Consider the following 121,299-nt stretch of genomic DNA (forward strand, 5'->3'; position numbering starts at 1 on the left):
CATATGAATTGATCAACTAAACTTTCCAAATTTCTGTCTCAACGGATTTTCAAAATAGCCGCGCATCGTCATGAAAACACTTAACACGCACCATGCTATGTTTCGAATTACACACGTGTCAGTAACGTGCAGATACATCTGTGTTAATAAACTGTATAATTGAGACTTCAGTTCACTGACACTGAGGCAAAAAATGATGTCAAACTGGGTTTAACCACACTCAAAGACCGATGTGGCCGGAAATGTAAGGGCAACACTCCATTAGAATGTACAGGAGTCCTCGGAACGTTAAAAAACAGATGGATATCATGTCAGCGACCTGATGCAATATTATCAAAGAACTTGTATTTCCGTTATGGAACGTTAACAGCCCAAACCAAGGAGTGTGTTGCCAAGGGAAATGAGGTGCCGTCTGCATCTATGTCATAATACCCTAAAACCTAATTCCACAGACATTGAAACACTATTGGGTATATGTGGTGTTAAAAATTAAGGTTAATATATTCATGTGGCATTACTATAAAAATCCAATGTTTCATGTTCCTTTACACATTATTGCAAAAAAACATGGCATCGTTCCAAAATAAAGACGAAATCGTTTGGGGCGAAAATGATTTGTAAGTATTTTTATATTTCTTGTTACTCTAAAACTATAAGTGTTATTCTTTACATGTGACAAAAAAGATAATAATGAAAAGCTTTATAGATTTTGTATTTTTAAAAAACGATTCTGCGATTCCTTTTGAAATATTTTTATTTCATTATACTATTTTAAATTATTGACATTAAAAATGTTTGTGAATAATGTGTGTGTGTGTGTGTGTGTGTGTGTGTGTGTGTGCGTGCGCGCGTGCATGTGTTATTCCTTATGTATTGCCTGTTAGAAACATCTTCATATTTTTTAATGTAGGTGTACTCCTTTTTTTTAACAGGGACATGGAGTTGTTCCATCAGATTGATAAAGCTGTGGATGTAAGTATCTCTAACTATGCTATGAAATTGCAAAAGCACTACTGACTATAAATATTATGTTGTTTCAGATCTATCTCACTAAAAGTCGGCTACAGTAGGTACATATTTTATTATACGTGTGAGGAAGGCATGAGTAATGCGGTTTTTTGTTTGTTTTTTATAGTCTTATCTAGCTGAACAACAACAGCAACAGCAGCAACAACAACAACAGCAGCAGCAACAACAACAACAGCAGCAGCAGGAACAAGACCTGCTGTGAGTGTGACTTAGTTGATGTATTACCTAATACTTTTGTTTAAAAGAAATATAATTTACATTGAGTGTTAAGTGAGATTGCTTTTGTTTTACACAATATTGATTCTAAGGTTTTAGTATGTGTTATCTCATGATATATTTTGCATGTTGTTTCAGGGATGTCCACATGACACGACCTCTAAAGGTCGTTTCATTGAATGAGAGGTGTGCCCAAATCCGGGCACACCTCCAAGCAATCATGGATTTGCTACCCCATTGAGTAAGTACTTATTTTTTCCCCCTCTTTCTTTTCGACAGCAATAAAACCTCTTTAGGTTACTGACTGACGGAATGACGAATTGAGTAACTAAAATCGGTTAAAATGGAAGTAACTAAAATCATACATGGTTACAATCATTCAACTAGACAGTTGGATGTGATTGAAAACTTACTGACTCAAAGATAAACCATTTTTGTTCATTGTATCATCATCACCTACATGTGTAAAATAAAAAAATTCTTTTCTTTTTTTTCAGAACGACGGACAAAGGCAATGCAATGTACATGTATATTTTTATGTCAATAAAAATATTTTGTAAAATAAAATAGATACAGAAAAAAATGGTAGAAAAAAAATACTGTGTATGTTTTTGTGATACCTAAAAGTTTAATAAGGCATCCAATTACATACATAGAATTAAGCTACCAACTGATCAACCCGAGAACAAGATAATGTCGCAGGATTTCTCCAAGAGGAATATGGTGGATGTAAGTATGTTGCTTTTGTTTTAATTATAGTTTTATTTGTAAAACCTAACAGTGCGGAATTATATTCAAGACATAAACTGATTTACTAATATAAAAAAAACCCGGTAATTTAACGGTTACACGCGTTTGAGCCCTGACAAATTTTGTGTACACGCGACAGCTTAACGGATGCGCGCGAATGAACTCCTCGTGTTTAAACGAAGCATTTGACACATGTGTTTCTGTTTTTAACTTCGACTCCAGGAAATTGGAGCGCTTAATGCTGTCTGTGGGGGTTCAATGGGCACACGCCCGTTCAGGAATGTGAGCGATTACTGTGGTGATTCAGCCTTAAGGGGTGCCCACTCTGAGCAATCACACGCGACAGCAAAAAAGGTTACTCGGTGTGTAAAATGTAAACATCGTGTGTTTTTTGCACAACATATAATATATAAACATACAAACCTCTCGTTTGTTGAACTTGTTGAAGACACTCAAGAGCTCAAATGGTTTTGTTGGTCGTGAAGTCACCTCAAAGTGCAGTCGGCAAGTGATGCATGATGTTGAATTAAGGGGTTTTTATAGTTAAAATTGAAACCGGATGAAACTAGTTTGTGGTCAGTGGTCCAGTCAGTCCGATAGTTGTTCTACACTGATTGGTCTAAATTAATGGGATGATGTCATGGTGTGATGCTATGATGTGTTTCCCACGGGACGCGCGGTTATTGACCCCTCGGTCAGGGTGAGTCACACCGGAGTGAGTTTGCACACTCTTACACATGTAAATCTACATGACTACCCTGATGTCATTCTTTTTCGGTTGCTATGCTCCTGATCTAAAAATACCTCTTGGAAAAGTTGTTTAATCCAAGGTCAACTCGGTACAAGGTCATTGACACCCCTGTGAAATGAGGTCAGCCAGGTGTTCGATGATGACGTCATAAAATCAAAATGGCGGATATAGGGCTATTTCAACCTGTATACAACATTCAAGTCAACCCAAAACATATTTTTTTTATTTCAAAACCAGCTGAGGGTGCCTCTGTACAAAGCGATCTTAGCACTAAGATGGCCGTAACTCTCATACCTTAACATAGATTTAAGGTAGTCTTAGCACTAAGATGGCCGTAACTCGCATACCTTAACATAGACTTAAGGTAGTCTTAGCACTAAGATGGCCGTAACTCGCATACCTTAACATAGACTTAAGGTAGTCTAGTTTTGCACAACAACACCCAGTATGTAAATCATTACTGTACAGCGGTTTTTTAACTGTAACATCTACATAGAAACTTGGTTGTGGGGGAGCCTTTCGGCTAAAGCGTTTGCTGGTCACGCCGAAGACCCCCACATGGGTATATTGTGTGAACCCCATGTCTGGTGTACCCCCGTGAATTTGCTAAATTTTGCTAAAAGCGGCGTAAAACTAAACTCACTCACTCGCTCTAACCTGGAACGTGTGGCTGCAAACTTCATTCGAAAAACAGCTGTAGTCTTGGTGTTAAGAACAATTTGCTCTCTCTCTCTCTGTCTCTGTCTCTCTCTCTCTCTTTCTCTCTCTGTCTCTCTCTCTCTCTCTCTCTGTCTCTCTCTGTCTCTCTCTCTCTCTCTCTCTCTCTGTCTCTCTCTCTCTCTCACTATATTCGCAAATGGAGTGATACTGCAAGCTATACATCTCACTAACTCACTCACTCACCCATCCAATCACTCAGAACCCATCCACCCACTCACTCACTCACTCAAAACCCACACACTCACTCACTCACTCACCCATCTACTCACTCACTCACTCACTCAGAACCCATCCACTCACTCACTCAGAACCCACCCACCCACTCACTCACTCACTCAAAACCCACACACTCACTCACCCATCCACTCACTCACTCACTCACTCAGAACCCACCCAATCACTCACTCACTCACTCACCCATCCACTCACTCACTCACTCATCAACCCACTCACTCACTCACTCACTTGTCATTCAAAGACTTTAATCGTTATCAGGCTTGTAACAAGTCGAATCATGAATACTTCGTTACCATTAGGCCTTGCAAATTCACGACTGCAGTGATGTTAAAGAGATTCGATCTGGATAGTCTCTCATAATTGTACATCTGTGACCATGCTGATACGTCCATACAACCGACAAGCTGGCGACCCAGTCAATGTTTCTATTGTCCAAGAGGCACACGGGAAGTGGGGCGTTTTGACAGCAAGCAGGTATTTTGAAGCAGAGCAGGTGTACAAGGATACCATGACAAGTACGTGTTGAGACACAAGCGTACACCCTTCTGAAGCCTTACACTGGGTAGCAAGGTTTGTATGTTTATATTCACAGTCACAAGATCTATGCAAGTTTCCACGTAATAGGACTCCTACTGCTGGAGGTGAGGTGAGGTGAAATTGGGTTTAACGTCGAGCTTGAGAATATTTCGCTCATGTGAATACGTGCATGCGTGTGTATGTGTGCATGCTTGTACTAGCCCAGACTGAAGCTGGTTTTATAGTGCTAGCCCACTGAGATACCATGCCGCAGTGAAGCATGAATACCCCCTCAGACACATTATACTGAGTCCAAGCCGACCAGTCCTTGTTGTACCCATTAATACCGAGCGCCAGGCACGGACCAACAAGTACGGGCGGACGCTCTAACCACTACACCACGGAGGCGGACCCTCCTACTGCAGGAAAGGTTTAAAGGACGATTTGGGTGACAATATGCTGTGATATAGCAGGAAAACTTCCCAAGAACGGCGTTTAATATATAATGGAGGGTGTTATCGGTGCATTAAAGCAATCTGATAAACTTGGTATCCAAATCTGATAAATATGCAAATTAGGTCAATACACGAACAACTTTCACAAAACTCCATACACTCCATGCGAATCCTAAAACGTTCTATTGATGACGGCGTCGCGAGTTTGCATGATTTTTTTTTTCTATTGCGTGGATGACGACCTTCACCTTGGTGTACCGCTAAGTATTCTTACGCGAGCGCTCGATTCTATTCACATAAATTCACGTACGATTTGCTTCTTTTTTAAAGAGTCATTTTAAGGACATCATGTGATAAAGAGATTATTAACATCGCGTGCTTCCGTACCATTAATATCATATATTAGGAGTAAAAATGTGTATTATGCTCTATAGGCTCGTATATATAATACATTTCTTATTTCTGTTATATGATATCAATGATATTTAAAAACAGACTCTGTAGTCTGTAGACTCTCTTGTGTCAATGGTGAATTAAGTGTCTATTAGAGTGGAATGTCGAATAAAATATTCACATAAATGTAGTATTTTATCGGTACGTGTATAGTGAATAAACATGTGTTGTTTATAGGGCATATCAACCCAGCAGACAGCGACAAGGCCTAAATCAATGTTCTCCAAGGTCAATGGAGTTGTAAATGACATCCGTCCACGTTGGGATGATGTGCTGCCTGTACCCAAACTCAGATTCTCTGTGGCATCTGTCCTCGTCTTCTGTCTGGCGGTGCTGTGTTTTGCGAACAGTTATGACGGGGAATTTGTTTTTGACGATTACTTTGCCATCACCACCAACAAAGACGTGCTTCCAGAGACCCCGCTATCCACCGTTTTCGCTCATGACTTTTGGGGGGCGCAGTTGGAGGATGGAAGCCACAAATCCTACCGACCCCTCACAGTGATGACTTTCAGGTAAGGAACGGACCTTGTCCATTACTATAAACAACAGCATTTATGCTGGACGTGTGTAACGTGAAGTGAAATGTGATTTAACTGACCGTTGAAGATTCGTGCACTAATACAAAGACGTTAACAAGTGTGTCTGTGCGTGCGTACGTGCGTACGTGAAAGGGATGTGTTATTTTTTTAGATAATGCAGACGTTAGCTAAAGTTCTAACATGCTTGTAATAAATGTAAAAGTAATAATAACGGTTTATACCTGGGAAAAAAACCCAATTCAAACATTTGTTTGCATATACCTAAACTGATCATTGAGCATTAACTATTGTTTACTCTGTGTGTGTGTGCGTGAGTGCGTGTGTCCACTGAGCATGGATGTGCTATGCTAGACAAATACAATATTCTACTGTTGGTGTGACGTTCTTTATATGATAGCACTGAACATGGAGGTGCTATGCTAGACATATACAATATTCTACTGTTGGTGTGACGTTCTTTATATGATAGCACTGAACATGGAGGTGCTATGGTAGACATATACAATATTCTACTGTTGGTGTGACGTTCTTTATATGATAGCACTGAACATGGAGGTGCTATGCTAGACATATACAATATTCTACTGTTGGTGTGACGTTCTTTATATGATAGCACTGAGCATGGAGGTGCTATGCTAGACATGTACAATATTCTACTGTTGGTGTGACGTTCTTTATATGATAGCACTGAACATGGAGGTGCTATGCTAGACATATACAATATTCTACTTTTGGTGTGACGTTCTTTATACGATAGCACTGAACATGGAGGTGCTATGCTAGACATGAACAATATTCTACTGTTAGTGTGACGTTCTTTATATGATAGCACTGAGCATGGAGGTGCTATGCTAGACATATACAATATTCTACTGTTGGTGTGACGTTCTTTATATGATAACACTGAGCATGAGGGATAAAGAACGTAATCTTCATAAGGGTGAGTGAGTAAGTTTAGTTTTACACCGCTTTTAGCAATATTCTAGCAATATCACGGTGGGGGACACCAGATATGGGCTTCACACATTGTACCCATGTGTGGAATCGAACCCGGGTCTTCGGCGTGACGAGCGAACGCTTTAACCACTAGGCTACCCGACCTCCTCTACTCTTCATAGGAAGGTGTTGTTACAGATACATCGTTACATTGTGTCAAGACTGTTTTGTCTGTAAGAGGGAACTTTCAGGACTTCCACCATATTTTTGGAAACCCTGAGGAAAGTCCTGGCATAGGATCAGTGAAGGCCGATGGCATGACGACTGGTGATGTAGTCAACATGATGATCTTGATTTTGTTCAGAACGTCATAATGCTGATCACATTGAGAGGACCATGACGTTATAAGGCTGGTCACGTTGAGAGGGCCATGACGTTATAAGGCTGGTCACGTTGAGAGGGCCATGACGTTATAAGGCTGGTCACGTTGAGAGGGCCATGACATTATAAAGCTGGTCACGTTGAGAGGGCCATGACATTATAAGGCTGGTCACGTTGAGAGGGCCATGACGTGAAAAGGCTGGTCACGTTGAGAGGGCCATGACGTGAAAAGGCTGGTCACGTTGAGAGGGTCATGACATTATAAAGCTGATCACATTGAGGGCTGATCACATTGATAGGGCCATGCTGTTGTAAGGCGGATCACATTGAGAGGGAGATGACGTTGTAAGGCTGATCACATTAAGAGGGCAATGACATTATAGGGCTGATCACATTGTGTGGCCCATGACGTTACATGGCGGATCACATAGAGAGGGCCATGACATTATAAAGCTTATCACATTGAGAGGACCATGTCGTTATAGAACTGATCACATTGAGAGGGCCATGACGTTATATGGCGGAGCACCTGATGTTATAAGGCTGATCACATTGAGAAGGCAATATCGTTATAGAGCCGATCACATTGACAGGACCATAACGTTATAGGGCTGATCACATTGAGAAGGCAATATTGTTATAGAGCCGATCACATTGACAGGACCATAACGTGATAGGGCTGATCACATTGAGAAGACAATGGCGTTATAGAGGTGATAACATTGAGAGGGTCATGACATTATAGGGCTGATCACATTGAGAGGGCTATAGCGTTCTAGGGCTGATCACATTGACAGGACCATAACGTTATAGGGCTGATCACATTGAGAAGGCAATATTGTTATAGAGCCGATCACATTGACAGGACCATAACGTGATAGGGCTGATCACATTGAGAAGACAATGTCGTTATAGAGGTGATAACATTGAGAGGGTCATGACATTATAGGGCTGATCACATTGAGAGGGCTATAGCGTTATAGGGCTGATCACACTGAGTAGCCCATGACTATATAGGGCTGATCACATTGAGTGAGTGAGTGAGTTTAGTTTTACGCCGCACTCAGCAATATTCCAGCTATATGGCGGCGGTCTGTAGATAATCGAGTCTGTATCAGATAATCCAGTGATCAACAGCATGAGCATCGATCTGCGCAATTGGGAACCGATGACATGTGTCAACCAAGTCAGCGAGCCTGACCACCCGATCCCATTAGTCGCCTCTTACGACAAGCATGGGTTACTGAAGATCAATATTCTAACCCGGACCTTCACGGGTCTGATCACATTGAGAGGGCCATGCCATTATAAGCGAATCTCTTGAGAGGAGTATAACGTTATAGGACTAGTGCAAGCATTTTGTCTCGAAATGAGAGCAGTAATCTTGAAAGTGACGTTATCCCCATTTCTCCTTATCAGTTTATGTCCAACATTTGGATTAAATTCTTAAATTCCAGGTCACCTCATACCTTTCCCATGTTTTAGTTTCTTGCTTAGTAGTTTGTCATAGTTGGGTTTTATCTTATCGGCATGCAGGTGGAGCTACTCATGGGCGGGTGGACTACATCCTCGGGGCTTCCACGTTGTCAACATCGTCCTGCACGGCTTGGTGTCGGTCATCTTCCTGGCAGTATTCTCTGTCCTCATGTCTGGTTACCAGGTGGACCAGGAATCTGCCAGGCCGGTGTTTGCCTCGCCCCGAGCTGCTCTCCTGTGTGCTGTATTGTTTGCTGTGCATCCAGTTCACACTGAGAGTGTGAGTAGTTCTGATAAATAACTGATAAATAAATAGTTTTAATAAATGCAATGTTTCATCCATTGCTTGATAATGTCCTTTTGATGGTTACATATTGTCATTCAAGGCTTCGGAAATACCAACCTTATCCTCCTAACCTCTTTATATTCACAGCATTTAAAACGGATATCAACACTAATACAATTCTCAGTGTTGGAAAGAAAATGTTTCAGGGCAAATACCTTGTCCACTCCATTCAAATATTATAAAGTGGCTATTTCACTGAAATTATCTAATGAGATTGTTTGGCAAATTATGAGACTCCAATAATGCCTCAGCTCATATAATGTTCCAGGTAGCAGGGGTCGTGGGTCGGGCAGACCTGCTGTGTGCCTTGACCTTCCTTCTATCATTCTTGCTGTACGCCAGGGCCTGCCTCTCATGTAAGTTCCTATAGCTGCTTGCTGTTTCCCATAATTCAACACATACAGGAGACCCCTACAGGTCTACAGTAAAACTGTTGTTGACGTTGATTCTGTTTTACAGCGTCATCTCGGGTGAGCTACCGTCCCGAGTCCCTCGCCCTGGTGTCTATACTGGCCAGTATGTGTCTGTGTGTCGTGTCATGGATCTTTCTGCTTTCAGCTTCATGCTTGGTCAGCTACTGTTCCGAGTCCTTCTCCCTGGTGTCTATACTGGCCAGTATGTGTCTATGTGTCGTGTCATGGATCTTTCTGATTTCAGCTTCATGCTTTGTCAGCTACCGTCCCGAGTCCTTCTCCCTGGTGTCTATACTGGCTAGTATGTGTCTGTGTGTCTTGCCATGGATCTTTCTGATTTCAGCTTCATGCTTGGTCAGCTACCGTCCCGAGTCCTTCTCCCTGGTGTCTATACTGGCCAATATGTGTCTGTGTGTCGTGTCATGGATCTTTCTGATTTCAGCTTCATGCTTGATCAGCTACCGTCCCGAGTCCTTCTCTCTGGTGTCTATACTGGCCAATATGTGTCTGTGTGTCGTGTCATGGATCTTTCTGATTTCAGCTTCATGCTTTGTCAGCTACCGTCCCGAGTCCTTCTCCCTGGTGTCTATACTGGCCAGTATGTGTCTGTGTGTCGTGTCCACCTTCTGTAAGGAGCAGGGCATCACTGTCATAGTAAGTATATGTTTCGTGTGTTGTTTAACACAATGTGTCAGCTGTGTAACAGCGCTCTGTAAGTAATCAGATCTGGACCATACAGGTGACATCATGAGCATCGATCAACAAAGTATTCGGATACGAGGGCATGTATCAACCAAGTCATCCGATGCCTTTAGTCGCCTTTTGGGACAAGCAAGTGTTCCTGAAGTCAAATTGTAATCCGGATCATTGCGGGGAAGGTAATAGATCCAACATCATTTAAGGCACCTCAATTTGCTGTGAAGAGTTGCGTCCCTTTGGAATGCCAGAAACCTATGATGAATGTCTAGGACCTGTATCGCTACAGGCGTCGTTTCTCCTACAGTTAGCTGACATATATCTGAAATACTGTATTTGTAGCATAGGTTTGTGTTGTGAATTTGCAGGGTGTGTGCAGCGTGTTTGACGTCATCGTTGTGTGTAGGGTGGATCCGTTTCGCTGGCTTGGGTTGAAGAAACAGGATTCTGAAGACAGGATTAGCAACGTCAAGAAACAGGTACTTTGAGACTTTTAGATCACCTTCCGCAAAGGGATAAATTTAATGAGTTCAGAGTTTGGAGAACTTTCGACACTGAATGCTTTTATGAAGGGCAGAAAATCCACAATTCTTATTTGTGAGTGGATGTATTATATAAAATTCATGCCAGTGCGGTATCTAAGAACACTGCGTTGCTATTTGCCTCTTTGCAATTCCACCCGTGAAGATCCGGGTTAGAATTGGTCTTCAGCAAACCATGCTCGTCGTAAAAGGCGATGAACGGGATCGGGTGCTGACTTGGTTGACACATGCCATGGTATCCCAATAGCCCAGATCGATGCCCATGCTGTCTATCACTGGATTGTCTGGTCCAGACTCACTCATTTACAGACCGCCGCCATATAGCTGGAATATTGCTTAGTGCGGCGTTTAACACCAAACAAACCAACCAACCAACCTCTTCGCAGTTCCTGTCGGCTCGCATCACCCGGTACAAGCCTTTAAGCTGGTTACGGAAATATGCAAGTGCTGACGAATGGTCTCGGCTCAAATACAGAAAACAACGGAGCAATTAGTATACACTAACCAGTCATCAAGAATCAAAATAATAACACCCGATGGGAAGTACTGAACATATGTTAATATATATTTCCGTCCCCAAAAAGGCTTGTATAGGAAGTCTATCGCCTTTCCATTTCCGGACAGTTGAAACAACACAACCTGTTCTCCGTGAACCTCCCTCTGTGTCACTTGTCATACCTAGCATGAAACAGTGCAAGGCTGATGTTTTCTGGTGTCCCCCGCCGTGATATTGCTGGAATATTGCTAAAAGCGGCGAAAACTAAACTCACTCACTAACTGTATGTTCCAGCGTCGTCCCTACCCTTGGCTGAAGGCACTCGTCACACGTCAGCTCATCTTGTTCCTGACTGGCATCTCTCTCATCGTGTCACGGCTGTGGATAACGGGATCAGCGCCCACATTCTTAGTCAAAGACAATCCACATTCCTTTGTCGAGGTCACGTTCTACAGAGTGAGTCAATTTGCTTTAAACTTCTGGTGAAAGTTCATTCCACTTCTAAGGCTCTCTGAGCCGAGGTAAATTCACTTTATTTACAACTTTATTGACAAGTCAAGCGTTCTGTTTTAAATACAGCAAAGCAAAGGCATCTAGTATCAAAATACTAGACTCATCGAAAAAAGGGGCGGTTGGGTAGTCTAGTGGTTAAAGCGTTCGCTCGTCGCCGAAGACCCGGGTTCGATTCCCCACATGGGTACAATGTGTGAAGCCCATTTTCTGGTGTCCCCCGCCGTGATATAGCTGGAATATTGTTAAAAGCGGCGTAAAACTGAACTCACTCACTCACTCACCGAAAAAAAGGTACAATGGATATAACAGTTTCGTATTACACCCAACAATGATATTTATCACACAAAAACTGAAAGGGTTTGTTTCTTGAATACCAATGCCGTTCTCATCCTCGATAATCTTCACTAGTATCCTGGATACATCTACGGCTCAGGCTCATAATTGTATTACCTCCCTTTGCTGGCTCCGCCTTCTCTCAGTAGCCAATCAGATAAGCCGTTACAACCGAGCTTGCCAGTGTCAACAAAGATGTCGGCCGCAGGCGCGCGAAGGTTTACTCACTGTGCGACTTAGATTTAGGGAAAAAATCATACAGACAAACTGACAGGTCTGAAAGAACTCATTCTACCTCTTTCAGGGTACCTCTGTAGCACTTATGTTGCGAAGTTTAATCGTTATGAAAGAAGCCTTGTGATTGGTTCACCTGATTGCATTAAAAGCGAGCAAAGGGAGGTAATACGTATACCCCGGAGATTATCGAGATTATCGAGGATGTACCGTTCTATTAAATCGAGAATTCATCACTTACATTTTCAGGCTTTAAACTACAACTACCTCTATGCCATCAACACCTGGCTGCTTTTAAACCCATGGTGGCTGTGTTGTGATTGGTCGATGGGCTGTATACCTGTCATCACCTCATTGGCTGATCCCAGAATCCTGGCGGACGTACTTCTCTGGGCTGGGTTTGGGGTTTTAGCCTTCCATTGTTATCATGGCCAACTTACAAATGATCGCAGGTGAGAAAATTACCTTGGTTTTAAAGTTGAATCAATTGATAAATGCAGTCGAAAAGCCGTGTTATCATGAATGCACCGAATACAATATGTAAGGGGGGGGGGGGGGAGGTACTTACGGCAAAGACAGTTTACAGACGATGCTATGCAAAACCTGGTAGGCATCTAAGGTGATGACAGTATGCAATGAGTGAGTGTCTTTAATTCCTCCTTGCTAAATAGGAACTCCTTCGTCAGGTGAATGAAAAAACTAGTAAAAAGTAACAGTGATAAAACAACATCAAGGTTTGTTTGTTTGTTTGTTGTTTAACGCCGTACTCAGCACTATTCCAGCTATATGGTGGCGATCTGCAAATAATCGAGTCTGGATCAGAAGATTCAGTGATCAACGGCATGAGCATTGCTCTACGCAATTGGGATACAACAACAAGGGAACCCAGAAGGTGATTGGCGCCGATTGGTAATGGTAATGGACAAATAGATGCCACTTATTATTCCCTGCATCAATGATGAGATAACAATGACTGCACTTAACAAGCGAAGACAATGGTTAATGGCGCTGATCGGTAATGGCAATAAAGAAATAGAAGCCAGGAATGAATCAAGGCATTAATAGTACTGTAGTTGACAAGCACGATGACATAGAAACTACAACTGATAATGGAATTAATAGTCCCAAGCGCTAGGCAGCTACGTTCCCTGGTCACGGTTGATTGCCATGATACCCTCTTGTCCGTGGCCTTTCGCTATTTCACGACAGTTGTAGTTGCATTCGTCACCACTCGCCCCTTTCCGTAACCTCCATTCGTCACCACTCGCCCCTTTCCGTAACCTCCATTCGTCACCACTCGTCCCTTTCCGTAACCTCCATCGCTATTCGGCTTGTCCCGGAATAACACGAGTTGGTCACGACAGTTGTAGTTGGTGAATAGGACTCAATGTGATAGGCCATGTTAAGCGAACAACCACACACATATTAAACGCTCGAGGCTAAAGAATATGTACAAAGGACGAAAGAAGACGTTTGACCTGCAGGGTATTTATGGCTATGAAAAGGAGAACAGTTATGCCGTTATGGAATACACGTGTTTTATTCAAATACTCAGATATGAGCAGGTTTTCGACAAAAGCTGATTTTCCCTAGAGAAACAGTATGCCATATACACTTGATTTCTTGCTTTTGGCATTGGTTAACACAATAGTCAGACACTGGATTTCTTTCTTTTTGCCAAATACCCCCGGCGTCCCCATGTCCTGATGTTTGGTTTGTATCAGCTATGCCAAAGAAGAGATCAGGCTTAGCATTTGTAATATGCCACAATAACATTTTCATTTAAATAGACTTAAAAAGAACAATCAATAAAGTATATCACCGCATGGAAACAGTTGATTAATAGAAGCGACAAATCCGTTTCCACATTCATAATAAATCTCTGCCCAAAGTAGAGTCGATTGTACAATTGTGACTATATCATGAGAACGACTTACATCTTGTAGCACATGGGATTACACTTTCTTAGTAAAGTACAGATTGTAGTACTTTTGGGGTTGAGTTCCATTTTGGGGTAGAGTCAGGCACCTAATCGCCAGCACACAGAATCTGTACAGAAAGTACTAGAATCTGTACTTTACTAAGAAACTGTAATCCCAAATATAACATATGTTACATTTGACCACTTTCTGAAATGGCATTGTGTATTTCATGACTTACATCTTAACATAAGACGTCTTAACTCTGTTCATGTTCATCTGTTTTGTTCAGGATCCTGATAATGTCCCTGGCAGTGTTGGGAGTTCCCTTCCTGCCAGCCAGCAACCTGTTTTTCCGTGTGGGCTTCGTGATCGCAGAGAGGATTCTGTACCTGTCCTGTGCTGGCTTCTGTATGTTGGTGGTGCTCGGGGTCAGACAGATCTGTCTTCATGCCCATTCAACAACCAAGAAGGTAGGCTACCAAAGTGCCCTGATTTCATAAAACTTCTAAACAAGTAGCTGCACATACATTGACAGAGGAACGTACTGTTGTACAGGAACATTCGACTCTTTGTGCGTCTGCGTGCGCGTGCGTGCATATATTACTAACGTAATATAGATAGATAGATATAATATACTATATGTACAATAAGTACAATGTAGTAACCATACAGAGGCCTACAATGGCCATGTTCATCTCTATGTTATTGTAATTAAGTAACCTATACAATTTTGTAATCAGACAACGTAGTAAGCGTACAGAGACCTACAATGGCCATGTTCATCTCTATGTTATTGTAATTAAGTAACCTATACAATTTTGTAATCAGACAACGTAGTAAGCGTACAGAGGCCTACAATGGCCATGTTCATCTCTATGTTATTGTAATTAAGTAACCTATACAATTTTGTAATCAGACAACGTAGTAAGCGTACAGAGACCTACAATGGCCATGTTCATCTCTATGTTATTGTAATTAAGTAACCTATACAATTTTGTAATCAGACAACGTAGTAAGCGTACAGAGACCTACAATGGCCATGTTCATCTCTATGTTATTGTAATTAAGTAACCTATACAATTTTGTAATCAGACAACGTAGTAAGCGTACAGAGGCCTACAATGGCCATGTTCATCTCTATGTTATTGTAATTAAGTAACCTATACAATTTTGTAATCAGACAACGTAGTAAGCGTACAGAGACCTACAATGGCCATGTTCATCTCTATGTTATTGTAATTAAGTAACCTATACAATTTTGTAATCAGACAACGTAGTAAGCGTACAGAGACCTACAATGGCCATGTTCATCTCTATGTTATTGTAATTAAGTAACCTATACAATTTTGTAATCAGACAACGTAGTAAGCGTACAGAGACCTACAATGGCCATGTTCATCTCTATGTTATTGTAATTAAGTAACCTATACAATTTTGTAATCAGACAACGTAGTAAGAGTACAGAGGCCTACAATGGCCATGTTCATCTCTATGTTATTGTAATTAAGTAACCTATACAATTTTGTAATCAGACAACGTAGTAAGCGTACAGAGGCCTACAATGGCCATGTTCTTCTCTATGTTACTGTAATTAAGTAACCTATACAATTTTGTAATCAGACAACGTAGTAAGAGTACAGAGGCCTATAATGAACTTTCCATGTGAAACCGTGTGAAGGATGTTATGTATTTCACATTCTTCCAGTCTAAAGTCAAGGCTGAGTGATATTGTTCCTGCAATGGAAACGCAATGGACTGTTGTTTTTTCCATGTGTCATCACTCTTAATGATTGTATTTGCTACATTATTGTAATTATAGCATTTCATTTTCAACATGATTTCAAAAGTATTTAATTTGATATGTATCTTTAATCTTGCACAAGAAAGGGTTTATTATATACAAATGGTCGGTGATATTAAATGGTCGGTTTTATTGCCCATATCAATTTTCGATCTAAAGAACGCTAAAATGAAAATTTCTCTATAAGGAAACGCGCGACGTGGGGAATTTCTCACATCCCTATGCGTTGATTGGCTGTTTTATTTCCTGAAACAGTTTTTGGCATTGGTTAACACACTAGTCAGACACTGGATTTCTTGCTTTTGGCATTGGTTAACACACTAGTCAGACACTGGATTTCTTGTTTTGGCATTGGTTAACAAACTAGTCAGACACTGGATTTCTTGCTTTTGGCATTGGTTAACACACTAGTCAGACACTGGATTTCTTGCTTTTGGCATTGGTTAACACACTAGTCAGACACTGGATTTCTTGCTTTTGGCATTGGTTAACACATTGGTTAACTAGTCAGACACTGGATTTCTTGCTTTTGGCATTGGTTAACAACATCAGTCAGGCACTAGATCTCTTGTATTTAGTCGTGGCCAACATCAGAGTCAGGCACTAGATCTCTTGTATTTAGTCGTGGCCAACATCAGAGTCAGGCACTAGATCTCTTGTGTTTAGTCGTGGCCAACATCAGAGTCAGGCACTAGATCTCTTGTATTTAGTCGTTAGTCATCAGAGTCAGGCATCAGAGTCAGGCACTAGATCTCTTGTGGGTTTAGTCGTGGCCAACATCAGAGTCAGGCACTAGATCTCTTGTATTTAGTCAGAGAGTCAGGCACTAGATCTCTTGTATTTAGTCGTGGCCAACATCAGAGTCAGGCACTAGATCTCTTGTATTTAGTCGTGGCCAACATCAGAGATCAGGTGGCACTCAGATCTCTTGTATTTAGTCGTGGCCAACATCAGAGTCAGACATTTGATCTCTTGCAATTTGTAATATCTTAGATCTCTTGTTAATATTAGTCACTAGTCTTGAACCCTCAAGTAGTGCTTGACGCAACATCAAAGAGCTCAGGCAACTAGAAAGTGTTACGTTTCTTAAATGAAGCTATAGCAGAAGCTTGACTGTTTCTGTGATACTGTGCATGTGATACTGCGATGCCTGGGTACAGGAACGTACATGTTGATAGCAGTGCAGATAACCTGTATGTCAATATATCAACACGAATCGATAACAGTTTATACTGGGTTGCAGAGGCAGTGTTGGTTCAGTTGGTTCACAAAGATAAGGGTGAGATAAGGGTGAGAGGCACAGTGCTTAATGGATACCAACTTCTTTATTACATATACTGCAAGCCATTTAAAACGCAATTTGACATTCATACTTTCTTTACTCACACAAATGGCAACATATATAAATGTAACTGACATATATGTTTTAGGTGAACATCTTTGGATAATTTCATCTGAAAATGTCCAATGAATAACAACATCAGGGACGCAACTCCATCACACGAACATTTTCATTATTAAATAAGTCCCTTGTTACCCTGGCTGCATGGGGACGTGCATTATCATGCTGAAACACAAAATGGTTACGACCGCCATGTTGATCCATCACCGTGAGTACAGCCGTACGAAGGATATTGTCCACAAAACGTTGAGCACTGTAATTGCTGTTAACTACTACTGTCTGGGATAGGAAGTTGGCATTGATAGCACAACAGATCATGACCACCACCCAAACCCCCACCCTCCCACCCTCCAAAACGATCATGTTCAATGACACAGTTTGGCGCAAGTCTTTCTCCTCGACGTCGATAAATCCGTTGACGTCCATCTGCAAAGGATACGTTAAACCTGGATTCATCTGTAAAAGTGACATCTCGCCATGGCCTGTTGCCAAGATTGGCCCTATTAGCTGCCCATCGCTGTCTAGCAACTCTGTGGCGATGCGATAAGGTTGGATCACGGTACGGCTGACAACGCCGGATGTTGAAGGCAGCAAGGCATCTTCTCACTGTTTGGGCGCTGGCATGACGTTGTCTTGTCCCGATTGTCCTCTTTGCCGTATCAGCAGCTGTTTGGAACCGATTTCGCAAGTGTGAAACTTGGATATTGCTGTCCTGTCGATCTGTTGTCACAGGTGGTCCACCAGGTCGCGGACGATCAGCAACACTTCCGGTGGCCCGAAAACGTTGTCTGAGTCGATGGATGGATGCACATTCAAGTGCCTGGCAATCATCACATCTGAAGCACCTTGACTGACCTTTCGTCTTTGAGTTCTTTTGTCTTGTGTCAAGCTTGGTATTTTCTCAAAGTGATTGATTTTCACAATTCCTTGTGCTTTTCAAGGGCCTGGCTACAGGTAATGCACGTGCACAACGTGTTTCATGAATGTGGTTGTGTTTACGAGAAATGTCAAAGGTTCAGTTTTAAGCATCGAAGTTCACGTGAGAGGAGACCCGCGAAGATCCGGGGTAGAATAGGTCTTCAGCAACCCATGCTTGCAACAAAAGGCGACTATGCTTGTCGTAAGAGGCGACTAACGGGATCGGGTGGTCAGGCTCGCTGACTTGGTTGAGACATGTCATCGGTTCCCAATTGCGCAAATCGATGTTCATGCTGTTGATCACTGGGTGTCTGGTCCAGACTCGATTATTTACAGACCACCGCCATATAGCTGGAATAATGCTGAGTGCGGCTTAAAACTAAACTCACTCACTCACTCATGTGAGAGGAATGCTCTGGGACTCGAACTCGAAATGGGTCAGATTAACAGCCCTTTATCCCTACATCCTCTGTATCGCAGGAAAAAAACACTTCAATAGAACTTTTGTAACTTCCAGGACAACAAATACCAACTGCGCTTTAATGGTTTTCAGTATATGATGCATGAACAAGTTGCCTTCATTATAACTAATCAACTTCTAAAATGCCAATCAAAGAGATCACAAAGTGTGAAATTCAATTTATCATCCAAATTCATTCTTCAAACTTTTGTAAAAGGACTTGCTCTAAAGGAACCAAATCAATTGGAGGCAGATTAGTGGTGATTGTGAAGCGATGACGTCACAGTAGTTTGCAATATCTCTCAGAAAATATCAATTGATCTCCCTACAGATGTGTCTGAAAACGCCATGGACGTTAATCAAAAGAAATTATTTGATGTTTTGTTTATATACTTGGTTACGTTGATATACGTTGGTTTTATGTACGTATGAATGTAAAGATGTTGTCATTAGGGATGTCACGATACATAAGTTTCATGACTCGATACTTATCACGATACCTATTTTCGCGGCATTACTGCGTAAATTTAGTTACATTTTGAACAGTAATATTTGATATTTTATGATTGTCCATGAACATTTCTTATTCTTAGAGATTAAAAAGTTCTAATTTATCTTTATGCATGAACAATAATCAATTATAACTGACATAACATAAAAAAACCCATAATACAATTGCAAAATGTAAACGATACATAACATAAACTCTGTCAAAAAAGAAACGCAACCCCTGTATTTTAGAGATTTTGATCTGAAGTTTTAAGACGACACAGCATTTTTATTATTTAAGACAGAAGTCTGAAATTTGGCAGAATAATAACCAAGATGGGCATGTTTAACATTGTCATTTCAAAAGTCATCTCACAGACACCAGTTTGTCACCAGGGGGGCGTCTTTCTCAGTATCTCGTATGAGCACCACGAGCTGCAATCACTGCACGGCATCTCCTTGGACAAGAACGGATAAGACGCCGGATTCTTTCCTGGGGAATGGCTCTCCACTCCTCCTGCAGTGCAACGCCGAGCTGTTGCAGCGTCTGTGGCGGCGGCTGACGTTGACGTACGCGTCGACCCAGAGTATCCCACAGGTGTTCAATAGGGTTGAGGTCTGGTGATTTAGAGGGCTATGGCAAGACATTGACGTTGGAATTCTGCAGAAAGTTCATTGTTGCACGTGCAGTATGAGGCCGGGCGTTGTCTGGTTGAAAAATCTGTGTCTGTTGGTCAATAATCGGGAGAAGGTGAGGCTGATATACGTGGTTGATGTAACGTTGGGCTGTCAGGTTCCCCTTCAACGATCACCAAGTCTGATTTCTGGTTGTATGAGATGGATCCCCAAACCATAACGCTTTCTCCGCCAAATCTGTCCCCCTGTCGGACGCAGATGGGCGCAAAACGTTCATGACGTCTCCTATACACACGTTTTCTTCCGTCGTGATGTTGCAAAAGAAAACGGGATTCATCAGAAAACCAGATTCGCCTCCAGTTTTGTAAAGTCCATATCCTTACGTTGTTGCACCACCTGAGTCGTCGGCGGAGATGTAGGGGGCGTAGTACAGGTCCAACAACTGGTCTACAGGCACGTAAACCCGCTTCTTTCAGACGGTTCCTAATCGTTTGAGCTGACACTCTCCTCAAACCTGGTATTTGTGTGGCAGTCACGGTTGGTAGGGCATGCCGATTACGCAGGTGATGGACCCGGATGTACCGATCTTGAAGGGGGGGTCGTGATTCTTGGCCTTCCACTTCTCGGGCGATCGTTGGTCAAATTGAAGTTGTTGTAGCGGCTCCAAAGTCGGGATATCGTTGTTTTGTGAACATTTAGGTGCCGTGCAACAGTTCCAAAACTTTCTCCGGCTTGAACACGACCAATGGCGATATTTCGGTCGGCAGCACTCAATCGTGGCATTTTTCACACAGCTTTTCATGCGACAAATGAATGAATATAATACGAAAGCACATGGGCTTTTATACACCCCTACAGTAACTGCCATTTTCATGATTTGCATGTGTTTTTTTTTTTGTGCGAAGTCACCATGAGGGTCATTTCATGCGTTGTGACGGAATAAGCAATAAAATACACTTATGCGTACAAATGCAGTTGTTTGGATGGTAATCTTCATTAATTACGTGTATAATTTCAATACATTCGAATAACATTTAGTTTGGAAGCAATAACTTCATTCAAACGAATTTTTCATATCTGAGGACAGGGGTTGCGTTTCTTTTTTGACAGAGTTTATTTAAACCGATACTTTCAAAACTAAATATCGAATGTTTTGAATGTATCGATAATTGTATCTTAGAAAAAAGTATCGATTCATCGATGTATCGGTGTATCGTGGCATCCCTAGTTGTCATATCGTTTATAGTTTTGTCTACAATGTGCCTACAGCGCTAAACTGGTGCCATGACCTAAAGCAGTCGTCCAGCACAAGCACAATATGTGTCTGAGAGTTCTAATAAAGGAGTCACAAAGACGATGACCCGTGTTTCAGCATTATATCTTAGTTTCACTCAATGGGTCATATCCGAATGTGTGGAGCATTCTTTTACAGGAAAACGATTCTGACTGAAAATGAAAGCCACGTGGTACAGAACTGACTCACTCTCTATATACGTTGTGGTGTTTTAGCTTCAACTCAGGATCGGGGAACTGAATGATGCTCTCAACAATAAAGACTTTGCAGTGGAGAAATACAGACTGACCATGACGTAGGTACCATGCATATGGTTTGCCAGCTGGAGAAGGTTCTGTCTTGTAGTGTTCATGTTACCGTAAATGTGCCTTAAACTGCACCTGCATAAACTGCATATGGTGTTGCAAAACGAGTTAAATTGAGTGACTGTGAGTAAAGTATACTATATTGCAGTTTCAATGCCAAATGATAAATCGGGAATAGTGTCAAAGTGTTTCTTTGTTATGGAATCAAACTTTTTGTTAGAATCTGCTAATAATTATCATTATTATTTGCATGAATGTGTTATGTTACGCCTGAAAACCAGAGTCCTCTAGGTCCTAAAACCTATTTTTGAGAAAATCGACCTTGCAGTTTAGAGCAACAATATTTTCAAAACTATTCGATCAAATTCTTTTGAACTGTGCATATACATGTGTTATATCAAAAAGACTTGGAAAATCACCCAAGGTATGTTAAAGCTCTTGAATTAAATAAGGAATCAACGAAATACGCTTGGAGACAGCACACTTGGCCAAATAGATTTGTAATTTTGTTCAGAACCAGAGTGGTTTATGTATCAGAAATGCAGCTGAATCATTATTGTACCATTACTGTATGATTATTAATCCCTTACCAGGTTGTAATGTTGTTGTAACTAGTTTCAATTTCATTGCTTACGAATTACATTATGCTCGCGTACCCGGTTTTCGGACAGATAAGAATACTATACATGTATCGCGTGAATGAATCAACAAAAAACCAACTTCAAAACAGTTTCTTACCTTTAGATTCATTTAGGGATCAAATTCCCGATCTCCATCTTTCTAGGCTATAAATCACGATGAAATTTGCATAGAGATAGAATATGCAGAAAAGCATACCCCGAGCTGTCTAACTCAATTTTCACCAAAAGTGGACATACAACACTCTGATTTTCAGGCGACGTTTTACAGATTAAAATGTTTTGCGGCTGAGAGAGACAGGTAACGTGGTTATTATCATTATGATCCTGATTATTTGATATTTCTCGCACATAGATTGAATCCTCCCCAGCAAATAGCAATGATTAATTTGGCCGCCATAATGAAAGACAGAGGGAACGTCCATGAGGCGGAGCAGCTGCTGGAGCGGGCTGTCAATGTCAGGTATAATCATCATATAATCGTCATCAGTGATCATCACTTCCCTGAAGTAGATAATGGTAAAATAGTTCCCACCTTATCCCTGACACAAGACCCATTTTATTCGGTTTTGAAAAGCATTTAAATTCTATTACGAGTCGGATTGATGAAGGACAAAAACCCAAAGTTAATCGGGTCTTAAACCTTTGCGAAACTCAGGGTCACAGAAATGATTCCTAGAAATTTAGCGTCCAAAACTTGGATTCGGACCCATTATCTCACGTTTGTGCCATGCTTCAGAGGTGCAAACTCTGAATATGGACCTGCAGGGACGCAAACGAATGAGTCACCAAGGTTCCATATTTCGTCAGTGGCAGTGGAGACGGTATTGGAAAATATATCGTGTAATTTCAAAATTGATACCAAGTCATTGAAGTTCTCGATGGCGGGTATGCAGGTGTACATACAGTGCTAACAGTTTATTAAGAAAGCCAGTAACCTAGCCAGCAATAGTTATGACAAGAGATGCTATGACATATCTTTTCCTATAGCTCAAGTGTGCAGGGAAAATCTTGGACCGACAAAGCCATGACTAACCTCGCCCTCATCCGAATGAGCAAGGGAGACAATCTGGGTGCGGAACGTTTGCTTGAAGGAGCTGTCAGCCTAAGGTATCTTAACATAGTACAGTCAGGGGAGCGATACGTTATCACCTGTCTTCAGGTCAACACATAGGCGGATCCATTTGTGTGTGTGTGTGCGTGCGTGCGCGCGTGCAGGAGCGCACCCCCTCTTTTTGTTCTGAGAGTTTATTAATTGACCATTGAAACTCTCGTGAAAACTGGTGAAAATGAATTGTCCAACACACACACACACATACCTTTCTCGAAAGTGTGCACCACCCTTTTCTCAAAAAGCTGTATCCGCCCTTGCAACACCATAGTGTTGCCAATCAAGGACCTTTAATTCCAACTATTACTCTCGCTATGTAGCGCGTGTAAAACATTCAGATTCATTTCATGACCATTAGCGCTGGCATGTTCAGGTAGCTCAGCCACGTGTGTGTGTGCGTTAGTGATTTGATAAATCCATATTTAAGCACAATTTACAGATCGGACAACACAGAGGCTATGATGAACCTGGGCGTAGTTAGAGCAAAGATGAAGAAGAATGCGCTGGCTGAAGCAAGTTTTCTTCAATCCATCCAGCATAACCAGACATGCTCAGACTGCTATTATAATCTGGGTAACCTGGTAAGCATTGCCCATTTTGTATATAAACTATGTCCTGAGTCCATGAACTAGGTGCTGAGTCACATCTCATCCATGATAATATTTTTTTAAAAACCGTAAAAAATCATGTATCTTTGGTCTCAACGTTTTCTCAAAATTGGCTTCAAAAGGCAGACAAGTGGTAAAATCAAATAAATGGATCCCCGAAAACTAACAGATCAATATGCTGACGTCCTTATTCAACAAGTAATATTAGTGCATTCCTATGACGATATTTAGAACCATAAGTATACTCAAAGCGCACAATCTCATTATTATTACCCCGGATGAAGCGCAAGAAGGTTAATACATGTAGTCACATGACTTATCCCACCGGGTACCCATCTTCTGCTGGGTGAAAAGAGGCAATTTTGTACAAACTCACTTCTAGAAATCTAGTGTCTGACTCCAATGTTGGCCACAACTAAACACAAGAAATCTAGTGCCTGACTCTGATGTTGGCCACGACGAAACCCAAGAGATCTAGTGTCTGACTCTGAGGTGGTTGCCATAGCCCACAATCTGAAACAGAAAGTTGCTCTTGTCAGTTTATTGCCCGGCACCTTTGAAAGACGTTGGCTGTGCACAGGACCACACACCACCATCAGATATCATTAGCATGTAGCTATTTGTTAACAGTATCGAGACGCAGGCCGCAGTGATGAAGCGATCAGGGCCTGGCAGAATGCAACGACAGCCAACCCTGCACACGTCAGCGCATGGAGAAACCATCTCTTCTTTCTCCATGATCTCGGTAAGGAGATGGTCATGAGACTATAGTAACGTATTGCATAAAATTCTCTATGTATCTACAGCTTAATAGTGCAATATATAAGGTATTGCGCTGTACTGAGTGAGTGAGTGTTGCACACCGCATTTAGCAATATGCCTTCAATATCGACGCTGGGGGCATCATAAATGGACTGCACATGTATCAGAGGGGAGACTTCTACTTTTGTGGTAGCTACGGTGTTGAGTTGTGTCTCTGAGGGTATGCGGTTCGAATCTCGGATGGGACTCAACCCAATAAAAGTACCAGAATCTATACTTTACTGAGAAAGTGTAATCCCAAATATGTAACATTTGACCACTTTCTAAATTACATTGTGAGAGCTTGTGAGTGAGTTTAGTTTTGCGCAGCATTTAGCAATATTCCAGCAATATCACGGCGGGGCACACCAGAAATGGGCTTCACACATTGTACCAATGTGGGTAATCGAACCCGAATCTTTGGCGTGACGGGCGAACACTTTAACCACTGGGCTTCCCTACAGACCAAAACTGGCATTTGTATATCACTACTAAAAGGCGTGGTTTCCAAAAACGTGCTCTTTTTCTTACCCTTGTATTCAAAACCAAGATGTTTATTGTATTCTAGGCGGAATTGAGTGGTTATATCAAAATGGCAAGTTTGTGTACTGAGTTTGCCACAGATTTAGATTGGCACAGTTTGCCACAGATTTAGATTGCCAGTTTGCCACAGATTTAGATTGCCACATTTTGCCACAGATTTAGATTGCCACATTTTGCCACAGATTTAGATTGCCACAGTTTGCCACAGATTTAGATTGCCACAGTTTGCCACAGATTTAGATTGCCACAGTTTGCCACAGATTCCTTCTCCCACAGTAATGTGGAGAAGAACACACATGCAGAACTGCAGATTCAGGAACCACCAGCTTTTAAGTATGTTCTCGGTACTACTCACGCCCACATACTGCCTTGGACGACACCCTATTTTGAAAGTAGGCATAAAGGAGAGTCATGTTTTTCGAATTTGCTATGTTGGTCGATCTTGAAAACCGGGAGATTGTGTACTACTCTGGTGCATATGGTGGCTGATTAGTATGGTGGCTGATTAGGGCCATTGCTTTCTCGCCTTAAAATTCGGAGGCGAGAAAGCGAGAAAGCGATATCACGAGACGAGAAAGCGATAACACGAGACGAGAAAGCGATAGCACGAGATATAATCAGCCACCATAGGTGCAAGGAGTCGAGTGGCAATCAGCGCATCCATTTTCAGTAGCCATTTTCTGCGCGGAACTTCAGAAGTGATCAGTGTTCCCTAAATTACACTCGATTATTTCTTCGAATGAGACAGCTAGTCCATACTTTACCCCACAACTACCCATACACATGTTAAATGGGTGTTTGACTTGCATGCAGTGACGGCGTGTCTGATCCGACAGGGGTTGTTGCATGGAGAACAGACAGTAAACAAGACCTTAAATACCACATATAGGATACTGTTTCTGAACCTGTGTCTATATACTGTTATTATCCTATTCAGGGAGGTACGAGCTTGCTATAGCAGTTGGTAAAGATGCTCTGAAGGCACTTCCTGGCGATACTGATCTGATGTTCCATCTGGCCAATACTTACATCATGGTGGATAAGTTCCAGGAAAGTGAGGACCTGTTCCTGGCTGGACTACAGATAGACCCACACAGCGCCAAGTTCCATCACAACCTAGGTAATATTGTATTGTGTTTGTTCCGTATTCCCTGTATTCACTTCGTTAATCCTATCACCCGCGAAGATCCGGGTTAGAATTGATCTTCAGTAACCCATGGTTTTCGTCAGCGGCGACTAACGGAATCGGGTGGTCAGGCTCGCTGACTGGGTTGCCACATACCATTGTATCCCAGTTGCGTAAATCGAGGCTCATGATGTTGATCACTGGATTGTCTGGTCCAGACTCGATTATTTACAGACCGCCGCCATATAGCTGGAATATTGCTGAGTGCGGCGTAAAACTCAACTCACTCACTCGTTTATCCTATGCGTGTGGATACCTACTACGATCAGGTTTAATCGCATCTTCTTTGTTAAATTAAAGTTAAGTGTCGATGCCATCCTCGATGATGTAGGGTATTATTTCCCAATTCTGTCAGATTAAATACCATGAGTCCCATTGATGAATCTACATTCATTCTTTGTACGTGAGTTTATATCATACCTCCTTCTCTGTTCAAGGTGTATTATATCATCGATGGGGAAAGAATGAGAAAGCCGAGGCCGCCTTTACCCGGGCTGTAGAGCTTAACCCAGGTGACGCGACGTATGTTAAAAATCTTCAACTGCTGCAGAAGAAAATGGGAAAGTTAAGTAAAGCCTAGATGTCTGTGTGCATATGAGGACATAGGAAACAACAGTGAAATATAGACCATGACCTGTCCTGTCAGTTGGTTTCCTTAGAAGCTCTAATTCCACCTGTTTCCCAGGTCAGAGAAACACGTAACATTTCGAGGATTGTAGCCATATGTTTCCTAAGTGAGAGGACAATGCGTCAACATGTCGAAGTCCGTCACCATCTGTTTCCCGAGTTCAGGGCAATGAATCAAGGTTTATGATGACTTGAAGACAAACGTGGACCAAAATCACCAGTCTGTCAGGATTCATAATATACTCATGGAAACTAATGAGGGAACACATGAAAGTACAACTGATCCTTTCTTCATTCCCAGAATTTCACCAACAGTGCAATACAAACCTTGTGAAGAAACCTGGAAAAAGAATAAAGGGAGACTTGTACTTTCATGTGTTCCCTTGTTTGTTTCCTTGAGTATATTTATGACAGTCCCAGGAACGTCTTTATTGAGACCGGTGTGGAATGAGTGGCTCAATGTTATTACGTGTATTATCAGCAGCAGATCACGGCACGGCATAGGTGCCACTTAACACCACGTGTAAATATATTTGTAAATAAATCAACTATCATCACTTTTTTTTGAGTGAGTGAGTGAGTGGGTTTACACCGTTTTCAATGCCAGAAATAGGTACCCAAGTGGATAATCGAACCCGCCGATATCCTCCCAAAACTTCCACATCCCAAAACTTCCACAGCATATAACAACAACATTTCTGGTTGACTGCTCACACTTTAGCATACTGATTACCTCAGTCTGTAATGGTTTAATCCATTAATCAGTAATGAACACAAACAATCACTTAGTAATAAGTTATATATTTTATTAAGGTTGGGATATTAACAAAAATACATATCTTTTCTACTTACATATCAGAGCCTATGTAGAACATTTATATAGAACTTGTGTCCGTTACGGCCCTTACGGTGGTAACATTACATACCGTCACAGTGTTGCCGCCGTTACATGCAGTCTTTACCTGTTGTTTACATGACAGGGACATCCATAAGTAAATATGTTGCCTATTACATATTCTTTAAACATTCTGAAATATATGACTGACAAATTTCATTAAATTATCTTACCTCGGAGTCTCCAGTGTATCAAATTACAAAACACTCAGCTAAACAAAGTGAATGCTTCACTGCGGCATACACTATCAAACCAGCTTAAGTCTGGGCTAGTACAAGCAGCCGCACATACACATACACACGCATGCACGTCGTCATATGAGCGAAATATTCTCAAGCACGACGTTAAACCCAATTTCACCTCACCTCAGCTAAACAAGAATGTACACAACCAGGGGCGTAGCTACCATAATATAAAAAGCCCTGGCTTACACATGATTGTTGCTAAAAAGGCTGGGCAAGCCCTCAATATCATCTATACATGAAGCTTTGTAACTTATCGGGCTTACAAGAAAAAATGGCTTGCTATGCGCCTGACAACACGGGTATTGCTACAGATTTCATTGTGAATCGCCATGACAATACTGAGTGCGAGGGCGTTTCATTACCTCAAAGTAATGGATATACAATAATGAATGAGCATGCTTTATCGCTATTGCCTATCAGAGTGAAAGGGGGAATGTTTCTTTTGGGGCGTAAGATAAATATGTCATGTGACAGAAGGCTAGTGTTGTTTTAACGTCGTTCCAAATAGGTTCTTCCGGGATACTTCGAGGTTAAAGGAGAGCAACTGTAAATGAGTTGTACTGGCTGGTCATAAACAGGTGTACAGTTTAGTGTTGGGCGTCCTTCGTATATAATTAATGGTATTAGTCAGAGGCGTAGACATATATAAACAAAGGAAGCGAAAATCAAAATTACACTTGCATTTTCATAATCATTCAGATCAAAACATTATTTATTCAGATGATGTATAATGAAAAAATATGTATTAGCGAAACATATATATATATACATAATTGTAAAATGTACATGTATATGCGCTCTTTATAAAAAGTTAGTTTAAGAGAATTGTTTCATGTAATTTCAATGGTAAAAGGTGAAAATTCACGTCTATAGACAAAGATTGCACTGTTTACTTGAGTCCACAAGGTGGCGTCAAAGTCAGGACTTTGTATGGCATCCATTGGCAGCGATTACTGCTCGGGACAGTGTCGGCACAGACTGGATAAGTCGACGATGTCGCTCTTGCGGAATTCTTCCCCACTCTTCCTGCAATGCGATGGCTAGTTGTGGAAGTGTCACTGAGGCGTGTTTTGACGTTGACGTACACGTCGATCGAGTTCATCCACAGGTGCGTGCGTTGCCATGCTGGAACAACTCCCTCTGTCGGTCCATAATCGGAAGCATGTGACGTGCAAGGACTTCGTTGATGTACCGATCTGCTGTCAGTTTCCCCTGAACCACAACTAAATCAGATCTTTGTGTGCTGGATATACCACCCCACACCATGACATTGTCTCCATCGAATCTGTCGACCTATCGAGATGCAATTAGGGGCAAACCGTTCTTTTCGAAAACGCTGTGTTCCATCTCGCCGGTGAAGACGAAATCGTGATTCATCACTGAATAAGGCTCGCCTCAAGTTTGTAAGCTTCCAGTTACGGGCTCTACGACACCAGCGCAAGCAACTGCGCTGATGGAAGTCTCTCATAACAGGGGCGACAACTGGCCTTCTTGGTCGAATCCCACTTCACGAATCGATTCCTGACAGTTTGGTCGGAAATTCTTTCCAAACCAGGGATGCGTTGTGCAGTCAGTCTCCACGGCTGTGACAAGACGATAACAGCAAGTGAGCAAACCCGGATGTAGCTGTCCTGGTCATGGGTGGTAACTCTTCACGGCCACTTCTCAGGCGCTCCAGGGCGTTTGGGCTCTGCAGGAAACGATCCCAAAGGCGAGATATCGTGCTCTGATGAACGTTGAAATGTCCGGCAACTGCAGACTGCGACTACCCAGCTTCAAGGTGGACTATGGCGATGTGTCGATTGCACTTAGTCATGCATGATGTTCCTCTTTTCCAGGCAAAAACGAATGAAAAAGTATACACAACGTTTGCCTTTTTATAGTGATCGATACCGCATGCTTTTCCACTTACTTGCACGTGCATTTTGCTTTGCATGTTTTCTTGGTGACGTTTTGGCGAATATGTCTTCAAACGCTTCTAAAACAATGGAAAAAAAGTTAAAATTGCTGCATTTTGGCACTGAAGCTGTTTACAATCATTCAAAGATGACGTTTGTAGAAAGAAATAGTGTATTTGTATTGTTTTGGCCGCAGGTACATGAGTCCAATATTCTTCTGAAGAAGTGTATATGTCAATATCCAAAAGACATTCAGCTGAAATCTGTACATTTTACAATTTAACAATTTAATAATGATATAGCGTTAACCTCAAGCTCGATCATCAATCTAAAAACATGTTGCAAAAGTGAAATGTCATTGAAATTGAAACAAAAGCGGTAACAAAATCAAAATATACAAAAGTAAATTGCACTATCCCCCTCCGGCTTTTCTTTGAATTGTAATTCGATAGTGGAGATTAAACCAACAGTGGATGAAACAGAAATTCCTTCTTTAATCACTTAATGTGCACACACGATGCCTCCACAACAGTCGATACATTGAGCATTTGTACATCTTACTTCACAGCTAATCGCCTTCAAAACTTCAAAAACTTCAAAATATTCCAACTTTGAATTTTTAAGCGACATTTCTCGAAATTTCGAGGGTTGTTTGTTACTAAATATATGACAACTTTTTAAAGAATTACAAATTTCTCCTTATTTCAATTATTCTTTACTACGGTATATGTATGCAAGTATGTGATATTAACAACTTTTAAAAGAATTACAATTTCTGTTATTCTTTACTACGGTGTTTCATATTAACACACATAGACACACACACGCACACACGAATCACCTATATACACACAAAAGCATGTCTACTCAATGGCAAAAGTTGTGACACACAAATAACAAACAGAAAAAAAGGTGCAAAAACTGTATAGCGGCCATTGCAAAATCTGGCCTTGGTACTTCACGGCAATTAATTGCGCCTCAATCACAATCATTCGCGTCCTTGCTGCACCCTTATCATAACGCCCCCAACTCTCAAACGACCCCCTTCTAGAACACATGGCTTGATGTAACATTCACCTGCCCGTCAGTTTGGTGAAGAAGAAATCGTGACTCATCGGTGAAGAGAACAATTCTCCGCTCATGTCCTCCCGCCGTCGACGTCGAAGTTCTGACATCGGGCTGTGATGCCGTCGTGCATGGATACCGTACATGCGACCAGATAAACCGTTGTTGCCAGGTATCGTACGAGTTATAATAACAACTGACTGGTTCGAATCCATTGGTCTTGGGGTCATGACTGTTTGGTGGCCTCTACGGGGAGCTCGAGTTTCTGAAACTTTTATATATATTTTTATATATATATATATATATATATATATATATATATATATATTTTATTTCCACTTTCTTAAACTTGATAGCTTCGGTGAAAACGTTGTCATAAGTGTCAAGTGGTGTTTCTAGGGATGTTGATTCGACGGGCAACCTCACTCAGCGAGGTAACAGACTGAAGCATACGTTTAGCTTTCTATCAGTCAACAGAACTGGGTGCCGTTCTACAAAACAGCCTTAGCGCTAAGGCTACCTTAAGCCTATGTTAAGGTATGGGAGTTACAGTCACCTTAGCGCTATGATCGCTCTGTACAACGGCACCCAGAACGATAACTAGAGGGGTTTTTTGTGTTCTACACATCTTACGACTGTATTGAGTGGAAATGATAAATGTCTGGTGCCCGACCTTCTCAAGAGAACCTTCGCAGCCATGTTGATGTCATGCTTCTTGCAAATTCGAACAACAACTGCTTGGCTCATTTTAACACACTCTTTCTCTAGTTCATAGCCGTAAATGTATCACGATATTTTTAACAATGATAAATAATCGTGTTTCCGAGTATATAATAAAAATATGCATACAATCCACCTCTCTAATGTTATGACTTGAAAAGTTGTCTCATATACATATTAAATGTATTATTAATATACCTTGTGCAAGTCATAAACTATCTGCATGCGTAACATGTCTAACACTAAATCTGAATGAAACCAATCTGTTACATACGGTGGCCATTGTATTGGTTAATATGCACGCTCAGCGGTATGGGAATCAATACTGTAGCACTGAAGCTAAAGCGGTAGACTAACGCGAATTCTCTGAATATATATAATTTTGACAGTAACAACTAAATCCATTTAAATTGAAAACGAGCCCCAGGTAGATGGGAAATTCCGAACCTGAACCCGAGGGAATCCAGGCTTACTTCATTTAGTGCTTTAGCATCGCAGGGAGGGTTGTAGGGAAAATAAAGTGGCTCAGGGACTGTGAGACAGGCTAGTAATGCGGTTCTGATTGCTTTTGTGCTCTCTGGCAGTGCTCCCCTGCAGATGTGACGGTGTAGACTCAGGAAGGGGCACTCGTAGTAGATCCCTTAACCTCTAGCATCAGATCGTAGTTCTCTGGCCTGTAGCATCAGATGCCGTACGTTCATCAAAACAGCCCCCACCCCCAACCCCTCCCCTATCAAACAGATGAAGCATGAGCAAAGTTTGTGAAGCAGCATTAACATCAATCTGAAATATCGTGTGATAAAAGCCCGTCTCGCTGAAGATCTGGATTCGATTCCCCACATGGGTACAATGTGTGAAGCCAATTTCAGGTGTCCCCCGCCGTGATATTGCTGGAATATTGCAAAAAGCGGTGTAAAACTAAACTCACTTTCTCACTCACTTCAAATAGTCGTCACAGCCGGAACATCAAACGACGATGTTCTGGTTATATTTGAGAACCAAATCGAATTTGGCGGTCGATGTTTCGCATGTGTTCCCTCAAAAATCCATAGGCACGGTCTGCAGCAGCTACTGATTGGTTGGTGAAATCAACTGGTGGTTCAATCTGCTGTCTAAATCATGCATGTACCTCGGAGGAGGATATAACAAAACGTGCTGACATGATGTATCTTGGATATCGGATAGTGTTGAAACGGTAAGTGAGACATTTTTGTAAACCTGATCTACATATTTATCATCTACCTGATATAGATATTAATATTACGCGTGTGCATGCCAGGTATATAGTCTTACAAAATCAATTACTCACTAGAAAATGATTGGCTAAAATCAAAAGGCCCGATATACATCCCCATCGGTGTTCATCGAGGTTATTGGTGTTCCCCGCCGTGATGTTGCTGGAATATTGCTAAAAGCGGCGTAAAACCAAACTCAGTCAGTCATTCAGTCATCGAGCTTATTCGGATTATTTCCCAAGTACATGATTTTGTATAAAAATATAGCTAGTTTTACTCTAAATATTTTTATGGTCATTGTCATTCGATGTGTGTTCGTTAACTGTATAACGCCCTACTGAGAAATACTGCAGCTATATGAAGGCGGTCTGTGATTAATCCATACTGGAACAGCGGTTGACATTATTAGCTTCGATCTACACAATTGGGAATTGATGACATGTGTTAACCAAATCAGTGTGCCTTGATCACTCGACGCCGTTAGTCGCCACATACTACAAGCATGGGTTGTTGAAGATCATATCTAACCCTGATCTTCACGGGTGTTATGCGACTACATATACTTGGTTACTTACAGATGATTTGATTTGATCTGCAGAATAACACACTGGTGATGGTGGCCATCAGTAGATCAACCTCCACATCCTCCAAGACCAACGGCCATGTTTGCAGCTACCAGCAACCAGACTGGGATGACGTGCTGCATGTACCCAAACTCAGCTTCTCCGTGGCATCCGTCCTCGTCTTCTGTCTGGCGGTGCTGTGCTTCGCGAACACCATCAATGGGGATTTTGTATACGATGACATTTCGGCCATTACTACCAACAAAGACGTGCTTCCCGAAATCCCCCCTTCCGCCCTCTTTGCTCATGACTTTTGGGGAAAGGCGATGGACAACAGAAGCCACAAATCTTACAGGCCTCTCACTGTGATGACCTTCAGGTGAGTAGCTATAGGTTCTTCATTATTAACATCTTCGAGTAAGTAGGGTTACTTTACAATTGGGTATGGGACACAGTCGCTAGGACCCCACCCTCTTGGCATGTTGCTTGTAACAGAGCCATATGCTTCCTTGAGGTAATAGTGAGTGAGTGAGTTTGGTTTTATGCCATTGTACTCATGTGGGGAATCGAACCCGGGTCTTCAGCGTGACGAGCAGACGCGTTCACCACTAGGCTACCGGCCCTGTGATAGTGGGTTCCCGGTGACATTGCATGTCATGTTGATCATACTAGGTTTAATTATTTCAGTTTACTGTTCATTTTCACAGTAAGTTTTCCCTTCACACCAGACGGAGTTTGTTTCTGACAATAGTCAAGACTGGGTAATCTTTCGCACTGACGTTCTATATTTGATCATTCATGGACATTAATTAGGCTCGGATGTTGTTTATAACGTTTCATAATGTCATTTTGATCGCACCACAATACGTTCCATATTGAAGTTTTGATAACAAAGCGACATGTGCTTATTTTGATTACACAGCGAAATGTGCTTGTTTTGATTACACATCAATACTAATTAAAACGTGTTCAGAATTGGGAGATAAACGTACTGTCTTTGAAAATTGAATGAATGATTAATTTAGAGGCTATCACGAGGATTCAAATGATTCATTTAGAGATTAACGGTTTGGTCTGACATTCATCTAATTTCCAAACACAGTACGTGTATCTCGATTCTACCATAAACGATTCATTCCGAACTTCTTCGTTCCGCGGAAGACACTGGGTTGTCCGGCATGAATTCGTCCTGTGAGTGGAGTGGTAGGTGCTGTTCGTATTTCTTTTAATATTGCAACATAAGAAATATTCTGTCCAAAGAAAACAAACAACTTTTTATTCAATGCCATAATTTAATACGTAACAGCTTGGTTTTTATAAGCCCACCAACACACGACCGAAAGCAACCTATTGTTTTGTGTGTCGTGGTACTGTGGTTCAGTTTTTGACAATCATGTACTTTTTGAACGATGGAACGGGACATGAGGGAGTATGGGTGGCATGAATTTGGGGGTTTGTCTGACCCTTATCTTCTGAAATTCCGCATGATAGTGTCGAAGGTGTGACTGTTGTTCTTTAGGAAGTGCTCCAAACTTCAAACTTACTGGATATCTCATGTGTGTAAACTAATCTAAACGAAAACAAACATACCGTTTGTCAGGTACTCAGATATTACTAACGTTATGTGTAAATTTTGTATAAATAGGAACGTATTTTCACAAGGCTTTCTGATAAGTTAAATATTGTTTGTTTATGGGCGTATGCATTGTAATTGAATTTAATATATTCGTATAATAGAAGGTAATATGATAGTGACGTTCCCTAATAAATGTGGAGGAAAAATCATAGTTCACCATTTCGAGTTTTAATAAATGTTTTATAAGAAAGTATATGGACGGCAACTTCTTATTTATTGTATAACACGACGTTTCTGGGCCACTTCTTGCCCCTTCTTCAATCACCGTATATCACAATATATTTGTCTTATATATTCACCAACTTCTAAATGCCTCTCAAGAATCTCAATAAATGTTTTGTTATTAACATTTCCACCACGTCTGTTGCGTTGATATCAGCCATGTTGGTGGTCAAGCTGAAGTAGTGCTTCAGTGTTGTATGCTTGCACAGTGAAGCGGTCATAAAATCGGACACATTTTCAATCCAGATTGATAGAGTGTTATTTTATTGATTGTCCAGTCAAATTCGAGTATTTCACGTAGAACTTATGTTCATAATGTTTTGCAAATCCCTATTATTGACTTGTAGCATGAGTTCAGATGAACAATTGGTTTATGACTGGTGCCACCGGTGCGACAGGATACGCTCACCTTTTCACGAACACCTGGTGTCATCACTATTTGACAGAGATTCATAAACACATGCTTTGTCATCGTATGTCATGGTGTCAATCACTGGATTGTCTGGATATGAAATTACGCGCTTCATGTTAGAGTCGTGATTTTGATGTTAACTAATGACCCAAACAGCGACCTTATAAAAGACATTCTTAACTCTTCAATATCCAGAGACAAGATCTTAGATAGCATAAACAACCTTAAACTCAACAAATCTCCAGCAATAGATGATGTAATTCCAGACTTTTTAAAATATTCTGTTGATCTTCTATTACCTTATATCGATTTAGTTTTCAATCTGATGTTAGAAAGAGGGACATTTCCTACCCATTGGTCTGTAAGGAGACAATTAGAACTGAGCTGCATTCAATGGGTTGGCAGAAAAGTCGAGGAATTCTATCACCGATCATGAAACCTGACCAAAAGGAGCGAAGGTTGAACTGGTGCTTACAGCATAGAAATTTTAACTGGGACAATGTGATTTTCTCAGATGAAAGTTCTGTGTGACTGTTTCCTAATACACTGAAATTCTGGACCAAACAAACTGAAAAACCCTTGTATCAGCGCCCAAAGTACAGTCCTAAATTTAACGTGTGGGGTGGCATATCTGTGTTAGGGGCAACGCCCCTCTGTGTATTTGAAGGGAATATGAACAGTGAGCGGTACACAGATATTCTCGAGGGACATTTACTTCCATCTGCTCACGTGTTCTATGGACATTTTGGGATTTTCCAGCAGGACAACGACATCGTTCAAAGCATTCACAGGCCTGGTTTCGGGCCCAAAATATGACATTATTAGATTGACCAAGCTATAGCCCTGACCTAAATCCAATAGAAAATGTTTGGGGACTTATGAAAGAAAGTGTCAATAAGAAAAATGTGACAAATATTGCTGAAATGAAAGAAGAGGTGGTCCGATATTGGAACAGCATGGACCACGACTTTCTAACTTCTTTGATCAGTGGTATGCCCCGCAGCATTGAAGCCTGCATTGCTGCCCATGGTGACTTGACAAAATACTAACTGTTCACCTGTCTTTGAATCTGGAGTTATGTTCTGCTAATATTCACATTTAATACGTGAGTAATGAGTGAAATGAAGTAAAATTACAATCTTAAATTCTCAATAATTTCTGGTTGTACTGTATTTAGTGATGTTTTCACTTCAGTTACCAACCAAAGATTATTTTGGGAGGACAAACAATGAATAAATTAAATGAATCCCAGGCTGGATTTAGACAGGGATATACAACAATTGATAACACGTTTATATTACAGAGTGTGATACAAAGATATTTAAATACTCAAAGTGGGAGGTTATATACATTGTTTGTTGAGTTTTCAAAAGCATCTGATTCTGTGCAAAGACATAAGCTATGGGCATTATGTAACGCAGATGAACGTAGCCTCAAAATGACCAATCTGCTAAGTAACATATATGAGAATGTTTAAACTTATGTGAGGAATAACACTGCACTCGCTGAAACGTTTGATGTACATATTGGAGTAGGGCAAGACTGTGTACTCAATCCTTTTTCTGTTTTCCTTCTTTATAAGTGAACTAGCAGTACAGACAGAAAACAATTGCTCACATGGTATACAGTTGCATCCCGATATGTTTCATCTTTTCCTCTTATCATTTGCAGATGGTGTTGTTCTCATATCAAGTACTGTTATTAGCCTACAGAAAAAAAATAATGAATTAGAAAACTACTGTAAAAATCATGCCTAACTGTAAACATGGATAAAACAAAAGTAGATGTTTTAAGTAAAAGGGGGTAATTATGCAAAAGAGAAAAAAACATGCAAAATATACATATGTTCAAGCACGAAAGGTACTGATAGGTATATTGGGAAATATAAAAATACTCGGGGATTTAAGTTTAAATAGCTAATGTTAAAACCAACCCGATTCTATTGTATGGTGCGGAATTTTGGGGATTTAAATACTTTCATTCCACAGAAAAGGTACATTTATTTGTCTGCAAGAAATTTCTTGGGGTAAAGATGAGCACATCAAATGTTATGATATATGGGGAATGTGGCAAATACCCGCTCACCATATCTTCACAAATCAGAACGATTAAATATTGGATATGGTTATTAAGTATGCCACCCTACCGTTAACCGAAAAAATGCTATGCTATGGTGTTACTATATGTCAAAGAAGGTAAAACGAATTGGATAACAGATGTCAAACACCTAGTGTTTTCAAATGGATTTAATCATTTATGGTATGAACAACATGTAAAATTTTCGTCATTGTTTCTAAATACATTTAACGCAAAAATTAAAAGATATTTACCAGCAAAATGGTTGGAAACAATTTCAATATCCACAAAATGTAAATACTACTCAATCTTTAAAACTTACATTTATACTAAACGTTATTTATAATGTGTTAATGTTAAGAAATTTAGAATATACTTAGCTCGTTTTCGTTGTATTAATTGAAAAAGGTAGGTTTATGAATATCAAAAGAGAAGATAGAACCTGTAGATGCTGTAATAGTATGTTATAGTAGAAGAAAAATATCATTTTCTTCTTGTATGCCCAACATATATTACTGTACGTGAAAATATATTAAAGAATTCTATTTTGTCCATCCATCAATTGATATATGTTTTTCTCTATTGAACTGTTTACATGAAATTGTAATTAAAAATGTTGCTGTTTTTATTTATCAAGCAATGATGCTAAGAAAACTGCATATATGAAATGTACTTCAGGCCTGTGGCCTCCTCAGTACTGAAATAAAGATTGATTGGGATTGTGTGGTCCAGATTCAAATATTTACAAACAACATCGTACAGTTGTAATTCTGCTGAAACAAACACATACTCAATATATAGTCAGAATTGTACAATTGATTCTGCTTTTAGCAGAGATTTCTTATGGAAATAGAGTTTTGTCGCTTCTATTTGATCAGATATCACAATACCCCCTTTTCCATATAATCAAAGTTTATTTGATCAACTGATATCAAATTTTGACGTGGAGGTACACGTGTCATTTGTCATTTAAATGGTGGCGGGTGTTACAATGAGTAGTTTAGACACATCTCCATATGCATGTCAGCTTATGTGGAAGGGATGCAGGTCTTAGACCTTTACCACCAAGGAATCCAAGGGAATGAGCATGGTGCGGTATGGTAATATTAAATTTACGTTCCAGGTGGAACTATGCATGGGCTGATGGGCTTCATCCTCGGGGCTTCCATGTTGTCAACATCGTCCTGCACGGCTTGGTGTCGGTCATCTTCCTGGCAGTATTCTCTGTCCTCATGTCTGGTTACCAGGTGGACCAGGAATCTGCCAGGCCTGTGTTTGCCTCGCCCCGAGCTGCCCTCCTCTGTTCTGTGTTGTTTGCTGTGCATCCCATTCACACCGAGAGTGTGAGTTTAAAACGATTTTGTTTATTAGATTTAGAGATCCCAATAGGCAATTTAGCTCGAATTCATCATTTTAATAGTACAGTTTCCAGTTTATCCATAAAGTGTATTTGACTTCATGATAAATATTTGATGAAGCACATACCTGAAACAATGTCCTGTGATCATTTCAGTGGAGTGAGTTTTAAAGAAACTCTGTCCAGTGTTCCTTTCGACTGTCATTGGGTTCTTCGAGATATTTTTGTGACCGTGTTAGATAACGTCAGTTTATGTCACTTATATGCATTATGTTTTTGATGCATCCAGCGTATTTTACATGTTATGTTGGGTTACAGGTAGCAGGGGTCGTGGGTCGGGCTGACCTGCTGTGTGCCTTGACCTTCCTTCTATCATTCCTGCTGTACGCCAGGGCCTGCCTCTCGCGTAAGTCTTGATAATGGGTGCAGGTTTCAATAAGCATTTACTAGTACTGTGTCATCTTATTATTGAATTCCGTAATGCCCATTGGCATTGGTAGATTACATAGATGACCTGCTTTGTGCCCTGACCTCCTTCTTTTTTTCATTCTTGTTACATGCCAGGGTTTACCTCTCACGTTATTCCAATAACTTGGCACATAAATGTGTTGAATAAAACATTGGTGCTTTGTAATGTCCATTGAACAGTCGTTGAAGTATTGTATAACACTGGTTCCTCATAATGTCCAATAAACAAGTACATGTGTGGGTACATTAGCACCTGCTGGTATTATGTGAACAGACAACATCTGTAAATTACTTCACGGCTTCAATGCTTGGGGTTACCCATGGTTGTGGTATTACCTACATTTACCTGCACGTGTTTTACCAGGGATGTGACACTGGAATCTATACAGACATTATCGTCCTAAAGACAAACTTGTGCTAAAATGGATAATTTGGTTCTGTTTAAAAGAAGCACGATGTGATAGAGTTCAATGATTTTGACCTTGTTTTTTTCTTGATAATAATCATCAACATTGCTAATCACAACTTCGAATTAGAATCATCTTATGCATAAGGTGGTATGAATTGTACAAACCATTTCTTTGGCATTTGAAATTTGAATTGCTATCACATACAAGTCAGAAAGGAAGTTATGTGCTGTTTTTTCTTATATTTTTCCATATTGTCAGAAGTGGAATCAGTTATGTTTCCTCTGTTAATGTGGTGTGATTTCTTGAAAGGTATACTTGATTTCTTCGGGGATATATTCCGGTTTGTATGGCATCTGTTGTTAAGGAAATTCATTTCGTAGAAAAATTACAATGTATGATGATTTCAGCTTCATGCTCGGTCAGCTACCGTCCCGAGTCCTTCTCCCTGGTGTCTATACTGGCCAGTATGTGTCTGTGTGACATGTCATGGATCTTTCTTATTTCAGCTTCATGCTTGGTCAGCTACCGTCCCAAGTCTTTCTCCCTGGTGTCTATACTGGCCAGTATGTGTCTGTGTGTCGTATCATGGATCTTTCTGATTTCAGCTTCATGCTCGGTCAGCTACCGCCCCGAGTCCTTCTCCCTGGTGTTTATACTGGCCAGTATGTGTCTGTGTGTCGTGTCCACCTTCTGTAAGGAGCAGGGCATCACTGTCATAGTAAGTCGATAGTCATTGAATTGCATGTAGAAGCGACACACATCAAGCGTTAAAATTTATGGATGTTACGTTCTTAATTATGACTGACATAACATTTCGGAGAATATTCTTACTCCTTGATCGAGTGAAAGATGAATTTTACGTCGGTAACGTCACTGTCATTATACCTTACAAAATTGCTTTTGTAGTCCCTCAAATCTTCTTCAGTGTCCTTCCACTTAGAAAACCACGTTTGCTGACTATTTCGTACAGCAAAATTATTGATACAATATGTTGTGAAAAAAACCGGTTGGTATTGAACTTCGATTATTCTTATTATTTATTTCCTTCGTACTGTATCGTCTGAAAATGTCACACAACGTAAACATATTGCATGTTCTTTGTAGGGCATTTGCAGTGTGTTCGACATCGTCACAGTGTGTAGACTTCACCCTCTCCAGTGTCTGGCAATAAAGAAATCAAAGACGTGTACTGATAATGGTCATTGCGAATTTAACAATAACCATGTTGGACATACGGTAAGTCGCTTCCTTTATAGTAAAAACAAACAGATCCCTATTCAACATTGAGGTGTTAAGTAATTCCAAACTCTGACCTGGTCATATTTCCTTGATAGAAATCACTAATACAATCTGCTCTGCCTCATGCTTCTGGGGCTGTGTACTGGCAAATACATTGTATTGCAATATATTGCGATACGTATTGCGATATACATGTATTGGGAACTTAGGTGTTTGACAGTGAGTGTCACTTACTGTGCATGTCAGTACTAGTTTTTACGTTATAGGTTCATTCACATTCACATATATGTTATGATTCAGCAATCTCAAAATTAGCTTGCATAGCCAGGGATTCAATTTTCTTTATGTTACAATTTATAGGATTACAGTATGACTTTTAGTCATTGAATAACAATGGAAAACATTTGTTGTGAATGAAAGTCTGTGTTGATTTTGATTTAAACCCTAAAATATTTGTAAAATTATATTTTCTTCAACCAATATACCGGTTCTCAGAAAAAGTATTGCAATACATATCGTTTGAAAAGAGTATCGTGTTATACCGGTAGACCGGTAATACCGTGCAGTCCTACATGCTTCGATTAACTTTTCAAGAATTGGGATGTTTTGTAAACGGCGTGTATTTGTTTAACGTTCAGTCCTGTCACCAAGTCTTTCAAAAAGAAGTGTCATGATTACGACAATAGGTTATGATACTATGCTGTCTGATGCCCTGTACTAAGAAATTAATAGTGTAAATATGTTATATTTTCACCTCGTTGTCTAGGATAATTTCTGGAACGACATGCGTATTTTATTGATATACGTGTCTGTAAGCCAATATTTCGTTGGCAGATACTTACATATATACTTTATACTTACATTGAAACTTATTATTAAATTACGGATGTCCCCAAATACTTAAAAATGAAATATGCAAGTAGTTAATAAACTACACATGGTAATATGTGTAGTCAACATGGTAATATGTGTAGTCAACATGGTAATATGTGTAGTCAACATGGTCATATGTGTAGTCAACATGGTAATATGTGTAGTCAAAATGGTAATGTGTGTAGTCAACATGATAACATGTGTAGTCAAAATGGTAATATGTGTAGTCAACATGATAATATGTGTAGTCAACATGGTAATATGAGTAGTCAACATGATAATATGTGTAGTCAACATGGTAATATGTGTAGTCAACATGATAATATGTGTAGTCAAAATGGTAATATGTGTAGTCAACATGGTAATATGTGTAGTCAACATGGTAATATGTGTAGTCAACATGATGATATGTGTAGTCAACATGGTAATATGTGTAGTCAACATGATAATATGTGTAGTCAACATGATGATATGTGTAGTCAACATGGTCTCATTTACACTTTACGGAAATAATTATACCATTAGTGAGCATCAAGTTTTGCCTCTTAATCCCTCTTAAATAAGAGATAAGCATTATACATTGCTAATTGCAGCTGGAGATACCGCTCTGGGTAAAAGGTCTCATCACCCGCCATCTGATATTGTTCGTAACTGGTGTGTCCATCCTCATCACTCGCCTTTGGATAATGGGATCAACACCACCTACATTCCGTCAAGACGAAAATCCACATTCCTTTTTTGGCGGTATTCTGTACAGGGTAAGACGCCTTTGCTAACAGCAGCTTATTCGGGATGTGTTTCATTTGCTGGCCATTTTGTTCCAGGTGCATTATGTGCTAGTGGGACACTTCCAGGGCAGATTTGTATCAGAAAGATATACATATACGCACCATAGAGTTTTCCTTGTTGAAATAACCCAGCAGTTCAATTTGAATGAAACAGTTAGTGTTGTTTCTAAATATGTGTTTTTTAAAATATTTTCCTGCACATACTTCTTTCAGGTTCTGAACTACAACTACCTTTATGCAATCAATTCTTGGCTGCTTTTAAATCCATGGTGGCTGTGTTTTGATTGGTCGATGGGCAGTATACCTGTCATCACCTCATTGGCCGATCCAAGAATACTGGCAGACATAGGTCTTTGGGCTGTCTTTGGTGCTTTAGTCTTCCAGTGTTGCCGTGGAGGCCTTACCAGAGATAACAGGTTCATACAATACTTTCATTTCCAGCATAAATATAAATTGATACAAATAGTATATAGTATTTTCAGTCCAGGTTTTAAATGAACATGGCGAGGCAGCAAATACCAACATCAGTTAAACAGTAGTTTGGTATACAAACATTAGATGTTACTTATCTAACTTTGCATTTCCTTGCAGAATCCTGATAATCAAACATGTATATGACAATGTTTTCTATCTACAGGATCCTGATAACGTCCATGGCGGTGTTGGGCGTTCCCTTCCTGCCAGCCAGCAACCTGTTTTTCCGTGTGGGCTTCGTGATCGCAGAGAGGATTCTGTACCTGTCCTGTGCTGGCTTCTGTATGTTGGTGGTGCTCGGGGCCAGACAGATTTGTCATAAATGTCAACCAAACTCCACTGCTAAGATGGTAAGAATGTATTTGCATATGAAGGATGTAGACTTGAAGCAGGTGAAGAGGGTGAACTTGCACGTGTGTTAATGTACCCTGGCTGAGTTTGGCGCTGATATACTGGCGTTTGGCGCTGAGTCAATAAACAACGTAAGAATGAAGTTAGTATGTACGATGTACGGATTGCAAAGCTTATCTGTGTTTCTTAACAGATAGTTGACTCAAAATCAGTTTAACGTCTCAGCGAAACATTAAATATAATGCCTTCAGCCGTCTTCCTCACAGTCAGATATAATTGTTAAATCTGTTGTCTACACCATGACACACCACCACACAGTCAGGACAGAAATGCACTCAAAAACAAGACTCAAAATTGTAAAGTCCTTATCCTTAAGGGTCCACGTTTACTAGCATGACCAGTCACGTGACCCATAGGTAAACCATGATACCTACCTCTGGAGGCCGATAGACGTTAACAGATGGTCATTGTTTCTGCCATTCCCGTCATAAATGGAACAGATAATCCCATGCGAGTCTGTAAACTGTATCTAAGTATGGTATCCATGTTAAGCAGTGGCCTGGTATCTCATGGTATACTGTGTCTGTGTATGGTATCCATGTTAAAGTGTTGCCTGGTATCTCATGGTATACTGTGTCTGTGTATGGTATCCATGTTCAAGTGTGGCCTGGTATCTCATAGTATACTGTGTCTGTGTATGGTATCCATGTTAAAGTGTGGCCTGGTATCTCACGGTATAGTTTATCTAAGTATGGTATCCATGTTAAAGTGTGGCCTGGTATCTTATGGTATACTTTATCTAAGTATGGTATCCATGCCAAAGTGTGGCCTGGTATCTCATGGTATACTTTATCTAAGTATGGTATCCATGTTAAGCTGTGGCCTGGTATCTCATGGTATACTTTATCTAAGTATGGTATCCATGTTAAAGTGTGGCCTGGTATCTCATGGTATGCTTTATCTAAGTATGGTATCCATGTTAAAGTGTGGCCTGGTATCTCATGGTTTACTTTATCTAAGTATGATATCCGTGTTTACGTGTGGCCTGGTATCTCATGGTACACTTTATCTAAGTATGGTATCCATGCTAAAGTGTGGTCTGGTATCTCGTGGTATACTGTATCTTAGTATGATATCCCTGTTAAAGTGTGACCTGGTATATCATGGTATACTGTATATAAGTATGGTATCGATGTTAAGCTGTGGCCTGGTATTATATTATCATTATCCCGGGCAGGTATACAAACATGTAGGCACGTCACTGTAAATGTGCAATAATCTTGTAAGCCACCCTCCATCTCAATACCTTAATTCTGATAAATATGTGTTATTCCCATTTACAGATGGCCTCTGCTGGTTTCACATTTGTAATCGTAACGTTTGTTCTTCGATCAATACAGGTGAGACATATAGTATATATGTATTTATTTAGCAGCCATTGGTGAGTATGTATACACAGATATGTATGATGTATATATACACATGGACAAAAGTACCGCAACACCTTGTCTTCAGGCGATGGTATTCCATTGCTTAATGCTGCCAAGTACTACACATGGTACTGCAGTGTGATGACAATGTGTACTTGAATAGAAAGTCAAAGAAGAAACTGGAAGTTACACTTCAATGATTTAATGATTGTTACAATTAATATTGTATAATGATGCAAACACTTTGAAAATATAGGTATATCAAGAATGCCAATCACGGATATATTGTTCGTTTCAGAGAAGCGGCGACTGGAAGGTAGCAAAGGATCTGTACCAATCAGGGGTCAGTGTTTGTCCTCTGAATGCTAAAGTAAGTATATCCATACAGTTCTAAACCCGTGAATATCCGGGTTAGAATTGATCTTCAGTAACCCATGCTTGTCGTAAGAGGCGACTAACGGGATCCGGTGGTCGGGCTCACTGGCTTGGTTGACACAGGTCATCTTATCCTAAATACGTAGATCGATGCTCATGCTGTTGATCACTGGATTGTCTGGTCCAGACTCGATTATTTACAGACCGCCACCATAGAGCTGAAATTTTGCTGAGTGTGGCGTTAAACAACCAATCAACCAACCAACTTCATTGATGGCGACGGGCTTCCTCACAAATCGACCAATAACCGTGTGGTTCCTGTTCAAGTTAGTACATGACATGACATTACTCCGTCATGCATGCCGATAACTTACCATTTTATATTTCGGAAAGTCCACCACTTGAAAAATTTTTTTTGGGGTATTGTCGTCTTTCAAGTCAGCGAGGAGGACTGTAGAGCACATACTGCCATTATGAAATTTATATCCCACTGTGCATGACGTTGCCTGTTTGGACCAAAACTTTCAAAATTGCCCTTTGATTCAAGTGGTGCTTAATTAATGCTCATGTATATATACTGAGAGAAATAGGATAACAGGAAAATGCAAGTGTTATTTTCCAGTTTTCATCGCCACAGCGCTATTAAAGCTGGTGATGAAAAGTGGAAAATATTAAAGGAACGCGTGAATTTTCCTGTGATCCTTTATTTGTTTTTCTCAGTATATTTAAACATATGTTTCTCACTAGCGCTGCTTTAAAATTAATACACATGGTATTCATTTCCAGATTCAGTTCAACATAGCCAAGCTTGAGGAACAGACCAACCCAGAATATGCCATAGAGAAATACAGACTAGCTCTCAAGTGCGTATTCACGAAAATACAAGTGTTGATAAAATACTTGTTATTAGCCTTGTTGCTAACGTGAGTTAGACGTTTTGGGCAGCATCAATTTGTTTCAATGAAGCTACAATACTCCATGCATATTTGCATGCAAAATGTCATCACACACGACATCCGTTTAAGCGGTGGGGTAGCCTAGTGGTTAAAGCGTCCGCTCGTCACGCTGAAGACCCGGGTTCGATTCCCCACATAGGTTCAATGTGTGAAGCCCATTTCTGGTGTCCCCCGCCGTGCTATTGCTGGAATGTTGCTAAACGCGGTATAAAACTGCACTCACTCACTCACTCACTCACTAAGCGGGGTCAAATACAGATACGAAAGGATTCTTCCAGAAATAAACTTACATGTGAACAGTAGTGGTGGTCCGATTAATTGAAATAATCAAAGACTGGTCGCAGTGACTAAACGACCAAGCAATCGATCATGTTTTCTCATAATCGAACACAATCAATTCTAGAACACTTGTTTTCATTAACAGTATTTTTCAATAGGTTGGTTTTGTCTGTTACATTTCATAAGCACTACAAGCTCGTTCCAAGTCATGATTGAATTTATCTTAAAGACTCTAAGACATTTATGTTCCTCCATACTAGTCATCCTTTAAAGATGTGAAATTTTGCCCAAAAAACCCCTAAGAACTACATGTTTTTTTCCTTATTTTTGTGTGCATTAACACATTTCAAAAATGACGCTAACCAATTATTTTCGATGATTGATCGGTTGTAATGAACCAATCATCAATTACTAGTATGAGATTTTAACCAAGTCCCAACACATGTAAACAGTATGTGAAGGTTTGACACCTATTAGTCAGGATAAGCACTCACATCGCTTTGTATCGAGACAGCGGAGTATGCTCATAACACAAACATCGGTTGTCTTTTCCGCCCAGACTAAACCCTGAATATGCATATGCAATGAACAACCTGGCCATCATCCTGAAGGAGAGAGGGGATCTTGGGGAGGCAGAGAGGCTGCTAGAGGATGCTGTCAGTGTCAGGTAATTCGCATTCGTGACCAACTCGTGTTATTCCGGGACAAGCCGAATAGTTACGGAAAGGGGCGAGTGGTGACGAATGAGGTAATTCGCTGGTAAATAACTCAACATAACGGTTGTCTCCCTTTGTACACAAAAAGTCGTGTTCGCTTATGAAGTCAATAACTTTATGACAAGGTAACTACTTTTACCGTGTGTGTACCATGACGTGAGATTTGTAACATTGTCGCTGGCTGGAAACTCCATGAAGACAAAAAAATAGAAATGTTTGGTCTTATTTAGTGCTAACACGACAATATTTTTACAGAGCATGTACTTACACAAGTCTCCAGGAAAATGATTTCTGCAATTTCATTGTATATAACTGGTGCTATTTTTAGCATGGGACCCACATCATTGACTACGTACAGGTCATTGTGACATTATGTGAGATAGCGAAGATACATAGCGTTCACAATCATGTGCTGGACGTTCTCGCTGAATTGATGCATGGCGTCGTATCCCTACTACGGAGCTGTCTGCTTGTGGTATTAATCACTGGATTGCCTGGCCAGATTTATAACAGACTACCATCATACAATATTGTTGAAAACGTCTTTAAACAACAATCAACGAACAAACAATTAACTGGCAACAATGGCATGAATGTTATCGGTGTTCCTGTTGTCAGGGCAGACTTTGCGGCAGCTTGGACAAACCTCGGTGTAGTGCGGGCAGCACTGAAGAAAACTGAGACGGCTGAGGCCAGTTATCTCGAAGCTATTCGACACGAAAGAAAACATTCGAAAGCCCACTTTAACCTTGGAAACTTGGTAACTACTTTACACCCAATGTTACTTATGGGTATTGTGCAGCATAAGAAATGAATATTTGCTGATGTTTAATCAGGGGCTGATACAGCTTTTTGAGAAAAGGGGGTGGTGGTGGGTGCGCGTCCCTGCACACACACACACACACACACACACACACACACACACACACACACACACACACACACACACACACACACACACACACACACACACACACACACACACACACACGTACGTGTGGATCCGCCTATGTTAATGATATGTCTCTAAATAAGTTATAAGTCCGTTCATCAGTAGTTGGTCAACCTTTTTGAAGTATTAAAGAAATATGGACAAATGCACCTTACTCACTCACTCACTCACTCCAAACCCACCCACTAACTCACCCACTCTACCAGGAAAACCAAACTAAGATATCTGGATTAATATCCAGTGGTCCAGATAAATATGATTTATGATATGTGTCTACTTAAGTTATTTTTTTAAAGTCTGTTCATCATCAGTTGGTGACCCTACCGAAAGTTATAAGAATATAGACAAAAGCGTCTCACACACTCACCCTCTCACACACTCAAAACCCAACCAACCACTGACTCACTCACACAAAACCAACTCACTCACTCGTACTCTACCAGCAAAATCAAATTATGATATCTGAATATCTCGTTAGGATGAGAAGGCCACAATAACTCGGTGCGCCTAGTGGCTGCAAGAGTTGTATGATCCCCAGGGAGTTGAGATTGATAACACGATGTGCCGTTGAGACTGACATCCAATGATCGAGGGAAAAAATACCAGCGCCTTGAGCAAGCACTAGTTGCCTGGATATGTGCGCTATATAAATATCATATAATAAAAAAAATATCATATAATTGGTATCCAGTGGTCCAGATAAATAGATTCTATAAATTACCTCCGGTTCCAAAAATGCATTTTAAAAATAAAAGAGCAAGTACAGTCTAAACAAAGAGCAGTTGACGTTCAAGTGTTTATAACCGCTGTACCTCATTGTCTGTGTAGTACCGGGACACAGGGCGCCCCATCGAGGCTCTGAGTGCGTGGAGAGAAGCTGTTGAGTATACACCAACGTGCGCTAGTGCTTGGAGAAACACTGTACTTCTTTTACACCAACTTGGTAAGTCACATTATCAGTGAGTGAGTGAGTTGGGTTTACTCTGCTTTTAGCAATATTCCAGCAATGTCACGGGGTGTGGGGAAGGGGGGACACCAGACATGGGCTTTACGCATTGTACCCATGTGGGAATCGAACCCGGTCTTCGGCGTGACGAGCGAACAGTTTAACCACTGGACTACCTAACCGCCCACCTTCATTATTAATATCAACCTGTCACGTACACGGTTGGAACGACTGGCGCATGAACATTACATACGTACATCACAACACATGATACAAGAGACCGCCTCCGTGGTGTAGTGGTTAGTGCGTCCGCCTGGAGAGCGGAAGGTCGCGGGTTCGATCCCCGACCGCGTCATACCAAAAGACGTTAAAATATGATACTTCTTGGTCCCTGTCTGGCGCTCGGCATTAATGGGTACAACAAGGACTGGTCGGCTTGGAGTCAGTATAATGTGTCTGAGTGGGGTATTCATGCTTCACTGCGGCATGGTATCTCAGTGGGCTAGCACTATAAAACCAGCTTCAGTCTGGGCTAGTACAAGCAGCCGCACATACACATACACACGCATGCACGTCGTCATATGAGCGAAATATTCTCAAGCACGACGTTAAACCCAAGTTCACCTCACCTCACCTCACATGATCCAAGAAGGCAACGTTGGAGGCACCTGAGTAAATAAAGACATTTAGTGAGAAGGACGCGAGCTGATCTGGGTCTGAAGCTGATTTCAAGAGGATCATGATGATCATACCTCCGTCTATTGGAGACTTGCTTCTATTAGAGATCGGTACTCGCATCTCCAGTATATGACATTTCATATCAAAGGTGTTTGTTATGTCTAACCATGTCTGCAAATGAAGTACTGGTGACGGACGGAGGAAACATGGTCCTATATAGTGCCACTGCCGGGCCAGCGTCTATATGCGCGCGTGGGTTCTCACAGTGATTGCTAAGACTGTATAACATGTACGCTCAGCGCTCATCACTCGCGGTACTGTTACTGAACACGCCTCTCAAACCGATGGTAGGAACCCAGTCCTTCGCTAGAATCTAAATTCCAGGAAAAGCTAATGGGTGCTATTAAAAGGGAATGGATTTTCCCTTTATGCAATTCGCAGTTGTGCACTAAACTAGTGCAAGTGTGCTCTATTACGTGTAAAATTGTTTGGAATTGAAAGTGTATAAGTTTATTAACGTTCTGCATCAGTCAAAACACGGAATGTGTTTAAATTAGAGATTTATAGAAAGCTCGATTTCCGCATTAAAGCGGAACAATTATTTCGGATTACCCACATGGTCACATGGTTCCTAATTTTGCTACAGCTATGTTCATTGGTCATTTGGAAATACAAAGAGACTAAGTATCATTTGCGGAAAATTTTGATTATTACCAAGTGTATATGTCGTGCGTAATTTACGGAATTGCCCAATCCGCGAAGTATGCAAGACATTTGTGTAATCCCCGAGAATGGGCGACGCCCTGCCCAATGCCCAAATCCTGTCATTTCCCGTGGAATGAGCAATTAACTAATCTGCGTAATCCCATAGATTGAGCAAGCTGTATGAAGAAACCTGGTTGAGCTTGTGTTTTTAGACAATGATTAGTGTTTCATAGTTTGTCTCCCAGTAGTCGACTGACAGTTGCACTGAGATGGAGGACAACATTAGATTTGAAAGTTTGATGAACAGCGGTACATTCTCTGTATTTGCAAGAAATGAATATGAAGAAGTTATAAAGTCGTTTCTTCCGCCAAAGACTGTAACAAAGGAAAAGCGCGAATTCAGACTTGTCAAAAAGTTTGCTGCAACTGAAGTTGGCGGAATCAAGCGCTTGATAAAGAAGGGAACAGAGCATCTTATTTCGTTCAGTTTGAGGACCCATATTGCGTGATAAAACATGCTCATCAGACATGTGGACATGGAGTTGAAAAGAGGATATTACACGAACTCAGTAAGAAGTTTGTTAATGTGACTCGTGACCGGGTGACACATTTCATATCTGTCTGTGAAACTGTCAGTTAAGAAGACCAAAAACATCAAAAGGTGTCATAGTGAAACCAATTCTGTCTGAAACGTTTCAGTCTTTTTTCAGATTGATCTGATTGATATGCAAACAAAAAAATGGCTATCGTTACATTCTAGACTGTCAAGATCACATGACGAAGTTTTGCATATTAAGACGGCTAAAGTTCAAGAGTGCAGCTGATATAGCTTATCAGCTAGTTGATATAAATAGGGTATTTTAAATGCTATAATAAATTGCGTATCATCGTGTTTTAATGTCTCTCTTATTGCTATAAATCATATCTGATTATCAAAACATTTCTTGCTCATTCCATGGGATTACGGAGTGAGGCGTGCGCAATCCGCAGATTAAGCAGGCTAGGTCGCGGTTGACGGGGAATGGGGCAATGCCTTTGCGTAATTCGCTGATTGGGCAATTACGTATATAACGCACGACATATATATATAGAAAGAAATATCACCCGAGAACAAATTCAGCCTGATTAAGAGGTTTGAGGCGTTTGCGCCTCGAATAAACCAATAAACACTGTGGGCTGACATGCAGTAAAAATTCATAGGACAATTATCGACCCTGATACTAAAATACTGAAGCCAGTCTTTGTGCTTGCTTTGTGAATGATGACGATTTTAACTTCATATCGGTGATATCAGAGAGCAAATGGTCTGAATATCTGTCGTAAGAGATTGGGGGTTACAAGCAAAATAGTGATGAAAATTGTATAAGATATTTAACGAAAATACCAGAGAACATCCAGTAACGACCTTCCAACATACCTCACTGAATGAAAATTTAAACAATAGCCGTGACAATCACAGGAATCGACTACTGAACATCAGTGATGATAGGTATAATCAACAAAAGATTGACTAATCCCATTGCTCGACGCTTCTGTAAGTCCAAAATCAGCAATAAATTTGTAAACGTTCTCTAGTCGATTTGAACGTTGTTTTGCAGAAGCACTTATCATTATTGTGTTTGTGTTACCTTAGGGAGGCAAAACGTGGCAATAGCAACTGGCCAGCAAGCTCTCAAGGTGGTGAAGAACGACCCCAAACTGATGTTGATTCTGGCCAACATCTATCTACAGGCACTTCGGTTTCCAGAAAGTGAAAGACTCTTTCTTGATGCAATCAAACTAGACCAGCAAAACGTCATGCTGTATAAAAATTTAGGTACGATAATATTTGTATTCCAGTTCTATTTTCTGTGAATATAACCAGGATTCTTCATTGTTCCAATGAAATTTGGTTTGAAGTAATTTTGTCCACCATTTTCTTCTAAGTTTAGTTAAACGTGTTGTTCTGTATACCCCAACGAGCATGTTAATTCTAGATATATTTTATGAACAATATATCTGCATTATGAGCTACATCTCCTTACGTCTGTATCTTTAACTATAGAGTGAGTGAGTTTAGCCATATTCCAGCACTATCACGCGGGGAACACCAGAAATGGACTTTACGCACTGTACCAATGCAGGGACTCGAACCAAGGTCTTCAACGTGACGAAGGAACACTTTAACCACTACGCTACCCCACTGCCCCTTAACGATAGAGGGCAGATCCTGTCAGCAGATTGAAGATCCGGATATATCTATGCAGTTTGGCTCAATCCTATATAGAAATGGACAACAACAAACAAGAAAAAATGAACAACATCAAATAAAATAACATCTGCAGATTCCAATGCTGGTCACTAGTCGATGCTCGAGTGGTTGTTTTCTAGTGTGTGTTCACTTAATAGTGGAACTTTGGAATGTGAACGCTTTGTCTTTCTGTTATGGGAGTGGGAAGGAGCAGCGGGCGGTGTTGAGGTTAAAGCGTTGGCTTGAATTGCCGAATAAATCCTGATTCCATTCCAGTGAAGTCCGTGCCGTGATGTTAGTGGGAACAATGCCAGCTAAATTCAGTACAGGGTAGAACGTTTTACGTCCAGTGCCTCCTTCGACTGAGAAAGTTAACAGACACAAGTCTGCACCAAGAGAAATAAGTGTTGTCGTGTTTTGAAGCTGTTTGATATCATCCGGAGTTACACACTTTCATAGAGGTATCTTTTTATTCCCAGGTGTGCTTTACCGTGTTTTGAAGCTGTTTGATATCATCCGGAGTTACACACTTTCATAGAGGTATCTTTTTATTCCCAGGTGTGCTTTACCGTGTTTTGAAGCTGTTTGATATCATCCGGAGTTACACACTTTCATAGAGGTATCTTTTTATTCCCAGGTGTGCTTTACCGTGTTTTGAAGCTGTTTGATATCATCCGGAGTTACACACTTTCATAGAGGTATCTTTTTATTCCCAGGTGTGCTTTACCAGCAATGGGGGAAGAATGCGAAAGCCAACGCAGTATACCGGAAAGTCGAACTTCTAGCATCCAGGAAACAGTAATAGTCAGATCCGATGCCAGAATGTCTCAAAAACTATTTGCCTGGGCTGTGCTTCACTTCACTTGGAAAATGTGTAGAAAGAAACGTTGTTCGAAATATCTGTGAATAAAATATTTATAGGAACCAATTTGTCCAATGAAACTGCTGCAAGAATATGTGTCAATATGTGGACGTTTGGAGGACCAGTGGAAACAAGTTTGACCAGGGTGCCGATTTAGGTTTGTCAGAACTATTCCCGTGTTTGTTCGTTTCACCAAAGTGCAGTCTAAGTAAACTTAGGCTCAGTATTATTCGTTACACTGCTACACTGAGTCTAACAAAACCTTGTGGAAGGTCGCGCCAGGTAACCTTTGAGCGACCTATGACCGTCCAATCAAACGCGAGACGGCCGAACGGATTTATCCAATCAGACAACGGTTACTATTTAGGGTTTGGCGGTACTTACAAAATGGATTTTCTCTTCCCCGATCGCCAACACTGATCTCATAACAAATGAAAAGCCGCAAAAAACACAGATATATGACCTGCAGAATATACGCTTTGGGTTTCTGTCGACATGGCTATCATTAGCTAATATTTCCGCATGCTGACATCCTTAAATACTGACAAAACGCTATTCTCAGCGACTGTTTACTCACTATTGTGGCGTGCTCCATGTGCATTACTCGGAAGCGATCGTACGGAAAAAAGCATTCGGAATCGTTCGGGTACAAAACGATTTGGAGGTAAAAGTTCAAAAGGTATGTGCGAATGTCAACTTTCGCGATTTGGTAAGCTGTGTTCTGATTGGTCCTTTGAAAAAGTCAGCTGGCGCGACCTTCCACAAGGTTTTGTTAGACTCAGTATAGCAGTGTAACGAATAATACTGAGCCTAAGTTTATTTAGACTGACCAAAGTGGTAAGCACCTTAGACCTTAGATCCATGCATGGGTCTGACAGCAACGTCCTGTAACTGGAAACCAGGAATAGTCTTAAAAGCAGCATTGAACGCAAATCACATTCACGCACTCACTCAAAATAAGACATCAACGTGTGACGATAACCAGTGTCGATTATCTGTGAAACAGATTCCCCTGGGCGTAAAGGGCAAATAGTGATGACAAAATACATGAACTGAAAATCAGTGATGACACAACGTATTCACGACAAGGTAATGCTTTGCTCCAATCTATCCAGTTATCGGCCCAGCTGTGACTGGAGACCTGTTTCCATGTGTTCAAACATCTGTTTCCACAGGTTCATGGAATTTACACAAAGGCAACTATCAAATCATACTATTCAAAGCGATAGAAATTCATTTCCACAAACACCAGATGTATTTATACGTCAAGTATTGCTTTCATACATTCGGATTTAATTACAAGGCCATCCCTTTTTCACTTTCTTTTTAATTCGTAATTGTGCCCATTCCCTTAGCCAAAGCTTAGGGTTGTTACGTGTCGATTTTCAAAAAGAAACAATAGACCTATGCTTGATATACATTGTAAAGATATCGTCTTGATGTGAGTGAGTGAGTATAATTTTATGCCGATTTTAGCAATAATTTAAGCAACATCACGGGGGACACCAGAAATGGGTTTCACACACTGTGCCCATTGTGGGGAATCGAACCCAGGTCTTCGACGCGAGTAGCGAACGCTTTAACCACTAGACTACCCCACAGCGCCTGGTCTTGAGGTGGGAGTCATACGCTTGACCACGTATTATAGTTAAACGGCCTTCTAGGAAGTTACATACCATCTGGATTAGTCTGCAGCTTTCTACAACATTCCAGACTATACTCAACTCCAGAAGCATCATTCCACACATGAACCTCTGAAGCATTTGCTTTTATTAATGCCAACAAGCAATAAGAATGCATTGTGTAAATACATCGACAGACGACATACCGATCTATAGGAATGGCTGCAATTTACTCCAATACACACTGATTTCTCACGGACGCCAAATGAATCGCTCAAACGAAACTGATTTACTCATTGGTGTCTTATAGAGGAAATACAGTATGATATTTCGGGATGTGCTTTGGGACGATTCACTCACTCACTCACTCACTCGGACCCACCCACCCACTCACTAACTCACTCACCGAGTCGAATGCCGTCAAATCATAACCAGTGGAATACATGACTGTACTTCGTCACATACGACGCCGGCTCGTCTGCAGGTAGGAGCAATCAGGTCGTATCAAATGGTTCATACATATACGTGAGACACCACAAAGAGACAAGTGTTAGATGTAAAAAGTTTATTGTCTCCGTATCCTCTGCTTCTGTTGCTTTGCTTCAACCAAAAACAAGAATGGTATTCATGTTCAGGAGAATTGTTCAAGGCAATCTAGACTTCCTGCTTTCCTCAAGCTCTCTATTAATCAACTGAAGGTTGGAACTGATGGTAGCATCGTGTGGTGCCAGCTGGTGGGCCTGTGTTACTGAGTTCTTGGCCTTCTCGTATTTTCCCCACCGGAAGTACATCACACCTGAAAAAGCAGCGTACGATTAACAAACATTCAAAGGACATGCGGTTCTTTACAAGTTTATAATGCATGAGTTGATGTCATAGACCGAACTCTTTGGAATGTAACATGGCAAAAGGGCAGGTGATGCCTGGATTATTGAGGATGGTCTAAACATGGCACCAATTTAATAAAGCAATTTATGCCCACCGTGTGTGTGTGTGTAAGAGGAGGAGGAGGAGGAGGAGGAGGAAGGAGGGGTGGGTGGGGGGTGGTACTCCAGTAAAAGGAACTATATGATAAATGTAAAACAAACACAAAGCAATATCACCTAGGTTGTGATGGAACCTGGCGCTGTGTGGGTCTATCTGTAGTCCAGCCAGGAACAAGTCCTCACTTTCCTGGAACTTATCCACCATGATGTAAGTATTGGCCACACTAAACATCAGGTCCATTTCACGTGGCAGTGCCTTCAGTGCTTCCTTTCCCACCTCAATAGCTTTGTCGTACTTCTCTGAATAAGAGAGATGAGGTGAGCTGAGGTGAAATTGGGTTTAACGTCGTGCTTGAGAATATTTCGCTCATATGACGACGTACATGCGTGTGTATGTGTATGTGCGGCTGCTTGTACTAGCCCAGACTGAAGCTGTTTTTTTAGTGCTAGCCCACTGAGATACCATATCACAGTGAAGCTGACCAGTCCTTGTTGTACCCATTAATGCCGAGCGCCATGCAGGGACCAACAAGTACCAAATTTTAACGTCTCTTTGGTATGACGAGGTGGGGGATCGAACCCACGACCTTCCGCTCCCCGGGCGGACGCTCTAACCACCACACCACGGAGGTGGTCCTGAATAAGAGAACGTCATTGTGAGTGAATGTTGTTTAAGGTGTATATTATGACGTAGAATGTGTTTTCCGTACGATTTGCACATGTAAATTCCGTCTTCACGCAGCGGAAAGCATACCATAGTATGTCACCCCATATTCAAACCTATACAATCATATATTGATAAGTGTAACTTATTCCGCTAGATAATTAATGTCCGTATTTCAGATGATATCATGATTATATAAAGGATAGGGGACCTAGAAGTCTCATAATCCCTCGAAATTATCTGCATACATTTACGTCCCATAGATCCTTCAGGATCATTCAATCTGGGTACCGAATATCCCACATATCAGAATTGTGGTCAGCATAGACTCATCAGGATACCCTGTTTGGTGATTTAACCAAATTGTGTTTAGTACATGTCTTTGAACCCACAAGAGGCCCTGATATAACTATACTCTATACTACTACATAAGTCTTCAAAGTGAGACAAGACCCTCTGTGACTCTGGTTTCTTACCCAGGTCCTCTAACAGCAGAAGGTAGTTTCTCCAGCTCCCTTTCGATGTCGGGCTAATCTGTGTTGCTCTCTGCCAAGCAGCGATGGCATCTGTAGGACGGCCGAAGTCTCGGTACTGTAAGCCAGACATTGTTAATATGCTATGCTTGGTTGCCGTACAATTCAAATCAGATGTGAAATCATAGAAAAAGTCTTTATGCGCGTTACAGATATACAGGGGCGACGGGGAGCTGAGTGGACGAGCGTTAGGTTTCCAGATAAACCGTGGGAAGGAGCGAGATGAGTGAAGAAGTCAAACATGCAATGAAGAGGGTGAGAGAGAAGGGGAGGAGAGAGGAATAAATTGGGAGAGAGAGAGGGAGAAAGACAGAGAGAAAGAGAGAGAAAGAGAGAGAGAGAGGCAGAGAGGGAGACAGAGAGAGGGAGACAGAGAGAGAGAGAGAGAGAGAGAGAGAGAGAGAGAGAGAGAGAGAGAGAGAGAGAGAAGAGAAACATAGAGATGGAGGCAAAGAGTAAACAGAGGGAGGAAGAGAAACAGAGTTGAGAGTGAATTAGAGCGAGAGGAAGAGAGACAGCGGGAACAGTGAATTAGTGAGAGGAAGTGCGACAGGGGGGAGCGGGAATTAAAGAGAGGAAGGGAGACAGAGGGGAGAGTGAATTAGAGAGGGGAAGAGAGACAGAGGGAACAGTGAATTAGAGAGAGGAAGAGAGACAGAGGGAACAGTGAATTAGAGAGAGGAAGGGAGACAGAGGGAACAGTGAATTACAGAGAGGAATAGAGACAGAGGAAACAGTGAATTAGTGAGAGGAAGGGAGACAGTGGGGAGAGTGAATTAGAGAGAGGAAGGGAGACAGAGGGTCCAGTGAATTAGAGAGAGGAAGAGAGACAGAGGGAACAGTGAATTAGAGGGAGGAAGAGAGACAGAGGGAACAGTGAATTAGAGAGAGGAAGAGAGACAGAGGGAACAGTGAATTAGAGAGAGGAAGGGAGACAGTGGGGAGAGTGAATTAGAGAGAGGAAGAGAGACAGTGGGGAGAGTGAATTAGTGAGAGGAAGGGAGACAGTGGGGAAAGTGAATTAGAGAGAGGAAGAGAGACAGAGGGAACAGTGAATTAGAGAGAGGAAGAGAGACAGAGGGAACAGTGAATTAGAGAGAGGAAGAGAGACAGTTGGGAGAGTGAATTAGAGAGAGGAAGAGAGACAGTGGGGAGAGTGAATTAGAGAGAGGAAGGGAGACACAGGGGAGAGTGAATTAGAGAGAGGACGGGAGACAGAGGGAACAGTGAATTAGAGAGAGGAAGGAGACAGTGGGGAGAGTGAATTAGAGAGAGAAGGAAGACACAGGGGAGAGTGAAAATGAGAGAGGAAGGGAGACAGTGGGGAGAGTGAATTAGAGAGAGGAAGAGACACAGAGGGAACAGTGAATTAGAGAGGGGAAGAGAGACAGAGGGAACAGTGAATTAGAGAGAGGAAGAGAGACAGAGGGAACAGTGAATTAGAGAGAGGAAGGGAGACAGAGGGAACAGTGAATTACAGAGAGGAATAGAGACAGAGGAAACAGTGAATTAGTGAGAGGAAGGGAGACAGTGGGGAGAGTGAATTAGAGAGAGGAAGGGAGACAGAGGGTCCAGTGAATTAGAGAGAGGAAGAGAGACAGAGGGAACAGTGAATTAGAGGGAGGAAGAGAGACAGAGGGAACAGTGAATTAGAGAGAGGAAGAGAGACAGAGGGAACAGTGAATTAGAGAGAGGAAGGGAGACAGTGGGGAGAGTGAATTAGAGAGAGGAAGAGAGACAGTGGGGAGAGTGAATTAGTGAGAGGAAGGGAGACAGTGGGGAAAGTGAATTAGAGAGAGGAAGAGAGACAGAGGGAACAGTGAATTAGAGAGAGGAAGAGAGACAGAGGGAACAGTGAATTAGAGAGAGGAAGAGAGACAGTTGGGAGAGTGAATTAGAGAGAGGAAGAGAGACAGTGGGGAGAGTGAATTAGAGAGAGGAAGGGAGACACAGGGGAGAGTGAATTAGAGAGAGGACGGGAGACAGAGGGAACAGTGAATTAGAGAGAGGAAGGGAGACAGTGGGGAGAGTGAATTAGAGAGAGGAAGGAAGACACAGGGGAGAGTGAAAATGAGAGAGGAAGGGAGACAGTGGGGAGAGTGAATTAGAGAGAGGAAGAGACACAGAGGGAACAGTGAATTAGAGAGAGGAAGAGAGACTGAGGGAACAGTGAATTAGAGAGAGGACGGGAGACAGAGGGAACAGTGAATTAGAGAGAGGAAGAGAGACAGTGGGGAGAGTGAATTAGAGAGAGGAAGGGAGACACAGGGAAGAGTGAATTAGAGAGAGTAAGGGAGACACAGGGGAGAGTGAATTAGAGAGAGGAAGGGAGACAGTGGGGCGAGGGAATTAGAGAGAGGAAGGGAGACAGTGTGGAGAGTGAATTAGAGTGAGGAAGGGTGACAGTGGGGAGGGTGAATTAGAGAGAGGAAGCGAGACAGAGGGGAGAGTGAGGTACGGAGAGTAAGAGAGACAGCATGGGGGGGGGGGGGAGTGAAATAGGTAAATGATTGGTGGGGATGAATGTTGGCGGTGTGGTAGGATACGTGGTGTGGTTCACGCTGCCTGCAGACCTACCATATTTCCTAGGTTGAAGTAGCACTCTGTGCACATGTTGTCGAGTCTGACCGATTCAGTGAGGCTGGCAACAGCCGAGTCGTTCTTCTTCAGTTCCAACTGTACAACACCCAGGTTCATCCAAGCATCAACGCTGCCATTCCTGTAGGATACATTGTCTGGTACAGTCTATGTATGTATGTATGTATGTATGTATGTATGTATGTATGTATGTATGTGTGTGTGTGTGTGTGTGTGTGTGTGTGTGTGTGTGTGTGTGTGTGTGTGTGTGTGTGTGTGTGTGTGTGTGTGTGTGTGTGTGTGTGTGTGTGTGTGTGTGTGTGTGTGTGTATGTATGTATGTATGTATGGTTGCGTGTGTGTGAGAGTGAGTGAGTTAAAGTTTATAGTCACAGCGGCAGTATTTCAGCCATATCGTGACTTAAGACAGTTATAAATTCATGACAATTGCGCACATTTTAAAAGCTGTCGACGAAGGACTGTAAAACCAGCTAGTATATCGCAGTAATAAAAAATAAAACTAGCATATACTTAAAAATAACAATGACAAGTCCAGATATTTATGAAATAAATAGCACAAATTTGCCTCCTGAATGTTTTGTCTTCATGGAGAAGATCTACAGGTGGTGGAACTTTCTCACGTGATGCACTGTCTTCATAAGCTGATGACATTCGGCGGATACAACTTCAATCCTTAAATGAACTCAGTTTGGTACAGTACCGGGGCGGTGGGGTATCCTAATGGTTAAAGCGTTTGCTCGTCACGCCGAAGTCCCGGGTTCGAATCCCCACATGGGTACAATGTGTGAAGCCGATTTCTGGTGTCCCCCGCCGTGATGTTGCTGGAATATTGCTAAAAGCGGCGTAAAACCAAACTCAGTCAGTCAGTGGTACAGTACCTGACACTAACAGCTGTCTCCAGAAGTTTCTCGGCCTCCAGTGCGTCTCCCCTCTTCCTGAGTATGATTGCTAGGTTGATCAACGGAGAGACATACCTCGGGTTCAACCTGACAATATAACATATAGCTCACATTTTACTCAGAGCAGAAATGCCGCCGACCTCATGCACACAACACCGCTTAATGTATCATACTGAAGATGCCACCTTGGTATCTGCTTAGCGTGTGGGTCACAAATACCACAGATATGTTTTTAAAGTAGAAAGCTTCAGAATCTATGATTCTCATTTATAGGCATTTTACGTCCGTTTCATAAGCCTGAAGGAAAGTTTGCTTAAAACGTAAAATTGTTGATAACGTTGTTTTAGATTTATATTTCGGTTACAGCATAACCAATAGATTCCGTCTCTCTATCCCTTGAACGAGTAGATCTAACATGTTGCCTTGGACGTGTTTAATCCTCCACATACATACATCAGAGCCAGTCTGTATTCACTGGTGGCAATGTCAGTGTTGATGTCCTGCTGCATTTTTCCAATATTGTAGTGAACCTGTAAAATGTATAGTTAGGACGTTAGGACGACCATTCAGTTAGTTATAATGAACAGGCAGGATATTGGCGACAGAATATTCTCTTCTCATAGCTCTTAAAACATTTATGTTTTAATAGTACAGTTTCTATTATACTTAGCACCATGATGAATTGTTTATGTCTTTTTTAGAACAGAATGTAACTAATCCCTCTATTGTCTGCCTCTGTTGTTTGCAATGGTTGACTGCACTAGTAACCTACACAAAAGCAGCGGGCACAATGAGGTATTCCCTTTAAGAAATGTGGGGAAACCGGGGGTAAACCGTTCTATTAATGTTCGGCTAAATTTCTCAATTATCGCCAGCATCTGAAGGGATGGTGTAAATCCAGCTAAAGTCCATGCAGGGAGCAAAAGTACTATTAGTCCCCATGGTCCCTGGTATGGTAATCTACCTTCAATTGCTGGCGATCTGTAGCCTATTTTTATATGGCATTGTTTTCTGCCGGGATACTTTTTATACCATTCTGGTTCAACCCACATCTATCATACTCAGGTATTTGTTCTGTTCTTTGACCACAGGTTTTTATGCATAGATTTATTTAGGTTTAATGCATAGATTGTTATCGTCACGGTACGGCTGAAATGTTGCCGATGTGACGTTTATTATTAACTTACTTACATTTCAATTTTCATTTTTTTCAACATTGAACAGGATGCCATGAAAGTAATGATTGGGGGTCATGGTGTCATATCACAAAAGGTTGCCACGACGATCAGACCAACGATCGTGAGTGTACCGTGAGGGTTCTCTAAGAAGAACCTGTTAAAAGGGATGGTTAATGTTTGACCTGACTGACAGGTAACACAGGTAGTGTGAGGAGAGACGTCATTCTTCCAAGGGACATAACTGCCTAACAAAAAGGGTTATTTCCCTTTTGCCAGAAGTTTCGTATGTGGAAGTCAATGACTACTCAATATTAGAGGGCATACCTTGGCATTCAGGGGACAGACTTTGACAGCCGATGTATACAAGGTTAATTCCTCAGTAAATTCCTTGCTTCTCTGAAAAAAAGCAAAGAAAACTTGGACTTTCTTTGAGGCAGAATGTTTCATTCAAGAACACACATTTCTTCCACTGACATCCAACATCTATCCTGTGAACATGCGAACTAAGCAAAACAGAATTTTCAAAATGTTCATTAAAATGTTTTTTCACCCCAATTCCCAAGTTTTCCATTACAAAGATCTGTCAATATTCACATGCAGCACGACCAACAATGTTATGGCATGACTAGGTTGAACAGACTATAGTAAGTAACTTAGCGTCATGGTGTATCTAGTAACCAGACATCCTTGCTGTATTTAGTCGTGGTGTTGCTCACTGGTTACAGGTGTTCCATTCCCACATGGGTACAATATGTGAAGTCACCGTCCGTGATATATTCAGAATATTCGTAAAACTCGCTGACCCACGCACGTACGCACTCACGCAGTCACTCACTTGTATTGAGAGTGAGAGTAGACTCACTTGAGATGAACGTATCAGAAATATCACTGTAAGGAGCGTTAATCCCGCTGACATGTACTGTAACACAAACAGCAGGATAACATGAGAAGGTATAGCGCAATACAGAAGCAAAGTATACTATAAACTGCATGATATGTACTGTTACAAAGTATAATATAAACTACATGATATGTTCTGTAACACACACAGCAGGACAACATGAGAAGGTATAGCTCAATACAGAAGCAAGTATATTATAAACTGCATGATATGTTCTGTAACACACACAGCAGGACAACATGAGAAGGTATAGCTCAATACAGAAGCAAAGTATATTATAAACTGCATGATATGTACTGTTACAAAGTATAATATAAACTACATGATATGTTCTGTAACACAAACAGCAGGACAACATGAGAAGGTATAGCTCAATACAGAAGCAAGTATATTATAAACTGCATGATATGTTCTGTAACACACACAGCAGGACAACATGAGAAGGTATAGCTCAATACAGAAGCAAGTATATTATAAACTGCATGCTATGTTCTGTAACACAAACAGCAGGACAACATGAGAAGGTATAGCTCAATACAGAAGCAAGTATATTATAAACTGCATGATATGTACTGTAAAAAAGTATAATATAAACTACATGATATGTTCTGTAACACAAACAGCAGGACAACATGAGAAGGTATAGCTCAAGACAGAAGCAAGTATATTTTAACTGCATGATATGTTCTGTAACACACACAGCAGGACAACATGAGAAGGTATAGCTCAATACAGAAGCAAGTATATTATCAACTGCATGATATGTTCTGTAACACACACAGCAGGACAACATGAGAATATATAGCTCAATACAGAAGCAAGTATATTATAAACTGCATGATATGTTCTGTAACACACACAGCAGGACAACATGAGAAGGTATAGCTCAATACAGAAGCAAGTATATTATAACTGCATGATATGTTCTGTAACACACACAGCAGGACAGCATGAGAAGGTATAGCTCAATACTGAAGCAAAGTATATTATAACTGCATGATATGTACTGTTACAAAGTATAATATAAACTACCAGATATGAGAAGGTAAAACTAAATACAACAACCTGGACATTATATATTTCACGTTATTTTGTTGAGTTTAAAGACACATGTCAAAACTTTCAGATCAAGACATACTCCGTGGTAGATCAATCAATTGATAAGGAACTGTTCGTATTTAGATTATCGGCCCATATACAATATTGATCAACACATACTACGAGACATACTAATCATTCATAAAGAACGGTTTGTATTTAGATTATAACATGTTTTCAAATAGAAATACTTTTGACAGACAACATACTTAACTGTGACACTGTTGGAATTAAGTCAAATGGGGGCCAACATATCGAAACTTTGTATACAGACTCTACCAGGTCACAGGAAATCACGGCATAAGTATGTTCATTTTACATTAATATATCATTTACAGAGCACACAGTGTGAGTTCAAACCTAACTACTTGAGAGATACCACCCGCTTACATTATGCTTAGTCAAGGGAATAATTCGAATCTGGGCTCAAAGCACTACAGACTATATTTTTGGAACCGATTTGCTAAACCGACCAGTCTTAACAATAGAACTGTACTAAAATTACCTCACACAAGCAATATGAGTTTCTAATGAGTTCACCTTTTTATTGTTATTATGTAGACGAAGGCAGATTTCTCTGGCCCCGAGCACCACCAACATACAGAAGCCAGCACAGGACAGGTACAGAATCCTCTCAGCGATCACAAAGCCCACACGGAAAAACAGGTTGCTGGCTGGCAGGAAGGGAACTCCCAACACTGCCAGGGACGTTATCAGGATCCTGTAAGTAGATAAAGAACTCGAGATTGAATACAGACAACTGGAGGTTAGCAAGAGAGTGTGTTTTGAGAATGTTACCTTACTTTCATAAGGAATGAAACATTGTTTTGACGAGACTGGGCGAGCTAAACACATAGTAAGTTTCCAAATATAAGATATTTGCCATTGCAAAACACAGAAACGTGATAACCTTTCTATCATGAACTGTCTTTCTTCAATTCAGTCACCGCAAAACCTGTTCAGTTTTCTCGAAACGTATTTACAATTCTGATAATCGCTGTCTGACAACTTGCAAAACACGTGGTGGTCGATAACTTGGTACAGTTTGAAGTCCTTAATTGTCACATGAAAGCTGAGAATATCGAAAAACCCCAAAACCTCCTTTTACTGTTTCAGAGAACTGCTGCCCACCTTACCGAGACGGGGGCCCCCAGGCTTACTCCCTCTTCTGGAGGAATGTGGAGAGACAGAAGCAGTGACATTTCTGGGTCTCGATACTCACGATCCTACTGACAAAAATCATCTGGACTTGGGATGTGATGTGTTTGTAAGAATGACGTACTGAACATTCACATCAGAAAATATAAAGTGTACCCGAGTGGAAAGTCCTATCCTACTGAGCCAGGCATTGTGTTGAGTCTGAAACACTGCTTGGAACTCCCCAGTGTGTTTCAGCAAAGAGAAGATGTCATGAAGTCTGATCACTCGGGTTCTTATGCACATTTGGGGGCTAAAATATATGCCACATTGGGTGAGCATGGTGTGGGTCTCAGGCATTGGGAAATGAATCTACAGATGGGAAAAGTCGTACCTATTGCAAAGGGTTTTCTGTTGTCTCTAAACCAGTAGAAGAAACTGATCGACTGTGCTGTCATGCTAGACTTTGTATCGTAAGTGAAGGATATGGTGCCGTATATGTTACATTAAGATCACCGGAACCAGATAGGATCTTTAATGTGTTCCTTCTGTAACCCTAGTGACTGCAGTCACTGGGTGTAAACTGTGTGCGCAATAGCCACTAGCACGCTAGCGCGTGGCTAGTAAAAAACCCAGTAGGGCCCGCTAGCCCGGCTGGCAAGTGAACTTTCATGGGGTCATTTTTTTTAAATCATGCAAGATAATATGTTAACTTTTTGCATTTTTTTGCTTAGTTTCTACATTCAAATTTTGGGCTAGTGAATTATTTGGTGGGTTAGTAACTTTCAGGCGTAGCTAGCCCGACTGGCAAACTAATTTGTAAAACTATTTCGCACACTGGGAGTAAAACCATTCTTGGTTTAGAAACTAAACTGTGCAGGCGTATTTCCATTGCTCTACCCCCCTAGGATATCATGGATGTGTGTGGATATTTCCCCTCAACGAGACTGTTGCTGCCGATTGGTGTATAATACCTGTTAAGTCTGACTGGACTTCGTTCGAGAAAGGACTTGATTCGTGTAAGGACTGGCTTGTGCAGATGGGTCCTAGTCAAATGGCCCAGGCAGGATTTATGTATGTAACCAGGAGGGACAAGCTGGTCATTGATGGTAAGTCCTTTGACTTGGACCACAATACCAGTACACTGACTCAGAGTAAATAGGGGTTAGGCCAGGCCCAGTTACCAACAGACTACTCAGGGACTGAAACTTTTACTGACGCTTCACCTTCAACAGATATATTCTCTATCTTCACATGGAACTGCCAATCTCTTAAACGCCATTTACAGGATAGACATTTGGAACAGATTCTATCACAACATTCTGTGGTAGGATTGTGTGAAACCTGGTTATACTCTGCACAGGACTATAGTACTTTCCTTTCAGAGACACATCAACTGTTTGCTACATGTAGAGACAGACAGAAGCATGGAGGAGTTGGTGTGTTTATTGACAAACGTTTGTGCTGTACAAGAATACTCTCACACATTCCAGATGCTGTCTACTTACTGTTTGACAAGAAAATCTTTGGCTATGTCAGAGATGTAGTGATGGGAGTGTTGTATGTGTCACCAGAATACTCACAGTACTATGTTGGAAAAGACAGTGATAGTTTAGACTCATTAGACGAATGTCTTCATGATATCCAATCCTGTTATGATGCTGATATTATTCTTACAGGAGACTTTAATTCTAGAACAGGTACCAGTGATGACTATATTATTGATGACAATGCTGACTATCTTCCTGGTGGTGAGTGGTATGACACTGATGATTTACATATCAAGAGACACAACAGAGACTCAGAAGTCAATAATTTTGGTCGACGTCTTTTAAACACCTGTATCTCACATTCTCTACACATTGTTAATGGGAGATTTCAGGGTGACGCCCTTGGTGATTTTACAAGTGTTTCACGCAATGGGCAAAGTGTTGTAGATTATTTGATTGTAAGTTCATCTTTGTTCCCAGTGATTGATAATTTCAGTATTGGTACTCTGGATGATTCAGATCATTTCCCAGTGATGGCTGAACTTGTAGTAAAATATACCAGCACGGAGAATGAAGATTGTGCGACAAACACGACACCCTACAGCAAATACAAGTGGGACTCTAGGTATAGTGACACATTTCAGGAACTCATCAGAGACGAAACTGCAAGAGAATATATTGAGGAGATAATCCATCAAGTTGATAATGACATAGATGAGGCAGTGCACTTATTTAATAACTTCTACAATAGAGCTGCTGGATGCATGAGCAGACGACAGAAGTCACGTGATCAACAGCTGAAGACACAACCTCCATGGTGGGATACTGACTGTGAAACAGCAAAACGAGATAAATATTGTGCTCTGGATAGACTCAGGGTAACTAATGTCCAACAAGATATTCTTAACTATAAACGACTTAAAACATTTTTCAAGGATATTTGTAAAAAGAAGAAAGAAGATTTTGAAAAGTGTATATCTGACAAGCTCATCGCAACTAGACAAAATACTGATGACTTATGGAAGGAATTAAAGAAACTAACATCGACAACTTCTCATAATAGTATCAGTGGACAAGAGTGTGGAGCAAGCATTTTCAGACTTTATTAAACAGTGAACAAACGGAAACAACAATGGAAGATACAGTAAGCCATTTCTTATCTCAGCATGATATCCAGTGTTTACAGTGCGAGGACAACACACCGGATGTTCTAAATGCACATATAACTCTAGCTGAGGTAACAAGAACAATTAGAGAACTGAAGAGGAACAAGTCGCCTGGTTGTGATGGTATTCCCTCCGAATTACTTCTTCATTCTGCTGATGTTATAGCGCCTGTACTTTTACGCCTCTTCAACAAGATTCTTGAAACTGGAAACTTTCCTGATGACTGGTGTAAAGCAATTATATGTCCTATCCACAAGAAAGGATCTTTGAACGACGCAAACAACTACAGAGGGATCTCACTTCTATCAATAATTGGGAAGGTCTTCACAAAAATATTGAACGAAAGATTACAGCAATGGACATCTGATAATGATATCATATATGAAAACCAGGCTGGATTCAGGAAGGGATACGCAACGGTAGATAACATGTTCACTGTGTATGGAATGATCAGGAAATACCTCTCCAAGTCTGGTGGACGATTATACTGTTTCTTCATAGACTTCTCGAAGGCTTTCGATAACGTAAACCATTCTCATCTTTGGTATCGACTTATCACCTATAACATACATGGTAATATTCTGACAGTCCTACGGAATATGTATTCCAAACTAAAATCCTGTGTAAAAACCTCCAGTGGTCTGACGGAATTCTTCCAGTGTTTTCAAGGAACTAGACAAGGTTGTATGCTAAGCCCGCTTCTCTTCAGCTTATTCATAAAATGAACTGACAACGGAGATGATAACATCAGCATGTAGAGGCATACACATCTGCGACGATAACCCAAATGTTTGTTCTCTCTTGTATGCAGACGACGTAGCGAATACCACAGATACGGCGGGGAGGCTCCAGCAGCAGATTGATGTGCTCAGTACCTTTTGTGATAAATGGGGACTTTCGCTCAATCTAGATAAATCCCAGATCGTTGTGTTTAGAAATGGGGGATACCTTCGGAACTATGAGAAATGGTTCTACAAAGGCACACGGATCCAGGTCGTGTCCTTCTACAAGTATCTGGGACTCGTATTCACGCCCCGAGGAGTATGGACTCGTGCAACAACAACATTAGCACAGCAAGCTGAGAAAGCGTGTCATCTCATATACAAGCTCCATTACAAGTGTGGTGGATTGCCTTTAGGTGTTGCTGTAACTCTTTTTGAAAGGATGATACTTCCTATCCTCACCTATGGTGCTGAAATCTGGGGACTTCAACGAGTGAAACATATTGAGAGAGTTCAACTTAAATACTTCAAGAAAATGATCTATGTCCCTCAAAATGCATGCAATGTCGCTGTTCTCGGTGATTGTGGAAGAAAGACAGTCTTTGTCACACAAGTTATCAAGGTACTAACATTTTGGACTAAGCTAATTATAATGGACAATAGCCGACTTCCAAAGCAGACTTATATCATGCTATATGGACTAGACAAGGTGCATCGTTCATCATGGGTGACATATGTCAGAGAAATCTTATTCAAATATGGATTCGGTTACACATGGATAATGCAGGACTTTGGAGATAAATCAAGCTTCTTATCAGAAATAAAACAACGAATCAGTGATGTAGACATTCAAGAATGGCAAAGCGATATCAGTAACAACTCTAAATTGTCTTCTTATTCAACTTATAAATCTGTCTTAAATGTCGAAATATATTTAACACACATAAATGTACGGATATACAGACAAGCTTTATCAAGATTTAGATGCGGATGTCACAACCTAATGATTGAATTAGGCCGAAGAATCGGAATGGATGAAGAATTAAGAATATGCTCTCACTGCAGCCGATATGGAATCCATCAAATTGAAAACGAGTATCATTTTTTATTAATCTGCAAAGCCTTCACCCAACTCCGAAACTCCTATATCCACTCGATGTATCACAACCATCCCTCAGTTACAACATTTGCTAATCTAATGAACACCAAATGTCCTAAAACACTGTTAAATTTAAGTAAATATGTATTCATTGCCTTTAAATTATATCCTTATCTTCACCAATAATCTACATGCTATTTGTTTAATCTACTGCTATACTCTCTCATATTGTACGCTTCTATTCTTGTAATTTAAACTATTTTGTATATATCCTGTATATATTACAAATGTATATCTATTGTATATATTGCAAATGTATGTCATTTGGGCCAGTGGCCTTTGACTTGAATAAAAACAAACATTACAGGAGGGACGCTTGCAAGTGTTTTCAGTGTGTTCTCGTTCTTAAGAACTGGGAAGTAGATGATGATCCTTGGGTCGAACATTAAAAATGGTCTTGAGACTGTCCGTATTTGGCCCTGGTGGGAGTAGTTCAGAAAGATGTGACCCGCTGGGGCAGTCATGTGGATTTACATTTGTAACTAAGAGGGTGATGTTCATTGTAAAGTACTGTATATTTTCATTTGTGAAACTCTTTCTATAATTGGTAATAAATCAATATTAGAGTATATTTACATTGGTTGTCTATGTCTCGAGTTTTGTCTGGTCGATGTATAAATAGAGGTTTGCTCAAATACTAATCTCATTGAGATCCCAACCACGACAGGAGAAGGAGCTCGTTTTCTGGAATTATTATGGCTAGGTACGTGTTGAAACATTACGAGGTTTTACGGTTTATGTTAATGTTTGAAGAAGTTGAGAAGATTCGACAGGACATCTTAGAAATGAACAGAGAAGAGATTCTTGCCGTCAATGGTATTATAAATAGATTATGAAAGGGAAGATTACCAGTGACTCCACATGAAAGATGTCATTTCCTGATGAAAAACGATAGAAATAACTATCTAGCAGTGTTATGAAGATTAGATCACCCCGTGGACTACAGATGGTATTTGGAAGAGTCTTTTTCGCCAGTTACATGCCTATCGTAGCATTTGCTTTGAAACCACAGTTCGTCAATGAGCTGGTTGTTAGATAGAGCATCGACTTAGTAGTTTTGGTATAAACAAACCTGTCTTAACAACCCAGGTTTAGTAGTGGTACGCTGCATTCAGCAATATTCCAGCTATGTGGTGCCGGTCTGTAAATAATCGGATCTGGACCAGATAATCAAGGGATCAACAGCATGAACATCGATCTACGCAACTGGGATACGATGACATGTGTCAACCCAGTCGGCGAGCCTGAAAACCCGATCCCATTAGTCGCCTCTTACGACAAACGTGGGTTACTGAAGATCAATTCTAACCCTGACCTTCACGGGTCGTTTAGTTAGCCATTCCATGAGAAGACTATCTCCAGTGTATGCATTATGATCCAAAAACATCCTGGGAGTTATGACTGTGTGATGGGTAATCTGAAATAATTGTCTCGCTTTACTTCATAGTAATTGCGGATATCGAGTGTTCTATAAATCTCCAACCTAAACACATTTTGTGTTTTGACCTATTAATAAATGTTGATAAACTGATACACTTTCAGTTCAAAACAATTTTAGACGTAATAGAGCACACTTGTACTAGTTCACTACATAATTTCGAATTGCAGAATTGGAAAATCTGTCCCATTTTAGTTTAGTTTAGCTTTTCCTGGAATTTAACTAAGGGCCGAATTCCTAGAAGAGGGCTGTTCAGTAATAGTACCGCGAGTGCTGAGAGCTGAGCGCTGCGCGTACATAGTAATCACTGTGCGAGACCATGCGAACCTATAGACGCTGGCCGGGCTGTGGCACTATATAGGACCGTGTTTCCTCCGTCCGTCACTAGTACTCTATTTCCAGACATGGTCTGACATGACAAAGACCTGTGAAATGTAATGCCATATGATGGAGATGAGAGTACTGTATTTGTGATGCGAGTACCGACCTCTAATAGAAGCAAGTCTCTAATAGACGGAGGTATGGTCATCGTGATGCTCTTGAAATCAGCTTTAACAAACACACAAACACACACACGCACGCACACGAAATACAAAAACTAAAAAAACAACCGAAAAATAAAACCGAAAGCAAAACAAATAAAAACAAAGCACACACAAAAATAACTCCACAAAAACCACGAAACAAACTAACAAAACGAAAAAACACAAACAAAAAGAAACGAAAAAACCCCCAAACAAAACAACTTCCCACCAAATTTCAGCTATCCACGACACTTAGACAAACCCAGTACCAGCCTGAGAGGACCGCGTCATCAGTCGTCTAGCTCTGGTCACTGGCAGCATGTCCTATCCAACAAGGAATTTTCATGATATCAGTACTAAATTATACAACGTACCTTCGATCCTGTGTGAGTTCTCCATGGAAACAGCAATGCAACAAGGCGCCAAACCCAGCCCAGAGAGCTATCACTGCCAGTATTCTGAGATCATCCAATGAGGTGATGACAGGTACACAACCCATCGACCAATCATAACACAGCCACCAGGGATTCAACAGCAGCCAAGAGTTCATTGCATAAAGGTAGTTGTAATTCAAAATCTGAAATGATTGGCATCATGTAATTGTATAAACTGGTTTAGAATTAAAAGAAATCGTATAACGACTAAATTTGTTTCTTTTCACATATGTAATAGTATCTATTCGTGTATTTACATTACATATTAAGTAAGTATAAATATCCTTAATACCTGTAGAAGTTGAAGATGGAACCCCAGTACTTGTCTATATCCCAATTTATCAAATTGGCGTGTTACTGAGCTCTATATACTATTTACCAAATATGGTCACAAGCCATTGTTCTTTGACTAATGCTCATGTCAGAAAGCACTGACGTAACTTGGCATTGTATAAAGGTGGTTGTTGTCTTGTGTATTATGAAACATAATAATAATAATAATAATATGGACATTTGTAGAGCGCAGTAGTAACTCCACAGCTCAAGGGCATGCTCTTTTCGCAACAGTAAATATGTACACTATATACAGGAAGAAGTGGTTGAACAAGAATGTTTTGAGTCTTGATTTAAAGATGGAGATGGAAGGAGATGACTTGACATGGAGAGGTAGTGAGTTCCAGAGGGAAGCTGAGTGAACGCTGAAAGATCTGCCGCCAAAAGTTTGCAAATTGTATTTTGGGAGGACACTGAGAAGACCTTTGTCTTGAGATCTGATAGGCCGAACAGACTGCAGGATACAGGACAGAGCTACTCGTATAAGAACCAGGTCTGGGCTTCATTCTGATATCTCTCCCACCCAAACGTCACTGCATTGGCTGGGAATCCGCGAGAGGATTGACTCTACCATTCTTTCTTTAGTCTACCAGTCTCTTCACAACACTGCCCCTGCCTATCTTGATTAGATGTTTCACCGCTACAAGGCCTCTAGAAATCTCCCCGATCAGCTGACCAACTGCTCTTTGACTGTACCAGAATATAAACTGCAATCTTTCGGTGCTCGATCCTTCTCTCCTGCTGCTGCTCCTTCATTGTGGAACTCTCTCCCATTTAACCTCATGACTGCACCTTCGATATATGTGTTTATATCCGGACTAAAACCATACCGCTTCCGACGCTCTGTATATGTATATATGCTATAATCGCTTTGAGCATGTTCCTCAATGATGTGGAACTAGCGCTACATATTTATTATTAAAAGTGAAGTGACGTAATGCTGTACTTTCCATTTTATAAATAAATACATATTTTGGAGAAAGAACGGAATTAAAGTTATAAAACCATAACATCATATATTGTTGTGGATAAGTACATTGAATACCTAGCACAATTGGTGATGTTTGAGTCAGCAATATTCCACCTATATCTCGCCAATTATCAAACAAAGGCCTGTTTCCATGACTGACCAGATATATTGACGTCTAACTCCCAGTCAGGTGAGTTTTGCCGCCAGACGTGACTTTCCGCTACACCGTGCCCAAATCCATATAACAGCTTGCTAGTGATGGAGCGTGACTGGTGGCATTATGTACAGAATGTGACTTTGAGGATGGAAATCATTACGAAATGCTAACATTCCAGATCACTGAAATAAGTGTATTTACGCAAGTGATTCCCCAACCCCAACCCAAACCCCCCCCAACCGTCTATGAACATCCTAAAACATTGGTCAAACCATTGTCCGTCTCACTTTTGATATTGTGTCATTGACAAATGAATGTGGATTTTCATTCTCTGAGAATATGGGTGTTGTTGAACCCATGATCCTTATTCGAGTGATGAGGAGTGACACGCCGGTCAGGATTAGGACGAGGTGACGCTTGATGAGACTTTTTCTCCATGGAGCAATGTCCTGTTGTAAAAAAACCCATACGTAACAGTGTAATATACAATGAACATGTAAAACGGTTCATATATACATATGGAAATTATTTAAGCAACGCCTAGTTCATGGAGCTATTCTGCAAATTAAGAAAAAAATATGATTTAATGATTTATTAACATTTTTATCTTGCTGTGATGTTTTTGTGCACGTGAAATGTCATGCCCCAGCTTTTATTGACAGAATGTTAGACTTTGTCGCTTTTCATTGATTGAATATTGTTATAAGGTAAAAAATGTATCCATAAATCAGTAAGAGAATTACATCAGACTCCGTGTATAGATTTGCAGTTTGGTTCATGATGGATAACGTCTAGACGCTGGGAGGAGACAAAGTCTAAGAGAATGGCGTTTAGTCGTAAATTAGAAATATATACGTCGCTTGAGACAGAACCCAATCATAGATCAATAAATATTGGGGGTGGGGTCGGGGTGGGGGTTACCGAACTGTATTTACCGATAATTTTCCAATCATAATATTCATGAGAACGGGGATGGATATAGGATTAACGAATCAAAACGATGGGTTGAAACAGGTGATCAGGATCAGGCCAGGCTCGAACCATATAAAAAGATAGGTTTGGCACTGAGCGAGTAGTGCGCGCTTTTAAGTGACTGGAGCCAGTCCACGTCACTCAGTTGCTTGTGTGGTACGAGCCTATCCTGTCTGTTGATGAAGTTGTAGTTAGAGAGATGGACTGAGACAGAGTAAAAACTATGTGAGTATAAAACTTGGTGTTGCGTTTATCTATGAATGTATGTGTGCCTGTACATGAATGTTATGTGGCTAGTTGGGAGTCACGGTCGTCCGACCCTCACTCCTGGACTTAGCATCCTGCAACGGACCAAGCGAGTGGAGTGCCAGAGCTACCATCTCCCCCAACAATGAGGAACTACCATAATTAATAGGTAACTGTGGTAGGGTTTACTAACACCCAAACGCCAGTTACGACAATATCATTATTGAATATTAGCATCATAATTGTCATGGCACTTCGTAAATTGTCAAATTCTACAAGGTTGCAAATTATTTGTACGAGAAATGCAGTAATGTCCCTAAGACTGATTGGACATCAATCCTTCCATAACACAAACACAGGGCTACCAATGGTATCTACCAAGACCTGGCAGGCCCCGAAAGACAACAAGAAGATAAGACATATCATTGTTGAGACTTGTTAGGCACCGTGCAAGGAACTCAAGCATATATCGTTTAGGCAACATTGGTTACCACGGAGAGTCATTTCCTGCAGGACCGTCAGAGATCGGCTGAAAGCAGCAGCATACATGGCCAGAAGACGCATGAAGCGTACAAACCTGTCCAGCCCACAAGGCAGGTCCACTTTTCTGATGGTTGATTTTGCATATGTATTTGGTGGATGGCCGTACACGTGTCTGGGGACAAAGGAACACAGCTATGGTTCCCCACAATATCCAGGAGACGGTTCCCTTTCTGTTCAATCATGGTGTGGGGGTGCATGGACCTCAATACCATTCGTGGTAATCTTAATTGGACTCGGCAGCAACAGGAGATCCTTGAGATGACTGTTGTCTCACAGTTTGATAACCATTCTCAAGCCACAAGGCGTATCTTTATGGATGGCACTGCCAGGCCTCACAGGGCACGTGCTGTCACCCAGTTATTGCAACAGAATGCTGTTGAGACCATCCCATAGCCAGCCATGAGTCCCGATCCCAATCCTATTGAGCTCCAGCAGGACATTTTAGGATGTCATGTTCAACACAGAGACCCACAGGTCAAGACTCTCAATGAACTGACTGCTACTTTGAACGAAAGGTCGAACATGATTCCTTAGAATCAAATCCGGATATTGATCCAAGGAATGAGAAGGCGTCTTGAATGTTGCAGGGAGGTTACACAAGATGCTGATGGAATATCAGTATTTGGACTTGCAAGACGTTATTCTTCAGTTCCGTTAACAAGGAGTGTTCAGTCTGCGCAAGAAAACTGAAATTCGTAATGTGTTTGCATGCGGTGACGTCATGTACCAAGTCTATGCAATCTTCAAATACACCGGATTATGCCGTGGTAATATTGGTTATGTGTCTCCTCAGCCCTGTCTTTTCAAAACCAAATTCATATGCTATGGAAACCTTTCACACACTTTATGCACCAGTTTATACAAGGTGCTCAATCTAACAAAATACAGGTGTTGCCTAATTCTTTCCATATGTGTAATGAATTCTGCAGTGATATTTAAACAAGCATGAGTTTGCGTATTTTGTTTCATAATATAATGGTTTTATATCTGTAGCTTGATCTATGTTTAATTACATTTTGGAGCCGGTTTTGGTTAAACTGAAACTGAAAATGTCAAGATTGTAAAGAACCCGTGCGTTTCCAAAATGATTGATTCAAATACATGATAACTAAGTAAATTAGTTTTGATTCATCAAAAAACTTCGTTGTCTCACCTTGCTCTTGGCACAATGTGTGACAAACACACATTTCATATCGGGCAACCACTTGAAAGGATTGACGCGGCACACAACAATGATGTCAAACACACTGCATACGCCCTGCAGATGAAGGAATGAGGGTGGCTAATACAGGAATGGATAGGTTATACACTTGTAGATCAGAAATGGTGTAAACACATAATAATCTGACCAACAGTGAACACATACTGATCTGATCAACAGTTTGCACATAATGATCTGATCCACAGTGAACACATAATGATCTGATCAAACGTTTATACATAATGATCTTACCAACATGAACACAAAATGATCTGACCAACAGCGTACACATAATGATCTGATCCACAGTGAACACATAATGATCTGATCAACAGTTTATACATAATGATCTCATCCACAGTGAACACATAATGATCTGGACCACAGTGGGCACACAATGATCTGACCAACAGTGAACACATAATGATCTGATCCACAGTGAACACATAATGATCTGACCAACAGTTTATACATAATGATCTGATCAACAGTTTATACATACTGATCTGGCCCACAGTGGGCACATAATGATCTGATCAACAGTGAACACATACTGATCTTACCAACAGTGAACACATAATGATCTGACCCACAGTGAACACATACCGATCTTACCAACAGTGAACACATAATGATCTGACCAACAGTGTACACATAATGATCTGATCAACAGTGAACACATAATGATCTGATCCACAGTGAACACATAATGATCTTACCAACAGTGAACACATAATGATCTGGCCAACAGTGAACACATAATGATCTGGCCAACAGTGAACACATAATGATCTGATCCACAGTGAACACATAATGATCTGATCCACAGTGAACACATAATGATCTGACCAAAAGTGAACACATAATGATCTTACCAACAGTGAACACATAATGATCTGACCAACAGTGTGCACATAATGATCTGATCCACAATGAACACATAATGATCTGACCAACAGTGAACACATAACGATCTTACCAACAGTGAACACATAATGATCTGACCAACTGTGAACACATAATGATCTTACCAACAGTGAACACATAATGATCTCACCAACAGTGAACACATAATGATCTTACCAACATGAACACATAATGATCTGACCAACAGTGTACACATAACGATCTCATCCACTGTGAACACATAATCATCAGACCAACAGTGAACACATAATGATCTGGCCAACAGTGAACACATAATGATCTGGCCCACAGTGAACACAATGATCTGATCCACAGTGTACACATACTCATCTGACCAACTGTGAACACATACTGACCTGGCCCACAGTGAACACATTTTGATCTGACCAACAGTGAACACATAACGATCTGACCAACAGTGAACACATAATGATCTGACCAACATGAACACATAATGATCTGACCAACAGTGTACACATAACGATCTCATCCACTGTGAACACATAATCATCAGACCAACAGTGAACACATAATGATCTGGCCAACAGTGAACACATAATGATCTGGCCCACAGTGAACACAATGATCTGATCCACAGTGTACACATACTCATCTGACCAACTGTGAACACATACTGACCTGGCCCACAGTGAACACATTTTGATCTGACCAACAGTGAACACATAACGATCTGACCAACAGTGAACACATAATGATCTGACCAACTGTGAACCCATAATGATCTCACCAACTGTGAACACATAATGATCTGACCAACAGTGAACACATAATGATCTGACCAACTGTGAACATATAATGATCTGACCAACAGTGAACACATAATGATCTGACCAACTGTGAACACATAATGATCTGACCAACAGTGAACACATAATGATCTGACCAGCAGTGAACACATAATGATCTGACCATCTGTGAACACATAATGATCAGACCAACAGTGAACACATAATCATCTGACCAGCTGTGAACACATACTGATCTGGCCCACAGTGGGCACATAACGACCTTGCCAACAGTGATCCCATAATGATCTTACCAACAGTGAACACATAATGATCTTACCAACAGTGAACACTTAATGATCTTACCAACAGTGAACACATAATTATCTTACCTACAGTGAACACATTATGATCTGACCAACAGTGTACACATAATGATCTGATCCACAGTGTACACATAATGATCTGACCAACAGTGGGCACATACTGATCTGGCCCTCAGTGGGCACATAATGATCTGACCAACAGTGAACACATACTGATCTTACCAACAGTGAACACATAATGATCTGATCCACAGTGAACACATAATGATCTGGCCCACAGTGGGCACATAATGATCTGACCAACAGTGAACACATACTGATCTTACCAACAGCAAACACATAATGATCTGATCCACAGTGGGCACATAACAATCTGACCAACAGTGAACACATAATGATCTGGCCCACAGTGGGTACATAGCGATCTTGCCAACAGTGAACCCATAATGATCTGACCAACAGTGAACGCATAATGATTTGGCCCACAGTGAACACATAATGATCTGACCAACAGTGAACACGTAATGATATGACCATCTGTGAACACATAATGATCTGACCAACAGTGAACATATAATGATCTGACCAACAGTGAACATATAATGATCAGACCAACTGTGAACACATACTGATCTTACCAACAATGAACACATAATGATCTGACCAACAGTGAACACATAATGATCTGACCAACTGTGAACACATAATGATCCGACTAACTGTGAATACATACTGATCTGACCAACTGTGAACACATACTGATCTGGCCCACAGTGGGCACATAACGATCTTGCCAACAGTGAACCCATAATGATCTGACCAACAGTGAACACATAATGATCTTACCAACAGTGAACCCATAATGATCTGACCAACAGTGAACACATAATGATCTTACCAACATGAACACATAATGATCTGACCAACAGTGTACACATAACGATCTGATCCACAGTGAACACATAATGATCTGACCAACAGTGAACACATAATGATCTGGCCCACAGTGAACACATAATGATCTGATCCACAGTGTACACATACTCATCTGACCAACTGTGAACACATACTGACCAGGCCCACAGTGAACACATAATGATCTGACCAACAGTGAACACATAACGATCTGACCAACAGTGAACACATAATGATCTGACCAACTGTGAACCCATAATGATCTCACCAACTGTGAACACATAATGATCTGACCAACAGTGAACACATAATGATCTGACCAACAGTGAACACATACTGATCTTACCAACAGTGAACACATAATGATCTGACCAACTGTGAACACATAATGATCTGACCAACAGTGGACACATAATGATCTGACCAACAGTGAACACATAATCATCTGACCATCTGTGAACACATAATGATCTGACCAACTGTGAACACATAATGATCTGACCAACAGTGTACACATTATGATCTGATCCACAGTGTACACATAATGATCTGACCAACAGTGAACACATACTGATCTTACCAACAGTGAACACATAATGATCTGATCCACAGTGAACACATAATGATCTGGCCCACAGTGGGCACATAATGATCTGACCAGCAGTGAACACATTATGATCTTACCAACAGTCAACACATAATGATCTGGTCCACAGTGGGCACATAACAATCTGACCAACAGTGAACACATAATGATCTGGACCCGGTTGTATCAAACTTTAATGAAGCATTAACGTGCCAGTAAACGTCCATTAACTAATGTATCATTAAATTCTGTTGTACTAACGTTTTAATGATGCTCTGTTGTCATTAGTGCGTCATTAACTTAATGAAGGTCCTGGGGTATCATTAGAGCGTCATTAAACTTCCTGGAAAAGTGAACATTGCGCCAGAATTTCGTTTGCGCCGCACTGGATCTACCTACAGCTATAAAATTACACAGGAATGTAGAGTATTAAATGTCGTATCTCATGGTATAAACTCAGTTTGAAAAGTAGACACTGCTGAATGTTACTCCTAATTTCGTTCTGCGTTAAAAACAGTAAATTTCTCTGCTTTTTATCGTGCTCTGATAAAAGTACTGTGCTACTATATTTTCAATTTGGCATCTTTACGGAAAGTGTGAGCGAACAAAATTCTGCCTGATACCTGAATGACATAGGAATGTATTAAATTAGTTTGTGTGCTTATGTATAACGTTATACACTCAATCTTAAAAGGTACTCGCAATATGTGTTGAAAATGGATTTTCCCCTATGACGTCAAATGGCTACATAATGGTCACACGCTTATAAAGATAAGGGGGCCTAACTCCGGTATGCTTAATACTAAGTCATTGTAACTCGAGAATTTGCTGTAAATAAGGACACCATATTTTCGTGATGTTTTGTTCACGGAATTATCGAAAACAATGATACTCAAAACATTTGTGACAAACGCGCACCTGGCCAATGATTATACGCCATTGTTTTGTCTATAACACAACATAAACAAATTCAATGAACAAGACATATCCTTTAAAAACGTGTGCATATATACATTTCATGAAATAAATAAATCATTTTTATTTATTATGTCAGTTTTACTTAGGTTTAAAATACTAAATGTTGATAATGAAATTAGTTTCATGAAACCATATGTGAACGATACGCAAAGTATACATTAATAATACAAGTATAATCTGCAGGACAGTGTGATTGTGTTTACTCTAATTCAACCGACCTTCACCTCAAAGAAATTGCCACATATGTCCAACAATGTTGATGTATGACATCACTACCGATGACCGATTTCTTTCGGCTTCGTGGATATGGGTGCCCACGATTTTGCGAGGGAACCTTTGTCCATAAATGTATGATGTAAGTAATCGGAAACATTCTGAATATCTGCGTATGCTCTTTGTTTTTATTGTTTTCATTGAAAACGTCAGAAATGCTGATAATTGCCTATGTCGTTTTCCATGATTTTGCGTCTCGCATGGCGTCACGCTGCTCAGAACTTAACGTGCTAATATATCAAATTTCAGTATTGTATCTGTTTTAAGTTTTCTAGTTCTTGCTACGATACTCTTTCCGTGCATATTCTAAAAATATTGAGCTCATGCATGCTACGAATAGACGAACTGATGTATAAAAAATTGAGAAAATGCTGCACAGTACAAAATCTGATTTTGCTTTGTTTATATTTCCAGGAAGCGCTGTGCAATGAGCACAACGTCCCATTTTCACACCCGATGTTTCGTTTTTTCTTAGACACTTGGTTTTAGTGACAAAGACCATTTGGAATTTGATTCTAAAATGTATGAGGAATTCAGCGATACATTTGTCACAACTGAATATGAAGTATACATGATGTAATAGGCGTCCTATGACTGGCCATAGCGAAACTTGATTTTGTAAACACTATCCAACATGGCGGAAGCTCACTTTGGCGTTCGTGTTCTTGTATTTTCCAAAACATCCCAACCGATTCTAGGTTTATCGGTGACGTTTCAGAATTATTTAGACGTGTTTCTTCACAGCAGTCGAAATGTTTGTTTTTGTTCCGAGGTTTAGCCCTAAAGATGCCCTTTTGACAGACGACCGAGAGTAACACTTACATGTTTACAGCGCGGAATTGTGGGGAAAAAGTAGGGGAATCCCCGGATTTAATGAAAATATTTACATTAGGACGTAATTAGATAATGATACGCTAATATTATACGCTAATAAGTGTTTGATACAACCGTTTTTAATGATGCCACTAACTAATGATGCATTAAGGATTTCATGTATCATTAGGGTTTAATGTTGACATTAGTTAATGAAGCAATGATACAACCGGATCCTGGCCCACAGTGGGCACATAACGATCTTGCCAACAGTGAACACATAATGATCTGACCAACAGTGAACACATAATGATCTGACCAACAGTGAACACTTAATGATCTTACCAACAGTGAACACATAATGATCTTACCAACATGAACACATAATGATCTGACCAACAGTGTACACATAATGATCCGATCCACAGTGAACACCTAATGATCCGATCCACAGTGAACACATAATGATCTGATCCACAGTGGGCACATAACGATCTGACCAACAGTGAACACATAATGATCTGGCCTACAGTGGGCACATAACGATCTTGCCAACAGTGAACCCATAATGATCTGACTAACAGTGAACACATAACGATCTTACCAACAGTGAACACATACTAATCTGACCAACAGTGGGCACATAACGATCTGACCAACAGTGAACACATACTAATCTGACCAACAGTGGGCACATAACGATCTTGCCAAAAGTGAACCCATAACGATCTGACCAACAGTGAACACATAATGATCTGACCAACTGTGAACACATACTGATCTGGCCCACAGTTGGCACATAATGATCTTACCAACATGAACACATAATGATCTTACCCACAGTGAACACATAATGGTCTTACCAACATGAACACATAATGATCTGACCAACAGTGTACACATAACGATCTGACCAACAGTGAACACATAATGATCTGGCCCACAGTGGGCACATAACGATCTTGCCAACAGTGAACCCATAATGATCTGACTAACAGTGAACACATAACGATCTGACCAACAGTGAACACATACTAATCTGACCAACAGTGGGCACATAACGATCTGACAAACAGTGAACACATACTGATCTGGCCCACAGTGGGCACATACTGATCTTACCGACAGTGAACCCATAACGATCTGACCAACAGTGAACACATAATGATCTGATCCACAGTGAACACATAATGATCTGACCCACAGTGTACACATAATCATCTGACCAACAGTAAACACATAATGATCTGACCAACAGTGAACACATAATGATCTGATCCACAGTGAACACATAATGATCTGACCCACAGTGTACACATAATCATCTGACCAACAGTAAACACATAATGATCTGACCAACATGAACACATAATGATCTTACCAACAGTGAACACATAATGATCTGACCAACATGAACACATAATGATCTTACCAACAGTGTACACATAATGATCTGACCCACAGTGAACACATAATCATCTGACCAACAGTGAACAGATAATGATCTGGCTCACAGTGAATACATAATGATCTGACCAACAGTGAACACATAATGATCTTACCAACAGTGAACACATAATGATCTGACCAACAGTGAACATATAATGATCTTACCAATAGTGTACACATAATGATCTGATCCACAGTGTACACATAATGATCTGACCAACAGTGAACACATAATGATCTGACCAACAGTGAACACATAATGATCAGACCAACAGTGTACACATAATGATCAGACCAACAGTGTACACATAATGATCTGTCCAACAGTGAACACATAATGATCAGACCAACAGTGTACACATAATGATCTGTCCAACAGTGTACACATAATGATCTGTCCAACAGTGAACACATAATGATCTGACCAACAGTGTACACATAATGATCTGTCCCACAGTGAACATAAAATGATCTGACCAACAGTGAACACATAATGATCTTACCAACAGTGGGCACATAATGATCGGTCCCACAGTGAACATAAAATGATCTGACCAACAGTGAACACATAATGATCTGACCAATAGTGAACACATAATGGTCTGATCAACAGTTAACACCTAATAATCTGACCAACAGTCCACAAGTTGTTACTCAAGCATGCATTGATGTTATATTACCTTTATCACAGGAGTTGTTAACATCACCATGTCATGCAACATATTTGTAGTTTATACCGGCATGCCTTTAAATTGCGAAACCACTTACTATGACAGTGATGCCCTGTTCCTTACAGAAGGTGGACACGACACACAGACACATACTGGCCAGTATAGACACCAGGGAGAAGGACTCGGGACGGTAGCTGACCAAGCATGAAGCTGAAATCAGAAAGATCAATGACACGACACAAATACGGATACTGGCTAGTATAGACACCAGGGAGAAGGACTCGGGACGGTAGCTGACCAAGCATGAATCTGAAATCAGAAAGATCCATGACATGACACACAGACACATACTGGCCAGTATAGACACCAGGGAGAAGGACTCGGGACGGTAGCTGGCCAAGCATGAATCTGAAATCAGAAAGATCCATGACATGACACACAGACACATACTGGCTAGTATAGACACCAGGGAGGACTCGGGACGGTAGCTGACCAAGCATGAATCTGAAATCAGAAAGATCCATGACATGACACACAGACACATACTGGCTAGTATAGACACCAGGGAGGACTCGGGACGGTAGCTGACCAAGCATGAATCTGAAATCAGAAAGATCCATGACATGACACACAGACACATACTGGCTAGTATAGACACCAGGGAGGACTCGGGACGGTAGCTGACCTAGCGTGAAGCTGAAATCAGAAAGATCCATGACACGACACACAGACACATACTGGCCAGTATAGACACCAGGGAGAAGGACTCGGGACGGTAGCTGACCAAGCATGAAGCTGAAATCGGAAAGATCCATGACACGACACACAGACACATACTGGCCAGTATAGACACCAGGGAGAAGGACTCGGGACGGTAGCTGACCAAGCATGAATCTGAAATCAGAAAGATCCATGACATGACACACAGACACATACTGGCTAGTATAGACACCAGGGAGGACTCGATTTGTTAGCTGGCCAAGCATGAATCTGAAATCAGAAAGATCCATGACATGACACACAGACACATACTGGCTAGTATAGACACCAGGAGAAGGACTCGGGACGGTAGCTGACCTAGCGTGAAGCTGAAATCAGAAAGATCCATGACACGACACACAGACACATACTGGCTAGTATAGACACCAGGGAGGACTCGGGACGGTAGCTGACCTAGCGTGAAGCTGAAATCAGAAAGATCCATGACACGACACACAGACACATACTGGCTAGTATAGACACCAGGGAGAAGGACACGGGACGGTAGCTGACCAAGCATGAAGCTGAAATCAGAAAGATCAATGACACGACACAAATACGGATACTGGCTAGTATAGACACCAGGGAGAAGGACTCGGGACGGTAGCTGACCAAGCATGAATCTGAAATCAGAAAGATCCATGACATGACACACAGACACATACTGGCCAGTATAGACACCAGGAGAAGGACTCGGGACGGTAGCTGGCCAAGCATGAATCTGAAATCAGAAAGATCCATGACATGACACACAGACACATACTGGCTAGTATAGACACCAGGGAGGACTCGACGGTAGCTGACCAAGCATGAATCTGAAATCAGAAAGATCCATGACATGACACACAGACACATACTGGCTAGTATAGACACCAGGAGGACTCGGGACGGTAGCTGACCAAGCATGAATCTGAAATCAGAAAGATCCATGACATGACACACAGACACATACTGGCTAGTATAGACACCAGGGAGACTCTCGACGGTAGCTGACCTAGCGTGAAGCTGAAATCAGAAAGATCCATGACACGACACACAGACACATACTGGCCAGTATAGACACCAGGAGAAGGACTCGACGGTAGCTGACCAAGCATGAAGCTGAAATCGGAAAGATCCATGACACGACACACAGACACATACTGGCCAGTATAGACACCAGGGAGAAGGACTCGGGACGGTAGCTGACCAAGCATGAATCTGAAATCAGAAAGATCCATGACATGACACACAGACACATACTGGCTAGTATAGACACCAGGGAGGACTCGGGACGGTAGCTGGCCAAGCATGAATCTGAAATCAGAAAGATCCATGACATGACACACAGACACATACTGGCTAGTATAGACACCAGGGAGAAGGACTCGGGACGGTAGCTGACCTAGCGTGAAGCTGAAATCAGAAAGATCCATGACACGACACACAGACACATACTGGCTAGTATAGACACCAGGGAGGACTCGGGACGGTAGCTGACCTAGCGTGAAGCTGAAATCAGAAAGATCCATGACACGACACACAGACACATACTGGCTAGTATAGACACCAGGGAGAAGGACACGGGACGGTAGCTGACCAAGCATGAATCTGAAATCAGAAAGATCCATGACATGACACACAGACACATACTGGCCAGTATAGACACCAGGGAGGACTCGGGACGGTAGCTGACCTAGCGTGAAGCTGAAATCAGAAAGATCCATGATACGACACACAGACACATACTGGCCAGTATAGACACCAGGGAGAAGGACTCGGGACGGTAGCTGACCAAGCATGAAGCTGAAATCAGAAAGATCCATGACACGACACACAGACACATACTGGCCAGTATAGACACCAGGGAGAAGGACTCCCGGGACGGTAGCTGACCAAGCATGAATCTGAAATCAGAAAGATCCATGACACTGACACACAGACACATACTGGCTGATATAGACACCAGGGAGAAGGACTCGGGACGGTAGCTGACCAAGCATGAATCTGAAATCAGAAAGATCCATGACATGACACACAGACACATACTGGCTAGTATAGACACCAGGGAGGACTCGGGACGGTAGCTGACCTAGCGTGAAGCTGAAATCAGAAAGATCAATGACACGACACACAGACACATACTGGCTAGTATAGACACCAGGGAGAAGGACTCGGGACGGTAGCTGACCAAGCATGAAGCTGAAATCAGAAAGATCCATGACATGACACACAGACACATACTGGCCAGTATAGACACCATGGAGAAGGGCTCGGGACGGTAGCTGACCAAGCATGGAGCTGAAATATGAAAGATCAATGACACGACACACAGACACATACTGGCCAGTACAGACACCAGAGAGAAGGACTCGGGACGGTAGCTGACCAAGCATGGAGCTGTAATACCGGAAACAATAATAATAATGATAATCTTACAAATGTACTTGATGCACGTGGTGTGTAAATAACAGTTACATGCGGGTTATTTTTTATTATTTGAACAGGGTCTGGGTAAAATTAGAAATTTACCGTGAAAAGTGTAAGTATTTTGCTATACATTTCAGTGATAAACACCAGAGTGGATATTGTTCTGATACTGTTATAAACTCCTATAAAAGAATATTTAACATGCGTCAGGGACGGTACGAAAAGTTAGCATGAAGTTGGAACAAAACAGATCATTCTATCTCGAGTTCTAACGTTTCACAGTCATTAATTAGCAGATTTCAATCACGATGTCGACAGACAAATAACGCTAATGACAGACGTCGTTCTGGTCGACCAAAGGTGAAACGGTGCAAAACATCCGTTTCATCAGAACGACTGTGTCACGAAGCTCAAATTGGAGAGTGAGAGGACAGAAGAAATTGGAGAGTGAGAGGACAGAAGAAATCTGTACGCCTACGTCCGGAATGACGGTCCGACACCTCACTGCAAGACGTCGTTGGTGTCAAAATTTGCAGCGCTGAACCAACTGTCGTTAGGCAAACGTATGAATCAAGGTTAACTTTGAAATTCCTAGACTTGCACAACACTGTGTGAGGCGGACGGAATGCATGAGCGCTTTCATGAACGCTAGACAGACCGATCGCTTGTTGAGTGATTCAGAATGGAGACGGATACATGCGATATTTACGAGTTTGACTTGTCATGGTGAATGATGGACAGTAGGAGACATCTAACAAAACCTATGGTCATCTGACGTTCATCGACTAATGCAAGAGTGACAACGGTATAAGGATTTTATGGAATCCTGGAAGGGACATTGTCGCGTTGTCGCCCTCTCAAATACAAGCAAAATTAAACAAAACGCGACGCGCGACATCGCGACAACGCGACATTTCGCCCATTTGTCGCATTGTCGCGTGTCGCGTTTTGAATAATATATTTTTTCATTCCTCCAAAGGGCGACACGCGACATAGCGACAATTTTCAAGGTCAAAATATGTCGCGTTGTCGCGCGTCGCCCTATGTAAGATGTGTAAAAACAGCCTAAAATTTACTAAAACGCGATTATCGACATTGCGACAACGCGACATTTTGATGAAATGTCGCGTTGTCGCATTGTCGCGTGTCGCGCTTTGTTAAAATATTGAGTATAGTATGTATTATAACATATGATTAAAACGCGACACGCGACAATGCGACATATCATATGTCGCGTTGTCGCGTGTCGCGTGTCGCGTTTTCGCCCTTTTTCGATTACCGGTGCGCATGTGTAGAAAGTCAATTAGTCTACGCATGCGCAGACAATGTTATACTCTTTTTCAGACTTCACTGGTCTTTTGTTACCTCCAATGGTTTTTACGATGAAGTTGTGCTCGTAATGGCAATGGGGGCTGCTTTTCTTGAAATTAATGGAAATCTTCCATTGTTGCCTTATTATATTATATATCGTAACTGTGTTTAGCCAATCAAGTGTGTTTTAGCAGCCAGACAAATCATTAGCGCTACTATTCATTGTAATGATGGCACACGGTGGCCCTGTCATTCAAGGCGAGGCAATTTGCTATGCAGGGTTGTGTCTCTTAGTCACACTAGATAACTATGATCATAGGTTCGAATCCCAGCACCATACACATTCATCACTTTGAACATTTCACCTATATCAAGCTCACAGGTTGTCAAAAAACTCAAATATTGTTAAAATTCAGGCCACATCGGCATAAACATCAGGTGAAGTCCCCCAATGGGTCACTATGTTCGACAGTGTGGCTCCTGACAGAGTTTCTTGGTACAGTCCTGTCCGACCCTGATGAATTTGTCCGACATCTGCCTCTGTTCAACCAGCAGTGGATGGATACCAGGTAGAATGAGATGGTAATATCACTTAATCATCCAGCACCTCAAAGACAGTTTAGGTCGGCTTTGAACGTGATATTCTTCTTGGGAAAACGCCATACAAATGGACTGTTATCATTATGATATTAGAAACGATGAAATCGCTTAGCAGAGTTGCGTACCCTTAGAGTGGCAGAAACCAACCCTCCCTCTCTCAATCCGCTCCGCTCCACTCCACTGCGCTCCGCTCCACCCCACTCCGCTCTTCTCTACCCCGCTCCTCTCCGCTCCTCTCCTCTCTTCTCCTCTCCGCTCCTCTCCTCTCCGCTCCTCTCCACTCCGCACCTCTCCTCTCCGCTCCTCTCCTCTCCACTCCTCTCCTCTCCGCTCCACTCCGCTCCTCTCCTCTCCGCTCCTCTCCTCTCCGCACCTCTCCTCTCCGCTCCTCTCCTCTCCTCTCCTCTCCACTCCTCCCCTCTACACTCCTCTCCTCTCCACTCCACTGTCACTCCTCACTCACTCACTCACTCAAGGTTTAGGGAACTTGGTAAATTAGCAAGATATTTCATTACAATAATGTGTTTTATCTGTTTTTCAATTCTATTTGAATCCTATATTATTTATAATAATAATAATATACCAAGCGATACACATGTACTTGTATCGTTTCAGACATACACCTACTCAATCATAATAATTTTCAGCAAAATGGCCAGTTTCAACACATCCATTCCATTAACCAAGAACTCTTAACCCACAGACTTCACGGCCACATTTATTATTACTCTGAGTTCGATCCCTGTGTATCTTATAGCCCTTTAAAAAACATCTAAACATAATCATCCTTGTAATAGTTTTGAAATTCCGCGGTAACTAATAAAACGCGACACGCGACAATGCGACAACGCGACATTTTGATGAAATGTCGCGTTGTCGCGCGTCACGTGTCGCGCTTTGTTAAAATATTGAGTATAGTATGTATTATAACGTATTTGACTAAAACGCGACGCGACAATGCGACAACGCGACATTTTGATGAAATGTCGCGTTGTCGCGTTGTCGCGTCGCGCTTTGTTAAAATATTGAGTATGGTATGTATTATAACGTATTTGACTAAAACGCGACGCGACAATGCGACAACGCGACATTTTGATGAAATGTCGCGTTGTCGCGCGTCGTCGCGTGTCGCGCTTTGTTAAAATATTGAGTATAGTATGTATTATAACGTATTTGACTAAAACGCGACGCGACAATGCGACAACGCGACATTTTGATGAAATGTCGCGTTGTCGCGCGTCGCGCGTGTCGCGCTTTGTTAAAATATTGAGTATAGTATGTATTATAACGTATTTGACTAAAACGCGACACGCGACAATGCGACAACGCGACATTTTGATGAAATGTCGCGTTGTCGCGCGTCGCGTGTCGCGCTTTGTTAAAATATTGAGTATGGTATGTATTATAACGTATTTGATTAAAACGCGACACGCGACAATGCGACAACGCGACATTTTGATGAAATGTCGCGTTGTCGCATTGTCGCGTGTCGCGCTTTGTTAAAATATTGATTATAGTATGCATTATATAACCACAGGAGTTCGAATCACTGTTTGGACAATACAAATAAAAGTCTAGACTTTTGCAATCGTATATTGTTGTTTTTTATGTTATGATTAACCTATATTTCAAATTTGAACGAGATCGGTGAAGAAATGAATTTTTAAGAAAATTCTACCGCTACACTCATTACATACAATACTCAAAGGGTGACACTGGCGATGCTCAAAACCTTATCGAAAACCGGACAGCCCGACTATTTTAACGTGCGGTTCAATCAAAACTTACGTTTTTCACAAAACATTGTTTTGAGCTTGTATTCTTTTACCTTTCTGCTCATTGTATTCAATTTGTCTACCCGCTTTTGATTTTGAACACTGACCCTCGCATTAGCACTACCCTCTGCTTTGAACAAATGTCTGGCCTCTCTTCGGTAAACATCGACAGTTTCCGTAAATGAAAACTTACGTTTTTCACAAAACATTGTTTTGAGCTTGTATTCTTTTACCTTTCTGCTCATTGTATTCAATTCGTCTACCCGCTTTTGATTTTGAACACTGACCCTCGCGTTAGCACTACCCTCTGCTTTGAACAAATGTCTGGCCTCTCTTCGGTAAACATCGATAGTTTCCGTAAATCTTTCCGTGTACGAAAACGTTATTTATGCAGGTTCGAGACACGAAAATCGTTACAATAACAAAGACCCCATTTTCAACACCGACATGTGCGTTGATATTTCCTGCCATCTCGCTATTGTGTCAAAATCGTACACATAAAACATGGTTCTGAACGACCACATTGATTGAATATAGTTAGCATCTTTATTTTAACATAGTTGATGACGTATAATTCGATGATTTGGTCCCATTTTCTCCTGTTGTATGCTGGAAATAAACTGAACACCCAGTAATAGTAACTAGAAATTTGTTGTTTACCACATTATGTAATCAATAATAAATAGATCTAATACATGTGTAACACATAACTGATTAATTCAACCATTTGTTTTTGACAATGTATGTGAAGAAGAATATATTTATTATTTTTACTCATTTTGCATATATCATTTCAAAATAACATCCATTTCTATTCTTCCATTTTGCATGAGGTTGATCATGGTGATGGAATAGACATAATGATCTTCAGTGACCATGGCATTACAACATCTGCGTGATGCCTGTCATTTTCTAGATATGTAAAATCACATGACTGTGATAAAAATAAAACTGAATGTACCCCATTACCCATCCCACTCCAGATACAGCTACAGTTGTTTTTATGTAATCGGAAACGGACACATCATGGAATATAAATAGAAGGAATCAGATAAACTGTTGATAGAACAACACCATGATAGTTGTAGGTTGTTAAATAATCATGGTTTTAAAAGGAGAATATATATCTTGACTTTTCCCACATCTTGTGTTAACCACACATATTCAAATCCAGGTCTAAACAGAATATCTTTAATATGAGTAGCCCATGTGGTACAGCCAGAGTCATCCATTAGGTAGCCTTGGCAGTCTGCATTCATCCAAATGCAGTAGCCTGCACCAATACTTAATAGCCCTTGTGGTGTTGACAAGTTGGAGAGGGTCTGTGCCACATTCTCCCCAAACCATACCATTGTTTTGAGAAACCATTTATACATTTTATACTGAACATCTTCAATAGTTCGATAAGAATGAGGTACCATATACCTCTGCACCATAACACACCATAGGAACAATCATAGCATGAAATAAAAAAAGAAACTTCACAAAATGTAATTTGAAAAATAATGAATAATTTTTCTCTGATGATACATCTATGTATCCGAAATGGGATCCCTATCTTTCGACTCTAGAAAAACGTTAGCAAAACCCACTCAAACCCATCGATTCGTCGTGCAAATGACGTTAGTGCCAAATCAGGTTTTGCACGTGCAGTCGATCACGTGATCTTCGCATCGAAGTTTTTTTCATATGCACGTGTTTGCATTGGCCTCAAGAATTGAAAAAACACTTTTAAACCACAGTTCTAACGGTACTTGAAATGCCACGATTGTCAAATGTGCAACGTGAACGTGCCGTCGGCATGTTGCAAGCGGGAAGATCAGTTATTGACGTCGCATGAGCATTGGGATGCAGCCGTCGTACTGTGTATGACTTGCGAGGTCGTCTACAACAACCTGGCACCACTTCTGATCGCCTAAGGTCGGGTCGTCCACGTGTGACGTCACGAGCAGAAGACCATCAAATCGTCCTACGTCACCTACGTGACAGATTTCTGCCGGCTACACGAACCAGGGCTGAGATGTTTAGAGGTCGACTGTCCTCACAGACCATTCGAAATCGGTTGCGGGCTGCCAATCTCCATTCTCGACGTCCATATCGTGGGCCAATATTGACGCCGTTTCATCAATGTCAACGTCTGCTGTGGGCCCAACGTCACCTCCGATGGACCCAGAGAGACTGGAATCGAGTCGTCTTTAGCGATGAATCCAGGTTTACCCTCAGATTCGCGGACGGCAGGCATGGAGTCTGGAGACGACCTCGTGAACGGTATACAGGAAGTCGACAGATTCGGGGGCGGAAGTTGCATGGTGTGGGGTGCTTTCTGTGGGAACAACCGTTCCCGACTTCTGGTCATCCGTGGAAACGTCACAGCTGCTGCTTACCGCGACCAGGTGCTCACCCCTGAACTCGTTCCTTTCATGGCGGCTCATGGCCCAGGTCTACAGTTCCAGCATGATAATGCTCGGCCGCATACCGCGATGTTGACACGAAATGTCCTTCAAAACGTTGGAATCAACGTCATGGACTGGCCATCGAGGTCCCTTGACCTTAATCCAATAGAGCACGTTTGGGATGCACTTGGGAGAAGGCTTGTGGTCTTAGGAACCAACCTCAGAATTTGCAGGAACTTGGCGCTGCCTTGCAAGAGCAATGGCGCAGAATCCCCAACCACGTGTTCACAAGCATCAGGCAGTCGATGAGGAGACGGTGTTTGGCAGTGGTGAATGCGCGGGGCGGCCATACACGATATTGAACTGAGAAATTTCGCATTTTTATTCTTGTGACTTGACATTCTGTATACCCATGTTTTGGAACGGCGGTGTAGCCTAATGGAACTGATTATGGCACTGTCAGTGTATCGAGTACATCACACCGATCTCAGCAATGAAATAAAAACAATTTAACCATCTTACCATCTTTTGTTCTTTTATAGTGCCCTGAAGAAAGAATGTGAAGTTTCTTTTTTGACTCAGTAGGCTCCTTGGCTTTAGTTCTGTCTAGCCTATTGTGTCTGTCACATAACTGATGAAAGTAGTAATAGTTTTAGTTAATATGAATCATATCACTGCTAGTCGAATGCTCTTCGACTGGAAGCACTGGAAGGTCTTTAAGTTTCGATAAATTCATCACCAAACCTTTTTTCTTAGATTAGAAAATATCACTTGGGTATCATGAATCTCAAAACAGAAGAACCCTTTGTTCAAACATCTATCTTAATTACCTCTAACAAAAAATCATGAAGAAGATATGTACCAAACGGGGATACTTTTCACATGCACCGAAGAACAGAAACTGATCAGCTAACGTTTGAGATACATACGGCTAACTTTCATTGTGTTCTTCAGAGAACCGATGAAGATAGCAACTAAAATGTGGAAAATATAATTTCACTTGTCCCTCTGTTGTCTTTGGAGATACATTACTGCAATCGTTAGTTATAATCCACACTAATAGCCCACATGTACAGGTACATTTTGGTCGAAATCGGACGGTTGGTTTCAGAGTTACGGGTGTTTGAATTGTATTTGAGGGCTAGAAATCGCCCCAAACGCAGCCAGAACACGTTTTTGACACGGGAGCGAATCGTTGAAATGCAGCCGGGGTCGCGGGGGTCATGTTCCTTTTAAGAAGTTCTTAAGAAGAAATAGTTCCCTCTTTAAAAGTCGGTATCTCAGTTGTTCTTTAGTCTACGGTCAAAACAATTAGTGTTCTGGGTGCCGTTCCACTAACCGATCTTAGCCCTACGCCAATCGTAAACCCCTAAAATCCCAATCTTAGCGTGACGTTACGATCGGCATACCGTTCCACTAACCAATCTTACCCAAGTCAATCGTAAAGTTAAGATTCAAAGTCTAAGTTGCTCATGACCAACTTAGGATAGCTAAAATCAATCGTAGAGAAACCAAAATGGTGGCTTTCCTATTCTGTGTGCAAAATAAGAGCGAGCATTTCACCGTGAGCGTCCCCTAAAGTCCCCCATGAAATGAATTTGTATATTTCTGTGATGTAAACAAACACTGCACTGAAGCCTTACAAATGTCAGGCCAGTCTGACCACTGTCGTCATGGGAACACAACCGAGCGTGTCGGTATAACACATTTGTACAACAGTATTCCAACGTCATGGTTAAGAATAGGGACAGCTGTGAAGTGAACAATGTTCTGAAGCAAAAAAGATACAAAAAAGTTTGATTTCACTGCGCATATTTGGTGGGGGATTCTAAAGGCATGCTGCGTGTTATTCAAGACCACTGACAGATTCTACATACGTTATAGCCTCGTCACGCCTTGTTTATTCTGATTGACAAGGTTAAGGCACATATTAAAAGCTCTGGCACAATTGACATTTTTAAAGTCCAGACTTAAAACCTGTTCGCTGTATATTACTTATAATCTCGGCTGTAAATATTCTCGAGTAAATTATCTGTACATAGCGCTTTGAGCATGCCCAAGGATGTGGAATAGGCGCACTATAAATATGCATTTATTATTATTATATTATGCTTGATACCCAGCGTTCACACGCACTTGCACCTGAAACCAAGGTGCTCACTACCCTAATATTTTGCTCTAGGTTTTTTCTCCGCGTTTACAATTGGTTGGAAAAATACCCATGAAGGACCGGGTTAGAATATTGAACTTCAATAACCCATGCCTGTCGTAAGAGGCCACTAACGGGATCGGGTGGTCAGGCTCGCTGACTTGGTTGACACATGACTTCGGTTCCCATTTGCGCTGATCGATGCTCATGCTGTTGATCATTGGATTGTCTGGTCCAGACTCGATTATTTATAGCTAAGATACATAACGTTCACTAACATGAACGCTCATGTTAGTGAACGCTATTCATCTTAGCTAGATTATTTACAGACCGCCGCCATATAGCAGGACTATTGCTGAGTGCGGCGAAAATCTAAACTCACTCACTCACTCAGTTGGTTCGTAAACTACTTCCATCATTTGCAAAGGGAGATAACTCGTGCCTCGCATTCCTCTATCTCTCGCACGAAAGAGTCTCGATCTAAGCTTGGATCGGATCGTAAGATCGGGACCGGCTACAATCGGCCTAAGATCGGGTAGTGGAACGGGTGTAACTTTTAGCTAAGACGATTGTAAAATTGGCGTAACTTGCTAAGATTGATCTTAGGTAAGATCGGTTAGTGGAACGGCAACCTGGCACTTTTTGTGCAGAATTTGCACAATCGTACTGGACATCAGTTAAACAAATATAACTGCCAAACGGTACATTTTAGCAACTTGACCCGTCGAAGCAAAATTGTAGGCTTTTTGATTGCGCATCTGCTCAAGAACTTTGGCACTTATTAGATCAGTAGTTTTGCACATACTTGCTTTTGAAATTTAATTTTTAAAATAATTTTGAATTATCTGCCCTTTGCTATTGGGCCTAGAGCATTGAGATTTTAATGAGGAATATCTACACCTCGATGGGCATCTAGGTGACCTTTCTCAAGCGATTCTGACCACTGGTGCTCTTTGTAGGACTGGTACAAAATACGGCGGAATAATAAATAATAATAATAATAAAAACATTAACGATTACAATAGGTCTCCTGCCTAGAGGCAAGGAGCCCTAAATATCTTAAATAAATCTGGACATGGTATATTTCCAACTTTCTTTTAATATCTGTACAATGTCATAATAGCCTTTTCAATCTCTACACCAAGAGGAGTTAGTGCTTTAGTCCAAATAAGGATAGGTGTTAACACAATACCCAGATTTTAGATACAAACCATACAATTTCAATTTAAAACAAATACCAATAGTGAACTGGCTAACAAATTCAGAGCACTGTCATTCTCCAAAATTCAATGGAATATCACTGATTATGTGTTGAAATATGTTTGTATGCACAGCCCTAAAGTATAATAAAGTAACGCAAAAAGACTCCATTGTAGCATTTAATCAAACTATAATTGCTGATATCAAATTATATGATTATTAACATGTATCAGTTCTATTCTAATATCACCAGTGTTATCATGCTCAAAATAATCAAGATATACTCTCCCAAAAAGGAAACGCATCGTGAAAATAGCAATTTCATGTAGCAATGAATGAAAACGTGATTCATTTTACGAAAGGTTTTGCTCTGTTTATGAGTTCTATGGTGTTTATGTTTTGAAACATCACAACAAAACGCACCATCCGTAAAATACCCGTATTTAACAGCATGATTTCGGCGTGTAGTGTCACAGAATACACAATTCACATGCAATGCACGTGAAAGTTGGGGATCAGATAGTCTCAATGATTGGTATAAAAGGTTGATCGTTGCCTGTCGATTATTCACTGTATTTGGAATATTGTTGACGAACGCAAAATGCCACGTCTAAGTGAAGCCATCCGTCATATCGCCATTGGTTTGCTTGAAGCTGGCGTCTCAGCGTGCAGTTGCCCGACGCATAAATGATCACCAAAGCACCTTTTCACGGCTCTGGGAGAGATAGCGCCGGCAGAATGCGGTAGCAGATGCCCCTCGTAGTGGGCGACCTCGAGCGACCACTGCGGCGCAGGATCGCTACATCCGGGTACATCACCTGCGTCATCAAACAGCTACGGCGACCAGTACCGCTCGACAAATACCCGGATTGAGGAGGCTTTCTGCACAGACTGTCAGGAACAGGTTGAGAGAGGCTGATTTACGTGCCAGAAGACCTAATTTTGGCCCTGTGCTTCGACAACAACATCGTCGACATCGAGTTCAATGGTGCACCAACGTTCAGGCCTGGAACCTACCGAATTGGCGTAGAATCTGGTTCAGTGATGAATCACGATTTCTATTGGAACGACACGATGGAAGAATGCGGGTGTACAGACGTCGACGTGAACGTTTCGCCCACGCTTGCGTTCCCCAGGTGGACAGATTCGGCCGACAAGATCACCGGACTTAAACCCGATCGAACATCTTTGGGATGCCCAGGACAGACGGTCGCGACGCCGTTACCCTCAGCCCCAGACACTTCAGCAACTCGCACAGGCACTGCAGGCAGAGTGGGCTGCGATTGGGCAACACGAGATACTGAGACTTATTCGTTCGATGCCGAGGCGATGCCGTGCAGTTCTTGATGCCCACGGTGGTCACACGAGGTATTGACTTCAGCGCCACCACACGTCTCCATGTGACTCTCAAACTGACTTTCCTCGAGTTGGTGCCAAAGACGGATAAGTCTGCATTCCCAGTGTGCAATTTCGCTATATTTCATTCACTCATAAAGCCTACAAGATGTTTCAAAATAAACATAAAAATACAGTTTAAATTCATACATGCGTTTCTTTTTTGGGCGAGTATACATGTACACCAAATGCATACACTGATACTGGCTTCAAGCCATAAAAACTACAGTACTCAGGATAAGTTTCAGTGGTAAAAAGCTCAAATAGCGGAATGTACATCTGTATTAAATGTTAATCTTCAAATATATGTACTTTTAAGGCAATGTATGTATTTTTATGGTAGTGAATTAGCATACTGATCATACTGGGTATTATTATATATTCAAGTTAGTAAAATAGTGGGTCAAATTCATTGTATTCAGCAGTATAATTGTGTGTGTTTTCTGTACAGATCATTTGATTCCCCATGTTTATTTTAATCATAAACATTTCTGAATAATATTGGTAAAACCTTTTCATGTTGTCTTACAAACCGATTCAGACAACATTCTTCGAAAAATAGTGTGTACATGGATGGATCTGTTTAATTTTATTACAAATTATATGTACCAAAGTAACTCAAGATAAGGAATATATTTTTTTGTATTATGTTACTGAGAGCCGATAATTTTACCAGCACACCCGCATTTATAAAACAATGGTTTGAACTTTATCAATTATTTCCTCATAATACATAAGAAAATAATTAGATAATAAATGGCTTTTTCAGTGTGGAAGCGTTAGGGCAGCAGACCCTGGGAACCAGGCTGAGCCGTTTTCTGTTTCCGAGTCATTAAAATATCCACGGAAACTGTCGATGTTTATCGAAGAGAGGCCAAACAGTGATTCGAACCCCTGTGGTTATAATACATATCGTCAAGTCACATAAGTTCGATCGTCATGTAACTTCGATCGCCCATTTTGAATGGTAATTGTTGCAATACGTAGCGATAACTTACGATATCTGCAGCTTTGATCTTCTGGTGACACCACTTTTATTCGTTTGGACCGGAAAATGTTTCGTGTCAAGTTACCAAACGTAAGTTATAGCTCATATTCAGCAAACAACTACTTTTTAACCCTAGATCAATAATGTAACTTTATCAGCACCAATAAAATGTAAACAGTACTTATTTCACACGTTGTAAATTGACAGCACCCCTGTCTTCTGTTTGTTTACGTTGCTGGTCTAATTGTGACATGTCCAGACACGTGATATCCTTGTCAAAATTTAAAACTTTGGAAACAAGTAAGGGCCATTTCATATAGAAAACTTAATGCTTTTTTGAGAATTTCCGTGAATTTGTACCTGATGAAGTTTGAGCTATTGCCTCATTGATAAATACAACCTGGGCACAATGTACCCACCCTACATGTCAGCACAGAACACATTTACGTTTCTGCAAGCCAGTTCGTGGTGTTTGTCTACATTCTGAGGTTTGATGCCTGTCACGATGTGCCTGAAGAATAATTCCCTGCATAATACTTCTATATAAGCTGAATATTTGTGACTTTTCATCGTTTTTTAGAAGTATTGAAACATAAAATGAACGTTTCATGGACATAAATACCATAAAATTACTTGGGACTGCTCAAACTCTGAATTTGACACAAGAAATCGCCCTTACAAGTCATCCTGTTTACGTGACTAGCCAGCCAATCATGTGATCGAACTTATGTGACCCAATATAACTGGGTCACTTGTGTTGACAGTGAGAGGGCGGCCATCCCGCGATTGTGAAAAGCGGTAAAAATAACTGGATTCTGGAAATGTTTGACATAAATAAACAAGTTTAGAGGTAAGAGATTTGAAAATAAGATTATATGAATATAACTTTGAAAATTCAGCGACAGTTCTTAAGTGATCGAACTTACATGACACAAGGATACTATAGTTAATATTTTAACAAAGCGCGACACGCGACAATGCGACAACGCGACATTTCATCAAAATGTCGCGTTGTCGCATTGTCGCGTGTCGCGTTTTAGTCAAATACGTTATAATACATACTATACTCAATATTTTAACAAAGCGCGACAGGCGACGCGCGACAACGCGACATTTCATCAAAATGTCGCGTTGTCGCATTGTCGCGTGTCGCGTTTTAGTCAAATACGTTATAATACATACTATACTCAATATTTTAACAAAGCGCGACAGGCGACGCGCGACAACGCGACATTTCATCAAAATGTCGCGTTGTCGCATTGTCGCGTGTCGCGTTTTATTAGTTACGGCGGATTTTATAAACTATCACAAGCATGATTACTTTTCGATGTTTGGATTGGATTGGATTGGAGTGGATTGGAGTGGAGTGGAGTGGAATGAGTGCGTGAGTGGAGTGGAGCGGAATGAGTGCGTTGAGTGGAGCGGGGAGTGGAATGAGTGAACGGAGCGGAGCGGAGTGAGTGAATGAGTGAGTGAGTGGAGCGGGGAGTGGAGTGAGTGGGTGGAGCGGAGCGGAGCGGAATGAGTGAGTGAGAGAAGTGAGTCACTGAGCAGAGCGGAGTGGAGAGGAGCGGAGTGAAATGAGTGAGTGAGAGAAGTGAGTCAGTGAGCGGAGTGGACTGGAGTGGAGTGGAATGAGTGCGTGAGTGGAGCGGGGAGCGGAATGAGTGAGCGGAGTGGAGCGGAGTGGAGCAGAGTGAGTGAATGAGTGAGTGAGTGGAGCGGGGAGCGGAGTGAGTGAGTGGGTGGAGTGGAGCGGAGCGGAATGAGTGAGTGAGGGAAGTGAGTCAGTGAGTGGAGTGGAGCGGAGAGGAGTGGAGTGGAGTGGAGTGAGTGCGTGAGTGGAGCGGGGAGTGGAATGAGTGAGCGGAGTGGAGTGGAATGAGTGAGTGAGTGGAGCGGAGCGAAGTGGTGTGGAGTAGAGTAGAGATGAGTTGAGCGGAGGGAGGGAGCGAGCGAGCGAGGACCAATTCTGGCACTCCAAGGGTAGCAACTCTGCCAAGCGATTTGACCGCTTTTAAAATCATAATCATAACATTCCATTTGTATGGCGTTTTCCCAAGAAGAATATCACGTTCAAAGTCGACCAAAACTGTATTTGAGGTGCTGGATGGTTAAGTGATATTACCATCTCATTCTACCTGGTATCCATCCACTGCTGGCTGAACAAGTTCATCAGCGTCGGACAGGACTGTACCAAGAACTCTGAGGAGCCACACTGTGGAACATAGTGACCCATTCGTGGACATCACTTGATGTTTCTGCCGATGTGGCCTGAATTTTAACAATATTTGAGTTTTTTCACAACCTGTGAGCTTGACATAGGTGAAATGTCCAAAGTAATGAGTGTATATGGTACTGGGATTAGAACCTATGATCATAGTTTTCTGGTGTGACTAAGAGACACAACTCTGCACAGCAAATTGCCCCGCCTTGAATGACAGAGCCACCGTGTGCCGTGATTACAATGAATGGTAGCGCTAATAACTTGTCTTGCTGCGAAAACACACTTGATTCGCCAAATACATTTACAATATATACAATAATTTTCAAAGCAACAATGAAAGATTTCCATTAAGTTCAAGAAAAGCAGCCCCCATTATCATTACGCGTACTACTTCATTGTAAAAACCATTGGAGGTAACAAAAGACCACTGAAGTGTGAAATAGAGTATAACATTTCCTGCGCATGCGTAGACTCATTGACTTTCTACGCATGCGCACCGGTAATCGAAAAGGGCGAAAACGCGACACGCGACATTGCGACATATAATATGTCGCATTGTCGCGTGTCGCGTTTTAGTGAATTTTTGTAGGCTTCTTTTACACATCTTAGATAGGGCGACGCGCGACAACGCGACATATTTTGACCTTGAAAATTGTCGCGTGTCGCCCTTTGAGGAATAGAAAAATATTATTCAAAACGCGACACGCGACACGCGACATCGCGACAATGCGACAAATGGGCGAAATGTCGCGTTGTCGCGATGTCGCGTGTCGCGTTTTGGTTTATTTTGCCTCACTTTACTTGTTTTTGACAACGCGACAATGCGACATAGCGACAATGTCCCTTCTAGGATTCCATAAGGATCTACATTGAATCGTCACATCATAATGGATGTTAAGTTATCACCCATTGTATACCGATATATATTCACCATGATACAGACCAGCAGGAAAGGACTTTCCCCTACTACCAGTCCTCGTAGTGATTAAGATTGCGTGGACGTGGCTTATCGATTTACAGTTATAGGTGACCCCTTCAGTTATGACCCATTGTATACTGAGATATATTAACCATGACACAGATCAGCAGGAAAGACTTTCCCCTACTACCAGTCCTCGTAGTGATTAAGATTGCGTTGACGTGGCTTATCGATTTACAGTTATAGGTGACCCCTTCAGTTATTACCCATTGTATACCGAGATATATTAACCATGATACAGATCAGCAGGAAAGGACTTTCCTCTACTACCAGTCCTCGTAGTGATTAAGACTGCGTGGACGTGGCTTATCGATTTGCAGCTGTAGGTGACCCCTTCAGCTAATCAGAATGAATGAATTAAAATATTTAAAATAACACAAACTGAGCTTATTTGATTATAAGTGTATCACTTCTTACGTGAGAGGCAGGCCCTGGCGTACAGAAGGAACGATAGAAGGAAGGTCAAGGCACACAGCAGGTCAGCCCGACCCACGATCCCTGCTACCTGTAACACAGCAAGGTCAGAAAATCCTATTTGTTCATACGTTACCAAACAATAACATGATCTGGCATTCTATTGGTCTTCATAAGTAATCCGCCCATATTATAAATTGTCTTTAAATAATTTTGTCCTGCATAGACCATATACAGTTACATGATTGGGGTCCATTGCGATGTATTTCTAACGATAATAGTTGTAATAACCTTTTATCAGAACCAGACTAAAATATCGGTCTATTTTTATCTCTCTAAAGAGCTGGACATTTGATTTTGTGCAATTTGTAAACTGGGATAAACGTTTGTCGCTCTTGCACAACATTTCTGTAACAAACAATGCTCAGGATTCTCCTGATGGTGGTGGTGGTGATGATGATGATGATGATGATGATGATGATGATGACCACGATGCTGATGCTGATGATGGTGGTGGTGGTGGTGATGATGTAGATGATGATGATATGGTGATGATGATGATGATGATATGATGATGATGATGGCGACGACGACGACGATGATGATGCTGATGATGATGGTGGTGATGATGATGATGATGGTGATGATGATGAGATGATGATGATGATAATGATGATGATGTGATGATGATGATGATGATGATGATGATGATGATGATGATGATGATGATGATGATGATGATGATGATCTTCCTGTGTTCGTCTGAGCTTTTTGCACTAAATATGTTAGCATGAAAACGAGTTTTACTCACACTTTCAGTGTGGATTGGATGTACAGCAAACAACACAGCACACAGGAGGGCAGCTCGGGGCGAGGCAAACACCGGCCTGGCAGATTCCTGGTCAACCTGGTAACCAGACATGAGGACAGAGAATACTGCCAGGAAGATGACCGAGACCAAGCCGTGCAGGACGATGTTGACAACGTGGAAGCCCCGAGGATGAAGTCCTCCTGCCCAAGCGTAGTTCCACCTGGAACGGAACATTCTCGATCTTAGCAGCAAGATGAACATATTCAGGATGTAGGCCAGTGAGAGATGGATGTGACAAATAGGATGTGTGACAAATAGAGATGTGACAGATGGAACATGTCACAGAAGAGTGACAAATACCAGGCTTTCAATCTATCTTTATTCAGAACTGAAGGCCACAGGCCCATAGTACAGGTATATACAAAATTCAAAAGCAGTGTGGGTTTCTCTTCAATATTGCATGGTATATGAACAAAGCAATATTTTCAATCAATATACGATTAGAAGTTGACAACAGTTGAATAAATTTATGTTTTGACGGTTGTTTCGTAAAGTAACTGGGTATATATTTGCTTCTAATGTTTCTATAATAATCACAAATTAGCAGAACATGGTATTCATCTTCCAAGACATTCATTTTACAGTATCTGCACACAGTAGATTTCTTATGAAATTTTCCCTTATAACAACTTAAATCATAATAAACGGAACGAAACTGTGATAAGGCTAGTCTTACTTTCTTGATATTGATACAACGTACATATGGTTCACACAAGAAGTCTTCTTTTAACAGGGAATAAGTAAATGTACAGGGACTATTTTGGACTTTTGCATGCCTATATAAAGCAATATTTGCTTCTTCTTACAAGTAAATTTAAGAATTGGTGCTTATTTCCAACTCCCTCCCATATCCACGCATAACCTAGTCCAAATCTAAATAAAACTGTTTTTACATGTGTAGCCCAATTAAACCTATTACGCTCGGCGCTTGCGTTTAAATCTAGATTACATAACATTTTGTAAGCTTTAAATGGGTAGCGTGAAGCGGGCATGGAGAGGAGCTTTAGCCAGTAAGCAATACAGCGTTTTAGAGTGTACACATTGATAGGATATCTGCCAGTTTCTCCAAGGATAATTGTATTTGGTGTAGACATTCGCACACCAAGGAATCGTTTACATGCATAAAGCAATACCCTTTCCAGACAATCATGTTTGTGAAAGCCCCATAATTCTGACCTATATAATAATATGGGTAGTATCTTACAGTCGAATATTTTGAAATAGACATCATATGACAAGTCTTTAAAGCTACAAAGGCATTTTGTAATAGACACTAAAGCTTTCTTTGCCTTAAGTGAAATGTTTTTGGCAGAGAGGGACCAATTTAGAGTTCTATTAAATGATACTCCAAGGTACTGGTACGATGTAACAACTTCAAGCATAGCTGATTTATATGTCCATTTTTCTGATTTTGATAGTTTAGGTCCTTTTTTAAAGAGTGACAAATAGAGATGTGACAGATGGACGAGTGAGAGATGGATGTGGCAATTAGGATGTGTGACAAATAGAGATGTGACAAATGGGACGAGTGAGAGATGGATGTGGCAAATAGGTTGTGTGACAAATAGAGATGTGACAGATGGGCTGTGACAAACGGAGAAGTGGCAAAAAGCATATGCTACGGACTGGTGTGACAAATAGAGGTGTGACAAATGGGACGCGTGGCAGAGAAGATGGGACGAATAGAGATGTGACAAATGAAATGGATGACAGATGTCTGACACATGGTCTGTGTGACATGATATGTGACAAATGGGATGTTTGACAGATGGCGGTGTGCTAAATGTAGGCATGGCAAATGAGATGAGCGACAAATACGATGTGTGACAGAAGTGCGGTGCAAGGGAATTTGCCTACAATATTTCTGACAAACAGAATGTGTGACAGACAGTACAACCATGTAACAAGCATGTTGTGGCGCTAAGCAGGAGTGTCTCTTAAACAAGATGACCTACAAGTGGGTGATGACAGATCAGTGATGAAAAAGGGTGTTTGACAAATTGAGGAGGCAAAGTGAAGAAGGTCCTGTTCAAACGAACACATGGTGTGTGGAGCAGCTCGGGAGATAAATACATTTTAAATACAAATATGGTAAATCTCTTAAATAAAATGTATCGTTACATACATATGAAGGTTCCAAATATCTGTAGGAAAATAGATATCTGTATATGGCATTAACCTCATTTGATGAATATCTGTGAGGCCACAAATACTTACTGAAGACGTTGGTACAAGAATACAGAAAGTTCCCCAAGATCTAGGGTATACGTTCCGATAAATCTCCACTTGTACCCTGGATGCATCTACGGCTCGGACAGATAATTGTATTACCTCCCTTTCCTGCCTTCTCACAGTAGCCAATCGGATAAGCCGTTACAACCGCTGTGCGAGGCAGATTTAGGGAAAAACTCATACAGACAAATTGACTCCTACTTCTTTCAGGGTGCCTCTGCAACAATGGTGTTGCCAATATTAATCGGTTAGATAAAAGAAGCGCAACTGAGTTATGATAGAAGCCTTGTGATTGGTACGCTCAACTTCCCAGCATACACACCTGATAGGATAAAATCCAGCAAAGGGAGGTAATTGATAGTGACTAGGTCATATGGAGGAGACCAGGAAAGACCACCGCCATGTTTGAGAATGATGTCAATCCATCATGCAGGACAAGGTTTATGGTCATGCATTTCATACGCATATCCTGGGTGTGTCGAGTTTTAAACCGTAGGCATTTTGGAGGCACTCGTAGCCTAGTAACGTTTTAACAACGATTGTAATTAGTTAAATAAAGCTCCGTTTTGTTGCCTGGCAGTTTATAATAGTCTCTCCACACATGGATTAGTGCAAAAGTGCAGAGTAAGGAAATGAAAGGGGACCGGTAAAAACACATGTCTACAATTATTAATTATACTTTTCTGAGAACAATAAAATGTGTTTTGTCAGAAAGTTAAAGTAATTAATTATATGTTCTATATTGCATAATAATATATGATCAGCGGACAAGTATATACATAAACCCTGTTTTTCTAGAGTAGCATATATGTCTCATATTGGAGATAAATCGCCAACATTCTTCTTTCTTTGTCAGTTATAGATTTTCTCACCTGTAGGTCATCACAGTAATTGGCCTGTATGACTTGTGACTCTTTTCATCCAACAACTGTCCCCAGAAATCGTGTGAAAATATCGCTGTGAATGGAGTGTCGGGTAATATATCCCTATTGTTGGTGATGGCCCGTAAGTCGTCAAACACAAACTCCCCGTCATAGCTGTGCGCGAAACACAGCACCGCCAGACAGAAGACGAGGACAGATGCCACAGAGAAGCTGAGTTTAGGTACAGGCAGCACATCGTCCCACTCTGACTGGTGACTGTTTTCACCGGTGTACCTTCTTCCTCGTTTTGCTGCAACTCTGTGCATGATTAGTGTCGTCTAGAATAACAAGGAGAGCGCAACGACTAGATATTGTGAAACAATGCTCAGCATCAGCTTTGTTCAGTTAGACACGAAACTAACACAATAATACAAAACATTAGAGAACATGTCAAGTTTCCCACAAGGTGGTGCCTGTTACGAATTAAGCATAAGAAGCAAACAATAATTATAAAATGCAGTTTTGGCAACAGATGCTATCTTAGTTCAATATGAATCTTATCAGGTGCCCAGTATATTGTGTGTTTGATCGAACCCCTACTTCAGCTCTTCCTTATCAGCTAGTCCATGGAGTCCCCGTCCTGGTCCTTAAATCTGATTTTGTACTGACTGTATGCTGTGCCATAAATATACATCCGTGCATAAAATAAGCCCTCCCCTGTATTTTTACCAATTAATTTTGTCTGAAATGACATTCTGAACTCTTTCAAAAAATAACCTTTATAATTTGACAGAGCAAGCATTTAACATTTAAAAAAAAGAAAATATCATTGAAATTACCATGTACTTTAATTAGGATAATTGCCTATATTTAAAACATGTGTTTTTCTGCCCTATATAAAATAAGTTACCTTATTCTGAAAAGTGAAAGTAATAATTGATTGTTATGTGGCCTATGAATTCGTTATATATTGTGAGTGGATGAAAGTCTGTATACTAAGATAAGGAAAAGTTACAGTCAAACGAAAAAAAGTAAAATTTTAGAATGCTGTAAAAGTTGCTTTCCAAACAAAACAAACAGACTTTAGCTGTAAGTATCACTATCCGGCAAGGAGAGGTGTTTATTCAATAAACTAAACTATGCATAATTAAAGCTTATTTGATGTGTAAATGTTATCTTGGTATATAACAGAATTATTATTTTTAGTCAAAACTTAATTTAATTGTGTAGTTTCAGCAGGAGAGGAATATCTCTATTTTGGGTAAAACTTCAGTCCCATCACATTTTCATTAGCATAGTCTTTCATAAAGAATAGAAAAGGTTATGGTATTTGTAAAACTGCCAATGGATAAAGCTTCTTTAACTATGGGTTGATTAAATTGATGGGTATACTCTAACTTTTCTGTAGCATCACATCGTATTTTCAAAATTGGGTGGTGCTTAATTAATGCGCGGGTGTGATGTTTACAAAGTTGTACGTTTCGGATAACATCATTGGTGGACACGCACATTATGTTCGTAAAACGGCAAGTTCATATCTTGACTTCAAGAAAACAAAAAGAGGACAGTTACTATCAGCGTTTTAATAATGGATGTGGGGCAATGCACAAATCACCTGTTTTGATTCACAATGATACCTGTTACAGGCGAAGGGTTAGCAACTGACCTCCGAGATTCTTTATTTGCTATTCTAGTGGTCCTCATATTTATGTTGCATGTCACACTAGCCCTGTGGGAATTTCGGGTTAGAATGATTTATGGGTCCCCATCAACCCATGATGGTCGACATAACCACCTGTAGGCGAGGTTCGCTTGATGGCAAATTATGGTTTGCCGAGCTCGTGGATCGATGTTCGCCATACCAAATATTGATTGCCTGGTCTAGATTGGGTCATGCTGCTGTCATATACAATATTCAACTGGCGGCATTTAAATACATACCCACACATATGCACACACACAGCACACATGGCCGCGTTGTCAGTTGTAATTTGTTCTATATTAAGCCGAATAGTTGAAATTATGTAGATGTATCAATCTATAAAATATGTATTAAATGAATATGTGAATATTTTATGAATTGACATCTGAAATTCAGAGAATACATTGAAAGTTTTGATAGAATCAACCGAATCTCATACATCGATGAACCAACTGGCATGTGGATGTGCGGGTCCAGCCCCTGAGGCTGTAGGACTCACGACAATCGGGGTAACTGTTCATACCATAACACGGATGTCGACCCCTACATGGTATGATGGCGTCAGGGCGTGATAAGTATCCACGCACTAGTGCATGCTCAAGTCGCTGAAAAGTCAACATAAAAACATAAACATGAATATTTGTAAGAACTAAGACCTGGGTACGGTTGTACAAAGCAACCTTAGCGCCACGCCAGTGGTAAGTCTATGTTAAGGTATGGGAGCTACGATCACCTTATGCCCGCTTAACGGGCAGTTTGTGGGCGCCGTAGACCCATCGCAGGCCAAATGTGAGCCAGACATGACTCGTTCTACAACACTTCTTATAAGATACGGATAATTTATTATTATTTTTTCAAACAAATAGTCCCAAACACACAAAACACCACCGCCAACTTACTAACGGTATATTTGACAACTTAACCAATACTCGCCATTAAAAATGCAATAGGATTAGTATGTATATTCAAAGTGCTCGTTCTACTTGCACATCTTGTTATCGTCACAAAAGACTTACTTTCCGCGTTTTTCTCGCCTCTATAGGGATGGTGTGCACTGGTAGGAGATGATATAGATGTAATATAGAACGCGAGGCGCTCAGATTTCCCCAGCTGTTGTTGAACAGCATCACCCACATATTGATGAAAATATTTGTCCTTGAATAGAAGATCCATTCAAAAGGACTAATCGATGAACGTCCACAAGGTGTTACCGTAAACATTGTGTTTTCAGATGGTTTAATCGACGGGAAAGCAATGGTTTTTATTTTGGCGCAGTGTGTACAATTGTTTGGACAAAGGCTAGGATCACAATGTGGTGATTCGGACAAAGACCGAGATCACTATGCAGTGATTCGGTCCAAGGCTGAGATGACTTGCAGAGATTAGTACCTAGACTAAGAACACTCTGCAGTGATTAGTACCTAGACTGAGATTACTCTACAGTGACTTGGGTCTAGACTTAGATCGATCAGTCTGCAGTAATTCGGGCTTAGAATTAAATCACTGCTCGGGACTCAAAGTACTCAACCCTCGTTGGCCCCAATGACTGACTCCCTAAAATCACTTTCTTACTGTTTTCAAGAATTGTTGTATATTATTTGATATATGATGTCATTTGTTGTTGAAACCAGTCACTAAACATGAACCTAGAATAGAGGTTTTTCTGAATGACATTCGTAGTTCCTGATGTCGATTAAGCAGATTCAGGCGTTATGTTTTCTGGACAGACAGACAGAAAGACATACAGTTATTTCAGTATTTGAGACCAGCGGCCCATGTTACAATATGCTGCGTTTTTGTCATGTATGTTTCAATACTAAACACTAACAAATTCCTCCATTCCTCCTCTTCTTCCCCACCCGATCTTCCGAAGCCAATGCTTGTCGTAAGAGGCGACTAACGGGATCGGGTGGTCAGGCCCACTGAATTAGTTGACACATGTTATCGGTTCCCATTTGCGCAGATCGATGCTCATGCTGTTTATCACTGGATTGTCTGGTCCAGACTCGATTATTTACAGACCGCTGTCACATAGCTGGAATATTGCCCAGTGTGGCGTAAAACTAAACTTACTCACTCCTCTTCTTTCAACAACACATCACACAAGTACATCACACAGACAAACATACATATACGTGCACACGTTACAGGGTAAAACACTTCCCACAAGACATCACACAAGTACATCACACAGACAAATATACATGTACGTGCACACGTTACAGGGTAAATCACTTCCCACAAGACATCACACATATACATCACACAGACAAATATACATGTACGTGCACACGTTACAGGGTAAATCACTTCCCACAAGACATCACACAAGTACATCACACAGACAAATATACATGTACGTGCACACGTTACAGGGTAAATCACTTCCCACAAGACATCACACAAGTACATCACACAGACAAATATACATGTACGTGCACACGTTACAGGGTAAATCACTTCCCACAAGACATCACACAAGTACATCACACAGACAAATATGCATATACGTGCACACGTTACAGGGTAAAACACTATAACAGCTTCGACAGCTCACATCAAATATCAATATTCGTTTTGAACAGTTTACAATGCAAACAGTGAATATATTCGAACAGGCTTTCAGGGTGAATTCAGTTGAATGTGGGTCTTCAGGCCAAATAACAATGGTTAGGTTTGCACCATACAATTATAGGTCTTTGTTTCAGTCACACTATACACAAACGCATATTTCTCTGTGAAGATTAATAAGCAAAGCATTATACATTTTTGATATCTTGCACAAAATAATATATTTTACACCACATTCTTGTTCCAATTTATGACATCAAAATAGCTAAGCAACTATAAGCATGTAAGATATAAACAAAATAGCCAGTCGAGAGGTGTAGACCACAAAAGTATAATTATCAGTATCATCATTTCATGCGTGATGATCTTCAGCATGACATATATTCAGATGATTAGACGTGTTGATGTTGACCCGGGTGCTCATGGGCCTGGGAATCTCGCCAATATATTGATCGCCACAACTGCATGGTATTTGGTGTACACATCCTCTAGGGTTGGGGCTGAACACAAGTCGTCAGTATGCAAACAAAATGATAAGTCAGCTATATCGGAGCACAAGGCAAATAACCCAAGTCATGTAATCATGTGGAATGACACAAGTGTGCTTTCGAGCAATATCAACGACTGGCGTCGGAGAAAACTACAGGAGGCTGTGGAGATAAGGAGACATAAACCGGCAATGAATCGTGATCAAGGTGTCTACCTGCCAAGTGCGTGGGACCTCTTGATTAATTTTTGATGAACTTTAGATAAATGGGGAAGCAAAGCCTACTATTCGCTTTTGGGTAATTAGCAGTCGTTGTGATTTGACAATTTAACTTTCAACTCTATTATCTAGCATGAATTTATCATCATTATGTAATTGTAAACCAAAAGTCACTGTGTTCTTTAATCTGATTGGTTGTTAAACATGATCAAATGGTATTCGATTCCCGGAAATTCGCTGCGTATAAATACATACAAACATCGCTCACACCATTGTATTGTTACGTCGTTAGCTGAGATGACGTCATTCAAAGGGAGGGATGAGGGAAGTTTAATCCATAAAAATATCTTGGACATCAATGTACAACTTCTAAATGCCACTGAAAGACAAAATATTTGTAGTTTCTTTAGCAATAACTTGACATTGTCTTGACATCAATTGGCAATAATTTTAGATCGTCTCTTTTCATGATATCTTCAAGATATATATTTTTCAAAACTTTAAGCAATTCAGATTTTAGCAGAAAATACAAATTTGAAATATATGTAAACGTGAACAGGTAGATTACTTACTATTTATCATAGTGGGAAGTTGTAAATGTCATCTGTAACAAACTGATGTTGTATATAGCATGGCAACTGCAATTACTGCGATCGCGATTCATACCATTGTATCGCATGGTCACGTGTTCATCCGCTGTATGTGTGGTTGTCTGTCACCATGTATATTTCTGTTATTGCTGATTGATATGAACATGTGTATATATCAGTTATATCCCGACCTTTCAGTATTGTATAAGGTAAATATGACCAGATCTGACTTGTCGATTTCCGACACCCAGCAGCATGAAGCCAGTCATTCGGTATTTGACAGTTTTATGTGGAACCCTACCATTGTGCAAAAACATTATTTTTGAATACTATACACTGTCATGAAATGTTTATTATGCCAGTGAATAAAATATTGTGAAAAGAACACATCAGTATTTGTTGATAATGAAACTTGGTAGAACGAGGATAAGCAATGCAGTAACTGGTTTTCTTGTTGGTATGCGCAGTAACCTCAGCAAGAACCGGTTTAGCAATTGGAATCCGCAGATACTGGCTTCCTAGTTGATACGAACAGCAAGCTAGCTCACCATGAATACAGAGGAAATAAGATCGAATGCCACATGAGGACTGTCACCTTGCACCTTTGCACCAACCTGCTTTGTTTTATGCAAATTTCCCAACAGATATAAATTGCTTAAGGTATGGACCTTTTCAATTGCTTCATTATATAGTGTTCCCAATATCTCGGAGCCATAAAGAAGGATTTATAAGTCTAAATAAACTTAGGCTCAGTATTATCGTTACACTGCCATACTGAGTCTAACAAAACCTAGTAGAAGGTCGCGTCAGCGACCTATGACCGTCCAATCAAAAGCGAGACGGCCAAACGGATTTAACCAATCAGACAACGACTACTTGTTAGGGTTCGGCGGGACTTACAAAACGATTTTTGGATTTTTTCCCTGGTCGCTGACACTGATAGAGGTTCAAACGGTATGTGCTTATGTTAACTTTCGCGATTTGGTAAGCTGTGTTCTGATTGGTCAGTTCAAAAGATTAGCTGACGCGACCTTCTACTAGGTTTTAATTTGTTAGACTCAGTATAGCAGTGTAACGAATATTACTGAGCCTAAGTTTACTTAGACTGGATTTGTAAAATGTTGCAGTCGATGATAGTCATTGCTGTGGAGACGTCATTTCTTGATTACGTTTAAATAGCTGGTACACAGGCCTTAATGCTTTCGATGCCTGCGATGCCAAATTGCTACATGCAGCTGACCACTTTAGCCTAGATGAGAATAGTAGACCAAGATACTTGTAGTATGTTGTACACTTCAATTGTTCACCCGCGTAGAACCACGCCTCATCCTTGCGTATGATTCCACCATTACGAAACACGGTTATGCTTGATTTATCAATATTGAGTCCCCAAGACTTACAGTACTGGTATAATACGTCTACTTGTTGTTGCAAACCTATAACCGTGTAAGAGAACGTGATGACGTCATCAGCAAATAACAGCATCTTAATATCCTCGATGTCCTGCGAAACAAAGACTCCGTGTTTGCAGGTCTGATAGATTTCAGTGACTACTTCATTGGCACCTAATCGCCAGCACACAAAGTCAGCCGCCTAATCCGCTCAGCCACTGCGACTCTGACTCTGAGGGTGTGGGTTCGAATCCCGGATGGGACTCCGCCCAAAAAAGTACTAGAATCTGTACTTTACTAAGAAAGTGTAATCCCAATTATAACATATGCTGCAGGATCTCGTCATCAGTGATTGCACCAGACAGCAGATCACGCCCAAGAGAATGTTCACTGTGTTCACAGTTATGGTTTGTTATATATTCCATGACAAGTTCATCAAATGACTCGTTCACATCAGCAAGCACAGGATTCAACAAATCTTTGAAGTTTGTAGATAGAGTTTGTGCATTTACTACACATGAAGAGCGTTTATAGTTCATTACTCGTTTCACAGTGTCCTAAAACTCTTTACAGTCTCCATATTTGCGGCATGTTCTAAGCGTTTATAATTAGCAATTGTACCATCCATTTCAGTTTTCACAGCATTTTCTAAAGTGTGACTCTATGTAGTTTACGATCACAGCATTTTCTAAAGTGTGACTCTATGTAGTTTACGATCACAGCACTTTCTAAAGCGTGACTCTATGTAGTTTACGATCACAGCATTTTCTAAAGTGTGACTCTATGTAGTTTACGATCACAGCATTTTCTAAAGTGTGACTCTATGTAGTTTACGATCACAGCATTTTCTAAAGTGTGACTCTATGTAGTTTACGATCACAGCATTTTCTAAAGTGTGACTCTATGTAGTTTACGATCACAGCATTTTCTAAAGTGTGACTCTATGTAGTTTACGATCACAGCATTTTCTAAAGTGTGACTCTATGTAGTTTACGATCACAGCATTTCTAAAGCTCTATGTAGTTTACGATCACAGCACTTTCTAAAGCGTGACTCTATGTAGTTTACGATCACAGCATTTTCTAAAGTGTGACTCTATGTAGTTTACGATCACAGCATTTTCTAAAGCGTGACTCTATGTAGTTTACGATCACGGCATTTTCTAAAGTGTGACTCTATGTAGTTTACGATCACAGCATTTTCTAAAGTGTGACTCTATGTAGTTTACGATCACAGCATTTTCTAAAGCGTGACTCTATGTAGTTTACAATCACAGCATTTTCTAAAGTGTGACTCTATGTAGTTTACGATCACAGCATTTTCTAAAGCGTGACTCTATGTAGTTTACGATCTCAGCATTTTCTAAAGTGTGACTCTATGTAGTTTACGAGGTTTTCTTTGCTTCTACATTGTCTGAACACATTCAACAATTTACACTTATTTCGTTTCAGGTTCTCGCAATCAATGTCAAACCATGCACTCTGTACCTTCCTGGCGTCCTGTGCTCTTGGATTTCTGTTCCTGAACACACGATGTTAGTATGTCATTGAGCATTGACACTGCTGAATTAATATCTGTATTCAAGCGACAGTAAAATTTCACTAGCGTATCGTGTGACTGACAGAGATGGTTGACATCATTAGAATTAGTACTGGATATCTTAAATCTAGGAATCCTTTTCAGATTTGGTGCTGTAGTTTCGTTTTCTGCATCTTTGAATAAATTTGGAAAAGTATACACATGGGGCATGAGTTCGGACTCTGTTCTTGGAATCACTTCCAAAGCACACAATTCGTTGAACATTTCATTACAATAAGTAGTCAACAGTATTGGTACCTGAATGTGAAATAAATGTGTAATTACTCGTTGAATCTGAAACCGTTCTTTCGTTGACAATGTGAATTCCAAACTGTTTACATAAGTCCAGTAGTTGAAATCCATACACATTTGTGTCACAATCATGGGGCGTCCTGGGTGAACTGAAGGAGTCAAACGTAATAACTGTGCACTTAAGACCATTTTAGGTTTTAGGGCACAACAGACGTATAATAGTTGGGTAAGGGGAGGTAATTCGACGAATCATCACGTATAAAATCATCACGCTCGCCTGTTCGTGCATTGAAGTCGCCACAGATATCAGACAGGTTTCTTTCTAACCGATCAATACCACTTTCATCTGATTCTAAATAAATGGGAGATTTCTCAGGATGAACATGCATAAAACCTAGAATCACTGACCTATTCATTTTCTTCCATAACACCCTGAAATAAACACATTGCGTGCGGCCCTGAGTGGGTTGTGGATTTAGGTTTGGCAGTCATAAGCTTTATGCATTAATTCTTTAAACCATGAAGCTGGAATATTGCTGAGTGCGGCGAAAAACTAACCTCACTTACTCTCTTAATTCTTTAAATTAACTGTGTTTTACTCTACACTATCACAGTGGCCGTACCGAGTATCAATCCTCGTCGTCGATACACCTTCCGGTAGAATGTGGAGGCGGCAAACCAGTGGTTGATACAATGAGTGCCGTGTGACCATATCTCAAAGTCAGTCAGGTCAAACATTAACCATTCTTATTAGCAGGCTCTTCTTAGAAAACCCTTACGGTTTACACATGACATAATAAGTAATCAATCATTATTACTTGTTTGCTTAACTACGCACTCAGTCATATTCCAGCTATATGGCGACGGCTTGTAAATAAGCGAGTCTGGACCAGACAATCCCGTTAGCCACATCTTACGACAAGCATGGGTTGCTGAAGACCAATTCTAACACGGATCTTTACGGTTTAACCAATCATTCAGTGTAAAATATTATTATACAGCATCAAGATGTGAACAAAGGCAATTAAGTAACTGAGATTAGTCCAAGGCAGATAAAGCATATATGACGTGCTGCTTCAGTTCTGGTCCAACAATAGCCAACCAGATGCATTTAAGGCACAATGTCACACATTTTCGACAATATTTTTACCCGCATTTTATATAGTGGGCCATATGCTCTCACTTTAGCTTCCTATTGACGCAATAAAAGACTTATTATCCCTTACGACTTGCCTGACATCGATAATTGAAACTTCGACGCGAACAGCTTCCAAACAGAGAACACTTGCCATATATGGAATGTAAACGATTGCTCCATACATCGAGAACTGTCGCACGCGGTGTTGTCGGTGTTTGCCGAAATGGCCTCAATCACAAGTTGGGTTATAGGATATTCGTAAAGTCAGTGAGTGAGTTTAGTTTTACGCCGCTTTTTAGCAATATTCCAGCAATATCACGGCGCGGGAGACCAAAAATGGGCTTCACACATTGTACCCATGTGGGGAATCTATTCGTAAAGAGCGTTCCAAGAGACATAACTCTATGGGGTTCGCTTGAAATAATGATCGGTCGGTAGAGGGCGCGAGAGTCGATTTAATGCAACGTTGCTTTAATTCATTTGAACATTTGAATTTAATATTTAATGTAATCTAAATACGTAAAAATAATAAGAATAAATTATACGGTAGCTTACCTGAGGGCTGATAGTTAGTATGCATTATGTATTGTTGACGTGTGGTTTGACATTGTGCCTTTAAGTCACTATGTCTTGTCGTGGAAGATATTATTAACAGAATATTACCTTTTCGTCAGTGATTGTCTTTAGGCATTTTAGGTAATTCTGAACTGCAGGCTAAAGGAAGTATGCACTGATGTTTGATGATGGCTAAATTACTAATTAGGACTGTTTTGTTTCCGACCAGCAGTGTTTCGGAGACTGATTTCATACTACTAAACTTTTGTGAAGTATTATCAAGTGCTTTATTAGGTTCAGTTGTCAAATGTATACTGCATGTACATATATGGAAATATTTAGCAAATCACTGCAATACTTATTGATAGAAATTGATAGTTATTGACTAAATTAACATTTGAAATCTGACATCTCTTAAGTCAATTTATCACACTGAATACAGGCAAACTAGTTCTAAACAGAAAACACGGTCCGTTTATCACCTAAATATGTAATGCATTAACACATACCTTAAAGAGTACTTTCAAAGGGTCATTGATATTCCTTCTGAACAGGGGGCGGTGGGGTAGCCTAGTGGTTAAAGCGTCCGCTCGTTACGCCGAAGACCCGAGTTCGATTCCCCACGTGGGTACAATGTGTGAAGCCCATTTCTGGTGTTCCCCGCCGTGATATTGCTGGAATATTGCTAAAAGCGGCGTAAAACCAAACTCACTCATTCACTCACTCACCTTCCGAACAGAACGTTGCTTTGATCGCCTTAGCAACTTTTGATCGACTCCGCGGGCGCAAAGCATTACTTTCAAGGCATCCTGTTCAATCTTTAAAAATGGAAATGTTTTAAGTGAATGAATAAGTTAATAATTAACGTCACATCGGCAATATTTCAGCCATGCCATAAAAATGTGGTCAAAGGATAGAATAAATACCAGAGCATGACAGATTTGGGTTAAAACCAGCATGGTATAAAATAAAGTATCACTACAGTTAACAATACAATATTGCCAGCAACTGAAGGCCGATCACCATACCAGGCACCAAAGGGACTAATTTACTGTACTTTTGCCGCCTGCATGGACCTCAGCTGGATTTACCCCATCCCTTCGGGTTTTTAGCCGGACATTAAAACAACACGTATTTTACTGTTAATCCTTAAATGTTTTAGAGCTATGAGAAGAAAATATTCATCTTACCATTTCATTATAAATTGAATGGTCGTCCTAACGTCCTAACTATACATTTTACAGGTTCGATACAATATTGGAAACATGCAGCAGGACATCAACACTGACATTGCCACCAGTGAATACAGACTGGCTCTGGTGTATGTATGTGGAGGATTAAACACGTCCAAGGCAACATGTTAGATCTACTCGTTCAAGGGATAGAGGGACGGAATCTATTGGTTATGCTGTAACCGAAATATATATCTGAAACAACGTTATCAACAATTTATACGTATTAAACAAACTTTCCTTGAGGCTTATGAAACGGACGTAAAATGTCTATAAATGAGAATCATAGATTCTGAAGCTTTCTACTTGAAAAACATATCTGTGGTATTTGTGACCCACACGCTAAGCAGATACCAAGGTTGCACCTTCAGTATGCTACATTAAGCGGTGTTGTGTGCATGAGGTCGGCGGCATTTCTGCTCTGAGTCAAATGTGAGCTATATGTTATATTGTCAGGTTGAACCCGAGGTATGTCTCTCCGTTGATCAACCTAGCAATCATACTCAGGAAGAGAGGAGACGCACTGGAGGCCGAGACACTTCTGGAGACAAATGTTAGTGTCAGGTATTGTACCAAACTGAGTTCATTTAAGGATTGAAATTGTATCCGCCGAATTTCATCAGCGTATAAAGAAAGTTCCACCACCTGTAGATCTTCTCCCTGAAGATGAAACATGCAGGAGGAAAATTTGTATTCATTCTTTCATAAATACGTGACTTTTACATTATTTTGTGGATTTGTTTAGTTAAATATACTACTGTAAATGCATGCATGCACGCAAGCACACTCAAGCATACATACATGCATGCAAGAATGCATGCATGCATGCACACACACACATACATACATACATACATACAAACATACATACATACATACATACATACATACACACATATACACACATACATACATACATACATACATACATACACATACATACATACATACATACATACATACATACATACATACTTTCATACATACTTTCATACATACATACATACATACATACATACATACATACATACATACATACATACATACATACATACATACATACATACATACATACATACATACATACACTAAACGCCAAAACAAACGTTACCCTCCTGCCTTAGTGACGGAGGTACCTATCTTCAGCTGGCGTTGTGATGCGTGGATGTCCACTTCTTGGTCTGTCTACGGTGAACCCAGTCTGACTGAAGCCCTGAATAAGTCTTATAACCGTGATACGGTGGCATCCGAGGGCGTTGGCAACAGCATTGTTAAGCTCTTCAGCTGTTAATCGTGTCACCTTTCTCGTACTTGTGTATCATATCATGCATTCTAGGCCCTCTTCATACCCTATAGAATCATTCCATATGTGAAATGGATGCAAATATATACTGCTTGAATATTGCTGCGTTGTTGCGATTGATATAATTGCTATGTGTAAACAGAAAAATGTTCCTTTGCAAGCCTTTTCACTAATGCAAATCAGCAGAAAATGTTTTAACAGACTGGAATCATAGGAATGATTATTTTACGATTTTACACACTCTACAACAGTTAAATATACAATGTTATACTAATGCGTTATTGGTTATCTTTTGTGGGGGCGTTGCTTAAAATGAGACATTTTTATTTTGCAAAATATTGCAAATTTCCTAATTGTTCCAAGTTTATTAGAGTAAAAAAGCTGGTTCATTTTGAGCATATTCGGGTTTCTACTGAAATAGTTGTCACTATATTCTTTTCCTTTCTTGGGCCAAAGTAGGGCAAATAAACAAAAAGTGAAATTCATCTCCAATATTGTTTGCATTTAGAGTACATATTCTTTTATTGGGGGAGTTTTGATCCATCGTCCTGTTTCAATTGGTAGATAATGGTTTGAAGTTCTGAAATTAAGTATCGCCCTCCGATTATTACAATGTAATACTCCGGACGTCCTACAGAAGCCATCGCTGCTTGGCAGAGAGCAACACAGATTAGCCCGACATCGAAAGGGAGCTGGAGAAACTACCTTCTGCTGCTGGAGGACCTGGGTAAGAAACCAGAGTCACAGAGGGTCGTGCCTCACTTTGAAGACTTATGTAGTAGTATAGAGAATAGTTATATCACGGCCTCTTGTTGGTTCATGTACTGTTTGGTGAAATCATTGAACGAGGTATCGTGCTGACCACAACACTGATATGTGGAATATTCGGTACCCAGATTGAATGTTCATGAAGCAACTATTGGACGTAGGTGTATATATGTACACACAATTTCGACTGATTATCAGACTTCTTGGCCCGTGAGTGAGAGAGTTTAGTTTTATGCCGCACTCAGCAATATTCCAGCTAAGTGGCGGCGGTCTGTAAATAATCGAGTCTGGACCAGACAATCCAGTGATCAAACAGCATGAGCCTCGATCAACGCAATTGGGATACGATGACATTTGTCAACCAAGTCAGCGAACCTGACCATCCAACCCCGTTAGTCGCCTCTTACAACAAGCATGGGTTGCTGATGACCAATTCTAACCCGAATCTTCAGGAGCTCATTC

General features: G+C 40.8%; 3 protein-coding genes across 3 annotated transcripts; 2 read left to right on the top strand and 1 right to left on the bottom strand.

The window, feature by feature from the left end:
• The first annotated feature begins 4,120 nt into the window (after positions 1 to 4,120).
• LOC124277869 (protein O-mannosyl-transferase TMTC4-like) lies at positions 4,121 to 27,112 on the top strand. The gene is made up of 17 exons (XM_046713589.1): positions 4,121 to 4,273; positions 5,305 to 5,642; positions 8,523 to 8,742; positions 9,077 to 9,164; positions 9,367 to 9,437; positions 9,771 to 9,875; positions 10,286 to 10,396; positions 11,250 to 11,411; positions 12,285 to 12,487; positions 14,247 to 14,427; positions 21,173 to 21,252; positions 22,256 to 22,363; positions 22,891 to 23,010; positions 23,451 to 23,592; positions 24,250 to 24,364; positions 25,901 to 26,083; positions 26,587 to 27,112. Exons 2-17 carry the CDS (start codon positions 5,344 to 5,346, stop codon positions 26,727 to 26,729), a joined length of 2,331 nt encoding a protein of 776 aa, XP_046569545.1. The 5' UTR covers positions 4,121 to 4,273; positions 5,305 to 5,343; the 3' UTR covers positions 26,730 to 27,112.
• A 5,556-nt stretch (positions 27,113 to 32,668) lies between these two features.
• Positions 32,669 to 53,916, top strand: LOC124277641 (protein O-mannosyl-transferase TMTC4-like). Its single transcript, XM_046713363.1, has 17 exons — positions 32,669 to 32,794; positions 33,433 to 33,776; positions 38,867 to 39,086; positions 39,419 to 39,506; positions 40,485 to 40,696; positions 41,083 to 41,214; positions 42,684 to 42,848; positions 43,092 to 43,294; positions 43,516 to 43,702; positions 45,047 to 45,103; positions 45,432 to 45,503; positions 46,295 to 46,371; positions 47,303 to 47,410; positions 48,078 to 48,219; positions 49,240 to 49,354; positions 52,374 to 52,556; positions 53,687 to 53,916. The coding sequence occupies exons 2-17, from the start codon at positions 33,448 to 33,450 to the stop codon at positions 53,770 to 53,772; spliced, it is 2,376 nt and encodes a 791-aa protein (XP_046569319.1). The 5' UTR covers positions 32,669 to 32,794; positions 33,433 to 33,447; the 3' UTR covers positions 53,773 to 53,916.
• Positions 53,917 to 56,004: 2,088 nt separating this feature from the next.
• Positions 56,005 to 109,893, bottom strand: LOC124277876 (protein O-mannosyl-transferase TMTC4-like). Its single transcript, XM_046713602.1, has 19 exons — positions 109,770 to 109,893; positions 107,061 to 107,389; positions 103,897 to 104,116; positions 103,089 to 103,176; positions 87,469 to 87,624; positions 86,488 to 86,541; positions 84,584 to 84,696; positions 76,755 to 76,859; positions 74,128 to 74,289; positions 72,321 to 72,523; positions 64,851 to 65,031; positions 63,174 to 63,230; positions 62,636 to 62,707; positions 61,587 to 61,663; positions 61,113 to 61,220; positions 60,215 to 60,356; positions 57,581 to 57,695; positions 56,558 to 56,740; positions 56,005 to 56,250 (listed from the first exon to the last, which is right to left on the bottom strand). The coding sequence occupies exons 1-19, from the start codon at positions 109,887 to 109,889 to the stop codon at positions 56,099 to 56,101; spliced, it is 2,637 nt and encodes an 878-aa protein (XP_046569558.1). The 5' UTR covers positions 109,890 to 109,893; the 3' UTR covers positions 56,005 to 56,098.
• Positions 109,894 to 121,299: the final 11,406 nt, after the last annotated feature.

This window comes from Haliotis rubra, unplaced genomic scaffold (assembly GCF_003918875.1).
Source record: "Haliotis rubra isolate DU_JTF1 unplaced genomic scaffold, ASM391887v1 Scf106, whole genome shotgun sequence".
Lineage (NCBI taxonomy): Eukaryota > Metazoa > Mollusca > Gastropoda > Lepetellida > Haliotidae > Haliotis > Haliotis rubra.

What these genes read in the sequence shown, in the direction of transcription:
- LOC124277869 (XM_046713589.1), top strand. Translation starts at nt 5,344, where the DNA reads ATGTTCTCCAAGGTCAATGGAGTTGTAAATGACATCCGTCCACGTTGG. An exon ending in ATCCAGTTCACACTGAGAGT is followed by an intron (nt 8,743 to 9,076) that starts GTGAGTAGTTCT and finishes ATAATGTTCCAG; the next exon opens with GTAGCAGGGGTCGTGGGTCG. An exon ending in AGCAGGGCATCACTGTCATA is followed by an intron (nt 9,876 to 10,285) that starts GTAAGTATATGT and finishes GTGAATTTGCAG; the next exon opens with GGTGTGTGCAGCGTGTTTGA.
- LOC124277641 (XM_046713363.1), top strand. Translation starts at nt 33,448, where the DNA reads ATGGTGGCCATCAGTAGATCAACCTCCACATCCTCCAAGACCAACGGC. An exon ending in ATCCCATTCACACCGAGAGT is followed by an intron (nt 39,087 to 39,418) that starts GTGAGTTTAAAA and finishes GTTGGGTTACAG; the next exon opens with GTAGCAGGGGTCGTGGGTCG. An exon ending in ACTTTAACCTTGGAAACTTG is followed by an intron (nt 48,220 to 49,239) that starts GTAACTACTTTA and finishes TTGTCTGTGTAG; the next exon opens with TACCGGGACACAGGGCGCCC.
- LOC124277876 (XM_046713602.1), bottom strand. Translation starts at nt 109,889, where the DNA reads ATGTGGGTGATGCTGTTCAACAACAGCTGGGGAAATCTGAGCGCCTCG. An exon ending in GAGACAGCTGTTAGTGTCAG is followed by an intron (nt 60,357 to 61,112) that starts GTACTGTACCAC and finishes TGTATCCTACAG; the next exon opens with GAATGGCAGCGTTGATGCTT. An exon ending in TCTGCTGTTAGAGGACCTGG is followed by an intron (nt 56,741 to 57,580) that starts GTAAGAAACCAG and finishes TCTCTTATTCAG; the next exon opens with AGAAGTACGACAAAGCTATT.